The sequence below is a fragment of the Sciurus carolinensis genome, chromosome 17, assembly GCF_902686445.1.
Source record: "Sciurus carolinensis chromosome 17, mSciCar1.2, whole genome shotgun sequence".
In the NCBI taxonomy this organism is placed as follows: domain Eukaryota; kingdom Metazoa; phylum Chordata; class Mammalia; order Rodentia; family Sciuridae; genus Sciurus; species Sciurus carolinensis.
The window spans coordinates 20,378,767-20,494,055 of record NC_062229.1 but is presented as its reverse complement, the minus strand read 5'-3'; the positions used below and the strand labels follow the sequence as shown (position 1 = coordinate 20,494,055).

Below are 115,289 nucleotides of genomic sequence, written 5' to 3'. Positions count from 1 at the left end.
GAGGTCTGTCCCCACACCCGAGGACAGAGGACCGCGGAGGCCACAGCGCCTGCGCTTCCCAGTTCTGCCTGCAGGGGGCAGCACGCAACTGCCCCATGCGGCGGGCGCTGGCTGGACCGCGGCGACGCCCGCTCCCAACAGGCGGCCGCACGGTGGCACCGTCAGTGACGGAATCCAGCCGGGCAGACCCGCACGAGCCGCAGTCGCTGGGTGGAGCGGGTGAGAACTGCAGGGCCACCCCCTCCTGGGCTCGGGTCCGATCCGGGCCTCGGGGCGGCCGGGCCCGCGCTCCACACCCCCTGCCCCGTGTCTGAATTTTGAGAAAACTGGAGATTCACATGCACTTTTTAAAATTTTTTTTTAAGACGTTTTAATTTTGCACTTTCCCCCCGGTTTGACCTGTTATCATCTAAGTCAGGCATCGTTACTCATGCATGAGCCCTGATGGGATTTAAAGATGTTATGGCTTCTTCTTTGGTAATAGGGATATAATTTAAATTGAGATTCGCTGCGGCGAAGAACAAAATCCTGGAAAGATAAGACGACGATGTTCAAGGGACGAGCCGGGGCTGGCCCGGGAGCGGGAGGCGGGCGGAGGGGGCGCGCCATTGACTACCTTTGCTCCGAGGGGCGAGGCGGGCTCATCGAGAAATAAAGGGAACCGTCGCCTTCGGGCCAATCTGACCCAATCTCCTGTTGATGAGTTAAGGCGGCAGCAGGGAAGACGGGTCACCGGGGGAAAGAGGAAACCGGCCGCGCCTGCCATTCCCCCACCGGCAGGGCCCTGGCTGCACTGCCGCCGGCCCGGAAAGCGCAGCGTCGCCAGATCGCGCCCGGCCGCTGGGGCTCGTGGGCGACCAGTGTGCTGTCTGTTCTGGACACGTCGGGTTTGCTCGTTTTAAAACTGCGAGTCATTCACGTGTGACCTTTTGGGATGGGCTTTCTTACTCAGCATAGTTCCCCAGAGGTTCAGCCAAGCTGTTGTGCTTGCCCGCCTGTCTTCCTTCCTTCCTTCCTTCCTCCCTCCCTCCCTCCCTTCCCTTCTTCTTTCCTTCCTTCCTTCCTCCCTTCCCTCCTTCCTTCCTTCCTTCCTTCCTTCCTTCCTTCCTTCCTTCCTCCCTTCCCTCCTTCCTTCCTTCCTTCCTTCCTTCCTTCCTTCCCTCCCTCCCTCCCTCCTTCCTTCCTTCCTCCCTCCCTTCCCTCCTTCCTTCCTTCCCTTCCCTCCCTCCCTACCTTCCTTCCCTCCCTCCCTTCCTTCCTTCCTTCCTTCCTCCCTCCCTTCCCTCCTTCCTTCCTTCCCTTCCCTCTCTCCCTACCTTCCTTCCCTCCCTCCCTCCTTCCTTCCTTCCTCCCTCCCTTCCCTCCTTCCTTCCTTCCCTTCCCTCCCTCCCTACCTTCCTTCCCTCCCTCCCTCCTTCCTTCCTTCCTTCCTTCCTTCCTTCCTTCCTTCCTTCCCTCCCTCCCTTCCCTCCTTCCTTCCTTCCTTCCTTCCTTCCCTCCCTCCCTCCCTTCCCTCCTTCCTTCCCTCCTTCCTTCCTTCCTTCCTTCCCTCCCTCCCTCCCTCCCTTCCTTCCTTCCTTCCTTCCTCCCTTCCTTTTTCCTCTCTTTCCTCTCTTTCCTTTCTTTCCTAGCACTGAGGATTGAAACCAGGGGCACTTAACCCCTGAACCACATCCTCAGCCCTTTTTATTTTTTATTTTGCTATAGGGTCTCACTAAGTGGGCCAGGCAGCACAAGGTCCTTACCAGAAGCGCAGCAGATGCCAGCACGCTGCTCCGGAGCTGAAATAAACCTCTTTTTAAAAAAATGTAAATGATCCAGTCTCTGGTATTCTGTTATCACAACAGAAAATGGACTAAGACACCATCATTGGAGCTAGAATGCCATAGAAGCCTCCTCTGGTCATTGTGGATGTGAACAACAGCTGAGTGATCATAGTGCTTACAGAGCCTCTGTAAAGCAAGTGGCTGTCTTGCTAGACCTCAACTAGGTCAAGCTTACTGCAACCACAGGGCCTTTGCACCAGCTGTTCCCACTGCCAGAAACCCTCTTCCCATGTAACCTGTTCCTTTACTTCCTTTGGTTCATTACTCAAATGCCACCCATCAGAGGAACCTTCCCCTCCCAATCCATGTGGCCCTCCTTCCTCTCTTTCCCTCCCTGCCTTGCTTTTTCATTTTTGAATTCAGCACTCCTGACTAGTTATGTCCTCATGACACTCTGGAATGTGGGCTCCATGACAGCAGCTGGCCGTCTTTGCTCACGGATGTATCAGCAAGATCTGGGACAGCACTTGTACACAGTCAGTGCTCATGCTAATAAATAATTAATTGTCAGTTGCGGGAGCACATAACCAGATCACCAAGTGTCTGAGCAGGAAAGGAATTTGGACTTCAATCATGAGGTGACAGGAGTAAGGAGGTCTTGCTTTGTTATTGTTGTCATTCTAAAATATTTAGTTACATGCAAAAAACTCACCCCTTTGGTGTACAGTTCTGTGAGTTTTGTCAAAAGAATACAGACATGCAGCTGTCAAATTAAATTTGGCCCCAAGCAACTTCTGTATCTTGAGTCCCTACCTAGCTAACTGCAACCTAACTTAGTAGGTAAACAAACTGCAATCTAACCAGAGTATATTCTGGCAACTAAGAGCTGAGTGTCAGCCAATCACAGCAGCCAAGCTTCAGCCAATCCCAATTGCTAACCAGTAAGGCAATGCCCAACTAAGGCAAAAGCCCACCTGCAACCAATCAAGCTGTTTCTGTGTAAAAATACTGCCTGGCCACACTTCTGGGTAGAGCTGTCTAAACCTCTTTTGGTTCTGAGGGCTACCTGATTGGTACATCAGGCTTTGCTCAGATAAATTGTGATGATTTAATTTGCCTAAACTTTTAACATATTCAACACTACAATCAAGATAGAGCAGGTCCATCACTTGCCCCACAAGTTCCTTCATTCCCCTACCCCCAGGAGGACAGAACACCCATTCTGGATATTACATATAAATGAATCATACAATATGTGACCTTTTAGGTCTATATTCTTTTCTGAGCATACATAATATTTTACTTGGGTTATGCATGTCTTTTTTTGTTGAGTTGTAGGAGTTCTTTATGTATTAGGAATACTACTCCCTTACCTGATTTGTAATTTGAAAATATTTTCTCCCACTCTGTGGGTATGCACATGGTCTGTGTAAACAAAAATTTAAAATATTTGATTAGATTTTTAAAAGAGCAATTTTAGGTTCATAGTAAGATTGAGTAGAATGTACAGAGATTTCCCATGTACTCCCTGCTCCAACACCTGCACAGACTCCCATTAGCAGCACTCCCTATGCAAGAAAGTATTGTACATCTGTTACAATTGATGAACCTACATTGTCATGTCATTGTCTTGCAAAGTCCATAGTTTGCATTAGGGTTCACTCTAGGTTTTTGTATCCCCCAGGTAACGACCCAGGAAGGTGATTGCTGAGTCATGTGTAAATATGTTGAATTCTATTTAAAAAATAAAAAGCAACAAACTGCCAACCCATTTTCTAAAGCACCAGCAGCTGCAGTGGGTGAGAGTTCCAGTGGCTCCACATCCTCACCAACATTTGGTATTGTCGGTTTTTTGTTTTCATTTTTACGTTGCCATTGGAAGGTCTCGAAAGCCTGATCAAAGCCACGGTTTACAAGCTGACTGTGCGGGCTTGGGGAGGGGGTTGTTGGTGAGGTTGAGGCGGGGGAGCCTGCTGGGAGGATTTGCTGTGGTCCAGATCAGGGAGAGTGGGGATCGGGAGAGAGCAGACCCAAGAGTGGTCTGGGGGCTTGGAGTGTGGTACTGCCAAAGTCTGAGCAGGAGAGGGAGGTGGTGCCCACAGTGAGCGGGACACGCTCATCCATCCAGGACTCATCCAGCCAGGGACTTGGGACTCCCAGATTTTCTACCCAAGAGGACCCTGCTCACTTATTCATTTACTTTGCAGTGCTGGGATGGAATTCAGGGTGCTGCCGTGCTGGGCCAGGGCTCTGCCATCCAGCTCCACCCCAGCCAATTCTGGATCCTAATGAGGTTGGCGGCTGTTACACTGCCCTCCTGAGGCTGCATGCCTCACATTAGGATACCAAAGGCCCTGACAAGTTCTGCACAGAAGAACTCAGTCTGGTGTTATCCAACCCACCACTTCTCAAGCCTCGACCTTTGATCACTTTCCTCCAGCCCTAACACAGCACATAGTAGCCATAATTCTGGGGCACAGCTCAGAACCTCATCTACCTTGTTCCCCATTATACTCCCAGTGCCTGGCACTGGCTTCTACCTGGTGGTCAATTATCTATTTAGATCCACAAAATGACCCTATGATGTAGGTACTAATATAATTTCTATTTCACAAACAAGGCTCAGAGAGGTCAGGTGACTTACCCAAGGCCACACAGCTAGTGAGCAGACATCTGGAATTTGAACTGGGGGTGCCCACAGCCTTCCTACCACCTTGCCTGGCTCCTGACGGCGCCCCAGACCCTGGCCGCACCTGAAGGTGGCAGAGGCGGAGGGCCGCTCCGTGACCTCCAGCAGCCCTTCTTGACCATGGACACACTGACTGTTGCCCAGAGAGCGTGGCTGTAACCTGAGTCTCAGCAGGCTGGGGGTGACGGGGCGGGTGGGCAGGTGACAGCCAGGGCAGGGAGATTTGCCCGGACACTGGCGTGCCGCAGTCTGGCAAGTCGGGTGGCCTGGGGACGCTGGGGCTTTGGAGTCTGTCCTGAGTCCGGCCTTCCGTCCTCCCCATGGGTAACAAACAGACCATCTTCACTCATGAGCAACTGGAAGCCTACCAGGTACGGATGGCCGGAGGCCTGGGTCCCGCTCGGGTTCCTGGCCCGGGAGGGGGCAGCGTCCCTTAGCTGGGGTGCAGTCGGAAGGCTCCTGGCAGAGGTCTGTGTGGCATCGGCCATCGGTGTGGCTCTGGGGTGGCCTGAGGGGGTGGGGAAGGAGCCCCAGGGGCGGGGCCGGGCCAAGCCGACCCCTCTCCCCGCAGGACTGCACCTTCTTCACCAGGAAGGAGATCATGAGGTCAGTGCGGGAGGAGGAGCTGGGGAAACCCGTCCCTTGCTGGAGGACACTTGCCGTTGATGGCCCGTGATACATCAGTGTCCCTGAAGTTACCTGCCGACGTGGGGGAGGTTCGGTCATGGTTGGTGGATGGAGGCAGAGGCGGGAAGCCGAGGAGTCGAGTCTGCCGTTTGTCACAGTCTCTATGCTCATGAGTTTGGGTTTTCTCCCAAAGGTGGCAGGGAGCCAGGGATGGTGTGTGAACAGGGAGGGGAGGGTCCCCTTCGGAAGCGTCTCCCTGAGGCCAGGGTGTGGAGGCTAGGACCGGAGGCTGGAAGTCCAGGGGCAGAATCCAGAGCCAGCTCTGGACTGGGCGGTAGCAAAGCGAGGGTGTGTGGAGGTGACCCGGGGCTTCTGCAGGTCCCTGGCGTGAGCCCAGCGAGACGGGCACAGATGAGTGGCCCACGTCATCTCGGCCTGTGGGGCTATTGTCCAGGGGCCCCCACCCATGAACTTGGAGCTGTGAAACCCAAGCTGGCCAGGGTTCAGCTGCAGAGCGATCAGGGCCAAAGCCCCAGCTGTGTGGGCACCGGACATCCATTATTGATGGACACACTCCTCACCAGTGAGCCCCATTGTCTGGGTGAGGACAGCTTGCGGGGTCACCTTGGCCATGACGATCAGGTTACTGATGGGGAAACTGAGGTTCAGACAGGGCTGGGCTGAGCTCAGGCCCAGGGCAGACGTGCAGGGCCCCGCGGAGTTTGACGGCTGGCATGACACCCGCGTCAGGCTTCTAGATTGTCAGGCGGAATGACAGTCTCCGGGTGGGAAGGGGACAGAAACCCAAACTCAGGGCATCCCCGGAGGGCGCCTGCCGGGAGCGGGTGCCGGGGACCGAAGTTCCAGGTCCCTGTCTCAAGTTCCTCGCCAGCATGCAGCCCAGGGGTTCCTGGCCTCCTCAGCTTGGGGACCCCAGAATCATCCGACAGGCTCCACGGGGCTGCCGCTCGCACGCACCAGGGAAGGCAGAGCGTCCCCTGGTGAGGGCAGCGGAGCGGAGAGCCGGCTGCGCGGTTGGGCAGGGTTTGTGACACTCAGGGCTTTGCAATTTGTCCTTTCAAAAGACCTGAGCACTGGCGGCTTCCTCGGCTCTGCACAGTGGAGGAACCCTGCCTCCCGCCACGGAGAGGGAGGACGCTGAGAACCAGGGGACGGGGCGGGAGAGGCAGGGTCTGCCCACGAGGTGACGACGTCCAGAAGTGCAGAGCTTAAGCCAGGGTCTCGGGTGCTCGCTGTGACCGATCCAGCCTTTGGCCCCTCCTTCTCCTAACGCTACCTCCTGGTGAACTCCTACTCCTACTTCTAAGCCCCACACCAGGGGCCCCTCTTCCAGCAAGTTCTTCCTTCTCTCTGGCTTGCTTTCCTCGTTCCAGCCTTGGGGACTTCTCACTGCCTTGGCCTTGTCCCCAGGTCGGGGTCGAAGTGCCTGAGTCCGGCTCTGTCTGTGTGAGGGTCCGACTCAGGACTGAGGTACCCTGGGGAACCCAGCATCCTTCTCTTCCTTGTGGGGTGAACCGCTGCAAGTGCTGGAGTGGGGGGACCCCCCTCCCTCCTGGCTCAGCCTGTCGCCACTCTTCCTCCCCCACCAGGCTCTTCTACCGCTACCAGGACCTGGCCCCCCAGCTCGTGCCCCTCGACTATACCAGCTGCCCAGAGGTGAAGGTGCCCTACGAGCTCATCGGCAGCATGCCGGAGCTGAAGGTGCGCCTGGGCCCCGGCAGGAAGGGGACATCGAGCAGCGGCAGCGCCTGTGGCCCACCTACCCGTGAGGCCACGAGCACCCCATTTTACAGATGGAAACGCTGAGGCTCAGAGAGGTCAAAGAACTTGTTCATGTCACACAGCTGCAACCTAACAGGGTCAGAGAGCGCTGAGAGGCTGGCATGGGCTGACACAGGCGAGGGGCCATGAAGACCTGAGGAGTGGAGGTTCTGGGACAGGAGTTGCTAGGTCTTCTTGGCTGGTTGTTTGACATGGGGGTTTGGCTTCGGAAGGGAACCTGAGAGTGCTTCCCCTTGGCATCTGCAGGGAATTAGTTCCAGGACACCCCCTGTAGGAACCCCACACTTTATATGCTCAGATCCCTCAAGTACAGAGGTGTACAGGACCCACTGTGTGTGCCCCTCTGTAGCCTGTAGATCCTCTCTAGATGACGGGAGCAGCCATGCACACACACAGACGCTGTGCTGCCGACGGGGAAGTGGCAGGAGAAAAGAATTCAGTATCTGTTCGGTACAGACACAATTTTTTTTTTTTTTTTTTTTTTTTTTGGTACCAGGGATTGAACACAGGGACACTCGACCACTGAGCCACATCCCCAGCCCTATTTTGTATTTTATTTAGAGACAGGGTCTCACTGAGTTGCTTAGAGTCTTGCTTTTGCTGAGGCTGCCTTTGAACTCGCGATCCTCCCGTCTCAGCCTCCTGAGCCGTGTGCCAACCACACCAGGCCAGACACAATGTTTTTCTGAGTATTTTCAATCTGTGGCTGGTGGAATCTGCATACAGAAATGACAGATATGAAAGACTGTTTTACTGCAAGTGATGAAACCTCCTTTGAGAGGAACAGAATGAATTGGATCAACTGAAAAAGAATTCAGGAGCAGGTCAGGTCTGGCTAGGAGCAGGTCCTCTGGTGACATGCTCAGAAACCTCCCTCCACTGCCATCTCCCCTCAGGAAGAGGCTTGGGCCCAGGCAGCCTCTCCTCAAGGTAGTGGAAGGAACCGCCACCACCCTACTTTAGCGCCTGCAGCTCCACCAGCAGCAGAAAGCAAGACCCTCCCCAATTTCTCAGAAAACATTCCAGGGCAGCCTCTGATTGGCTAGGTTGAGTCACATGCCCATGCCAGAGCCAATCACAATTGTCGGATAAATAGAAATCTCTGATTGACCTTCCCTGGGTCACAGCGGCTTCCCGGGGAACCGGGGACCAGACCACAGGGGCAGAGTGGACCTGCCTGAGGTCCTGTCCAGGACGGAGGGCGGGGCAGAGGGCACCAGGCAGAGGTCCCCGGGGCTGGCCCGCTGGACCCTCAGAGCTGCTCAGGCGAGGCCTCTGCTCGCTTCCCGGCCAGGACAACCCCTTCCGCCAGAGGATCGCCCAGGTCTTCTCCCAGGCCGGGGACGGCCACATGACCTTGGACGACTTCCTGGACATGTTTTCCGTGATGAGCGAAATGGCCCCGCGCGACCTCAAGGCCTACTACGCTTTTAAAATTTACGGTGCGTGCAGGACCCCGGGCGGGGAGCGCGCCAGACGGAGCCCCGCACCGAGTCCCGGCCCCGGGTCCTCTGGCCCCGCCCCGCGCCTGCCCCAATCCCACTCCCGCTCGCCGGGCCCAGCCACGCTGGCCTCGCGGGTCCTGGACCACACCCAGGCCCCGCCCCGGCTCCCGTCCACCATCTTCCCTCTCTCCCAGCACCAGGCACCGCTGGGTCACCTGTTCACGGATCTGTCACTTCACCACTTCTCCAAGGGCTCCCAGGGGTGGTGATGATGTCTCACTCACCAGCCGCCTCCTGTGCCTGGCACATAGTAGCTGTTCAGTAAATATTTGTTGAATTAATAAATGAAAACAAGAAAAGCAGGTATCTCAGAGACTGACACCGAGTAGGCACTCAATAAATGCTAAGTGAGTGAATGAATGAAAAGCAGTTCTCACAGTGCCCAACACGTAGTAGTTGCTCAATAAATACTGGTTGAGTGAATGAAATAAAAGTCATCACAGTGCCCGATGCACAGTAGGCCCTCGATATGTACTTTTGGGGTGAAGAAATGAAAAATAGTTATCAGAGTGCCTGGCACACAGTAGGCACTCAATAAACACTTGCTGAGTGAGAATGCGATCTGGTGTCTGGCACACAGCACGCAGGGTATTTGTCGACTGAGTGAATGAATGAACTCCCAGCAGCCCCTGCCCAACTCCAAAGCAAGCCCCGGATTCCACCCTGAGGTCCCGGGTGGTCTCCCAGTGCCTGGGTTTCCTCTGCTGTAACACGGGGACAGACGTGCTGACCGGTGGCGCAGTCTGCCTGTCACCCGTGTCCCCACCCGCGCTCCCCACTGTCGCGCCACAGACTTTAACGACGACGACTACATCTGCGCGTGGGACCTGGAGCAGACCGTGACCAAGCTGACGCGGGGGGAGCTGAGCGCCGAGGAGGTGAGCCTGGTGTGCGAGAAGGTGTTGGACGAAGCCGACGGCGACCACGACGGGCGCCTGTCCCTGGAGGACTTCCAGAACATGATTCTGCGGGCTCCTGACTTCCTCAGGTGCTGCCGGCGCCGCCCGTTCCCATGTGCGAAAGGGGCCCTCGTGCAGACAGCTCACTCACGCCATTTCTGCTGGTTCCTTTGTGGGTTCATTTGTGACCTGGGGAAACTCTCAATTTCCCTGGGCTCAGTCCTTGCGTCTGTAAAAGGGGGATAATTAGGAACCCCCCAGCCACCTCTCGTGGGTGGATGCAGTTTTGTGGTCAAGGGCGACACAGCTGCACTTCAGCCTGCATTACCTGAACAGTTGTGCAGTGAACAGACTGTACAGCTGTACTTGGCAGCCTGTGGGGAGAATCGGAACCCGGGCTACAGGGCTGCCATGGAGAGCTAAGTGAGATAACACGGGGTTGACCAACTACGGCCCTTGGGCCACATCCACCCTGTTTTTGTACTTTATATGAGCAAAGGTTGGTTTTTACATTTTTTCAATGATTAGGGAAAAAATAACATTCCATGACAGGTGAAAATGGTAGGAAATTCAAACTTTGTGTCCACAAATAAAGTTTTATTGGCACACAGCCGTGCCCATTCGTGAACATATTGTCTATGACAATATGCTGTTGTGCAGTTGACTGGTTGGACAAATATCAACTATTTGTCCTTTACAGAATAAGGCTGTGGGGCCCTGCATTAGCACATGGGAAGAATTTAGGGTGGAGTCAGGCACACAGTAGGTGTTCAGTAAGCATGGGCTATCCTGCTGCCATTGCCATTATTATTATTATTATTATTTGCCATTATTATTAATGATGTCCTTTAGCGCATGCAAAGACCTCCTCTACTCTGATCGGCAAGACGGGTCTCCTGGTAAATAGAGATAAATGATGGAAACTGGGGGTTCGCCGCCATTGGCCATGCTCTGTGTCCCCTGTGCCCCCAATCCCTTTACCCTCACTTCAGTCCCACTGAGGAACAGCCATTATCCCCATTTTACGGAGGGCTAAACTGAGTCCAGAGCACATATAGGGTGGAGCTGGGATGTAAACTGATCTAACAACCAGGCACGGTGGTGCACGCCTGTGAACCCGGCAATTCAGGAGGCCAAGACAGGAGGATCACAAATTGGAGGCCAGCCTCAGCAACTTAGGGAGATCCTGTCTCAAAATAAAATAAAAAGGACCAAGGATGCAGCTCAGTGGTAAAGTGCCCCTGGGTGGATCTGTCCCCAGGAGCACACACACAAAAAGCAAGACGTGCTCACAAGTCCTAACGGGACCAGAGCCACGTCTAGATTGCTTGAGGGGGTCCCTCTCCCCGTGTTCCCTGCCTGCCTCAGGGACTCTGGGCAGGACTGCCCAGGAGGAGGGTGGGTGGCTTGTGCTCCACGGTACTGACTCCTCTTCTCTCTGCACACAGCACCTTCCACATCCGCATCTGAGGGCACCGCAGAGGAGGACCTGGCCGGAGGAGGGCGGGGAGCCCTCGCCCCACTGTGGACTCTGGCCTCCCCGGGCACTGGAAATAAACACAAGACACTGAGTCACCCTTGCTGGGAGGACACTTGCCATCTTACATGGGGCAGATGGGAGGGAGGAGGCTTGGAATCTTACCTCTGCCCTTTGCTGTGTGATCTTGGGTGTGGCTTACCCTCTCTGGGCCACACATTTCCTCGTTTGTAGGAGGAATGAGCTGGCTCTGGATCTCTCTCCACTGTGAATGCTGGAAGTGCGAGTCGTGGATCCCCACAGGCAAAACAGGCGGGAGATCAGGCGCACCCCACCCCCGTGAGTCTCAAGGCAGAATCTCACCACCGGCTGCTCAAGTCTTCTGTTCCATCGAAGGAACTGAGACTCGCTCAGCTGATGCATTAGAGCTGCCGTAGGGACGCCTGTGAGGGGGGTGGTGATGGGAATGGCATTCGCTGAGGTGGGCACAGCTCTTCACAGTTTGCATTTGGAGGAAGACCAAGGCCAGTCCTTTGCGGAGGCAGCACCTCACTCCACACCTCCTCACCACACCGCTCCACCTGGGGGTGCCCCAGGACCTTCTTCTGTGGCCCCAGTCTGTCCCAGGGACCTGCAACCAACGCCAGACCCAGAGCCCTTCCCAGACACCTCCACTGTGCCTCCTTTCTAGAAAGCTTAGCCCACCTCGGCCCCTAAAGATCAAGCACCTCTGTGCCAACACCCCAGGTTTTATTTGCATCTCGTCAGCTCCTGAGGAGCCACTGTCTTCTTCCCGTTTTCCAGATCAGAAAACAGCCCAGAGAAGTTTAGATTTGCCAAATGTCACACAGCACTTTGACCCAGGATTCCCTCCAGAGGCCGTCCGCAACCATAAGCCCGTGCCACCTCTTCCTTTTCCTTTTTTGTTGGCACCACCAGTGGAACCCCTGGTCTTGCATATACTAGGCAAATGCTCTGCACTGAGTTGTATCTGCAGAGCTTTTAAAATTTTATTCTGAGACAGGGTCTCACTAAGTTGCTGAGGGCCTCTCAGAGTTGCTGAGGCTAGCCTTGACCTTGTGATCCTCCTGCCTCAGCCTTGCGAGTAACTGGGATCATGGGCCTGAGCCACTGTGCTCACCAGCTCCCCTCCCTTTTGAAAGGAAAGAGGCTCACTGTGCATCTCCGAAGGCTGACGCAGGTGACGTCCCACTGTGCGGCAAGCCCGGAGGGAGGGAGGTGTGCGTTGGAACTGAGTCCCCCCGAGCACAGTTCTGTGCTGACTGAGGCCCCTGCCCTGTGGTTTTACAGACGGGGCACCCAATAGCTCAGACGCGCCAGCTTCCAATCCTGATGCTCGCGCCCTGCTGCCTGTGGCTCTGCCACGCCTCTTCTCTCTGAACCTCAGTCTCTTCTTCAGAATGTGGACAGGGGCCCGCCCGCAGAGGTTGGCTTAGAGGCAGGAAAGGAACAGGTACGGTGGGCTCCCAGCATCCTCAGGGACTGGTTCTGGGACCTCCCTTGAATACCCAAATCCACAGATGCTCAAGTCACTTGCATAAAGTGACAGAATTTATATGTAACCTGTGCAAATTGCCCATGGACTTTAAATCATCTCTAGATGACTTATAATATAGAATATAGTGCAAACACTATGGAAATAACTATTATACAATATTTTTTAAGGAAGTAATGACAAGAAAAACGTCCAGACATGTTCGGGATAAAGTTTTTTCATATATATATTAGGTGTAGATGGACACAATACCTTTATTTTGTTTAGTTTTTTAATGTGGAGCTGGGGGTGGAACCCAGGGCCTCACACATGCTAGGCTAGCGCTCCACCCCTGAGCCACATCCCGGCCCCTTTTCAACACTTGTGATCTGCGGTTGGTCGGCCTGGAGATGTGGGCCCTTGGATGAGGGTCTGGCACCGGGCCGGGCACACAGTAGGCATCTCGACCACCCATGGCTGCTGAATATTACTGTTGCTGTGGCAGTACCAGGGATTGAACCCAGGGACGCTTTCCCACGGAGCCACATCCCCGGCCCTTTTTGTATTTTATTTAGAGACAGGGTCTCTCTGAGGTGCTTAGGGCCTCACTAAGTTGCGGAGGCTGACTCTGAACTCCCCATCCTCCTGCCTCAGCCTCCCAGCGGGGGATGGAGGGGTCAGGGTCACAGGCATGTGCACTGCCCAGCTGCGCCTGGGATCTTCATTATTAAACGGGCCACGTGGTGTCAATGGCAGGACCAGGTCCCCCAGACACCCGCTGAGGGTGTGGGACGGTGGCAGAGGGACGCGCTCCAGGAGTGCGGGGCCCCTGGCATGGTCCTGGCGCTGGGGCAGCCCCCGCTAGCAGTACCCAGGGGCGAAGGGTGGCGGCGGGAGGTACTCCTCGGGGAGCCAGTCCACCTGGGGCTCGGCCACGTCACCCGGCTCCAGCTTGGTCTCCTGGGAAGACAGGGCCCGTGCTACCTTTTGGTGCCAACCCCTGACCCCTGTGGCCACCCCGCTCCAGCTCATGGGCCTGGCGGCCTTCCTGGAGGAGGCGTCCCTGTGTCTTGGGGCCTGGGGCTGTGAGGGGTCAAAGGCTGTGGCCACACAAGGGTCCCTGGAGACACTGTCCCTCCAGGCTGCTTCTGCTGAGTGCTGTCTGCTGTGCGCCTGGGCCCCGGAGCTGCGGGTCGCTGACGACGGCCGGGCCTCCCGGAGTGACGACAAACTCAGGGCCGCGAGGTGGGACTTGAGCGGCAGCGGGGGCCGCGCTCTGAGGCTCCTCCAGAGTCTCCGGCAGGCCTGGCCCCAAGGCGCGCTAGCGGGGCGCGGGGCGGCGGCGTCCTGGGCGGGCTCTCTCGCGGCCGTCGCCCGGTGGAGCAGGGCCGGCCTCGCGGGGACCTGCAACGGAGGACGGGTCACCTGGGGCCGGGCCGCCGAGACGCTGAGTCGGGGCCCGGGCGCTCCCGATGCCTCGAGGCCCAGGAACATCGCGAGCGCCCCGACCCGCGCCTGTGCCCTCCTTGCTGACCGCCCGGCTCCCGAGCCCAGGGCCGGCCGAGCCGCGGAACCGGGCCGGGCACCCCGCTCCGGCCGCAGGCCTGGTGCAGTGGCCGCGAGAACACACGTCCTCTGCCACCCGCGGTGCGCGCAGCGACGTCACCGTCGTCCTTCGGCCATCGGCGCCCAGGCCGGGCGGGCGCCCCCAGCCGCGCCCCGAGACCCACAGCGCAGTAGGTTTGGTCGCCGGTATCAGCACCCAGGCGCTGGCCGTGTCACCGAGCCACGGGGCTTTCTCGGCTCCCTGGCAGCCTCATGGGATCATCGCCCCTGCTGCCCAGCGAGGACCTGCCTGTCCGCGGGCCGCGATGGGCTCCCGCTCGGTCAGCCAGGTGCGGGCAGAAGCCCGGGCGGCCTTGCGTGGGCGGCTCCCTGCCCACTGTAAAAGTTCACTTGTGGGCAGGGACATGGAGGGGTCATCTGGTTATGTCGTGAGTCTCACTTGTGTTTTTTAAATAATCTAAAAACTTAAAAGCCATGCTTAGCTCCGGGGCTGGACAGAAGAGGCCGGGGATCAGAAGTGGCCCAGGGGACGTTCTCAAAGCCCCGTCTACCCAGCTGTTCGGTCCCTAACTGAATGTCACTTGTGGCCAACGCTGCCTGCGGCCCTCCCTGCCCACCTCCTGCCCCAGCGCTTCAGAGCCCCCAGCCTGGCTCCCACGTGCCAGGGCCAGGGTCTTTGTACCTGGGAGTCTCCTTGGTCACCGGCGCCCATGGCAGACCTGAGGAATCAGAGCCTTAAAGTCCCCTAAGGACTAACGGCAGGTGGAGCATCAATACCCCACCCCCTCCCCCAGGTGGGGCAGCCCCAGGATCCCAGGGACACAGCCCAGCCAGCCTGGCCACTAGACTAAGGCACCCAGTGACATGCTCCCTAACTTCCACCTCCCCAAAAGGGACCTGCCCCACGATGGGGTCCCTCACCCTCTGCATCTGAGCCGTCAGCAAGCTCTTCCGAAAATGTCACAACTGGGCCCACTGTTCCCGCCCCCAGGCTCCCTCCCAGTGCTGCCCAGTTGAGCCCCATCTTCTCATCTTGCTTCCCGACAGCTCCCTCCGCAGCCACACGGAGCCCTGAACCCCACCAATGTCACCACGCTGGCGCTGTCCTTCGGCTTCCCTGCACATCTGGAATGGAATTCCCGCTCCTCACCCTGGCCCCAGTGCTCCACCTTCTGACAGCTTCCCTCTCACTGCCGCCACTCCCATCCATACCCCGCCTGTTTTCATTCTGTGTTCCGACACATGGAGCCCCAGGACCTTTGCATCTGCTGTTCCCTCAGCCTGGATGCCTGGCCTGATTGCTACGTGAGCCTGGCTCCTCCTCAACCTGCACAGCCCAGCTCTGTGTGGCCTCCTCCAGGGAGCCTTCCCTGACTTCCCTCCGCCTGCACCCCCAGCGATGTCCAGCACACTAGTCTATTTCGTGTCCACTGCTGTCAGAACTTCCCCACCACGCAGGAGGCCTGGAGGACACTCAGGCCTCCACTAGGGGCACCTGAGGCTGGGATACATTTGTTCATTTATTCACTCTTTCATCTCCTCAGCAGATTCATTAGGTGAGCTCCTTCAGTGTGCCAGGTCTTCTTTGGGGGGTGAGAAAAGCAGCGGTGAACAGGTCAGGAGGACAAGCCGGCCTCCTGGACCTCATGGTTTGATGAGAGAAGCCGACAGGAGACGTATAAACCCAGAAATAAACAAGACCTTTTTAAACTGCAAGGAGCTCTTTGCAAGGAATAAAAAGGGTAATGCATGGGGTCCATTGGAGGTCCAGAGACTGGGGAGGGAGATACTTGAAGGAGAGTTAAAAGAAGCCCGACTTGGAAATCTGGGGAAGGAGAAAAGAGCATGTGCAAAGGCCCTGAGGTGGGCCAGCACAGGAAAAGGTCCAGAATGGAACCACCATAGGGAAATGCCCAGAGGAGGAACCAGCATGTGCAAAGGTCCTGAGGTTAGCTGATGTATCTGAACAAGGGAAGAAATGGCAGAGGGGCTGAGCCAGTAGGCAATGCAGGAGGAGTGAGCTGAGGTTGCATTTGGTTTGTAATCTCAGAGCCCGGAAACCACTGGATGGCTTTTAGGCACCTAGATATAGAATCAAGCTCTCTAAAAAGAGTCTCTGGCAACCATTGGTCATTCTCTGCTTCTGCCTCTCCTGCAGGTCAGAGGTGTCCATCTGCCATCACATACCTGCTCAGGTGCAGTCACTGGGCAGGAGGAAGGTCTTTGATGATCCCCGAGGTCATGGGCAGGGTTGGCGGCCTCCTCTGCCAGTGTATTGGAGTAAAGAAAGAGATCCTCATAATCCACGTTTGCTGGATCCTTCTGCAGGGTCAAAGGATCTATGTTCAGCTCCTATGTTCCTCACCCTGGCCCCGAGGACCTATGTTCCCTTGGAAAGGGAAAGGCTGAGGTCCTGGATGCACCCTGAAGGCTGGTCCCAGACTGTCCTTCCTCTGGTAGTTTTAGGACCTAGGCCACGCCCCATCCTAATAAGAAACATGCCCCACCCACAGTTACTATTTAGGCCGTAGGCCATGCCCACTGAGCCTTATAAGGATGGACTTCCTGCCCTCTCCAGGATCTCAGGCCCTGGGCCACGCCCACCGAGCCTTATAAGGAGGCACTTCCTGCCCGCTCCAGGCTCTCAGGCCCTGGGCCACGCCCACCGAGCCTTATAAGGAGGCACTTCCTGCCCTCTCCAGGCTCTCAGGCCCTGGGCCACGCCCACCGAGCCTTATAAGGAGGCACTTCCTGCCCTCTCCAGGCTCTCAGGCCCTGGGCCACGCCCCAGGGACCTTTAAGGAAATGTCACCCCTACAGATCAGCCACGTGTACATCCCGCTTGGGTGAAAAATCCCCCAGGGGCGTGGGCCTCAGAGGTGAAACCATGCGTGCGAGGACAGGGACCGCGAGGTCAGCGTGGAGGGAGGTCGCGCTGCGGGAGTGGCAGAGCAGGAAAGGGGGAGAGGAGGCCGGCACCACGAGGTCCTGACCCCGGGAGGTCGCTGTGGCCCTCGGGGTCCCACCCTCACCTGCCCGCAGGGCTGGGTCAGCAGCTCCTCGTGCGGCCAAACCGGCTTCTGCTGGTGGAAGGCAACCAGGGCGGCCAGGGAGGCGTGCGCCACCTTCTCCCCCGGGATCACGAGGCTCCCGTCGTCCAAGAGCTTCACCATGAAGTGGCGGCAGCAGCTCGGGGCCCTGCAGAGACACTGCCGGGGTTACGGCTCCCCCTTCACTCACCCGGAACAGGCAGCCCCCAGCCGCGGCCCACCTTCCATACGGGCTAACCGCCCTGTGCCTGTGTCCCCGTTTATGACAAGAGGTGACAGTCTGGCCTCAGGAGTTCTCCCAAGAGTGAAACAAGTTGCTCCAGGCCAAAGCTTAACGCAGTGCCTGGCTGGGGATCGACGGCGGATAGAAATCCGAACAATGAACATTTGGAGTCAGGCTCCAGTTCAAAGCTGTGTGCCTGGCACACAACAGGTGCTCAATAAATGCTCAGGTAATCAAATGAAGTAGTATTCCTTTATTACAGACGATGATTTTGCAGGAGGCTCAGAGAGGCTGAGTAACACGTCCAAGGTCATCCAGCCTCCAAGTACAGAACTGGAGGCCTGGGCTTTTCGAATTGTGAGACTCTTTCATGGAATGCTTGGATTTTTAACCTTTGCCCTGGAATCCTTTGGATTTGCCTGTTGGAAAGTGGTGTCATGTTCTGAATCCTCTGAGATGCAAATCAGGCCTGAGGGCTTACTGAGCGGGGCTGCCCTAGGTTTCCTTAACCAAGGGTCAGACTCATGAATTAGATGGTGAGGGTTGAGGGAAGGCAGTAGCCACTCTCAGAACACCCAGAAGCCCTTGTTCTTAAACACATAGCCTCAAGTTGCCACCATGTCTTGAATACAGCCATGTCTACTGGATCCAGCTAGACCTGCAGCCCTGCTCTTCAGCCAAATCTGGCTGGATCTGCACGTTGTTTGCTACCTAGGAAGTCGTGGCATGCAGCACACCTTTCCCTCTCAAAAGAAGCCCAGAGCCCACCTAGCCCCATCCCCGCCCTGGCCTTCAGCCCAGCCTTACTTGTAGGAAAGAGTGTAGCCCACGTGGCTGTGACTGACCCTGATGAGAAAAGACCCCAGTGGTTCTGACGCCAGTAGGTCCTCAGCAGCCCTGGAAAGGTACACAGGAGGGACATGGCCACGGCCCAACTGCCCAGCACACTGGGGCCGTGCAGCCATGATGGCCAGCACTTCTGATTTTCTAAACAAACAACCTAAAACCAAATTTTCTCCCAGTTGTTTTAAATCTTGGGATAGTCAGGGACAGAGGTGGTCCCTAGAAGTGGCAGTCGACCTCTGGTGACAATGACCCAGGGCTGATCTCCTCCCGCCAAAGCGCCTTTGGGTGAATCGAGAGTCCCAGGTGGCGGAGCAGGAGCCGGAGCAGATGCACTTGAAGTCAAAACTGAGCTCTGCTGCTCGCTGGCTGTGTGGCCTCAGGCAGGTGTCTGTCCCTTTCTGACCCTCAGCTTCCTCAAGGGGAAAGTGGGCCTCATTCCCAGGGCTGGTGTGGAAACAGATGGAGGGGCTTGCTACCTCTAAGTGCCCCAAAGTGCTCACTGTCCCTCTCACTTCTCTCCTTCTCCTCTCTGTGCAGGTTTCATGCAAGTACTAGCCATTTGCTATCGGGACTTGAGCATCTACGGATTTTGGTGTCCCAGGGAGGTCCTGGAACCAGCCCCCGTGGACACGGAGGGACCCCCGCACTGAAGAACGCACACTCCTGCCTGCGTTGCACGTCCAGATGCTCATCTCCTGCGTACACTGGAGTAAATAAAGTGCGATGAAAAGCAACCTCATCTTATTCCTTCTACTCTGTCAACAGAGCTGCTAAAATATTTAAAATCGCTCCCCGCAGCTCCCGATAGGTTGCAGCTGCACAGCCCCGTCCCAGAGCTCGGACGCCACACCAGCGCCTCCTCCGTGGGACCGTCCCACATGCTCTCAATGTCCTATGTGCAGAGCGTGGGGAAAGTTCTTTCCTCCTTGGAGCTGGCGCTGGAGGCGGGCTGGCTCCCGCGCACCTCAGAGCTCACGTTCTGAAACGCAAAGGGCACGTGAGTTCCATCCCAGGGCTGGAGCGCCGTTGCTTGAGGACGGTGTTAAGGAGGATTCTGAAGCTGCGTCCCGCGTTCACGGATGGTGCCGCCCCGCCTGTGTAAAGCGGCAGGTGCCGCCAAGTGCAGAGAAGGTGAGACCCAGAGAGGGGAAGGAACCTGCCCAGGGTCACACAGCAAGTCCCGGGCCCGTTTCACCCTGTGGTCACACGGAGCTCAGTGGGGCCCAGCAATCTGCAGTGACAATCTGCTCAGGGCGGGGGGGGGGGGGGGGCGTGTCCTCACTCTCGGGAGATGGTCCCGTGGAACCAGTCGGGGACCCTGGTTCGGGCCAGCTGGCCCATCTGCGTGTGCACAAACCAGTCCAGTCGCGGGGGCAGCGGCGGGGGCAACCTCTCGGCTTCGGTCATGGCTCCAGGGTGGGGCGGCCACCTGGGGGCGAGAGGGGGCGGGTCAGGCTGGCCCCTCCCCATCTCCGCCCAAGGCCGGCTCCAGCGGGCGGGCCCCTCGGTTCTGCAGACCCACTGTGTGCCACACGCTCACGGACCGCTCCCAAACCTCCCAGGGCGTTTCCTCTTCCCTGGGACCCCTCACGGCACAGGAAGGAGTGCCTGCGAGCTCCCCTTATCTCCGCGTCCGCGCTGGGCGGCGCTCCGGGGCTGCGCGGTCGCCTGGCTGTGGGGGCCCTGGTTCCCTCCCAGCCCCGAAAACCAGAGCAGATCGCACACGCGCACAAAGAGAAGGGTGCTTTGTTTAGTTTGGTGTTTGCTTCGTGGTACTGGGGGCTGAACCCGGGTCCTCTTCCCTCGAGCCACATCCCAGCCCTTTTTGGTTTTTATTCTGAGACAGGATTTGGCTGAGTTGCTGAGGCTGGCCTCGAACTTGTGATCCTCCCACCTCAGCCTCCTGAATAGCTGGGATTACAGGTGTGCCCCACTGTGCCTGGCAAGACTCCAGGGTATTTAAAAATCAAGTCAGTGTCCCCAGGGCCAACGAGATGACGAATTGATGAGTGATGAGTGGGACAGCTGGCACAAAGCTAGACACCAACAGCGGTTGCCATGGTTTCATGGAACACTGAGCCACGTGGCCGCAGTGGCTCCTGCCACCAGTGTTGCTGGAGGTGGCGGCCGCCGTGGGCACACCTGCCACGCGCCTGCTGCGTCACTGATCCACACACATTCTCTACGATTTCAAGTTCAGGCCCCCCCTGGGCTTCGAGAGTCCCTGCCGAGGAGCCCAGGGAGAGAGCGCTGACTTGGAAACTGGTACCAAGGTGGCGCCTGCCGGGGCCCCTCCTGCCCAGCGGGCTTCTTCTCCAACCTGGAGCTCAGCCGTCTGATTCTCAGGGTCAGGAAGGTCTGCGGCTGGGCTCTTCCCACAGCAGGGGCCTGTGGACCAGGGCAGGCACTGTTGACTTTCTCGGTGGCGGCCCGCCCCTGGGGTGTGGCCCTGCGACCTCTGGGGCAAGTGAAATTAATAGGTGCATTGTGCCCGGGACCCTCCCGCCGGCCCCGCCACGACCCTGCACGCGGAAAGCCCTGGTCTGGCTCTGTCTCTGAGGAGTCTGGAAGTCCTTTAGGAGACCCCTAAAGCACAAGAGGCAAAACCAGGAATCAAGAGTGGGATGGGATCAAACCAAAAAACTTCTTCCCAGCAAAGGAAACAGCCAAGAATGAGAGCGAGCCTCCGGAACGGGAGAAAATCTCCACCTGCACCTCAGGCAGAGCGCCGATCTCCAGGATATAAGTCAAAAAACCCAACACGGAAACCCTCAAACAACCCAATCAGTGCATGGCTGAGGAGCTGGACATGCGCTTCACAGAAGAAGAGATACAAACAGTCAGCAAATACATGAAAACATGCTCAACATCTCCAGCAACTGCAAATCAAAACTACACTGAGAGTCCACCTCACTCCAGTCAGAAAGGCCACTATCAAGAATACAAGCAACAATAAATGTTGCTTGGAGAGGATGTGGGGAAAAGGTACACTCATACATTGCTGGTGGGACTGCAAATTGGTGCAGCCACTCTGGAAAGCAGTGTGGAGATTCCTTAGAAAACTTGGAATGGACCCACCATTTGACCCAGCTATCCCACTCCTTGGTCTATACCCAAAGGACTTAAAATCAGCATACTACAGAGATACAGTCACATCAATGTTCATAGCTGCTCAGTTCACTATAACTAAACTATGGAACCAACCTCGGTGTCCTTCAACAGATGAATGGATAAAGAAACTGATATATATGCACAATGGAATACTACTCAGCCTTAAAGAAAAATGAAATTCTGGCATTTTCAGGTAAATGGTTAGAGCTGGAGAAGATCATGCTAAGTGAATAAGCCAATCCCCCCCAAAATCCCAAGGCCAAATGTTCTCTCTGATATGTGGAAGCTGACACACAATAAATGTGGGAGGAATAGGAGTTCACTGGATTAGACAAAGGGGAATAAAGGGAGGGGGATGGGAATGGGGAGGACAGTAGAATGAACCGGACGTAACTGTCCCGTGTTCATACATGGACACAGGACCAGTGAAAGTATACATCGTGTACAACCACAGGAAAGCAAAGTGCGACTCCATGTATGTATAATGTCCAATTACACTCTGCCCCGTACCTCTAAAAAAAACAAATAAAATGAATAAATAAAAAGAAAAAACAAAGCGCCTGCAATTGGAGCCAGATGCCCCGAGTTCAAATTCGGGCGTAGCTAATCCCCACTCAGCTGTGGCGGGACCAGCCACCTGACTGCTCTGTGCCTGTATGTTCAGCTGAAATTTGGGCCTGATGATAGTCACCTGGAAGGTGCCGGTGAGACAGTGAGAGTGCGCCTGTGTGCGCCTGCCTGAGCTGATGACTGATTCGTGGCCACGGCGGCCTGCGGCCCCAAGGTTCCTAACAGCTGGGCAGGTCCCCTCGGCCTCGCTGGCCTTTCCTGTTGGGGGCTGTTGAGACACTCGGTTTGGGCAAGGGTGCCTCCGCCTCAGGCTGCGTCCTGGAGCCTCGGCTGTGAGCACAGGACAGAACGCTGGGTAAGTGGCAGGTCCCTGGGGACCCGCTCCCACCACGAGTAAGGCGCGACTCTGTGGAGGCGCAGAATGCGCACGAGCCCGTGCTGGCTCAGCGCAGGGCGGCCGCCCCAGCGCATCCCTTCCCACCCTGAGAACTCCTACTTACCCTCCGACAGCAGGGCCAGCGTCCCCTCTGGGGCAGCCTGCCGGCCTCCTCCGCTGGCACTTTCTCCCCCCTCACTCCCCAGGGCCTCCTTCTGTCTGTCTCCACAGACGGGGTTTCCTGACCATCGGGCCCGCGGCCGGGTGTTTAGTCCTCCCCGGGGTCGCCAGCCTCAGCGAGGCCCGTGCTCACAGGGCCAGGGCTGTGGGTGCTGAGGCTGCAGCCGAGCCTGGCGGGGCTTCTCCGGCCCCCAGGGCACCCTGGCCACTCGGAACTCGCTACTCGTCCCAGCACGCTCGGTCCCCGTCCCCCAGTGCTGGGGATTCGAACCCAGGGCCCAGCGCACGCCAGGCAAGCGCTGGCCCCTCAGCTCCACCCCCAGCCTTTGGTTTTCATTTTGAGAGGGTCTCTGAGTTGCCCAGGCTGGCCTTGAACTTGAGGTCCTGGTGCTTCAGCCTCCTGAGTCGCTGGGTGCCCAGCTTCTGGCACACCTGTGCTCCAGCCAGACCCCTGGACAGCCTGTCCCGGGCGCCCACTGTGGCTCCTCATGCCCCTTCCCCCAGGAAGCCCTCATGCCTCCAGGGACCTGCCTGCCCATCCCTCCTTCTGGCCCAGCCCACCCCCTTTCTGTGCCTGCAGGGGCCTGGGCAGGGGCTGAGGGTCTGGACGCGTACCTGGGAGACCCCTGGGTGCCGAGCTGGAGCCTAGGTTTCGCTTCAGGGTCTGTGCGTCAGCAGGCGGCAGGGCGGGACCCACGGGGGCTGGTTCCTGCTTCCTCCAGCCGGTGAGCCCGGGGCGTGGCCTGCCGCCCCGCGGAGCTGAGGGAGCCCAGGTGGAGGGACGCCAACCCCCACCCCGCCCTTGACAAGCTTTACTGAGTACCTACTATGTGCCAGCTCCTGGCAGGACAGAGGGAGGACCCCCAGACAGGTGCAGGATTCTGTCGAGCAATGAAGAGAGCAAGACATCTCCCAATGGCAAAGTGGATGCTGGTCGGGAAGGGCTGATGGCAGTCCCAGAGCAGGCCTAGGTGACCTGGAGGGAGGGGCACAGGAAGGGAAGAAGAAGACAGCTCAACAGGGGGGAAGTGGGCAGAGAGGCGGGAGGTGGGCAGAGAGGGCGCAGGAGGTGCGAAGCAGCATGCGCAAAGGCCCTGTGGCTGGACCCCGCGTGGCGGGTGCCGAGGCCCCGTCCTTCACATGGGTCCCCTCACAACTGCCTCTGTAAAAGTGCGTGTGAAATTATGTTTCGCAATCGTGTTGGATCAAGACCAAGGTGGTCCAAGGCCGGATTGTGACTGTACTTTCACGCTCAGGGTACTCAGGCTTTTCTTCTGACTTTAAAATAAACTAAACAGGAGGGCGGCTGCGCCTGGCTGTGTGCTGGCTGTCCCCACCCTCAGCCCCTGGGGCACACAGGCAAAACCACTTCCTTCTCTCCTGTCAGGCAGAAACGGCCGCATCCTCACGGCTTGGCTCCCGGCCTCCGCGGGCCTATCAGCCTGGCCCAGCTGGCCTGGCAAGACCCCACGGTGGATCGGCTCAGGGAAGTGGGGGTCGGGGAGGGTCTGGGGTCTGTGGGTCAATGACTCAAGCGAGAGACACAAGGAGCCCAGCTTGTCCCTCACCTGCTGTGTGTCCTTGTGTGAGTCACTCAGCCTCTCTGGGCTTCTGTTTCTGCAACTGTGGACCAAGCAGGATAACATCCTCTTTTGCCACATGAAGCTGATAGGAGGGGTCGTGGGCTCAGTCGAGTGACAGCATTGATTCTCTGTCCTGTGGCTTCGTCCAGGTTGATGCAGGCTGAGGCTCCAGGTCCCCCAGACTGGGCCACCTTGGGCAACTCGCTCTACTTCTCTGACCCTCATGCTGCCCTTGGCCAGTGGGCTCCTCCTAGCCTGGAAGGTGTGGGGTGAACTGCTGGGAGGGGACAGGAAGGGCCTGCGGGAATTTGTCACTTGGGAAGCCTGGCCACCGAGGATCTCGGTGCACGGAGAGGGTCTTGGCCCACCCTGGCCCAGCACCCTGGGCGGCAGCACGCAGGCTCCGCCTCACCTCCCTGACCACTCGGGATGTGGGCTCCACAACGGACGCCCTCTCAGATGTCACCACAGAGCGCCCCCCGCAGTCCACAGAGGACGGAGGGGAAGCAGGTGTCAGTGCCCCGCCCCCCGCCTGGGGCAGATGTGGGCTCCTTCCTCAGCAGGTGGCCGGACATTTGCAGCCCCGAGTGGGTGGCCATCGGGTAGGTGAGCAGCGCGCTCAGCTCCGGGAAGATGCGCGGCTCCGGATGTGGGGCGGGGAGGGCCCGAGGCCGCTCTGGCGCTGGCCTTAGGCGCCTCTCTCCTCCGTGATTCCTCCTCTCCATTCGTCCGCCCTTCCCACTAGCGTCTGTTGAGCCCTGGCTCTGGGTGGTCACTGTGTTAGATGCTGGGCTGAAGCAGGGAGAAGACAGCCCGGTCCCCACCCTGCTGGAGCCCGCAGCCCGTGAGATGGGTGCTGGGCGAGTTCACAAGCAGGAAAGGCTGACAGAAGAGGAAAGAGCGAGGGCAAAGGCCCTGGGGCAGAAGCTAATGTGGCTCACTTGCAAAGCGGACGGGTGCCCGAAAGACGGACTCCATCCAGACTCCCTCAGGATGAACGGATGAGCCGAGTGCGGTGCGCCTGGAGTGTTGTCTGTCTTGTGTCGCTACAACAAAATACCTGAGGCTGGAGAGCTTATAGAATAAAGAGGTTTATTTGGCTCATGGTTCTGGAAGATCCCAGCAGGGTAGCAAGGATCCTTTGGTTGCATCACGATGTGGCAGAGGCAGAAAGGCAATGGGCCTCATGCAGAAGGAGCCGAGCAAGTAGTCCTCACTATGACAGTCTGCTTTCTAGAGGACTAACTCCGGTGAGATCCACCTGACCCTGTGAGACCAGCATGAGTCCTCTACCTTCCACTAGGCCCTACCTCATAAACGTGCCACCAGGACACTGCCACATTGGGGACTGACTTTTAGCACATGAACCTTTTGGGGGACACACTCGAGCCATATCCAAACCATAGCACACACAGTCGAAAATTACTTTGCCATGAAAAGGAAAGGAACACCAACCCATGGAGAGACCTTGAACACATGATGCTGAGTGACAAATGCCAGTCATGGAAGGCTACTCAGTGTAGGATTCCACTGAGAGGAGATGTCCATAGAGATGGGAAGCAGATTGGCAGTGGCCAGGGATAGCCAGTGGGGCAGGGGTGGGGAGCAACTGCTAAAGGGGACTGGGTGATAAAAACATTCTAAAATTAACTTTGGTGACGACAGCACAATTCTGGGTATAGACTAAAAAGTCACCCAATTGCATGCCTTAGTGGGAGAACTGTATGGTGGGGAAAATATCTCAATAAACTGTTACTAAAAAATTTGAGATGTGATTTCTCTTGATACAAGGGGACACTAGCTATGGAGCCACCCCATGCCTGTCACATCGTCACAATCCTCAGGAATAAGCAAAACTGACTCCTGAAAAGAAAAGTAAAGAAAAAAATCTGAGCCAAGCGCGGTGGCCCATGCCTGTAATCCCTGTGGCTCTGGAGGCTGAGAGAGGAGGATCACAAGTCCAAAGCCAACCTCAGCAACTTAGTGAGGCCCTAAGCAAGTCAGTGAGACCCTGTCTCTAAATAAAATACAAAATAGGGCCGGGGAGGTGGCTCAGTGGTCGAGTGCCCCGAGTTCAATCCCCAGGGCCAAAAAAACCAAAAAAACAAAAAAACAAACAAACAGAAAACAAAAAACAAAACACACACACACACACACACACACACACAAATCTGAAAGCAATCAATCGATTTATCTTTCAGTCCAGTGACTTGCTGAATGAGTGGTCAGGCGTAAGGTGGGGACTGAGGCAGTCAAGGAACCCTGCGGCCTCCCTGGGTGGGAATTCAAGACTGTGGGGTAAACGTGGAAGGTCCCTGCTCAGGACCGCTCCACTCCAGGGTGGTGTGAAGGTGAGGCCGACCTCCATCTGCCCTTCATGTTCAGCACAGGTTTGATGCGGCCCAGGAGCTGTCTCAGCACAGTGGGGACCAGGCTCTGGGCTAGACGCCTCTCCACCCAGGCTGGGGCAGGGCTTCAGAGCGGGTCAGGTGGTCGAGGCTGGGCCCCCACCTTCTGAGGTTGCGCTTGGCGGGGTGGCGAGTTTTCTATTTAGGACGTTTTCACCAGGCTGGGTGGTGGTGCCTGTGATTCCAGCTACTTGGGAGGCTGAGGCAGGAGGACGGCAAGTTTGAGGCCAGCAAGTTTGAGGCCAGCCTGGGCAACTTAGTCACCTGTCTCAAAAAAAAAAAAAAAAAAAAAAAAAAAAAACGGCCAGGAAGGTGGCGCAGCAGGAGAGCCCGTGTGAGCCCTGGTGCTGGGGAAGCAAGCCCACAGCCCTGGGAGCCTCCACTGATGCCACGTGGTCAGGCCCGGGACATTAACGAGAGCCCGACCTGAGTCGTTTCCACGGCTGCTCCCGTTAGGTGTGGAAAGAGAAGCGGTTCTTCCTGGGGACAGAGGTGGTGGCGATGGCGGTGAGGACACAGCTCACGAGCCTGGTGCTCACGGGCACCTGTCCCCGGCCTGGGACCGGCCACCTCACTGGCTGTCCACAGCCATCCTGAGGCGGGATCTATGGTCACCCGCATTTCAGAGAGGAGGGTGCGAGGCTGCGCGGGTGAGGGCCGGGCGCGCGGGGTGCCTGGGCCTGGGCTGTGCTGGGGTCCGAGCCCCGGCCACGTGGCTCCCCGCGGCCTCTGGAGGGCCCAGCAGGAAGCCGGCTTGGCCTGGGTGCCCAGCCAGCGGGGCCGGGCGGCAGCCCGTCTTCCTCCAGAGTCCGCAGTGGGGCGAGGCTGGAAGGAAAGGCGTCGGCTGGCTGCGTCTCGGCACCCCTAACGGAGCGCTTGGGGGCTCGGGAGGGGACCCGAGGGATGCCGATGGCTATGCCGGGACCGCCGTGCAGACCCCTAGCCTGGCCAGGCGGGAGTGCGCGGCCGGCCCGCCTTCTGAGGTTGCCCTGCCTTCTCCCTGGTGGGGGTGGGGCACGCGGAGAGGGCGCGACTGGGGACAGGAGCTGACTGGGCTGTGCGGTGGCGACACCTGAGGGGCTGCTGGAGCTGCTGGTGGCTCTGCGGATGCAGAGGACGCGGCTCCTCCCTGCTCACCCCTGGAGGCCACGCGCGCCTCCTGCATTACTTTAATGGGTGCAGACCACACGTGAATAAGTTGAGGGCCCCCATTTTGTGGACCTTATATGCTGAAGGGGGACAGATGAGTAGGAAAGCAAGTAACTTCTTATAAATATGATAAAAGGAGGAGCTGGGACGAGAAAGCCAAGTCAGACCAGTGGGCTGTGCAGATTTCAAGGGACCACTGGACTACAGTGAGGCAAGTGCAAAGGCCCTGGGGCAGCCACTACCATGGGACCAGGAGGTGAGGAAAGAGGGATCCTGGAGCAGCCCCTGAGAGGAGCATGGCCGGCCCTGAACGCCAGGTGCAGTTGGGGATGGTTTTTTCTTTTTTTTTTTTTTGCGGTGCTGGGGATTTGAACCCAGGGCCTTGTGCTTGCAAGACAAGCACTCTACCAACTGAACCGTATCCCCAGCCCCATGGGGATGGTTTCAAATGAGAGGCAGAGGGTGCCCACAGGAGCAGCCCAGCGAAGCTCGGGCGCTGTCTCCCTGGCTTCCGCAACAGGCGCGTTGCGTATCATCTCAATGAAGCAGGGATGTGTGACCCACGGCGGGGATTCTGGAAGCTTCGGCCTGCTTCCCCTGCACTCTCCCTTTCCCTTGTGCTGATTTTTCCCTCCCGGATCTGCCTCTGCCGTGAGGCTTGCTGTGGTCTAGCTGATCTGTCCCCAAGGGCTCGTGTGTGGGAACCTCGCCCCCCTGCAGGGCCGTGTGGAGGAGGGCCCAGTGGGATCAGCTGAGGGTCAATGGGGACGGGCCCTCCAAAGGGACTGTGGGTGCTCTCTGGCTTCCTGTCCTGAGACGTGATGTCTTCCCCGGGCACACGATCCTGCGTGAAGCCATCCGCCAGGCACTGAGCCGATGGGCTGCTGACGGTGGGCTTCTGGCCTCTCCCGCGGAGAGCTGCGCGCAGCCCTTCTGCTCAGTGAGGAAGGCGGCCTTGGGTGTTTCACTGCAGCGACGGACGCAGACTGATACCGTGCCGCTGTGCCGAGTCCTGGGACCCTCGGCTGGAGCTGGTTTAGAGCAAAGGGCCCTGGAAGGAGCCGCCAGGGAAGGTGGGAGCCAAGGGTGGCTGAGTGAACAGGCCCAGCGAGCAGGCCCAGGGGGGAGGGGGCTCAGGTGGGGGTAGGTCTGGACCGAGTACGGACCCGGCCACGTCACCAGGGACCAGGACGAGAGAATCTTAGTAGCGGGCAGGGAGCAGCACTGGGAGAGGGCGCGGTGTGCGCGGTGGCGCTGGGGCCAGGGATGGCGCCATTTTTCTGGGGAAGTCAGGGCCAGGCCTGAGGCTGGAGGCCCAGGGTGGGGGTCCCGCGATGATAGTGTCACCTCCCTGGAGGTCCTACAGCTGTAACTGACCCGAGACCCCCTTGGGTCCCCCCAGCTGGGCTGTTTAAAACTTTTCCTCCAAGTTGTTCTGAGTTGGGGTCTTGCTGTCTCCCGGCCGGCCTCGAACTCGGGCTCTGGTGCTCTCCGGCCGCAGCCTCCCGAGCAGCGCAGGCCGCAGGCCCCAGACGTGCACTGCACCCAGCTCCGAGGCTCTCAAGGCTGGTTTTCTGGCGAGTGGGGTGCACGCGGGGCTGGCGCGCTCTGCCCCTCCCGGCCCAGGCGCTTATCTTTGTTTGCAAACAACTGAAAACCGACCTGAACGGCGGGCGAGCCAGGCGGGGATTCCAGGCGGGTGGTCGGTGGTGTGGGCGTGCGCAGGCCCCGGGTCCCACCCCAGCCCAAACCCACAGGAAGGCTGGGGGAGGCACCTTCCACAGGGACGCCCCGCGGTGACCCAAGGGAGGAGGGAGACTTAACAGAAGCACAGCCCTGGAGGAGGCATGAGGATGTGCCCTGGGAGCTGGCGGGCGGGGCAGACAGGGGCCTGGCGGGACACCCGGCCTGCGGGCAGAATGTGGACCTGCAAACCCGTTACCTTGAGAATAGCCTTAATGGGTTCGCTTGGCTTAGGGGCAGCCATGGACCTAAACAGCACGCTCGCGATCCCGGGGGGAGCAGGCGACTGCTGGTATGTTGGTTTTAATTCAAAAAAGGAGGAAGTATAATGCCAATGACGTGGACTGACAGCAGCGGGGTGGGTGGGAGGTGAGGAGGAGGCTGGGCGCTCCTCCGCCTGTGTCTGGTCCCAAGTCCCAGTCTCTCCGGGAGGACAAAGCTATCCAGACAGAACCGAATAATGACAGTAAAAAGCCGACCCAGGCTGCCGCGGGGTCGGCCTGTCCCTGGAATGCCTGTGCCCCGGCCATGCCGGGGGGCCACGTGGACGGCGCTGCTGGCCCCTGGCCACCTCCGGTGGGGGTGCTGCACGCGCGTCCTGTCGCCCGGGTCTGCCACTGGAAATCAAAGACGGAATCACTTCATGGCACTACAAATCTGGAAAAATAAAAATCTCAGCTAGAAAGAACGTCCGACTTGGAGATGGCGAGAGGAGGGGGCGCGATGTTCTGGTACCGCTGAGGAGGGCGCCCAGTGCCATGGGCCCTCAGGGCTGGTGCAGGGTCGCCGGCACGGGCACAGCAGCCCTCCTTGCCTGGCCGTCACCTGGCCGTGGACAGAGTCGCCCGCCCTCTCTCCTCAACGCTGCACGTGCGATTTCCTTGATTTGTGCTTCCCTTTGGTTTAACAGTGAAAAAGAGGCAGGAGGGAACATGGGTTTTGTCACTTGTCCAAAACCAAGAGGAGGCCAACTGCGCAGCAGGGCTGTTGGGCGAACGCTCCTGGCCCTGGCCACCGGTCGCTTGCTCAGGTGTACGGCTGGGCGCGCCTGGCACCACCACCGGCCGGCCGGGCTCTCTGGTGGCTTTAATTGTGCTGCATGAGACGAGGCGTCCAAGGCCCAGAGAGGAGGTGTGCCGCTGGCCGCTCGCTGGGACCCGCTCTGTGTGCTGGACGCGTGGGCCTTTCTGGTGGATGTTGCAGGAAAATAGCAAATTCTTCTTCCATCTCCAAAGTTGAAAAAGATCAGACAGTTACTAAAATAAACAATTTCTCAATTATGTTCTGGTGGCCGCGGGCCGTGGCCACGGCGCGGGCGAGGTGTGGAGGCGGAGGCCCGCTGAGCGCGGCCCCAGGACAGGCACAGTCAGCTGGGCGGAGCTCGGCCCAGGCGGTGCTCCTCACAGAAGCACGCACCGGAAGAAGCTGCTCCGCTTCTGCTGGTCGGGGGTGATCTTGACGCCCTGGTGGCTTCCCTGGGGGCTGTTGCCTTCCTAAGGTCACAAGGGGTCTCCAGTTACTGCTGAGCACCCGGCCTGCCCGACCCGCCAGCCAGCCCCTCACTCGCCGGCCGCCATCATCCACAGACCCCCACCGTTCCTCACCCACCTGCTTCCAACCACCGCCCCCTCCCCTCCCACCGTGCCACTCCGCCAGCCCCTGACCGTCACTCACCCCTCCCGGCCTCCAGCACGTCCTCCCTAGAGGAGGCTGCCTTCCACAGTCCCCTCTCCTTTGTCGCCTCCTCTCTGAACACCTCCTGTCACCCAGCAGCCTGCCTCGCCACCTCCCGCCTCCACCTTCCTCCTGCCCTGCCTCTCCTCCTTCCCTCTCCCTCTCCCCGCCCGCTACGCTGCGCCGTGGAAGGGCAGAGGCCGTCCCCTGGGATCTGGAGGTCTGGGTCCCAGGTGCCCGACCCTGTGCCAAGGCTCGCCGCCCCCTTCTCCACTCACCAGCCTTCTACCGGCTGCCAGGGCGTAAACCTGGACGCGACCTCCTCAGCCTCTATCGAGGACGTGCCAGCGCCCTCCCAGAGGGCTCCATGGCTGTCTCCTGGTGTCCAGAGCCCCGCGCCCTGGCCAGCAGCCCCAGGAACTCATGGGTCCTGTTTTCTCCCACTTCCCCCTCCCCTGGGCAGCTCCTCCTCGTCCAGCTCTCAGGCAAACCCGTGTCTCCTTGCCAGGGACCTCTGGGTGCCTCTCCAGGCAGGGGGCCCGCGGGGGAGCTCACGCTGCTGGGAGGGAGAGACTGACCCTCGGGCAGACGCCAGAGCGAGGCTCCCAGGCGGAGCAGGAGGCACTCATGACGTCTGATGTCCCGGGCGGGGCGGGCCTGGGCGGGGGCAGCGGATAAGGGCTCCGCAGATGCCCTGTCTGGTCGGCACACCCAGGACGCCGTGTGCGGAGACCCGTCGCAGCAGTGAGGGAGAGGGGACAGTGCAAGTGCACGCGGAGACCACGGGCACCGTGGCTGGAGCAGCCGAGCAGAGGCAGCCGGGTGGGCGGCTGAGGACACAGCAGGGCCCAGGGCAGGGCCACTTCCCGTGACGGTGTGGAGATGCCGTCAGGGCCACATCAGGGCCACCAAAGACAGATGGAAAGGCAGAGGCAGGGTGTGGCCGCATCTCCCAAAACCCCACGCAGCAGGAGGGTCGGGACTCAGCTCCCGACCTGGTTGAGCAAAAGGCATGGCCAGGGCCAGGCCCGCGACCCGTGCTCCACACGCCACCCGCTAGGGACGGGTATCTGCAGCACCAGGCTCGGTGGGCAAAAGGGGTAAGGGGCCGGGAAGATGTGAACTTGGACCCTGTGCTGAAGAATAGAATGGGGAGGAGGGGGCGCGTGGCCCGGGCAGTCTGCTGCCTCGGTGCGGTGGCCAGCCTCGCGCTCCGGCCACAGCCCCTCAAAGGGAGCCAGGGCGGGCACGGGCGTTCCATGTGCCCCCATGTGTGGCCAGACCTCTACACGCTGGTCAGGCAGCAGATGTGGCTCAGTCAAGAGAGGCGGTGCTGGAACCAAGGCCCCTGTCCCTTGGGGACAGGGACTGTTCTTTGAGGACAGCCCCACCCTCGCCCAGTGCTGTGGACCCGAAGTCGCGGTACACAAAGAAGCCAGAGACACACCGGCTGGATGGCGGGGCACCCCAGAGGCCCCGAGGCCCCAGAAGACCTGACGCCACTGAAGGTCACAGAGCTGTCACAACCTGCAGAACCTGGGCTGGGGTTTCACCTGCCATGTTCGCCGAGAAGGCCGGCCAGTGGCTGCCGGGCAGCACTGAGCGCGTCGTGTGGACTCCTGCCTGGGCCTGCCCGGGGCTGGGGGCACTCTTCTCATGAATGTGATGTCACCTGGCCCTTCTGCCACTCTGGGTATGCCCCCAGCATCCATGTGTTGGAGGTCAGTCCCCAAGGTCATGGGGAAATGGATTTGGAACTGGGGCCTGGGAGGTGGTGCAGATGGACGAGGTCATGCGGGGCCCCAAGAAGAGGAAGAAAGTGCTGAGCGGGCTTCTGTCACCACATCGTGCACACGCTCTACCACGTTACGATCCAGGAGGGAGGGGCCACCAAGCCAGCACCACGCTCTTGGACTTCCCAACCTCCAGAACCCTGAGCTAAATACGCTCCATCTTTATAGGTCTCGTCTCAAGCATTTTGCCACGGCAGCAGAAAACAGGCTGGGACACCTTCTCCGGGAGAGATGCAAAGAGCTACGTGACCCTGCTAGCCCGGGGCTCAGAGGGCCAAGCCCAGCACCGTGTCCCCACCACACTCGCAAACTCTTCCTTCTTTCTCAGCAATGGCCTGCTGGGTCTGGTTGGGCCTTAAAAAGCTGGAACTGGCCCGGGAAGCCACATGCCACTGCGGCCAAGGATGGCCGGATCCAGCAGACGCGTGCAGGGATCCAGGAAGGCCACAAACTCACCAATTTTTTGTCCATTTTTGCTTTGATATCTCTGGCGAGAGTGAAAAACGCCTGTGGAAAGAGCGAGCTGTCAGTGCCCCTCGCCCGGCAGGTCCGAAGTCCCCAGGCGCTTACCCGAGTGGGTGTGACAGGAAGCAAGCCCCGTTCCATGTGTGGGTTTCCCTCTTGGCCCCAGCTCGCCACCCACCAGGACTGTCCAATGTCACGTCGACTTTTACTGTAGACAGAGGACTTGTGCCTGGGTCATCTCCCCTAGCCAACCACCCTGTGAGACGGGGCAGCACTCAAGGCCAGAGAGGACACTGGGACCCAGAGGGGCACTGGGCTTGTTCTAAGGCACTGGTCCACAACAGTCCAGGAGTACCCAGTCCTCTCCCTGACGGTCCTCTGTCCACTCTGATGCCCCTTCTGATGGTGGCGGGGGCAGGGAGGAGCCCAGCAGCTCCTCCTGAGTCCCTGTCTGGCGGGGGCAGGGGAGTGCTCCTCCTCAGCATGGCTGCGCCCAGCCGGCCACTGCGTCGTGACCCCCGTCCTCCCAGCCCTCGTCTGCTCTCTCACAAACAGCGTGAAGCCCACTCTGCACACTCCCTGCCTGGGGAGGGGCTCCACGGACGTGAGTGGACTCAGCGCTGCCCGCAAGGGGTTTGTGGGAAGGTCTGCTGTGGAGGTGGCCTGGGTGTGGGGTGTGGAACCCCAAGAAACGGGGAGGTTTCCCCGAGAGGGCTGTGTGGACCAGGCCCGGTGGGTTGAGAGAAGAAGGAAATGGGCACAAGGACGAGAAGGTACCAACGGCTGAGAGGGAGTGGCCAGGTGGCCCAGTGTGCAGAGTGGGCCAGGGCCAGGGAGGGAGGAGCCTGGCCTTTGTCCTCACTGCAGGGAGTCTGGGGCAGTGACATGGACCGTCCCTCTGGTCCCTCTGGGCACTGTCACTAGGGCTGGGAGTGAGAGCGAGAGGGGATAGGCGAGGCTCAGTCAGGGCTCTGGGTGAGGGACATGGCCCAGAGCACGATCCTGCAGCTGGACCTGGTGTCCAGCCAGCTGGGACTCTGAGCCTCTCCGCGGGGTGCTAACGAGCCAGTGGGAGGACACGTGCTGGCTGCCCAGTGGGGCCAGTGCTGCTCGCGGCAGGGCGGCATGGTTCCCACGGGCTGCTGGCCCCTGCGCCCTGAGGGGAGCTGCCCAGGAAGTGCCTGAGGCTGGTCCCTCGGAGGCTCATCCCTGCAGGGTGCAGCCCGCCCTCAGCCTGAAGGGGCCGATCCCGCAGGCCCGGCTCTCCCAGCGGGGCCCAGACTCACGTTCTCCACGTTGATGTTGGCCTTGGCGCTGGTCTCCATGAACTTGATTCCATAGTCAAGGGCCAGCTGTGAAGGGGACAGATGTGCCCACATCAGCCAGACCCGGGGCGTGCCTCGCAGGAAGCGGAAGAGGCGGGAGTCGCGGGTGATGACCAGCACTGAGTGGGCCGTGGTGAGGGGCCCAGGGCTGTAGGCGCCATCTGCGCTGGTGGACTGAGGAGGCTGTGGGGGCAGCCCCCCCAATTCTCTGGTGGGGAGCTGGTCGAGAGTGCCCCTCGGAGGCGCCAGAGAGGCAGCCGAGATGGGGAGGGCAAACGGGGGCCTGAGCCAAACCACAGCCCTCCCCTCCGCTCTTATGGCCTTGGTAGCTGACAGGCTGTGAGGCCTGGACAGGAGCGTGCTGAGCCTCGCGGCTCGACCTCCAGCACGAAGCCTGGCTGGGTGTGCTCCTCCTGCTGCCCTGCCTGTGGCGTGTGCCCCGCAGGAACACCAGCTCACGATGGAGCCCCTCAGCACACCAGGATGGCGTGTCACCTTATGCTCATAAAAACCGTGAAGGGGACAGCCAGGTATGGTGGTGCATGCCTGTAATCCCAGCAACTCAGGAGGCTGAGGCAGGAGGATTACCAAGTTTGAGGCCAGCCTCAGCAACTTAGTGAGACCCTGTCTCAAAATAAAATTCTTAAAAAGCTGTGGGTATAGCTCAGTGGTAGAGCAGCCCTAGATTCAGTCCCTAGTGCCCCCCACAATGCAGAAAGTGAAGAGCTGGCGTGTGGTCAAGCGGTCAGGGGCAGAGTCCTTGCCCAGCACACACAAGGCCCTGGGCTCTAGCCCCCAAAGCCCCGACTTGATACTGGTGAGCACTCAGGGTCCCTGGGGTGACCTCTGTGCCGGGAGGACCCTCGGGCCCCGTGCCCAGGTGGCCAGCACACCCACCTTCTCTCCCCGCTCCTTGGACACCTGTCTCTTGTCATTCACGTCGCACTTGTTCCCAAGTATCATCTTCTCCACGTCTGCAGAGGCGTGCTGCGGGAGGGGCACATGGGTCAGACTCAGTGCCAGGGTCAGGCCCACGGGCATATTCTGGTCCAGATGACAAGCTAAGGCTCAGAGAGTCTGAGCAGCAGGCCTCGTGCCGCTCAGCCAGTGCCAGAGTGGCGTTTCTGACGGATCCCAGGGCCTGAGCTGCCCTCGCGTGCCCCTCCTGAAACCCCTCCTGGCTGCTGGAACAGCTTCTCTTTGGGTTGCATCGACCAGACTCCGGGGCCGGGAGTGAGGGTGGCCCCGGGAGTGAGGGCCTCTGAGGGAGGCCCCAGCTGCGGCCCAGGGACATCTGGTCGTCTGACCTCTCAACTCCTTCTCCAGGCTCTGGAAATGGGCCATGCCCGAGGTAACTGAAGCTCCCCACCGTCACCCGCCCTGGGTGTCTCACTCCTGAACGGCTCTTTCGTCAACCCTCCCTCAGGCCCGGAGGTGCGGGCTGTGCTCCCTGAAGGATGGGGACCCAGAAAAGACCTTGCTCGTTCGCCTCAATTCTGAGCGTGACCATTGTGCTGCCCTGCCCTAACTTCCTGTTCACCAGAAGAGCCCCACTGTCCACGGCCAGAACGGACAGCACCACGCCGGCGTGGGCCGCCTCTCCTGCCCAAGACGGCTTCCCGGCGGGGTGCGGCCTGGCGCCAGCAGACGAGGGCCCCTTGGGGTGGTCGGGAGCCCAGACGGACGCACTGCCCATGAACAACAGAGCAGGGCTCTGGGGCCTGGGAGGATGGCGACATTCCTCTGCTGTGGCTCTGTGGACGGGTAAGGTTCTTTGGCTCTGGTCTCGGCCCAAAGCCCCACCTGATTAGTCACCAGGGCCACAGGCACAGCTGCTCAGGGCGCTCTGAGGCGAGGCAGCATGCTGGGGACGGGAAGAGGACAAAGCTGGCCTGGGAGGCGGGGTGGGGCTGGCTCCTCCTGGTCCCTCATGGTCCAGGGTCCCCGCTCACACCCTGCTCTGCTGAAGCTCAAAGGGCAATGACACGCCACCCACCACACCCTGCGAACACAAGGGTCACACGGTCCTGGAGCCTTCCCTCTGATGGCGCCCCGGAGCCGACAGCTTGACTCACGACTGTGATGCTGGTCAGCCCGACTGCCCGGCTGGGCTCTTGGGCTGCTGCGTGGTCTCAGGGTCCCCCAGGCTCCCAGCGTGCCCTCCCTACGGGGCTCTGGGAGAGCGGCTTCTAGCTGCCCCTGGGCCTCGGCTCCCACCGGCAGGCCTGGCGACACTGGGTGGGGCAGGCTCACCTCCTCGATGTTGCGAATCCAGTTCCGGATGTTGTCGAAGGACTTCTCGTTGGTGATGTCGTAGACCAGCATGATGCCCTGGGCGGGGGAGACGGGACACAGGCTCCTGACAAGCTGCAGGCCCCGCAGAAAGCCCCGCAGGGTGGGGGCCACATGTGCCTCTGTGGTGGGGACAGGCCCCGCCAGCACAGAGGGCAGGGGCCCCCGGCCAGCCCGCTAGCTGCCACCCTGCCACCCTCTGTGGCGGCAGAAGCCAGCTCCTCTCGCCATCCCTGTGGCCCTTCCTTCCTGGGTCTCCAGCACCAGCAGCCCTGTTCTCCCAGACCACCCCTGGCCACCAGGGTGGACTCTGCCCCCAGGCCAAGCCCTCAACCTGCTTACAAGGCTTGCTGGCTCCGGTCAGCAGGCCAGGCCTGGCCATGTGCCCAACAGCCCCTGAGGGCCACTGCCCCCAGCCTGTGTCCTCTGCTCCAAGGGTCCTGCTGCCCACCCTGCTCCCCTCAGGTCGACCTGCTGCCACTGGCCGCCTCCTCAACCCCGGTCACCCTCCCAGATCACCTCCCAGGCTCGGCTGGTGCCCCCTCTGGTGCCAGCTGCAACAGCATGGCAGTGGTCTCAATGCAGCCACCCGTGCCCTGACCACGTCCCCTCTGCGACGGGAAACCCAAGGAGACTGTGCTTAGCCCGTCCAGTCACCCGAGAGACTGACCGCACACTGGGTCCACCCCTGGGAAGCCTGACCCTGACGCCCAGGTGCCCTCTGTGAACCCAGAGCAGGGGCCAGCGTCAAACATGGGCTCTTCTGCTCCCTACCCGGCGCAGAGACTCCTGGGAGGCGCCCTGAGTCCTGAGAGCGCGGAGCGGCTCGCCACTGCTATGGAGAGGGCAAGAGTCCCCGCCTGCTGCGAGGGGCAACGGAGGCACAAGGAGACGACAGCTTCATGCTTCCGGCCCAGGTGGGGTTAACTCTGAACGAGGTGATGACACAGGCCCGTGAGAGGCCCTGCTGGGCCCTTGTTGGTATTAGAAGTAATAGGCCCTGGGCAGCCTCTGTAGCGGGCCAGCCTGCAGGGCCAGCCCAGTCCCCTGTGGGACCGAGCACCTGGGCTCTGGGGCAAATGGCCAGCTCATGTCCAGGCCTGGCTCACCCCATTCCTCCAAGCTACCTCCTCCAGGGCAGAGCCCTGTGTCTGGGGCACCTCATGGGGCACTGATGACCTCTGGTGCTGGTCAGGACGTTTCTGAGGTCACCCAAGTTTGCAGAGAAAGAACAAGCCAGGCAGCAGGAAGCAGGCAGCGGTGGGCAGGGCTGGGGTACAGCTGCATGGGGGTCCTGCCATCTGCCGACCCAAGACACAGCGAAGGCCACGGCTCCTCAAAGGTGCCGTCTGGGACCCTCCTTCTGGATCTCCGGGGGACACCTGACAGACTGCCACGGGCAGGCTGGGGGAGGGGTGGCCAGGATGCTGGTCACGCCCCAGCCCAGGCCAGCCTGAGCAGAAGACAGCGCGCACACCCTCTGCCCGTCAGGGGCAAGGCTCCCGAGAAGCACGAAGCCCGTTCTGCTTTATCCAGGGATGGCCTCCACTGATGGCCCAAGATCCCTGCCGCCGCCAGGAAGTAGGCACCACATGTTCAAGATTCTACATTCCTGGATTTTCACCCATCATGGGGAGGGAGCGGACAGCAAAGTACCTGTACGACACTGGGCTGTCACCCTGTCCAGGGCCTCCTGGAGACCCTTCAGGCTCCAGTGAGTATCTTCTGGTTCCCGCCTGGCGAACACCACCCCCAGCTTACAAGGGGACACCAGACCTGGGCTTTCTTTTTACAAGGGGACTTCAAACCTGGGGTCTCCAGGGCCACACTGACAGCGAAGACGATGGAGCTGTAGGGTGGTAGCTTCCTCTGCTGTCACCAGCCACACAGGGCTCCAGGGCACTGGGTTTGACAGTGGGGCTGGATTTAAGTGCAAATGCCCACAGGTGGCTAGTGACTTCTGTACAGGTGAACAGGTGAGCCCAGGCTGGGACTGAGGGCCACCACTGTCTTGGTGCTGGCTGAGGACGTCGGCGCTGCAGACCAGCAACCACTTAGCCCACCCGCCCGGGTGAACTGAAGCGGGGCCCAGAGCCGAGCAGCCTCTGTTATAAAACAGGGGTCATGATGGCACCCACACTCAGGGGTTCCTGGCCAAGATGCAGGGGGACAATGCAAGTTAACATATGGCGCCACTGTCTGAAGCAGAGAGGGCTCAGGGGACCAGGCGGGGTGGCTATTTAGCCCAGAGAGGAAAAGGACCTACCTGAGTCCACAGCTCTCTCCAGGGGGCAGAAGGCCCCTGGGACCCAGTGGCCAGAGGCCCCCACTCCCCCACCGTCCACCAGAGCACAGCAAGGTGAGGGGAAGGAAGTGAATTTTAATGACAAGCACTACGGCTGCAAGCCGCCTGCGTCTGTTGTGCTGCGGACTCCGAGTGAGTGGGCTGCTCTCAACACCTAAGGCGGAGTCGCTCTCCGCTGCTCCTGCGCCCATAGGCTCCCAGGCACTGAGTAGGCACAGCGCCGGCGGGGCGGCCCATCTAGTGGAGGAAGCACGGGCCTGTGCACCCAAATGATGGGCGCAGGTGAGAGGGGTGCTGGGAGGAAGGACGGCTGTGCAGCGGGGAGAGGCCCCGCTTCTCTGTTCTGTTTTCCAAGTAAGGGAACAGCTCAGAGGGCAGCCCAGGGTCCCAGGCCAGGACCAGAGGGTCTGCCCCTGCTCCCACCAGGCCCTGTGTGCCCTGCCTCGTACGCCACCTCCTGGCTCTCCCACTGCCGCCTCTTCTAGCTCGGACCAGGCCCAGGGAGGGTGCTGGGAAACGCCTGAGGGATGATAAATGGGTCTTCCCACAGCGTCGCCCTGCTGCAGGCCTGGGCAACAGACGAAACGCCACTTACTAGCCCCAGACAAGTCAGCTCCTGGAAGATCTTCAAGTTTTTGGTAGCAGATTCCATAGGGACTGAGGTGGCCATGTGACCCTCCTAAGTGTTGGGGCACGCCAGCTCTAATTTCAGTGACCTCACCTGGAAGAACCGGCTTCCAGGTCTTCCTTCATCCCCAGAGGATGACGTTCCACTTCACGTAAACCCTGCATTGTGTCTGAAGCCAGCGGAGCATGCGCACAGGGAGGGGACGGGGCCTACGATCCCCTCCTGAACTGACTCAGGACCCGGGACCCCCACGGAGCCAGAGGCAGGCTCCACAAACCACAGGGCTTTGGTGTGGTGGTACACTCGGGTTCATCTGACCTCAAAGACAAGACAAAGGAGAAGTCCGTACCATTGCTCCCCTGTAGTAGGCCGTTGTGATGGTCCGAAACCGCTCCTGGCCGGCCGTGTCCCTGACGGGAGAAGGAGGATCAGCGTATTAGTGACAGCAGGCAAGACGTTCCCCACAGGGAACAGTGAGCATTTTCCAAGGACGCCCGCTTTCTCGGGACACGTGCTGTGATTCACCCTCCAGGGGAGGGAGCCTCTCTGCTCCCCCTGGGACCACAGAAAAGGGAGCTCTGGCTTGAGGAGCTGAGGACCTTGGATGTCACCCAGTTGGGGATGAGGCAGTCCCTGTCCTCTCTCTTCTGTACCAGCATCTAGGGAATTCTCCCTGGGTTCAGAGTCACACAAGAGCCAAAACTGAACACTACCGATTGTGAATTGCAGGCCCACTTGCAAGGAGAAGGCTGGTGGTCCTGGGGCCACTGGGAGGAGCCGGGTCCGGAGGCGCAGCGCCAGCTTGCCCGCCTGGCTCGGGGACAGGGAAGCCCTCCCTTGCCTGCATGATGGGAGTGTTCCCAGGTCCAGGGAGGGGACACCGGCAAGAGGCAGCCACGCCCAGTGCCCTCTTGGCGAGGAGGCATTCAGGGTTTGGCTGAAGGTCACCTAACTCATCAGTGGCAGAGCCAGGACAGATCTTCTGTGGCTGGGCCCACGTTCCTCTGGGGAGGGCTCCCTGTGTGCACTCGGTGCTGGGGAAGCCCCTCCCTTCCATGGTCTGTGTGGTGCTGGGGGGACGTCCACCTGAGCTGTGCCTGGCCCTACAGCCACCCTGCTTTGCCCGAAGTGCTGGGGGGCCTGCCGAGGCCAAAGCCGGAGACGCAGGGCTGCGAGCAGCCGTCTCCTCTCGGCCGAGGCCTGGCCTTCTCAGAAGAGTCTTGAGTCACTCTCCCATCAAGACCGCTAAGAGCAGAAGAGAGAGAGGAGGAAGGGAAACCGTGACTTCTGCTTGCCGCTGCAGTGTCACCTGGACCTGGGCACAAGGCTGCAGTGGGGCCACCATGTTGGAAGCAGAGGACCTTTCTCAGCTTGGAGCTTGCAAGGTGGCCAGAGACTGACCAGCTACCAAGTTCTGCAGACTGACAAGGAGTGAGACCTCATCCAGTCTGGGGCTGGAATCAGATTAAGGGACGAGCATCGCCTGGCCTGGAGGACACCCTCAAGGCTCCCGAGCCGGGGCAATGGCTCGCTCAGGACTGAGCCTTGAGGAGGAAGGCAGCGTCGGGCCACCTCATGCCCCCACCCAGCTGACCTCCATAACATGACTTCTCCCTGCACGTGATGTGGACGCAGGGGCCCGCACTCCACCCAGCCCCTGGACCCGGTCTCCCTGCTGCATACCGGAGTCCGTGCCATGGGGACGGGAAGTTCTCAACTTCCCCCATCTAATGTGGCAAGGGAAGTCGCCCTTGGGTCTGAGGACAGGTCTCACCGTTTAAGGTTTGATCGCAGCGGGGTTTTGGGCCTGCATGCCGGAAGGGAGGCCCAGGAGAGCAAAGAGGAAGTAGGAGCAGACCTTTACACTCTCGAGTGAGCTGAAGGGCTCAGGGAAACTCCCCGCAGGGTGACTTACGGTCCTTGCCACCTTACCACGCCCAGCTCAACCAAGCAAGCTGCTCTGTAGCCTGGACCCGGGCCTTGCCAGTACTGGAACACTAAGCTGACTGGACACGGGGGTTCTGTCCCCGTAGGCACAGACACAGACACTAGGTTGGAACATCAGCAGAACCCAGCTCCCTGGGCAGGTATGGAAGTCCAGAGGCCTTTGAAAAAAGTAAGTCAGGGCTGGATATGGAGAGAGGGGCAGTGGTCACAGGGCTTGAGCAGAGGGGCGACAAAGCAATGACTCTTACCATATCTGTAGTTTAATTCTCTTGCCATCGAGCTCTATGGTCCTAATTTTAAAGTCAATTCCTGAAAGAAAAAACAAAGGCAGATCACTGTCATCTATTTCCTAAGCTGTGCGGGAGGCAGACACGGCCGCCCGAGCAGGTCACAGCCACGACAGCTTAGGGAGCACCTGCCTGGCCTGGAATGATTGCAGAGTCCCCATCCTCCAGCAAGTCTGGAAACATCTGGAAATACTTTCCCCTCTCCCAGAAGGAGCCTTTGAGGGCTGCTGGGTGCTGCCCAGCGGGAAGGAGGGCAGGGGCAGGGCTGTGGGCAAGCACTAAGGCCCAGTGCTCGACGCTCGGCTCTCGTGCCCTCCTGCCACCCATGGGCTCCCCACCCAGGGCGGCCTTGCAGAGCTGGCCTCTGAGGCCCTCTGTGCCTGAGCCCCGCGCTTTCCCCTCCCTGCACGCTAGAGGCGCTGCGTGCCCATGCCCCCGGCCTTCAACCTGCTGCTCTTTCTCTGCAGGTGGCCTGTGTCCTGCCTGCCTACCTAAGGCCTGCTCAGAGGTCACCTGAGAGGTCTTCCTGACCCCACTCTCCTCCTCTGCCACCAACTGCTTTTAATCCTCGGTGCCCAGGGTAACCTCAGACTCTCCAGCGATCCCCGTAGGGCCCTCTCCAGCCTTCAAAACTCTGACTGTGTCACAAGGCAAACCCCTGCTCCAAACCTTCCAGTGCGGCCACAAGTCAGATGTGGTCCAACCATGCGGTGGAATATTACTCAGCTTTAAAAAGGAACAACGCACCGACACAGGCTACAATGTGGACCAAACTCAAACACGTGATGCTGAGTGACAGAGCCAAACACAGAAGGACACCAACTGTATGATTCCGTCAATATGAAATGTCCAGGAGAGGCGAATCCACAGACGAGGAGCACACTCATGGTTGCGGGGACTGGAGGAGGACAGGGAGACTGGGAGGGAGGCTAAGGAGCCCAGGGGCCTCTTTCTGGCACAGTGAGAATGTTCTAAGTTGGTTGCTGGGACGGACGCACAACTGTGAATGTACTAAGCCACCGAGTCATGCATTTCAAGTGGGCGAATCGTGGTATATGAGTTATATGTTCAAAAAGTCATTTGAAAAATATCAAACCGGGGCTGGAGATGCAGCTTGGTGGCAGAGCCCTTACCCAGGATGCACGAGGCCCTGGGTTCAATCCCCAGCACAACACAAAACAACAAACAAAAAATACCAAGCCACAGGTGCCTCTTCCAGAGGTTTTCCTCCTCCTTCCCCTGGAACAAAGTGAAAACGGCTGCCCTTGTGTTCCAAGGTCCTGCCTGACCTGGTCACCTGGTGGCGCCCATTGAGCAAGACCCCCTCCCTCTCTTTCCTAAACTCCTGCAGGCTTTCCCACCGGCTCTTGCCTCTCTGGGATGCTGTCTCCTTCCACAGCCCTGGGGCTCCCTCACTTGATCAGGTCATGTTCAGGTGGCCGCAAGGGAGCCTTCCCGCCCATCCTCATCTCTCTCCCCTTACCTGCCCTTTCCTCTTCACCATTACAATGCACTGCATACAGTTGTCCTTCCTACCCCAGTGGGACTGGCTCCCTGAAGATACCAAACCCTGAGGATGCTCAAGCCCCTTCTTCGGGATGTGGTGTTTGCACAGAATCTATACACATTATTCCCGAGACTCTAAGTCGTCCCTAGGTGACTCTAGCACCAGACGCGATGCCAGTGTTTGTCAACAGTTGTCACATCGTATTGTTAGGGGAAGACTGAAAGAAAACAAGCTTGTGCGTGTTCAGTACAGACGTAACTTGAGAAAACTCAATTCACAGTTGGCTGAAACCTCGAGGCAGACCCTGTGCATACTGAAAGTCACACTGTTTGCTCAGGGGACTCCTGGGTAAACCACGCCCGTCTGAATGGTCTTTGTGGAGAGAAACAGCCAGACCCAGCCTTTGTCCCCAGAGAAGACCTAGACCTGGCCTGACCTCTCTGAACCCACGATAGGGATATTAATTCGGTCCCTGCCAGCCTCGGAGTTGTCCTGGGGACCCAGGGGAATACAAGTCTGCACCTGAAATTCACCCACTAGAACATAGCCCCCAAGGGTGGGGACTTGGGCACCTTCCTGCCGTCATCTCCCGACTGCACGTGGCAGGGTGCCACGCAAGCCTCAAGGTCCTCAGTCCTATGGACGCCTTGGCCTCGGGTCTCACTATACTCGCGCTTCCCTCTGATTCACCCGAGTCCTTTCTGGGGCCCCAGCACCAAGGCTGATGCCAGGCACTGCTGATAGAGCCCGACGAGAAACTGGAAGCAGCAGGGTCAGCGTGGCGCTGCGTGGCCGAGGAAGCACTCTCACTGTCCTCAGCCTCGATGATGCAAGGAACGGGCCCCTGAGGAGGGACGGGGTTGAGTTACGCTGGCGAGAACCACCTCCAGGGAGCCACAGGGCCAAGTTCGTACCACAGACGATCAATGGAGCGGAGGTGAATGGGCTCTGGCAAAATCATAACCAGGACAGAAAATGAATAGCTACTCAATCCCTGAGCTATAAAGAAAACGCAGAGTGCCCTCAGTGCCAGCAACTGCCTTCAGGCGTCCAGCTGGATCGCAGGGCAAGTCGTCCAGGTCCTGTGATCCTAAAACATTTCCCACCTCCTATCACAGATGCTCAGAGATATACAAAATCAAGAAGCACGGTTCCCGTCGAGCCCATGACCTCACTGCCTTTGCTCCTCTTGGGTTTTATTAACACCCCAAATTTAATTAGGAAGTATAAACTTTATGAGGCCTAAGAGTTATGAGGCCATAATTCCGAGGTCATGGCAAATTAAACTTTTGTAGAAGACAGAAGCCCATAGGAAGGCTACACATGTAGTGAGAAGAACACTATAGGAGCGAGGGAACTTGGGTTCGAGTGCTACCTCCACGTCCCTAGGCGACCTTGACCAAGTCACACCTTCATCTGCAAATGAGAAGGCTGGCCTTCTTGAAGTCCTGAAGTGCTAGAGAGGGTTCTGGTCAAGAATTAAAAACCATGCAAAAAACAACCCCTGAGCTGACCTCACCAGTGCTTGCACTGAGCAGGAAGTGTCTGGTTGGGAAACTGAGGTATGGGATGAGAGGAAGCCACTGTCTGACAGGAGTTAACACCACTTCCTGGTTGGTAGGGACTCGAGGGTTATCCCAAAGTTTGACCTTGGAATGGGGGCGTGGCGGAGGGTTCAAAAACACCTGTGCTTCCAGATTCGATGCTATAGGAGCCACCATGCTTCCCCTGCATGACCTCTGGTGGTGGTAACAGCCCTCTATTCACTGCATACTTCTGAGCCTCACCACCCAGGGCACTGGCCAAGGTAGACAGCAACTGGAAGTCTGGCATGATTTCCAATCCAATCCCCTCTACAGCCGAACGTAATTGTTTTACAAAGTGCAAGTCCTAAGCAGGGCAAGATGGAGTCAGAACGCCACGGGGGGATTCTGGGAGCTAACGTGGCCCTGTTGACATTACACAGGTGTAAAGCAAAGCTCACCCCCTAGGTTTTCTAGTTTGGGATAAAACTTCTAGGCTTGATGACCATTTCACCACTTCCCCCTTCCTGAGCAGGACTACGTAGCTCACAGGTCACGTTGATCCATGTTACTTCCAGGTCAAACCTTTTACTGCGGGCAATGACTGTTTTTGTGGCAAGGAGAAAAGTCAGCTCCACCTCTGTGGATGACAGAACTGAGATGCATCAAGCCAATTCTGTTCAACCACAATGTGGGCTGGCCCTGCAGGAAAAGCTGTTCTGCAAAGTGACAACTGGTATCCTGGGCCCTGTGGTAGGGAAGTCAAGGTTTTCTGTGGCAGCAGCTGATTTCAGTTTCTCACTGATGCCTTTATCTGGCATCTCCTTGGGGATGAAAGGTCCCAGGGGAGGTGGCTGTCACTTGCCACTGTGGTCACCATTCCCTCTAGAAGAAGGTCACTCTTGGGGGTTGGGAGAAAAAATGGTTCAACTCCTGAATATTCCAGAGTGAAGAGCAGGAGAGTTGTGGATTGGAGTCCTAGCTCCAAGGTGGATCAGTTATGTTTGTTCTGGGGGGGGGGTTGCATGGTGGCATCATTCTGGGGTGGCCAAGCTTCAAGTTTCAGGGTCTGATACACCTGAGTTCAAATTTCATTCTTGCCACCTGCATACTATAACCTTTGGCGAGTCCCAAGCCCTCCCTGAGCCTCCAAATTCTCATTTGTAAGATGGGCTTACAACAGTACCTAACAGGGTACTGAAGAGTGTGAAAATGCATAGAAGGAGCCTAGCACATAGTAAATGCTCAGTAAGGTCACCGTCCATTTTCCATGCCAACTCCTCATGCCTCAGTTTCCACCTCTGTAAGAAGGCTCCCAAAGAACCGTTTCGAGGGCTGCTTCGAGGACAGAACGAGATGACAGGCGCGATGATCCCAGCTCAGGACATAAACTTCCTAACAGGCTGGGGATCAGAGCCGCTGGGTCCCCATCTGCACAGTGGGCACTGGTCCCACACCAGGGCTCGGGAAACCCAGAATGGAGGTGGAGAGGGTTGCTCTTCTCCCATCAGACCCCCTGACCCTTTCAGAACCCTGGACCCGTCCAGCCGGGACTGCCCCTCAGCCCCAGCACCTCCGGGGCGCGCCAGGCCCAGGCCTCCAGTGCCCCCGACCGTTCCCCGGCCCCGCTACCTATGGTGGAGATGAAAGTGGAGTTGAAGGCGTCCTCGGAGAAGCGGAACAGGACACAGGTCTTCCCCACCCCCGAGTCCCCGATCAGCAGCAGCTTGAACAGGTAATCGTAGGTCTTCGCCATATTACACTCTCTCCCGGACGGGAAGTGCGGACAGCGCCTCGCCACTGGCCGCTGGCCCCGTCCATCAGCGCCGAACCCGCCCCCCATTGGCTCCCGGCCCGCCGCGCGTCACCGCGGCCGACGCCCGCCCCAGAGCCCCGCCCTTCGCGGGGAGACCTGGGGAAGGGGCGAACTGGGTCTGGAGCCGGAAGCAGCCCGAGTGCGCCGCCCATTGGCCAGTTCTTGGGACAGGGCTGGCTGCCATTGGCCAACGGTGAAGAGTCGGGGGCTTCAAATGGGAACCGGGGAGGAGGCATGGCATTCGGTGTCCCCGCCTCGGTCTCCCCAATCTGGGTGGCCCCGCCCCGCCTCCCGATGGGAGGGGGAGAGCGGCGAGCGACTCCAACGGCTCCGCGCGCCGGCAGCTCGGGGGCGGGGCCTGGTGCATGTGCGCACGCGCACTGGGAAGACCGTTGGTCTCCAGTAGAGGGCGCACGCGCGTGGAGGGCGCGCTAAGGACCTACCCGAGGCTCGCGCAGCCGCAGTGGATGCCGAGGCTAGCGCGGGAAGGGTGGTTGACGAGTCTGGCACGGTCAACCGTAGGCTCACGCGTCAGCCCACCCGGAGGGAAAGAAAGGGGTGCTGGTTGTAATGGAAAAGCGGCCCTTTAAGACGTGCTCCGGGACCGTGGTGCTGGCTAGTGGAACTACCTAGAAACACTCAGACCTCCGCGGGCTGCGCCCTGAGGCGCGCTGGGACTCCCGGGGATCCGCCCTCCGACCTAGTTAGGCCGACCCGGCCCATCCCGGCCTCCAGTGCTTCACCCGGGCCTCGGTGGCCGGCAGGCGCGCCTGGAGGTCTCCGCACATGCCGGGGGAGTCGGGACAGTGACAACTCTAGGTAGCATTTGGGAGCGCTGGTTCTATGTCTGAAGGTGCTCCGCAAACTTGTTAAAAACAACAACAACAACAAAAAAAAAACCCAAAACTTAATCCCACACCAGCCCAGCGAGGTGGGTATTACTTTCTAGTTTTATGGTGAGAAAACCGAGGCCAAAGGAGGTTAAGTGACTCTCCCAGGCTCCGAAGTGGGAAGTTGGCTTTTGAACTCAGATCGCCATGCTTCACGTTTGGCCCCTGGTGCTTCCTGCTTCTGACTCGTCCCGGTCGCTGTGGGTCACTCTGGATGCCTAAGGATAGACCACAGCTGGCCACAGCCTCTCCTCGCTTCCCCTTCAGCTCGTTCTTTTTTTAAATTTTTTTTTTTTTTTTTTTTTTTTTACAGACTGCATTTTGATTCATTGTACACAAATGGGGAACATCTTTTCGTTTCTGTGATTGTGCACAATGTAGAATTTCAGCTCGTTCTTCTAATCTCGCTAGCTTAAGGAAAAAGTTCCAACCACAGCCATTGACCACTCTAGGCCTCCGTCCGTCTCTCTTCACCACCTCTGGGTCTGTTTTTTTCTTGGTACTCTATTTCATTTGCCTACTTCTCCTACCACTTCCTCTTCTCTGGACACTGCTTGTCAGAGCCCATCACAGCCTTTTGGGGGAGATTTGTTTATTCTTTAGGTGTCATTCTTCATGGTTCTGTTCTCACTTTCTGGGTGATCTCATTTGCTCCGGTGGCCTCTGACATCTCCAGGCTGACAACTTTGTTCTTGATCCATAGCCAGCCATCCCATTTTTATAGCAATCCCTCCTTATTTAACTGCTTTCTGGACATCCGCCTTTGGATTTGTTAGAGATACTTCAAATGCAGCAAATCCACCACTAAGCTCATCTATCCAGAGTAGCCTGGCTTGAATTACATTCGGAGTGAAACCGAAGTCATCTCTGACATCTTCCTTTGATCTCTCACATCATGGTTCTTAGGAAGGTTCTGAATAGCTTTTGAACCTTGCTCTTCTGTTTCCAAGGTCACTGTCAAATCATCACATTTCTCTGCTGGTCTCACTGGCCACTTTCTCTAACCTAGATTCCACCCTGCAGTGTGCCCATTTTAAAACACTTAATCTAATATCCATCCGTTGCTCCTCAGATGGGTAAAAAAATCTTTACCCAGTGTATGCCCCGCTTCAGGGGGCAGTCCTAAACTCACCTTGTTTTCCACTCACACTCGATGGCACTGGGAACTCCCCAAGAGCCGGGCCAAGTCAGTTAAGGAACACTGAACTTAAATGCCCAGGTGCAGGGATAATCAAAACAGGATCCTGAGGTGAGATTATAACCAGGAGGGCGGGAGAACAGAGGTACAGAAAGGAGGAACTTCCATATGGTAATGGGGCACGTAGAGGAGGGAAAAGTACTGTATTCAACATTCCCCACACCTGCCATCTAAATAAACTCAGTGTCAGCTCAACATGGAATTACTAGGAAGGAAATGTTTTAATTGTGCTTGATAACAGAAAATTGATTGCACATTACATTAACATGTTAAAGGCTTTCATTTCTCTTTTTGATTCCTTACCTCCCAGTTAAGATCTTGAGCAAACCATCAAAGCAATTCAGGTAGTGAAACAGTAGTGGCTTGACACTCTTCTCTAAATTCCCTGCCACCCACTCAGCTAAGTTTTAGAATTATTTTCTTCTGATTACTTCATCCCTCTTATTTCACACTAACCACTATTGTGGATTATTGGAAGATTTTCCTAACTTGCCTTCCTGCTCTAGTCCTTCCTGATAATGAATGCGGAGTGGATTTTGCTAATGTTTTGCTTTCATTTGTTCACTTCAATCTTCAGTGGTTCTCCACTCCTAACCATATTAAGTTCAAGTTCTCATCAATGTAGACCAAGCCTGCCTTCCAACTATTCAATGTGTGCTTTGCCTTAACTGTGAAGCATACAGAAACCTCATTCAGACAGTAGAAACCATCTTCCATGTTCTCACATCTGTTAAAATCCTACTTATTCTTCACGACCTGGCTTAAGCAGGATTGAGGATCACAGAGGAGAGGAGTTTCTGAGTTACTGAGGCCAAGCGCTCTCTCTGCAATATGGAGTTCAAAATCTATCATGAAGTCATGGTATAAAACAAATAATTCACATTTGCTTAAGTTCTTGGCACATTTACCTTCTCTTTCCATCCAATTAACATTCGTTAAACCAAAATGCTGTGTCCCCACACAGGCTGAATTCACACAAGTTGTCATTTATGTAAAAATTTATTTGACCAAAATGTAGAAAACGTGATACTATTACATATGATACAGTTGCAAGAATCTAAAGAAAAGTGTGGGTTTTATTCAACTGCACAATTTGCTAGTGTATCTCCTGGGTAGCGTGATGCTTAATAAATAGGAGTGAAGGGCAGGGGATTCGGATAAGCTGGAAGCAGGGTGAATTCTGTCAGAATTGTAAACTCGAGTTGGTCCCCACACTGTTGGGGATGTGGAATGTTTCAGCTCTGAGATGTTAACCAAGAAAGCAAAAATACAACAAAGTCGAAATGTGCAGCCCCTGCCGACAAGTTCTCCATATCCAGTTTCATCAGGAGTTTCTTGGTCTTTATTAACTTGGTCCCAAAGAAGGAATTAAAATTTTAGGTAACTAAATCTTCAACTTGCCCTTCCCTGAAAGATGGAGATGAAGTCAGGTCGATTACTTTTCTATCTCTACTTTGCTGCCAGAGAGACCCCTTCTGCCCAGTGTTTGTTGATAGAAAGAAAAAAAACTCTTTTGTGTCATTTATTGACGGCCAGCAGTCTTTTTGATATGGCTGACCTCATAGGACTGAACTATACAGTATTCCTGCTCGGAGCAGACAAGCATGGGTGGTTATTAGAATAAGACACTTGCTCATCGAGAACAACTTTAGAACAACTTTAGAATGAAGGAAATATGTAGAACACAACATCAAGGCTGTATCCAGGCAATACCTGGGTAACTATAACTATTTCCCAAGAATTTTCATGCTGACTGCTCAAAGGATATTTATTCTGCACAGTGGAGTGTGGAGAAGGGCCAGGATATTGATCTGTGCTTTATGGCTTCCCACACTGGCCCTTTCTTTGCTCTGAATGGGAAATCCCTACCCATTTTTGTTGTGATGGTCCCTAGCCTCCTATAATTTGGCCAACAGTGACCCAGAAGAGTTACACCCATCAGCGTCTTAAATCAACCCATGAGTAGATATTGGAGCCTATTCTTGAAAGTATGGGGTTGATTATCCTCCCAGGAACCAAAAGCCCTCCGTCTTAAGAGTCTGCTCAGTATGAAATGCCCTGCCTACCTTAGGAATAAATGCCACTAAAAATAGAGCTGAAAAAGCTGGTGCCATTTGGAATTTAAAAAAAAAAAAAAAAAAAAAGAAGGAATTAGATTTAACTGGTGCCCAAAGCTTCTCTGATACAAAATATTTGGTCACATATTCATAAATTGCTTGAAATTCCCAGCAAAGCGAAGATGCAATAACAAAAGAAACTTCTTACAAAAGAAGAGAAAGACATGGAGCTCTAGGTTCTGTTGGAACAAGACTCTTCCGGTTTGGGTTATATACAGTTAAGTTCGTTTAGTGTCTGGTCCAGTGTCTGATGTAAGCCCACGTTCTCTTCTTTGGCCTGGGCAAGTTTTTCTGGTGAGAATCAAGAGGGGAGGGAAAAATGAATGAACGAGCATCTTTGTTAAAGGGGAAACAAACAAAAAAGGTCTCTAATCCTCAAACTACCAAAGTGCACGTCGTAGCAGAGAAAATAGAGCAGAACACCACAGAATAATAGGGACTGAGAACCAAATTTGGAAGCCAACTTTGCAAGATAAAATACCCACTTACACTGAATTTCATATAAACCACAATGTTTTAGACTAAATATATCCCAAATGTTGCATGAAATATACTCATGCCAAAAATATTACTGCTTTCCCTACCTAAAATTCAAATTTAACTCAACGTCCTGTATTTTTCTTTGATAAATCTGGCAGCTCCAGAGTCAGAGCACCTGGATTTAAGCTCTCGTTATACCACTGAAGCAAGCTATTTAATTTCTAGGTCTGTTTCCCCATCTGTCAAACCAGGAAAATAATATCAGTGTGGGATATGGGTATTCTGAGGAACAAAGAGAACTCCTTCAGAACTTATGAAATGCTGCACAAACTTTAGATGTTTGTCCTGGTTCTGGGTGCTTGATACATTTCCCCGCCACTGCCAGTTAATGAGTCGCTGACTCACGGGTAGGAAATCGTAACCCTGTAACCCCTCTTTCCTGCGGCACTTCTGGGAACGGCTGTTCAAATTCCAGGCATCATTGTGTCATTGTGTCTGTGCGCCCAGAGCAATGGAGTCAACCCCCAGGTAAATGCAACCCCCAGGTGAAGTCAAGTTTCATAACTGAAATTTAAGCCAGACTGCGGGCAGGTTGTTGAGGGATTGAGCTGATAATGGAAAAAAAAAAAAAAAAGGTGCCACTAAGAGCTCTCCTGACAGAGCCTGAGGAGCGGTGTGCAGTGAATGACGGCTGAAAGGGGCCGGGCGGAGTCAAGGTACTGAAGGGAAGCAGAACACCTCACAAAACCCGACTTGACCAGCATGAAAATATTCAGCAAGAAAAAAGGAAAACCGAGGACTGCCTCGGGGACAGCTTTCCCACTGCAGCTGCTGGACCTTTCCTTTGACTGGGACCTGGGAGGACGGCACCAGAGACAGGAGCCACCTGGGCTCTCCAGGACAAACAGATGTCAACTGGACGCTGACTCTGCACCAGCCAGGTCCTCTCCTATCTCACTTAACCCGCCCAGTGACCGAGCCAGCACCTCTATTTCGCAGGAAAGCTTGGCGGCTTGTTCAAGGCTGCACGGCTCCGTGGTGGGGCTGGAATGCCCACCCACATGTGGAGGGCCCTACACACCCTGATGTCACTCCACCCCGCCGTCTGGATTCCCGGCTTCTATTTTTGTTATATTAGGTCTGAGATGAAATGACATTCCCTGTCCTTTAGAATTGTGACGAGGCTCGGAGGATCAACAGGCAGCTGGCTGGGCGCCAGAGCACTAATCTCTGTGCATGAAGTTCACCTGGGTGTGCAGCCGGCGGATGACTGGACAGGCAGGGTGGGTGGTTATTTCAAAGGGTGGAGGCTACAAATGTCTGGAAGGATTCCAGCAACGAATGGAGTGAACACAAACCACCCCCTACAGTCTGCTCTCACCAAGGCCACAGGGAAGGCGAGGGGCAGCGGGAGGTGTATGCAGCTGGTTCAGGATGGAGGAAGAGGGGGAGGCTGGGAGTGAACATGGGCAGTTGTGGGGAGACATTTGAGGGGATGAGTACAAATAATCGGGACAGAGGCTCCCACCTGACTTAAGAAGCCATAGGATGAGGAAGAACAAGCTATGGCGACCAAAAATTGCTGATCTAGTTGGCGATGTTCATGCCGTCTCCCGGTTCAAAAGGTAGTCTGGGAGGTGTGGCCAGGACAAAGTGTCAGCGTGTCAGTGTTTCTGGGACACTTGGAGGTGGCCGTGGTGGTGTTATGCGGGAGAGAACAACTATTTGAAATTTGAGCCTTGGCAACTCTGAGTTTGGGTCACTTTAAGCACAAACTTTTAATCCCACAGGTCACCTTCAGGGCCTAACTGGAGTTATGGTCAACTCAGATACGAAGGGACAGATGTTAGGGTCTCGGGGAACTTGGCCTGGAAGTGGGGAAAGAACCACCTCGCTATGTTCTTTAGTGTGTGAGTGAGCGGGATGGACCTAGGGTTCCGTGCGCGCCCCCCACCTTTTTGAGCTAGGGCCTCACTACATTGCTGAGGCTGGTCTGGAACTTTCACTCCTCCTGCCTCGGCCTGCTGAGTCACTGGGATTACAGGCATGTGCCACCGTGCCTGGCTGACCCACCCCGCCACCCTGCAGCCCCTTTTTGTGTTTTAAATTACTTTGAAACAGAGTCTCACTCAGTTGCCCAGGCTAACTTTGAACTTGCGATCCTCCTGCCTCAGCCTCCTGGCAGCTGGGGTTACAGGCTTGCGCGCCACCCCCCCACGGATGTTCACTCTTTTGTATGGGGCTGAGAACAGAACCCAGGGCCCCACCCATGCTAAACCAGCGCGCCAGCCCTGAGCCACACTCCCAGCCCCCGTAGGGTCCTCTAGTTCCTCGGTAAGCCCGCTCTCTCGGGGCAGCGTGTAGAGGTGGGCTTGCTCCCAGGACCAGGAGCTGGATCAGAGTCCGGTGGATGGTGACGTGGGGAAGGCCAGTCACCATTCTCAGTGCAACAGAGAGAACGCGTGAGAAGAGGAGAAGAGGAGAGGAGAAGGCCACGGCCGCTCTTTGATTCGTAGCTCAGGGCCCACTCCGGGGCGGCCTCGTCTTGGACCAGACCTGCTGGTTTCCACAAGTTCTGCTGACTCTTTAGTAAGTTGCCTAAGAGGTCTGGAGAGATGAGTCTCCATTCAAAACAATTTCTATTTAAGGAAAAACGACTGGCATTCAGATGCAGTTAGCTAATGCCACATTTGAGGGCTCGTGCCAAATTGGCTTTATGTTTTCACATCTTCAGAAAAGAATCACGTGGGCCTGGCTTTCCTTCTTGGAACCAGCTCCTCACTGGCGAGTGAGAGAAAGCTACCCAGCCACTGGCCGTGGCAGCCAGGTCAGAGGCACACGGCTACGACTCAAAGGTGGCAGAGAAAATGAGACGGAGAGGGTAGGAAGACGAGGGGGGCCCGTCTTTATTTCAGCCGGAGTCACAGACACATCAGGAGAGGCCTTGAAAGAGCGGACCAGGGGACCAGGAGGCAGGCAGCCGCAGCTCCCAGAAACCCACAGGGCGGAGGCACCACAGAGAAGGTGGACTTCAGCAGGACGGAGGGCGGCAGCCCAGCCGCCGCTCAGAGAGAGGTCATGTCGTTGAGGGCATGGTCCAGCTCCTCGCTGATGGCCTTGTACTTGAGCTTCTGGGCATAGAGCTCATCTAGAGGGCCAGGTCCCCAGGGAGAGAGTGCAGGAGGAGAGGGACAGGGAACAGACGCGACGGTGGGAATGGAGAGTCACGGTGAACAGCGAGAGGAAGGAAAAATGAGAAAACAGCATGAACAGAGAGAAAGCTGTGCCCGGTGCGAGCCACCGGGAAGGTCGTGAGTGGTCTGAGGCTCTGCAGGGGATGGGCCGTGATGAACTGGCAGAGAATGGTGACCGGGAGCGGACAGGGCTTTCCCCCCAGCCTCGGGCCCCGGGTCATTTCTGACTTCCAGTGATGTCACCCATCCCACAGGTCACACTGGGAACGGGCATCGTCCCTTACAGGGAAACCTGCTCCCCAAAGCAAACACAGGGACGCAGGGCCCCTTGCTGAGTGAGAACGGCATTGCGGGAGATTCTGTTTTGACCCAAGTCTCCGGCACTTCCCGGCTATCTCATGAGGAACATGGGACTGAATTTTTAAAATCAGAACAGGTGGGGTTGGCGGGGCACCAACTGGACTTGCAGACCGGGGCCTCCTGACTGGGGTCCCTACACTCTCTACTTCCTTCACTCACACTGTGACAAGCGTCAAGCTCCCTGGGAGAGAGTTCGTAAAAAATGCAAAGCATTTCAGAAAAATGCCAGGCATCTCTGTGAACTGAGCGAGCTGAAGGAATTCCAAACACGTCCTCACCCTGCACTTCAGGGACACGAAGCCGGCTCAGCCCCCTGCGGAATCACCCCCGCTGTCCACCAACTGTCCCTGCATATGCCACGCAGGGGGAGGCAGGACAAGCCTGCTGGGATGCCAGCTCCCTACCTTCCAGGTCGTCGATGGTCTTTTCCAGTTTGGCCACCGTTCTCTCTGCAAATTCCGCGCGGGTCTCGGCCTGGAGGAGAGGAGAGTAAGACCAGAGCCAGGGCTGCCCCAGGGCCGGCGGGCGGGCGGGCGGGGCCGCACTCACCTCCTTCAGCTTGTCGGACAGAAGTTTGATTTCTTCTTCATATTTATCCTCCTTTTCGGAATACTGTGGGAGAAAACAGAACACAGCTTTTTTAAGAGGAGGGGAAAGACACAGAGAAAGGCAGCCCCCACTCTTTGGAGGAGACTGCGTGAAGCAGGAGAAGCAGGCTTCGGGAGCTAAGTGGAGGCCGTGCCTCCCGGGCACAGGGGAGGTGGCCCTGAGCTGCCGGCCTGAACTCAGCACCCACCCAAGTTCCCCTGGATCGGGAGCACGTGGGAACACGCGCCCCGCAGGCTTCCCGCCAGCACCCCCAGGTGAAGCCTGGTTCGGAGAGGGTTCTGGGCACTCGTCTCTGCCCGCGTCCCCAGCATGGTGACCTGTCAGCCACCTGGGTTAACATCACTGACGTTTAAGAACTGCCCACGCAGCCCTGCCGTGGGCCATCACGGCCAGGTGTCCTCAGTCCTGTTTTCCAGATGGCAAAAGGGTCGTGGAAAGGTAAGTTATTTGTCTAGGGTCACGTGGCTGTAAAGTGACGAAGCCATGAGCGGAGCGCAGGTCTGGAGTTTGTGCTTCTGGCCACAACCACATGGGTAGCCTTTTTTTTTTTTTTTTTTCTCTTCCATGCTGTGGACGGAACCCAGGGCCTCCCTTGTGCTAGGCAGGGGTTCTACCGCTGAGCCACACCCCCAGCCCATTTTTATTTCTTCTGTTTAGAGGCAGGGTCTTGCTAAGTTGCTGAGGCCGGCTTTGAACTCGCAACCCTCCTGTCTCAGCCTCTGGAGCCTGAGATCGATCACAGGCCTGCGCCCCCGCGCCCAGCAAGAACTACAACTTTATCAGTCTCTGTCACTGGACTACATTCCGAGCTCCTCCAGAGCAGAAGCCACACACGAGCGCTGCGACACCTCTGTCCCTGGCCTAAAGCCTCACCTGGCTCGCACACACGGACTGCGCCTATTCATTCCGAACCTTAGGATCAGACACACCAGTCACGAGCTGGCACTAGAGCCCCTGCCCTAGACAAGACAGCCGCGGTCCCTTCTTGAAACTTCGAGTCTAGCAAGGAAAGCGCCCCATCAATTGGGTCATGGTGATAAATGTGACAGGGCCGGGCAAGGCTTGGAGGTGGAGTGTTTGCCTAGCACAAGCGAGGCCCTGGGTTCTGTCCCCAGCACTGCAAATAAATGAATAAGCAAACGAGATAAGCTGTAGTGACAACCATAGGAGTGGAGGGGGCCGCACAGCAGAGAAGCCCCCCGACCTGGCTGAGGAATAGGGGACGGGCTCTTTGAAGGAGTGAGGCATAGGAGCTAAAGAATGAACGGGGTTGGCAGGCAAAGGGGAGAGAGGCCACACCAGGCTGCGTGAACCGCTGGCTGGAGGAACCAGAGGGGACAGGAGGGGACGGGACGTCTAGGAGCTGAAGTCCTGTGCACCTGAAAGGTGGCAGGAGGGGGGGAGGAGGGAGGGAGGCTGGGAGTTGGTCAGGCTGGGCCACCGAAGAGGGTGGCCATTGCTCCTCGTGTGGTTCTGTTTTGCAGTGACGGCTCGGGATACTTTTCACCCTAAAAGGCCAACTCCACCTATATGACGTATTTCTGCAGGAACCAGGGGCTGCGGGCTGAGCCAGGCCTGGTGCAGCTCGCCGTTCATTTGGTTTTGCTCAGATCCTCCTCAGAGGGTCCTTACCAGGTACGGGCCTCGTGTTCCCCCTCATCCTCACAGGAGATGGAACTCAAAGATGGCGCTAAGACCCACAGAGGAGGACCCAGGAGCCAGCGTGGGAGGTCCAGCCACTGGGCTGCTCGTTCTGTAAGGGAACCGCCTGGCTGCTGGGCAGTAAAGGCCAGAGTCCTGATACCCTGGCGTGCTCCTCAAGAAACAGACAGAGTTCACGGGGTCACCTGCAACTCACACCAGCCACCAACCTTTTCAGATGCAGCCTCGAGCGATTTCAGATTGTTAGTGACATTCTTGAGTTCTTCCTCCAGGTCCCCACATTTTCTGCGAGGAGACAAAGAATGTGTGTGTTTTATCTTCCCGAGCCACAGGCAAGTCCTTTAAAAGAAACTTTCAAAAGCAGAAATCAAGGCTGCCAGGGCCCCCAGAAGGAATGTGGGAAAAATGTTAATGGATTTTTCTGAGTCGTAAGGCTGTGTACTTATCAAAACGCCATCGCACCGGGCAGAGGCAAGGCGGCCAGGAGCTCTTGGAGGGTTTGTAAAGCACTCCTGGACCTCGGCCAAGGGCCAGGCAATGGGACTCGTGAAATCTGTGATTAACGAGGCTGACTCCGGAAGGTGGCGGTGCGGGGGTGGCGGTGCGGGGGCAGCGAGCAGAGCCCGCTCCGGACACCGCAGGAAGCAAGCTTGGAATGGATCTGTGAAACCAGATCTCCCAGCACCGCGGGGGTTCTCTGGAGCTGGAGTCCTCCAGGGCCACGGGGAGAAGTGTGTTGATTGTCGCAACTTGTGAGATTCTGGTCAAGCTTCTCGCCTCCCTGCCAGGAACGGGTCGGGGCCCAACAGGACGTCAGGCGCAGGACACCGAAGCACTAGGGGGCAGCCTGCTCTGTGGGGGCCAGTGCTGGGTGGAAGTCACAGCCCCCGAGCTGTCTGTCTTCTCTGGGAAAACGGGACTCCTGGGCTGCCACCTGTCTCACTACTATTTCCCAATGTCCTCATGGGGAGAGATGTGGGCCGTGAAGACAAGTCACCATGTCCCTTCGTCAGTTGTGGATGCAAAGGGGAGGGATGAGCCAGAGTCCAGGTGCCGCCCACTTGCACAGAGGCCCTGGCCAGAGCCAACGCCCAGCACGGCCAGCTCCCCCCGGTTCTGCCTGGGAGCAAGCTGGGCCCCGCTCAGGCCTGTCCTGCCACTCACAGTTCAGACACCTCCGCACGCTCCTCTGCCCTTTCCAGCTCGCCCTCCAGGATGACCAGCTTCCGAGCCACCTGCGGAGACAGAGGGCCCGGCTGAGACCGATCCCCACCGTCCAGTCGAGGTCCTCTCCCCTGTGCATGGCCGTGCCCGCTCGCCAGCTGCAACCAGGGCCTTTCTGCCGATCTCTCCGCTCAAACAAGCCCGGGCCCTGGAGGGAACCGCGGTGCCCTCCCGCGGGCTGGGAGTGCGGCGGACGAGGACGGGGACAGAGAGCTGGACCCCGTGGGTAGGAAAAGGGAGGGACTGCGGAGCCACGGCTGGGACCACCGTCGGCCGCTTTTGCCAAACTGTGCCAAAACATCAGCTGAAGGACCAGCAGGAGTGAGCTGATCCACTGGCTTCTCCAGCCAAGTTGGCCAGTGACCACAGGACTTCTTGGCATGGTGCACGATACAGTCTCCCAGCCAAGCGGCTGTCACCGCAGGAACAGATGTGCACACAGGACAGCCGTCCTCACGCAGGGCCCCCAGGCCCCCGGCTATCGGCGGCCCCGACTCTGCCGCCCGCGCCCGCTTACCTCCTCGTACTTGCGGTCGGCCTCCTCGGCGATGTGCTTGGCCTCTTTGAGCTGCATCTCCTGGATCTCCATCTTCTCCTCGTCCTTCATGGCGCGGTTTTCTATCACCTTCATTCCTCTGAGAGGACCAAGCTCACGATGAGCCACCCCTCTGCTCGCCCTTCCCGGCCGTCCCCCGGCACCAGGCTGCAGCGTGGAGCCCGTCCGCCCTGCCCCGCCGTCGGGCTCCGGGCCTCGTCCCCTCTCCCGCCTGCCAGGAGCTTCTGAGCCCCTGACCTTCCCAACCGCCCTCCAAGAGGCTCCACCACCCCCATTTCACAGACGAGGAAAGCGAGGCACGCGGCTTGCTGAAGGTCACAGAGCGAGCATCGGCAGGGAGGGCCGAACCCTGGTGGTGCCCGGACGGGGCCCTCAGTCTGGACTCCTGGCAGGACCAGCAGGGAGACATGCTGCACGCCGGCAGCCACCCCGGCCCGACCAAGCGCCGCAGAGGTGACACTGCTGCTGGGGACCCCAGGGTGAGAAGAGAGTCCACGGGGGAGCCCGAGGGGGGCGCGGGGCCAGGAAGCCCAGAGGACGGAAGACACGGCGTCTGGGAGCCGCAGGAGGCCCGGGAGGCTGCCTGAGCGGCAGGCCCAGGCGCTTATGCCGAGGGGACACGGGAGCGAGGGTTTCAGAACAGGATGGAAAAAAAACGATGGCGGACTTCAGTGGGAAAACCGGGCGAGAGGCAGGCGCAGCTGAGCACCCCTCACCCAAGATCCGAAACCCAAAGTGCTTCAGAATCAGGGGCTTTCTGAGCCCCAACAAGTGGAAACACACCCCGACCTCACAGTCACCGTCACCTGTAGGCGCACCGAAAACACCACGCGGAACGACCTTGGGCTGGGTGTGAGGTGCAGGAAGCACCGCGGACCTCAGCTCGGGCCTGGGGCTGGCCCCTCAGGGGGCTTATCATCAGGTCCATCAGATATCCCAAAACCCGGCTGGGCGCGGCTCAGTGGCAGAGCTGGCCTAGCCCTGTCGGGCCACATAAAAGGGGATAACGGTCAGTGTCCACCTACAGCTAGAGAGCACACTGCAAAGCAGGAATCCCAAACTCCCAGGCAGCCCCACATCCGAAACACTCCTGGTCCCGTCGTTTGGGACAGGGGAGCCTCGACCTGCGCCCATCAGGCGGGACGAAGGGGGTCTGGCCTGCAGAGGATGCGCCCTCCTGGCAAGGACGCCGTCTGGGGCGGCGGAACCTCTCCTGCCACTCAGCCGGCCGACCAGGAAGCGTGGGGAGGAACAGATAAGATGGCAGGCCTCCGGAGAGGCCCACCCGGACGGCGTGCCCTTGACGTGTGACGCTCCCGCTCCTCCCTCCGGTCCAGCAAGCACTTCGCTCGGGCCGTCGCCACCAGCCTCGGCCATCAGGACGCCCTGGGCGACTGCGCCCAGCTCCCGAGGGGCGCGCTGCCCCGTTTACTGAGGGAAGATCCCGCGACTGGAGATCAGGGCCCGCGGCAAGGGCAGGGGGAGGCCGGGACCTGGATTCTCCACGTCACCTGCGAGGTGACGCCGAGGACCTCTGATGATGTGACGCAAGAAGCCAGTGACCTTCCCGGGCTCTCGGTGTGACCACCCACAGGCGGAGGCCAGTCCAGGACCCAGCTGCTGCCATGAGCACCTCTCCATTGGATCCTTGTCGCTCCCGTGGCTGCCCCGCACTCCCACCCCGAGCGGCCACCTCCTCCCACTGCCCGGGGAACTCGCAGTCCCCCTGGGGGACTCCCCAGGTGGCGGCTTCTGGTTTCCGACCGCAGCAGCCTAATCAGAAACGAATCCTTGGGGGGCGTCGACGCTGGAAAACCTTCTTGGTGGAGGTTTGAGGAGGAATTCCGGTGCCACTGTGTGGCAGAAAGGCAGCGACCGGCGGCCCGGCCCACAGCACGGCCACACAAGGAGCCCATTTAGCACCACACAGTCCGCCCTCAGTCCTCCAGAGCCAAGGCGTGCCAGAGAACGGTCCTGCTCCCGGGGACAGAGCACCCGTGGAGGCCCAAAGGCTGCAGAGGCTCCGGGGGTGGCCCCATCCCTTGGAAGTCCATCAGTGGCGCTGGCTTGCCATGTCCCCAAGACCAGCCGGCACCGCTCTGTTAACATCTGCAGGTGGCCCTGACATTCTCCCTTCCCCTTTCTCTTTCTTTCTTTCTTTCTTTTTTTTTTTCTTGGCACAGTATTAGGCCCAGAGCCTTGGACATGCTGGGCAAGTGCTCTACCACTGAGCCACGCCCCCAGCCCCTTTTGCTTTTTATTTTGAGATGCGGTCTCACTACATTGCTGAGGCTGGCCTCAAACTTGCGATCCTCCCGCCTCAGCCTCCTGAGTCACTGGGATTACAGGCCTGCACCACCACACCCGGTTCTCCCCTTTTTTCACACCGCCCTGAAAACTGATGTCTCAGGAACGCTGAAGAGAGGCACCACGGCTTTCTGAGGGAGTGTCCCCTGGCAAACTGACCCCCACTGACATAGGTGCCGTCTCTCGTTGCCTTTCTCTGCCTGCTGGGAGATTTTCTTCATGGCTACCTTAAAGACTGACCCCTGTACAGACAGGGTGACGCCTTGCAAAGCACTGTCACGCCTTCGTACGTGCGACGCCATGTCTGTGTGACCCTGTTCACCTTCACTCCAGCTCTGGGAGGTCAGCAGCGCCATCCCCAATTTCCCAGAAGCCAGCAGGGACGCCACCGGCTCGGCGTCCTTACCTCTCGCTCTCATCTGCAGCCTTCTCTGCCTCCTCCAGCTTCTGCAGGGCCGTGGCCAGTCGCTCCTGAGCCCTGTCCAGCTCCTCCTCCACCAGCTGGATGCGGCGATTGAGAGCTGCCACGTCGCCTTCGGCCTGGGGAGGTCAGAGGTGCAGCCAGGTTAAGAAGCAGCCGCCCGGCCAGCGCCAGGGCCCCAGCTCCCCTCCGCTGATGCCCAGTCCCAGAGGCCACCCAGGAACCCAGAGCAGAAGGAATCCACGCGCTCTTGTCCGGAGTGTGTAATTAGAGTCAGACCAGGAGACGGCCACCACTCAGCCGTGGGACGGCCGGGTCACACAGAAGAGGGACAAACGGTACGGTGATCATGAGTCGATCACAGGCTCTCCTCTGAAAGGCACAGGGAGGCGGCGCGAGGCCAGCGGGTGACCCGGCTGACCAGGTCCCACAAAGCCCTGCTGCCGCCCACCCGAACGGAGAGGGACGCACACACACGGAAGGCCCGGCCCAAGGCCGGCCCCAGCTAGCAAGGCAGAGGGGCAGGAGCACAGCTGGGAGACCGTCCTGGCCTGAGACGATGGGACAGAAGGGATACCAGAAGGGAAGGGCAGCACCACAGGCACGGAGAGGTGCTGGCCTTTGGAGGAAGCTCGTCAAGCACACCAGAGCAGGAACTCTGGGGTCAGGATCGGGCCTTGCCACCGGCGGCCGTGTGGCCTGGGCAGGCGGCATCACCTCTCTGAGCCTCCTGCCCCCGAAGCCGGATGACCTCATGGGACAGCCACGAGGGCTGTCACTGAAGGGCATTGGCCAGCTCACCCCTGACACCTGGGAAGGGCCACGTCGCTCTTGCGATTCTCACATCTCACCCATTTTACAGATGGGACAACCAAGGGCCCGCTAGGTGAAGGGGTTGCGTTGAGTGAGTCAGAGCAGGTCAGAGCTGCAGGCCCTGAGCCCCGCCCAGCTCGGGGCCCCTCGCTTTCCCAGCCCACACCCCTGTCTTTTGGGGAGGGGGACTTGGCCAGGCCAGTCCTGTGGGCACGGCCACCCTTGGGGAGGAATGTGAGTTACTCACACACGGCCAATACCTTCATCCCATCAAGACTGTAAAAACGACTGGGAACCACGCCCTACCCAACCCCGCGTTCACACAGCAGAAAAAAGAAGTCACAGAATGAGGCGAAAGTGACTGAAAAACGGAATCGGAAGGTCTGCAGCCAGAGCCTGGGAGCAGACAGACACCCACAGATGTTGTGATCGCTGCGCCCCCCGGAAACAGCACTGCGGGGACCCCACTACGGACACTGATAAGCAATTGTAAGAAATGTCACCGTTCAGTGAGTGGGTGCCTTTTTTTTTCTATACCGGGGAGGGAATCCAGGGCCTCCTGCATGCCAGGCAAGCGCTCTATGGCCCAGCCGCCAAGCCCAGGGCACCTCTCTTTAACCGCGTGAATCTCAACTCTGCCTAGCACCCGCCATTCAGCAACTTGGAGAGGAACTGGGGGTTTTGTTTTTGGCGTCCTCCAGTGGTTTCCAGGTGTGCAATCAGCACCCATAACTCGAGATCAGCTGCATCACCCTCCAAGAGAGACCCTGTACCCAGCACTGAGGAGACAGGAATGGGTTTTTAGGATCATACAGAGGTGCCCGAGTCATACACTGTCTAAAAAATTAGAAATGAGTGAGCGGCCCCTAATGCGGCAGACCCTGAGGGTCGGCAGCGCACTTTTGGAGATTTCAACCTCCAAAAGCCTGCGTCAGGAGCTCGGAGCCGGGCGCGGCGTAGGTACTGCACTGCACGGCATAACTACGGATTTTTGAAAACTGCTAGTCACTGCTAGTCACCCTGGGCTCCACCCCTTCCTGCAATCAAAGCCTTCCACACTCTACAAAGGATTTTCCTTATAAGGTAAAAGAGGCTTGCTAGATACATGTGGCAAAGAAACAGGAAGATGTCGGTTAATCACACAAAAATCTAAATGAAACCAGCTGTTGGGAAGCAGGCCCAGGAGTCTGCCACACGCCTGCTCCTGGCTTTCTCTACTGGAGACTCTGTTTTTTTCTCCTCTCTTTCTCTCAGTTCCTCTGGAATCACCAATCACCTTCAGGTTTTCCCTCTCCAGACCAAGAGAAGCTCGCGTTGTAGAGTGAACTTTCAAAGAAGCCCTAAACTTTCCAAAAATATCCACCCTCCCCACCAGATTGTCCTACTCCTAAGTCTTGGCTCACAGCTGAGGGCCATTTTGGAGCAGAAGTAATTGTCCTCCTGTGAGATGCCTTGGGGTGAGATCAGAGGAAGGGTTAGGACGCTTACGTGTGTGAAAGAGGCCAGACCAGCTACTGTTTGGGGCTGACACGGGTTTCTAAAGTCTGGTCCAGCCAGAGCCGCCCTTACAGGATTAAATACTGCAACCCAGGCCAACACTGAGACGGTCCTGGGAAGGGGGACCAGCCCCGGCCTGGACTCTCCCCAGAACTGTCAAGATACACCATCTGGACAAGCGTCCTTTCCTCTTCTGGGATCCCCACCCTCAGTCCCAACACCCCAGCTCTCAGGTCCCTGGGCTTCCACTGCCCCTACCCCACACACCCCTTGTCTAAGTCCCAGCAAACAAACTTAGCCACCGCCACGGGCCACCTCCCGCCTGGCTCCCATAACAAAGCAGGGAGCCCCCTGGAATGTTAACTGCACTTCATAGCTTCATGTCTATTCCTCTAGGAGACTCTGAACTCCTCCCCGGGCTGGAGGGAGGGAGAAAAACGAACTGAGCACTTACTATGGGCCAGTCACATGCAGCTGGCTGGTTTAATAAGTGCTCTGAAAGGGGATCAAGATCCAGATCTGTCCCCAAGCCCCAAGTGTTGCCACCCTCTCTACCGAGGGGTAGTCAGGGGACCAGAGAAGGGGTGCAGAGGCTCCCTTCTTCAGAACTATCAGCCCTCTCGCCCCCTCCCCCGAAATACAGCAGGGGCATACAGTAGGTGCTCAAACGATCGTGGGTGCAGGGCCCCTCGCGAACATTCCAGGGGCCATCTGGAGGAAGGCGGGGTCCCGCGGCCCTGGTTGCCTCAGGGACCAGCTGGAGAGAGAAAGGCAGGCGGCTCGGCTGCACTTCCGCCCCCTGCCTGGAGCAGACACGTCGCCGCCGCGCCCCTGGGAACGGCTGGGAAACTTCAGCAGGAGCCGGGAAGCCACCGAAGAAGCGAGAAAGTGCGGCGCCCCCGCCCCCCACCCGAAGTCCCAGCGGCCGGTCAGGGCCCCAGACAATGGAAACGACGTTTCCAGCCTCGCTCCCCGCCGCCAGGTCCAGTCGCTGGGCCCTGGGGCCCGGCACCCCGGCGCCCAGCCCCGTGCACCCCCTCCTCCGCCTCTCCAGCGGGATCGCGCACCCCTCCGCCCCATCCCCCCATTTCCCGCCCGGCCGGCCCCGCCCGCCCCGGATGCAGCGCCCCCTCCGCGGTCCCGGGCCCGCGAGGGAGGATGGCGGCGGAGGAAAGGGGGACTCGGCGGGCGGCGGCCGGGGGAGAGGACGCGGGGCCGCGATGGGGGAGCGGCAGGCCGGAGGGCACGCCGGCGGGCTCCGGGGGTGCGGGCTGCAGCCGGAGCGCGGGAGCGGGGGAGAAAGGAGGGCGCGCGCGCTGGGGGTGCGGGCGCGGGGCGCGCGGGGCTCTCACTTTCTCGCGCCGCTCGCGCTCGCCGTCCAGCTCCCGCTGCAGGCCCTGAGCGCGGTCCTCCGCCTCGTCCGCCTGCTGCTGCAGGGCCTGGATCTTGCGTTTCACCGCCTCCAGGGAGTTGAGGCCGGCCATGGCGCGGAGGCGCGGGGGCGCACGCAGCGGGCGATCGGCTGGGCTCGGCTCGGCTCCGGCGAGAGCTACAGCAGCCGCGCCCCGGCCCCCCAGCCTTTGCCTGCGCCGGGCCGCCCCCGCCTCTCCCCGCCCCCCGGCCCCGCTGCCGTCGAGGCGATGAGGTCACCAGGCCCGGCCGGCGACGTCAGCACCGCTGGGGGAGGGCCTGACGTCGGCACCGCTGGCCGCAGCTGCTGGAAAGTGCCCCTTTTCAGGACTTATTTGGAGAAAGCGCCGGGAGGCACCGCCTTCTCCAACTGGTTCTCCTCCTCTTCCTCCAGCGCTGCCCGCAGGGCCAGCCCTGGGGCTCCTGCCCAGCCCTGCCGCGGGCATCCCAGGACTGCGCACTTACGTCGGAGGCTTTCTTCTCGGTCAGCTCCAGCTTCTCCTGAGCGTCCTTCAGGTCCTCCGAGTATTTGTCCAGCTCGTCCTCTGTCCCTTTCAGTTTCTTCTGGAGGTGCGTCAGCTCCTCCTCCACCTGGGGACAGATGGGGGGAGGCGTCAGCCTAGGGTGCCACCGTGCCCCTGCGGTACAGGGGTGGCCCCCGTATTCACAAATGTCCTCTGGCTCTGTCTCCCTCTGGGCATCGGTTTCCTCATCTGTAAAACAGGGATGACAACAGTACGCCCCATTCGATAAATGCCATCTGCTGACAGGTTCCCGCTTCCTTCTCTTGTCCTGCGGACTAACTGTTCTTAACCTCGCTGGGGTCCCCAGTACTGTTGGGGACTGGATTACAGCTTTTGGGGAATTAAAGTTCCCACAGGTTTTCCAGAAACACTGCTCATTCAATTTTGCATGCCAATTTTAGGCTTTTGCAAGCCCCCTAGTGATCTGGGTTAAGCGGGAAGGGGAACCTCATTCTCTGGACCTGGACCCTCCACCTCCTCCTCAGTCTGCCTTTCTCCAGGTCTGTACCCCACATTGGCAGCTAGAGAAACTTGCCAAAGAGAATGTCTGCCCTTTCCCTGCCTAGAGCCTGCCATGGCTCCCCAGTGCCCATTGCCCTTGGCCATGCCCAAGGCAGTGTGATTCTCAGACTGTCTCCCAAAATTCCCCAAAGGGCTCAGACTTTGGGGACTTGGCTAGAAGAGATCCACCCATCAAAGATCATTTTCTTTGAAGACTCAGGTTAAATCTTTTCAATTTTTGCATGTTTGGTGTATGCTTATTTTAATTAAAATGTCCTATGCTCCAAATTTTCAGTCCTTTATCTTGAGAGTCTTCCCCTGGCTCCCCGTTTGAGGTGCTCGGGTCTGTGGGATGCAAACCACAGGCCCCATCACCTCCATCTCCATTACCTCCACCACACCCATCAAATCAGCTCGGGGAGCTAGCTGTTCCTGCACCCCACGCTGCACCTCCCTCCAGACTGCGGTGGCCCTGCCCGTTCATGGACTGATCCGACTTGTGTCTCTGCTGGTTCAACCCCTGCTGTTGCTCATGTCCCAGGGAGAACAGGCAGCCCCAAGACCCTGCTTCATTGTCCTCCTTCCAGGAGGAGGCCCAGAAAGGTGGAGCGACTTTGCCTGGGTCACACAGTACAGCATCGGAATCCCGTTCCTCTGAACATAACCTACTATGAACTGCATGCTTGTGTTCCCCGACCCCAAACCTGTATTTTGGACCCCGATCCCTGAAGTGATGGTATTTGGAGGTGGGGGCCTTGGGATGTGATTAAGGTGAGGTGAGGGTAGGCCCCCATCAGGAGTCCTCAGAAGAAGAGGAGGGGACCCGCGCTCCCTCATCCATGTGAGAACCCAGCAGGAAGGTGGCCGCCTCAGCCGGCTCGAGAGCACGCCTGCACCTTGACCTTGGATCCCCAGGCCCCAGAACTGCGAGACCTGGTGACCGTGGCTGTGTGTGCTGTCAGGGCTGCCGGAGCTGAGACCCAGCTGCTCTGTTCTTCCTCCTGAACGCACTTCTTTCCTTCCTTCCCCCAAAGGACGCATCATGCAGGCTCCTGGGCTGGAGGCTTGTAGAGCAAGCTCAGATCCTACTCTCCCCCAGGAGGTAAGGCGCGGACGCACCAGTCGCCGCGTGAGCGCGTGCACGCGCCGCGCGAATCCTTACAAGGGTCCCCACCCCCAGGCAGGCTCATCGGGCTTGCGGTTACTGAGTCTGCAGAATGTCCTGCGGCTGGGGCTTCCGCTCAAGCCACTGAGGCGCCTTGTGAGGGTCCCCAGCTGAGGTGCTGTGGAGAGCAGGGACGGAGGGTCTGTTTGAGGTCACCAGGGCCCCCAAAGATATTCGCAGTCAGTCACAGGATGGTGACAGGGCCCAACCCAGTACCAGCAGCTCCGCGGGCTAAGTCAGCGTCTATAGGCTTTGGCCTTGAGCTCCAGGTAGAGGAGCCGGGAAGTCTGACTCCAAATCCCAGCCATGTCCCCTTTTCTGACCTCACCTTTCCTGCAGAACGGAAACCTTGACCTGGTGGCCTCTCCGCACCCTGGCAGCTGCTTTTGAACTTCTGCTTCCAATGAGAAAAAGAGCCAATTTTCTTTTCTTTAAAGATCTTTTCAGCTGTTCGTGGACACAAGACCTTGACTCTATTTATTCACGGTTTTTTATGTGGTGCTGATGATCGGCCACTGAGCCACAGCCCAGACCAGTGTTCCTAAAGACACTTCACAGATCAGTCCCGACCCAGCAACCCCCTCTTCCTTCTGGGTGGCAGCATGTACTGGGCACCTACTGTGTGCCTGGCGGGGAGAGGGGAGCCTCAAACCTGGAGGAAGGAGAGCAAATCAGCAGCAGAGGGTCCATCGGGTGTGTGGGTGATTCGGGCTTTGAGAACATTGGGACCAGAACGGGTGGGGACTAGAAGAGGGTGGTAGGTGGGTAGGGGGCCACTGAGCGTCTGAGAGTGTCCCCGACGCCTTACAAATGCTGTCTTGCCGGAGCCACTGCGACGGAAGGGCAAACTGAGTCTCTGAAAGGGGAATGGACTTGCCCAAGGTCATGCGGAGGGGATTTGGGTCCTGTGTCACACCAACCTCAAAGCTGCTTGCTGGACTGCTGGCCGCCCGTGCCCATGGCTCCCCACTTCTGCCGGGAGGACCCCCACCCTGCCCAGTGTCCCCCCAGCCTAGGACTCACCGGGACCCAACCCCCAGAACACTAGGAGTGTGTTGAACGAATCAGCCGAAGGAACCGGCCCCTGCAGTGGGCACGAAAGCTCCGGCCCATGTGACTCGGCCTTCCTTCTGACCGAATCCCATGCCCACAGTGTGGCCAGTACCTACGGCCTTGCCCGGGCAAGTCGCTGTCCTACTCTGGGCCTCAGTTTTTCAGCCTGTGAAATGGCCAGGAGGATCATGGAGCATATTTTAGTCCCGTAAATGGGGCCTCAGGGCAAGGCCGAGGCAGGATGTGGGGTCGAAGGCCAGTGGTGGCGGATGCTGCTGCCCTGGGAGGGGAGCTGGCAGGAAGCAGCCAGGCGGGGCCTCTGTCCTGTTCCCACACGGCACCAGCTTGGATGGGAATGGGGACGTGGCTTAGGGTCCCTGAGGGCTGGGCTGGTCCCAGGACCCTCTCTCTCTGGCTTCCCGTAGTGGGGGGCACTCTCGGCAAGGCAAGCCCCTCGCCACCCACCTCCATTCCCAGGCAGGTGGCACCACTGGCCCTTTGGGGCTCTGGGACCGTGGGTTCCATGCCTGGCCATCGGAAAACTCATCTGCCCCGTTTTCCGAGATGAGACAGAGGGCTCCAAGTTGTGCCCTGAGTCACAGAGCTGGAGGACAAGCCAGCCTGGATTCGAGGTCAAGTCTACCCCAGCAGGCGGCTTTGTTCAAAAAGACCAAGAGCCGGGCGTGGTGATGCCCCCAGCAGCTCAGGAGGCTGAGGCAGGAGGATCATGAGTTCAAAGCCAGCCTCGACAACTTAGTGAGGCCCTAAGCAACTCAGAGGGACCCTGCCTCTAAATGAAATACAAAAAGGGCTGGGATGTGGCTCAGTGGTTAAGCACTCCTGGATTCAATCCCCAGAAAGTCATCTCCACCTCCAGGGTCACGCAGCTGCTTAGAGACTTAGAGGAGCCTTCCCTTTTGAGCTTGTGGCTGCCTTGGGAAATTAAGCTGTATCCATCACCCACACCTTAGTGAGAATTAGAGCCATAATTCACTTTTCTCCAGCTCTCTAGCTAAGCCCCTCATAAGGCTGATGGAGAAGCTGGCAGGCCAGGGCCCAGCACAGGACGGTGCCTGTGTTGCCAGGGAGGGCACAGGGAAGGAGGGGGGAACGTGGGGTGGCCTGTGTGGATGTGTCACACGCAGGGCTGCCCTAGGACACGGGGGCCGGGGCAAAGAGGAAGCAGGGTGGGGCAGGAAATAATCACGTATTTATTGAGCGCTTACTCTGTTCCAGGCACTGGGCCAAGGCCTCCACCTGCACAGTCACCTCTGATCCTCCCATGGCAGCCAGGAAGGCCCAGCGACTTCCCCACCTCACACAGGTGGCCACCTGGGCACAGGGAGGCCAGGGCGTCCAGTGACCACACTGCCCTGTGAACCTGTGCCTGGCTTGGGTGGGGCCCGGCACCTGGTGTGGCCATTCTGGGCGACTCCCGAGGCTTAGCTGAAGCCCTGGACGCTCCCTAGGGCTCGGCAGCTGTCCCGGGATGGGGGGAAGCCCTGAGGAAGCGGGGCACCCGGGAGGCGCAGAAGCCCTTCCTTCCGTCCACCATTGCTCGGGCTGCCCCGACGAGACCAGTGACTTTTGCTCCACCCCAAGCCCTGGCCATGGCTCGGGAGTGCTCAACCCGGCCCGTGCACTGACCCTCCCTGAGCTCCCCAGGCCCCCTGTCGTGAGGGTCTCCTGGGGGTCTCCTCCCTGGAGTCCAGGCCCCGCGTGGGCTCCTGGGCTGCAGGGAGCGGGAAGCGGCCGCCGCCCCTGCCTGGGCAGCCCTCCTCGCTCGCTCCCCTCGCTGCCGGCACCAGGGGCCCCTTGCACAGTCAGGCAGCTCCAGGGAGCTCCAAGCCCTGCGCCCTGGGTCAGGCTCGTCCAGCCCCCGGGCGTGGCTCCCAGCAGCGGGCCACACCCACAGGTGGCAGGAGCCCTGGGCTCCCAGCAGAGCGCCGAGTCCCCCACGCCTCACCGGCTCTGCCCTGTCCCCTCACCTCCCCACACGCACACACTCGACGCCGCGTCCCCCAAACCAGTCACCAGGACACACACACCAGCCCAAGAACGGCTGCCCGCGGCCCCGCCCGCGCGCAGGGACACCTGTGCACACGCTCCCCGGCTGTCAGGCCCACGTCACGCCAGACTCACTGCCCCCGTCCACACTGACACCCACCTCCCGGCACCGCACCCGCGCCCCCTCAGACCTGTCCTCGCACACACCTGGGCCGTCCACACCGTCTCCAGCCGAACACACGCACACGCACACGCACACCCCAGAACGCGCGCGCACACACAGACCTGTGGACAGGAGCGCGCGGGGGCGCGCACACACACACACGCAACGTCACCCTGGTGGCCGCACACCCCGGCCCCGCAGCAGACCTCTCGTCTCCCTCTGCAGCCCACTCGGCTCCCACTGGCCCTGTTCAAGGGGACGTCCGCTCACTCCCGACTCCCAGCCCAGGGACACCCTCCCAGGGACACCCCTGGTCCCCTCTGTCCCTGCTAGAGCGTCAGCCCTGGGCCCCACCCTGGCGCTTAGGTACCAAGATTTCTGTGACCTCCACCCTTGGTCCTGGCACCTCACTCGGACTGCAGAGTGGGCACAGAGAGGGCGCTGGGTGGCCCGGTGCAGCCCAGCCAGCCGGGGCCACTCACCTGCTTACACTTGTCCTCGGCAGCTTTCTTATCCGCCTCGGCCTGCTCGGCCCTGTCGATGGCGTTCTCCTTGTCCAGCTTCAGCATCTGCATCTTCTTCTTGATGGCCTCCATGGCTGGGCTGCGGGGGGCGCGGGCGCGGGGCTGGGCAGGCTGGGCTGGGCTGGCGGGCGAGTGAGCAGCAGGGTGCAGGAGAGGTCCTTATAGGATCGGGGTGCGCCCGCCCTCCTGCAGGGCGAGTCTTGGAGGAGGCCCAAGCCCGGCCGGGCCAGCCGCCACTCGCTCGCTCGGGAGGACTTGGCCGGCTCCCCCGGCTCCCCGGCTCCTGCGGCCCTCGCCTTATTTGGGCCTGGGATTTTCTTAAAGGGGGGAGAAAGAAAGGCCCAAGCAGTTTCCATTTTTAACCTGGTGACACAGGTCTCTGTCCCGCGTGGGTGCTGGCTCAGGGCAGGCCCCGAGGACCTGGGGCAGCCAGGCCTGGGGTGGGGGCACCGGTTGGCCTCAGTGTCCCTGGATGTCACTGGGAAAAATGAGGGGGGGTGTGGTGGGTGCCCAGTCCTGGGCCCGGGACGTGGGGGTCCCATTCACCCTTCTCTCTGGGTCTGGCCTCTGCGTTTTAGGGTCAGGCCTCCATCCCATATCCAGCCACCACCTGGGAAGTGCCCATTTCTTTCTGGTTGGTCCCTCTCTCTCATCCTCTCTGTCTGTCTCTTTTGGTGACTCCTCCCCATCTCTGTCCATTTCTCTTCCTGTCTCCTCCTCTGGTCTCTTTGTCTCCATCCCTCCTGCCCATTGGGGCTTCTCCTGCATCAACTCACCAGGGTGAGAAGGCGAGTCAATTGATTAATCAGTTTTGGGAAACTCTTGAAGCCCTGGGGAGGCTCCTTAGGTCTCCTGCCCTCTCTCCCCTGCTCAGAAACTGCTGTGGCTCCCAGGGCCCATGGAACAGCAAATGGCCATAGCTCCTGTATTTCCCACTGAGGTGCCCCTCGCAAGCTGCTCGGAATTTGGCGGCCACTACTCTTATTGCTATTATTTGACCCAGGTTTTTGGACTTTGAGCTGCTTTGGGGCAGGCCTGTGCCTGAGTCCTGTTCAAGGTCCCCTGAGGCCCCAGGAGGTGGGAAATTCTTGTTAAATCAAATGAGCAAACCCCCCCCCCCCCACGTCTCTGCCTGTGGAACTTCTATTCCTCCATCAAGACCCAAGCAGGCGAGTCCTCCAGGAGCTTCCCTGGATATCCACACAGAGCCCTGTACTCCCCATCCAGTGTCAAGCCTTCTTCGTGGGGTGGAGTGCGGGTAGGGAGGACTTCCTGCCCTAAGTCGAAGGAACGGGATAAAGGGAGAGGCTGGGGAAGATGGGAGTCAGGGCAGCTCCCTCTGCCCATGCCTGGCCATGTCACTGTCCCTCAAGCCAGCTTCTTCCTCTTTGTCAAGGTGAGGACTATGCCCTCATCGGCATGGAGTGCAATGGGGAAGGGGGTGGAGGTAGCAAATGGAAGCTTCTGGAATCTCTTTCTTGCTCTAAGCACGGTGGTTTCATCCCATGTGTGGGAGCTGAGGAGGCTCAGCAGAGCCCCGCGCCAACTCCACTCTCATCCTTGTCCTGATCTCCCCAGCTCCTGACGGTGCAGACTCAGTGTCCCTTTGTGGTAAAGGCAGTCTCGATTGCGTCCCCAAGAGTGTCAACGAGGAGGAAAGACAGGTGGCAGATGATGGTCCATCCACAAGCTGCGCGCTGGATGCACCTCCCGCCTTGGTCTCCGAGCCCGAAGAGCTGGAGAGGTTTTAGTCCCAGTCTCCAGGCTCGGAGGCTGAGGCTGCCTTGTCTTTAGACCTATTCTAGACATTGGCTGGGGCTTGGGGACATGAGGCCCAAAGTGGCTCCCCATGGCCATCCAGACTGTCAGTGACCCACAGACTCTAGAACGGAGCTGGTGCAAGGTCCTGAGCCCCCACTTCTTCATGTCCACCACCCTTCACTGGCTGACCACCCCAGGCCGAGTCACCAGCAGTCACCTTGCTCCCTCCCTGCTGTCCCTGGAGACCCTTGGGCCAGCCTTGCCGCAGGTGGTGTGGCTAATTCCAGGCCTGACTTCACCTGCTCTGGAAAGGGATCCCTCCCACAGGACACGTCCGCTTGCCGGGTGGCCTTGTAGGGTAGACCCTGTCCTTGGAACGGCCTCTTGCTTGGGGAGTTCCCGGAGGCGGAATCCGAAGCTGGCAGTCAGGAGGGGGTGAGCATGGCGTTAGAACCAAGCCGCGCCTCTTGTACCCTCTCTGTGTATCTGCCCCAGGACACCCCAGGAGTCCTGGCCAAGAATGGAGGGATCATTTGGAGTTCCTGGACCCAGGGGACCCTGGCCCAGCTGTCCAGGCTGTGTGGCCTGGGACATGAGGTGGTTGGAAGTTGCCATTTATAGTTCAAAAGGAGTGGGCTCCCCCTTCTCCTCTGTAGCCTCCAACTGGGGGCTTCTGAGGACAGGGCAGGGAGGCACCGCTCCCTGTCACCATCCCAGCCGCCTCACCTCATAGTCCCGAGACTCGGGACCATTTATGGAGCATCTATGGCCAGCTACTGCGCAGTTCCACTTTGCAGGTTTTAGGGACACAGTGGTGGACCCGCCTCACCCCGGTGGGGTGGACAGCCAATTACTGCAAACACAGAGGGAATGACCTTCAACAGGGCCAACGGCTGTCCCGGAGGAATCCGAGGGCAAGTCGTCTATTTGGGAGTTGAGCCAAGGAGAGGAGAGGAGGTGTGGGGAAGCCAGCCGGCGCGGAAGACATCCCCAGGCGGCCCAGCCAGTTCCCACCGCGGGCGGCCGCGCGCAGTCCCGCCGCCGACCTCCGGGCGGCAGCAGAGAGCTCGCGCTCTGCAGCGGTCGGGGCGGAGGGGCGCGGCCTCGGGGCGTGTGCCGTCCATCCCACCCGGTGAGCGCCGCCCGGGGCTGCTGCTGGTGGACTCCTGGACAGGCCCCTTCCGTGTGCACCGCCCTCGCAGGTGCAGAGGGGAGCCCGGGGGACCTGGGCAGGGAGCCGGAGTAAGGCGGGCACCTGATGGACGTCAGGGGGGCCTTGGGGGTGGGGGGAAGGTGGGGGTGGAGCATATCAGAGGGGACCGGTGGCAGGGGCTGACTGGGCAGGGGAACCTGCCCCCTGGAGTGCAGAGGTGCAGATGGAGCCTGGGGAACCGCGGAGAGGTGGATCCCGCCCCACCCGCGCAGCCTCTCCAGGAATTTGAAGCACGCAGAGACTCGGGGCAGAAGGAGCTTCCTGAGGACCAGTGGAGGACAGCAGGATGTCCTCTGCGCGCATCTCATGAATCTTAACCGCTGAATAATAAAATCAAGGACGACAGAAGTTGCCCTGGCCGAGGGTCATTCAGACGTGCCCGCAGCGGCACTGCGCTGAGCCAGCCGCCCCAGGGGGTGGGGGTGGGGGACCCCGCGCTTCACCCCAACCTGTGCAATGGTCATGGAGGCCACCCGCAGGAAAGTGGCTCCCCCAAGACCACACAGCCAGCGTGTGACCAAGCCAGGGTCTGATCCTGAGTGGATCTGATTCCTGGGGACCCTGAACCCGCTCCCCCCCCCAACGGCTTGCTGCTCCCAGGTGAGAAGGACCAGGCAAGGGGCGAGCCAGCGAGGGGCGGGGGAGCACAAGGCCCGTGCCCCCTCCCAGGCTCTGGGCCACACTCAGAGGGAACTGTGTGGGTTAAAGGGCCTGCCCACAAAGGCCGCAAAACAGGCACGGCCACAAGTTTGGCAGCATGGTCATGTAATTAATCGTAATTACAGCTGACACTGACGTGGCCCGTGGCTCTGTTCTGAGGGCCTGCGCGCACACCACTCTCTCCCAGCCTCCTGTGAGATGGGAGCTCCTGGGATCCCCATTATACAGAAGGGGCAGCTGAGACACAGACGGGAAGAGAAACTCGCTGGAGCAGAGGCAGAGCCGGGACTCCAGCCGGCCAGGGTCTGACTCCAGAGTCCACGCCTGACCCACTAAACTCTCCCCTGCTCCACTGCCCAGTCCAGGTGATGCCACAGAAGACAGCCACTGCCCAGTGGGTGTCACTGATGCCACTCGGAGACAATTATCCATGGGTCTTTCAAATGTCTGCACATCTCAGAAGCAGGGGTGTGGATGACTTTGGCTCCAGCCGTCTTTTCAAGGATGTTTGTAGAGCAAACAGCACTGGAGGGTAGTGAGAGGGTCTTCCCAGTGGAGCAGAGTGAAGGTGTGTTTGCTGTCCATGGAATAGACAGTGTCCCCCTCTCATAGAGGTAGGGCAGGTTGGTCTGTGTCCACTATAAAAATTGGAATTTCTAAGCTGTAAGCTTATTGGCTGTGGAATAAACTCCCTGTGAGGCTTAGGAGGTACCAGCTCAAACACAAAACTCACACTGCTGTTTGTGCCTCAGTAATAAAGTCCCTTTTTCTCTGACCCTGGTGTCTCTTGTTTCCTGTGAGCATCCATGAAATTGTGGTGTTGAAACTGACAGCTTGCACTGCATTTTCCACTACTGTAACAAAATACCCAAGGCCAGGTAACTTTATAAGGAAAGGAGGTTTATTTAGCTCACAGGGCTGGAATTAAAAGATCATGGTACTGGCATCGGCTCAGCTCTGGTGAGGACTTCATGGTGGATGATGTCACAAGGGCAGGTAGGGGCCCATGCAAGAACAAGAGGTCACAGCACCAGACAGAAAGCAGCGAGTGATTTAGGGCTCAGGCTCATTCTTAAAACAACCTCCTCTTGAGAGAAGTAACTCAGGGTTCCAGGAGCACTACCTTAGTCCCCAGCAACCTAATGACCTCCCACCAAGGCCCAGCTCCCAATGGGCCCACCACCTCTCACCTCACCACCCTGGGGACGTGAGCCCCCGGGGAGACAAACCACATCCAAACCACAGCACAGACCTGTCACAGTTCTGTAATACCAGCTGTCACCATGTTGTTGCTATTGGGACACTGGATTTGGTCTGGTTTGGTCCCACCTCTGCGGCTATGCTTTGAATACAGAGTGGGGCAGTAAAGGGTTAAGAATGCCTCGGTTGACATATCAGCCTCAGCCTGGTGCGGAGGCGCACGCCTGTCCTCCCAGCTACTCCAGAGGCTGAGGCAGGAGGATCACCTGTTCAAGGCCAGCCTTTGCAGCTTAGTGAAACTCTGTCTCCAAAGAAAATAAAAAGGCCGGGGAGGTGGCTCAGTGGTAGAGCAGCCCTGGATTCGACCCCCAGTCAGTACTGCAAAAGAAAGGCCGGCCGGCCTCAGAGCATGGCATGCTGCACCGATGACCTGCTGTGGCCTGTGCATTTCAGACTGCAGAGCAGCTTCTCTGTTCTCTCTCCACCCGGTGCTGGTAGAGCCCATCTCGTCATGAACTGAAATGTCTCCAGACAGGGCCGATGTCCCCTGGAGGGGGGCTAAAGCATCCCTCTTGTGTGGGCTGGGACATCAGCACACGGGACTTCCTAGGACTTTAGGAGTGAATGATGAAAAGTAAGATGGCCTGGACAGCCGTGGTCAGCTACGGGGAGGCTCCCGAGACCCCGTGGGAGGACAAACGGACCAACGCAGTGCGGTCCCTCCATGCGGGGGACCATCACCCAGCCCTCGAAGGCGGGAATCGCCGACGCCGCTACCACGCGGTGAACCCTGCGGGTGGACGTGGGGGTAAGAAGCGCGACCCCACAGGACAACACTGTGCCTCCACTGGCACCAGGTCACCAACGTAGGCACATCCGCCGAACGGAAGTGGACGGCTGGCTGAGGGCAGAGGACAAAGGGCGGCTCGCTTTTTAATGGAAGAAATGTTCAGTTTCGCAGGTCAAAGAGGGTTCGGGAGAGAGCTGATGCTGATGGTTCACAACCAGCAGAAGGTTGTGAAGCACAGACTTCAAAACGATTAAAATGGTAAACCGTGTTTTATAATGTTAAAAAGCAGCAAAAATAACAACTGGAAGCATTGGTTGAGCACCTACTACATGCTAGGCACGGAGCAAGTGTTTTAGAAGCACTGACTCAGGGTCACAAGCATCCGCTGTCCCCCCACCACCTCCCACTTTTGTCCATGTCTTACTTCTGGTTTCTCCAAAACAAGGGAGGTGGTCCCAAAAAGCAGCGTGAGGGAGTAGGGAAAGCAGGTAGGGAGGGGAGACATTCATGAACGGGCGACTGGCACTCGACTTCCTTTGGAATCTTCTGAGCAACTGAGTAGAAGGTTCCTCAAAGTCACAGAAGGGTTCAGGAGACTGGAGGGAATTGTCCACCGATTCTTGACCTTCAGTGGTTGACAGCTGTGTCCTAATCTGTTTTTTTGTTACTGTAACAGAATACCTGGATGCTTTATAAAGGTAAAAAGGTATACTTTGTCTCTTGGTTCTGAGGCTGGGAAGTCCAAGAGTGTGTAGCCAGTTTTCCATCACTATAACAAAATACCTGAGATACTGAACTTTATAAAGAGAAAAGGTTATTTTGGCTCACAGTTTTGGAGGTTCCAGTACATGATCCATTGATCCCATTGTTTGGGGCCACAGTAGCAGCATGTGGCAGAACAAAATCATTCACCTCATCAGCCAGGAAGAAAAGGGAGGAAGAAGCAGGGGCGGAGTCCCTCGGTTCCTCTTGAGGGCACACCCTGTGACCTAAGCACCTCCTACCAGACTCAGCCTCCTTAAGTTCCCTCCACCTCCCAGTGTCTCCACCCTGAGGAGGACCGGTGTCTGCTCAGGCCGAATCTGTCCGTCAAAGCGTCTGTCACTCACTTGATTTCTTTTTTCTTTAAATATATCATTTTTGGAAGGATGTGAAATGGGGCTCAGGAAGTAGCTCAGCGGCGGAGCGCCCGCCTGGCTCCCCGAGGCCCTGAGTTCTTCCCGACCCTGCGAAAACAGACAGAAGCAAAACGTCGAGCAACCTTTCCGTCCCATCCTACGTTCAGGCGTGTGTTTTTCTAAATATGATTTTAAAACATCGTCCGCTAACCTCGGGAGGCACCTCCCTTGTCAGGGGCACGTGCCCACTTATGTCATTTAACCCCGCGGATAGCCTGGGCGCAGGTGTTATCTTCTTTATTTTACTCATGAGAACACTGTGGCTCAAGAGGGTCGAGGGACAGGTTCAAGGTTACAGGGAAGAGCACGGCAGAGCTCGCAGGTTGCCAGCTCCGCACGGGCCTATTCTCCCGCTCTTAGGCCCTAATCAGGTTTGCGACCCTCTAGCCAAGTTACATTCTTCAGCTCCCTTGAGGCGAGGCAGTGTTGGTGACTAAGTTTTCACCACTGGAATGTGAAGGCAAATTACGTGTGTCCTTCAGGGGGACGCTTCCCACATCCCTCCTCCCGCCCCCATTTCCCTCTCCAGTTGACACCCTTGTCCTTGAGAGAGCAGTTCCAAGACCCCCAGTGGATTCCGGGAGCCTCAGAGCATACTGGGCCTTTGGTACCCGGTACCCTGTGCTTCCTCTGTACGTCATAACTATGGTAAAGTTTAATTTATGCACTAAGCCTAGTAAGAGAATACCAATAACTAACAATAAAATAGAATGAGTATAACAATCTCCTATAGGACACGTTATGCGAACGTGGTCTCTCTCTTTCTCTCTCAACATATCTTGTACTGTACTCCCCCTTCTTCTTGGGATGATGTGAGATGACACAAGGTGCAATGGTGATGAGAATCAAGGCAAAGGACGTAGGCATCGTGATGTAGCATAGGGATACTTTGCAAGGGCTACTTGAACAGGACTTCCATACCATGACGCTCTATCTGAAACCAAGGTGGCTGCTAAGTGACTAATGGGAGGGTAGCCTACACAGCCTGGATACGCTGGGCAAGGCGATAGTTCATGGCCCGGGTGGGATGGCTTGAGGATTCATCATGTTACCTAGAATACCACACAATTGATGATGTATGAATTATTTAGTTCTGGAAATTTCCATTTAAAACAGAAGCTACAATGTTCAAAACCGTGGATCAGAGAGCTGGGCACAGTGGTTCATGCCTGAAATTCTGGTGACCTGAGAGGCTGAGGCAGGAGGATCACAAGTGTAAGGCCCGCCACAGCAGCTTAGTAAGCTCCTCCCTCAAATAAAAAGTAAAAAGTGCTGGGCAGGTAGCTCAGTGGTAGAGCATCTCTGGGTTTGGCCCTCCGCCCTACAAACAAAGCCACAACGATGACAACCACAAACCACGGGTAGGGGAAGACTTGTTGAAAACAGGAAGACAGGACCACGGCCATTGCACCCTGAGTGCGCCCGACTTCACCTGATCTCTGAAAACAGGAACACAGACGCACCTGCGAGCCCGCCTGCAACAAGGTGATGGTTTCAGTTTGAGACAGAAAATGGAAAGACCTAGAACCAAGCTAAAGTTTACACATGTCACTCCAAAAGCATGTGCTAGAAATTTAATCCCCAATGTCTGAGAGAGGCGGTTAGACCCGAGGGTGGAGGGAACACATCAGTGCTGTCCCCCAGGAGAGGGCTGATCGTGGTGAGTGGACTCACATGAAGAGGCTTCAGCCCCGTCTCCTGCAGGACAGCAGGAGGCAGCCAGGGGGCCCTGGACTTCCCAGCCTCCAGAACTCTGAGCCACTCCTTCTCACTCGCACAGGGGTTGGTACCAGAAGTGGGGTGTCCCCATTGTGGTTGTATTGGCTTAGTGGCCGGGTGGCCAGGCCATCAGTACTGCAGCTGTAAAGCTGGGGACCCTTGTGACACCAAAGAACAACATTGGGGAAAACCGTTCCCTGCGATAAAGCTGAGGGTTTGGCCGTATGTCTACCCAGCCTGTGTTTCTAGAAGATTAGAAAGAAAAGGATGTCACTTCATGGCTGCTTTTTGCTGATATTGGAAAATAGTCACAGGAAATATACAGTCTTAGACAAGAATTGGCCACCTTCCAGAGTCGTGAAATCACAGGATTGGACGAGCCAGCGGCTGTGTCCCCAGCAGCAGAAGCAGAAGCCCTCTCCCTAAGGCTGTCGCTTCAGAGCCTCAAGGTAGCCTCTGCCTCCTGAGGGCGACAAAGATGTGGTAGTCCAAGGAGCCAAGTAAACAGACGCGAGGACTCAGCTAGGAAAGGGCCGCGGCCGCCGGGCCCAGCCGTGCCTTAACCAGCAGCAGCCCGACCCGAGGCCGGCTGAGGTTTTCCAAAGGTCTGGGTTGCTAAAGCAACAGAATCCAAAGCGGGACTTGAACCCTGGCCTCTCTGGTTTCCAGGTTCACTAAAAACCCTGCGTGTCCTCCAGGCTGGAGTGTAGACTCCTGCGTGTCCTCCAGGCTGGAGTGTAGACTCCTGCGTGTCCTCCAGGCTGGAGTGTAGACTCCTGCGTGTCCTCCAGGCTGCAGTGTAGACTCCTGCGTGTCCTCCAGGCTGCAGTGTAGACTCCTGCGTGTCCTCCAGGCTGGAGTGTAGACTCCTGCGTGTCCTCCAGGTGGAGTGTAGACTCCTGCATGTCCTCCAGGCTGGAGTGTAGACTCCTGCGTGTCCTCCAGGCTGCAGTGTAGACTCCTGTGTGTCCTCCAGGCTGGAGTGTAGACTCCCGGGTCAGGGATTCGTTCACCCCCTCCTGAATCCTCATCCCTTAACGGAGCACCTAGAGCATAATCGATGCTCCATAAACAGGTGCTGAAAGAAGGAAGTAAGAAATAAGTAGAGAGCAATGTGAAGGCCGCATCTGAGGTCGGGAGATTTAGGGCAGCGGGGCATCGTCTGTGGATCCCTGGGCCTCCCAACCCTCTGGTCATTTGACAAAACCCGGCCTCTGGCTGATGAGGGCCCCCAAGGCACCCTTCGTGTCGCTGTTGCGCAGGCTGTAGATGAGGGGGTTCAGCATGGGGAGACCACAGTGCGTATCACGGCGGTGGCCGTGTCCCTCTGGGCCGTGTGGGAGGACGATGAGTGTCCCGTAGAACGAGGACACCACAGACAGACGAGACCCCAGGTGGAGGCGGCCTTCCGCTTCCCTCCCGCGGCGGGATCCTCAGCACTGCTGCGAAGATGCCCACGGAGCGGGCGATGCGGGCAGGGCGCCCACCGCGCACACGTCGTAGGGGAGGTGTCTGAGCCGGCCAGCTTCAGCAGGGGCTGAGACCGCGGAGCAGACGCGGGCTGGGTGTGGGGGCAGAAGGAGAGGACGCAGCCGCCAGGAGGCCACAGAGCCGCGGCGTGACCCATGAGGCACAATGCGGAGGGTGACAGATGGCTGCGTGGCGGTCCTAGGCCATGGCGGTCAGCAGGAGCCTGTCGACACCAGCCAATCAGGTGAAGAAGAGCGTCCGGGTCAGGCAGCCGGAGTAAGGGATCCCTCTGTCCTGACACGGGGTTGACCGGCATCTTGGGGACGGTTGGAGGTGAAGGAAGAAGGTCGGCCAGGAAGAAGCTCATGGGGGCGTGGAGCCGGGCGCGGGTGGCCCAGCCCGGGACCAGGCTCACGCTCAGGAAGAGGAGGAACGGCTGGTGTTGCCTGGGGCCCTCTGAGAGGCCCAGGAGCAGGACTCCGCCCCCCACGACGCTCCTGGGCCAATCACCAAGGAGAGGGAGCTGTCCGAGGTGCCGACCCAGGGCGGCCCCTCTGTCCCCCCAGTCCCACTCCCTGGGGAGACACTCAACTCCTCCGCTCCCTCTGCCACAGGACCCCCTCCCCGCCCGCCCACCTGCTCCATGGTTCTTTGCAGGAAACAGGGGCGGACGCCATTCCTCCCCCACAGCCCACTGATGGGATGTCACCGGCAGCTTGGTGGACAGCTCCAGTGCAGCTGACCATTCCTTACCTCCCTCCCCTCCTCCGTGCCCAAGGCTTCATCTGGCTACAGGGGCAGGTTGAGGCTGCCTCCAGCATTGAGTGGAAGTCCTGGGAACAGACACCCCCAGGAGTGTCCCTCGGCTGGTGAGGGACAGAGCTTGTTGTGTGAATCCCTGGTCTCCTCATCTCCGAGAGAGGTGTTCACTCTAGAACATGGATCCTTCAAAGGATCGCCCCTCAGCTGCCCAGAGGGGCGCCTCCTGGTCCACACCTACTGAGTTAGTCTGCTTTCTGCTGCTATAAGAAAATACTCGAACCTGGTAATGTAAAAAGAACAGGGGTTTGTTTAGCTCATAGTTCTGGAGGCTTGAGGGCATGGTGCCCTCGTTGCTTGGCTCTGGGGAGGACCTCATGGCAGATGGCATCACAGTGGCGGGAGACGGGAAGACGTCTCATGGAGAGACGGGAACCCCGGAGTCGGGAGGGGCCAGCCAGAGTCCAGCACCCGAAGGTGACCTCACACCTCCAAGGAGGCGCCACCTCTCAACATCCCACGCAGGGGACCTAGCTTCCCCACATGAACCTCCGGGGGACACTCTCCACCAGTCCAAACCGCAGCTGCCTCTCTTCCCATTCTTCCCCCCAGATGTTCCTGGGCCTTCTGGGATCATCCATGATATAAGCTACGCATACTCAAAACCTTGGCTCAGAACCTGCCTTGGGTGGTACTCAAACCAGGATACTAAGCATCTACGGTTTCTTCCATCTTGGAAAGATTCCCTTTCTTAGCAGTTGCCAGCTACCCCTCCAGCTGCTTCCCTTTCCTCTGAACTTCAGCGCTCCTCAAACACGCTGCCCATCACAGGCCGCCATGACATCCTGTTGCTAATCCAGGACGGACAGCCAGGACAATTATTCTGTGGTAAATCCCAGAAGTACTTGCACAGGCTGGTAAACACCATTAGAGGACCTCCAAAAAACAGGAAACCTCGTCAACAATAAAAATTAAAATGTGAACTCAATATTCCGAGCTAGTAGCTGGTGAGAGTCGTGGTGATCTTAGCTAAGTGGGCAACTGGAAGAAATGTGTGCAGAACTTTCTGCCTGTGTCTCTGTGAACAGTGTGGTTGTGCTTACGAAACTGCACACTAGGGCTGGTACCAGTTTATCATTACCCTTAAATTTCAAGGTTGGTTTTGATTTTGAAAAGTTAAGGATTACTTTAGTTTGTGTATTGTAATTTTTTTTTATAAGCCAAAAGTGTGTGATTTTTTTGATATAGGGATTTAACCCAGGGGCAATTTACCACTGAGCTACATCCTCAGTCCTTACTTTTTAAAATTTTGAGACAAGGTCTCACTAAGTTGTTTAGAGCGTTGCTAAGTTGCTGAGGCTGGCCTTGAGCTCGAAATCCTCCTGCCTTAGCCTCCTGAGTTGCTGGGATTCATTTTTAAAAATATTTTTCTAAAATTAAAAAAAAAAAAAAACCAGTCAGGTGTGGTGGCACATGTCTGTCATCCCAGCGGCTCGGGAGGCTGAGGTAAGAGGATCGCAAGTTCAAAGCCAGCCTCAGCAACTTGACAAGGCCCTAAGCAACTTAACAAAATGCTGTCTCAATCAATCAGTCCATGGAGCCCTGTAACTGACACATAATGATCGTGCATATTTGGGGTCCAGTGTGATCATCAATGCATGAATACGTAATGACGTGAATACGTAATGACGTGAATACGTAATGATGTGAATACGTATGTGTAATGACGGGACCGGAGGCAAGAGAAGGCCAGCTGCCTATGGCCTGGACCCCCTCCGGGTGAATGTCAGCTCCATCGCTCTGGTTGTTCACACCCCAAAATCTTGGAGTCACCCCCAACTGCCTTTCTCAGAGCCTTCAGCAAACCCTGTCGACTCCACCCTCGACATGCACCCGGGCACCCAAACAGGTCCCGCCACCTCTCCTCCCCCACTCTGCTCCAAGCCACTGTCCTCACCACCAGGATCTGACAGTTGTCACCTAACTGGTTTGTCCTCTTCTGCTCTTGCCCCTGACGGTCTCAGCGAGGGAATCCTGGTTGAGCAGAGCTCTGTTTTCCTCGCCCTTCGTCTAAAGCCGACCACTGGAGAAAACCCACAGCTGCTCACTTTTCCTGCAGACCCTGTTGGATGCGTCCCAGTCCCGCATCCTCTCTGACCCACATCTACTCTCCCTCCGGCTTGCTGCTTGGAGGAGCCAGGCGCGTCCTGGCTCAGGACTTTGCACTTCTGTTCTCTCTGCTTAAAATTCTCTTTTTCACATGGTTCTTCCTTCTATCTCTGGCCCCCCTGATAAAACCCCCATCAAGTAGGGGGAAACATTTTCACAGAAGTTAGATCTCGTCCTCCACAAATTCTGCCCCCATAATGCATAATGGTTAGACCCTGCACAGTGTGACCCCAGCTGACTTCCACCATTTCAGATCATGCCTCTGTCCCTCAGCTACATGGGTCTTTTGGGCCAAGATCGGTCCTGCCTCAGGGCCTTTGCACCTGCTAAGGAGAGCTCTTCCCTGAGGACTTCTCTCCAGTCTTTAAGATCTACTTCAAATTCTTCCTTTGCCTGTAGCTCTGCCCACCATGGCTGCTGGGGCTTCCATTGTCTTATGGCTAGTGTGCCTGCACCTGGAGAGGAACCTTCTCCCTGGGCCCCTCGCCTGCTGCCATCTCTCCTCCCTTGGACAGGAAGTCACCCTCTGTCTCACATCCTTGTTAATGTGTCAATTATTTACTGAACATCTTTGGCGAACAGGAATTCTAAGGTGATGGCCAAGACATGGCTCCGCACCCCAGCCACCTCAGCAGGAGCAACAGATATGAACAAGCAGACCACAGGGGAGGTGGCCGGTGCCACTCGCGGCCAAGCAGCAAGTTAGAATATGCTCAGCCTCACCAATAACCAGGGACCCGAAATCCCAAAGAGCTGCCATTGCAGGGCCGCGATGCATCTGACCAACGCCAAAGCATCGACTCCTCCAGCCTCGGCCTGGGCACAGGAGACCCACGGCGGTGGCACGAGTGGAGCACAGCTTAGGAACACCTGAGAGAGGCCGTGCCAGCCCTAGGACCAGCGACTCCAACAACGGCCAGTCTCCCGAGGTAGGGGGTGTGGAGTTGAAGCCCCTGCTCAGGGGTTCATGGAAGTGGAGCCAACCGTGCCAAGGTGCACGAGTGTCAAAACAATGCTGGGCGGAAAAAAGTCACAGAAGGACATACTCAGAGCCATGTCACTTACACGAAGCCTGAAAATTATTCTGCAGAGTAGTCCCTCGGTGCGGGGACCGGTTCCAGGAACCGGTGGAGGCCCGTGTCCGAGGAGACTGAGGTCCCGTCTAAGCTGGAAACTAGCAGTTCTCTGGGATGAGTAAGTCGCCTGGAGGGACTCTTAACACCCACTGCAGTGTGACAGCTGTGCAAATACTGCCCGACCCTATTGATCAGGAGATCAGGACCAGAGAGGGTCCATCCCGTCCAGCACAGGTGCAAGTTTAAAAAACAGTTTGGACCTTTATTTTATTGTTTGCGTATGTGCAGCGCTGAGGACGGAGCCCGGAGCCCGGAGCCTCAGGCGCGCCCGGCCCACAGACTGCGGCTTTGAGATCGTGATGGGTGGTCGGCTGCATCCGCGGAGGCGAGCCCCGGGGCGGGCGGCGGCCACGCGCTCTGCAGTAAGAAGAAGGGAGACCCAGTGACCCAGATCAGGTCCAAAGGGCTGAGTAGGCCGACAGCCAAGGACGGGAGGCGGACGTAGGAAGACGAAGAGGTGATAGATGAGGCAGGTGGACAGAAGACAGATGGTGAATAGTAGGTGGGCAGAAAGAGCGATGAAGGTGACAGTGACGGATAGGACGGGGTAGGCACGGGGGGACGGACCTGCTGGGAGACGGCGGGTGGCGAAGGACGGGTAGGTGGAAGGCGGGCGGGTGGAGAGAACCCCGAGGACGTGCGGAGGTTCCCCGGGGCGTCTCCCCTTCTTACCGCTGGAGATGAAGCGAAGCCGTCGGGCGGGATTCGTGTCTGCGCCTTTCCAACCCCGAGACGCGCGCAGGGTCCTACCTTCGAGGGCGGGCGGGCTGGCCCTCGGGTCACGGACTCCGGGACCTCGCCCAGGCGCCCCTCCTGCCTGGGGTGCAGTGCCCCACGGACTCCGTGTCCAGCCCCGCTCGGGGTCTCTCTGCGGTTCTGGTTCTTGCTCTGCGCCGCAGCTCGGCGCTGACCCTGCTGACTGCGCAGCTGCCCAGAGAGGCAAAGCCCCTTCCCAAGGTCACCCAGGAGGCTGGGCTGGAGACGCACAGCACGCTGCTTGCCCAGGCCTCTCCCTCCACCGCCCGGCCCTCTCTGCCCGCTCACCTAGGGGGCGTCGCCGCTGGCCAGCTCTGTCGGAAGAGGGTCCCAGCTCTGTGTCACGCAGGAGGAGCGCAGGGCCTGGCGGAGCACAACCTCGCCCTCCATCTCGTACCCCCGCTCAGTCCCTCATGTCTTGTTTGGACACTGGCTAATTGTCTGTTCCCTTCTCCTCCCTTCCCAGCAGCCTCTTAGGGCAGGAGGCCCTCCCCGGCTCATTCCGACTTTCCACACCCGCTGAGCCAGGGCGGTAGGGGCTCTGGGCTCTTTGGGGGCCTCCCTGCCGAGCGTGGGTTCAGTGGATTCCCTCAGCTCTCCTGTGCCTGGCCACACCCTGGGATAAGTCTGCAGCTCTCCACTGCTGGAAGCAACAACCTCTCAACTTTTATTTGTTTATTATTAATTTTTGGAGGGGGATACAAAACATTCCACCTGTAAGAGCCACCGTGGGACACGATTTCCATGTGTGTTCATGTGTGTGCCTGTGCTTCTCATTCCCATGGTCTGCTGTATAAATGGTGCTTCCTGAACTGGTGCAGTGTACAACCTGCTTCACGGTTCCCAGCAGCCCTGTCCCATTCTCCATGGAGCATCTTGCCTGCCCGGCTTTACAACTCCCAATGCTGCCTCTGTTCCTTTGCTGTGGAATGTAATCCAACCCCTTGCACTTGGCACAGAGTCCCTCACTACCTGGCTCCCCTTGACCTGGCAGTCTTTTTTATAGCCATTTCTTATCTCGTTCTAATCTAGAAAAATCTCGAGCCTCAGGGCCTTTGCACATGTGGTCCCTCTGCTTGGAATGTCCCTGTTCTTCCTGACAGAGCCCAAGCCTCTTCTGCAGGATGCATACCTGTCACTGTTCCACACATGTGGGGCCCTTACTCTGGCCCATTCTGACATTCTGTCACCCCAGCCTGGAGTTTCTCAAGGGCAGGGACTGGGGCTGAGCCACATACACCTCAGAAAAAGCATTGATCTCTAGCATATATGAAGAACACAAAAAACTTAACACCAAAAAAAAAGGATATATATATATATATATATATAAAACCCAATCAATAAATGTGCTAAGGAACTGAACAGACACTTCACAGAAGAAGATACACAATCCATCAACAAATACATGAAAACATCTTCAGTAATTAGAGAACTGCAAATCAAAACTACTCTACGATTTCATCTCACTCCAGTCAGAATGGCAATTATCAAGAATACAAGCAATGATAGGTGTTGGTGAGGATGTGGGGAAAAGGCACATTCACACATTGCTGGTGGGGCTGCAAATTGGTGCCACCATTATGCAAAGCAGTGTGGAGATTCCTCAGAAAGCTTGGAATGGACCCACCATTTGACCCAGCTATCCCACTCCTCAGCCTATACCCAAAGGACTTAAAATCAGCATACTACATAACACAGTCACATCAATGTTCATAGCTGCTCAGTTCACAATAGCTAAACTGTGGAACCAACCTAGGTGCCCTTCAATGGATGAATGGACAAATAAAATGTGATATATATATACACACACACACAATGGAATATTACTCAGTTTTAAAGAAGAATGAAATTCTGGCATTTGCTGGTAAATGGACAGAGCTGGAGACTATCATACTAAGTGTCATAAGCCAAACTCAAAAAACCAAAGGCTGAATGTTTTCTCTGATATGTGGAAGCTAATTCACAATAAGGAGTGGGGGCTAGGGAAGAATAGAGTTACTTTATATTAGGTAGAGGGGAGTGAAGAGAGGGGGTAGGAAAGATAGTAACAGTGTAACAGACATTATTATCTCATGTACATATATGACTGCATGACTGATGTGATCCTACAATATGTACAATCAGAAAAATGAAAAATTATTCTCCATTTATGTATGATTTATCAAAATGCATAAATGCATTCTACCATAGAGTATTACTAATTAGAACAAATAAATAAAATTTTAAAAATTAAAAAATATATAGAAGTTAGAAACCAGGCGTAGTGGTGCATTTCTATAATCCCAGCGACTGGGGAGGCTGAGGCAGGAGGATCCCACGTTTGAGGCCAACCTGGGCAACTTAGCTAGCCCCTGTCATTGGAAAAAACAAAACAAAGAAAAAATCTGGGGTGAGGGGCTGGAGATGGAGTTCAATGGTAAAGTGCCCTTTGGGTTCATTTCCCAAAATAAATAAGTAAATAAAAGTAGAAAGGATCATTGTATTTGGGTTTCATGAAAAACTCGTTTACTTATGGCGCCTTTTACGGGAATTCTTGCAGAGACCATCTGCCCTACAAATCACTTTTCGTTGTAACGGCATTCGGGGCGATTTCTGTAACATGGAGTCAAGTTGGCCAACAATGAACGGTGGCAGGTGGCATCCTTGTCAGGCCAAGTAGACATTTCATTCAGTCGCGTATGGATCTTGATTTGGGAGCTATGTTTCGATGCTTTGAAAACAATTTCCCTCTACATCCTGAACTTTTCTGAGACTTCTGAAAGCCTTGAGGCGCCCCCCGGGGGGCACTGGATGTACTGCAGGAAGAGGGCGACATTGCAGCCCCGGGAAATGACCTTGGGGCTCGCGGTGCACCCGCGCCCCCTAGTGCCCACCCTGGGAAACGCACCCTGTGAGGGTAGAGGGCCGACCTCAGTTCGGGGCTGCAGAAGCATCGACCTATGCCGGCCGCCGGCGGCGCTTTTCCCTTAGTTTTCTCCTCCTCCTCCTCCTTTACCTGACACATCATTCCCTTCCCTCCTGCCTCCGTCTTGCCATTCCGTCTTCATTCTTTTATTTCTTTTCCTTTTTTTGTGGTGCTGTGGATGAACCCAGGGCCTTGCGCATGCTAGGCAGGCGCTACCACTGAGCTACCATTTAACTTACTTCTGACCTAGTTTCACCACGGTATGGTGGATATACACTAAAAACACAAACACAGCATGCACAATTGATAGGTTCTGACATACTCTCAGAAAACGTCATCATAATGTCACTATTGCTTTAATTTTCTTAAAATTGTGAACTATTTCAAACTTGGAGAAGCGTTTCAAGATACAAATAACTCCTCTCAGGCTCACAAGCTGCCACACCCCCATTTGTTTTATTGCTCCATCTCTATCTATATACATATTTTTGTCCTGAGTCATTTGAGGGGAAGTTGCAGGGGGAGAGCTGGATGAGTCAGCTTAGGTAACCTGTCTTAGTCCCATTGTACTGCTATAACAAAACACCTGAGACTGGGAATTTATGAAGAAGAGAAATTTGTTTCTCACGGTTCTGGAGGCTTGGAAGTCCAAGTTCAGGGTGCCAACATCTGGTCAGGGCCTTCTGGCAGTGTCTGCACATGGCAAAAAGAGATTTTTATTTTTGAAACAGGGTCTCACTATGTTGCCCCAGGCTGGTCTCAAACTTGTGGATTCAAGTGATCCTGCTGCCTCCTCCTCCTGAGTTGCTGGGAGAATAAACGCGTGTCATCACGTGGCAAGGGAGTGGAAGGGTGTGACTCCATCCCCACCAGCCCTTTTCATAGTGGTCCTGATTCACTCACAAAGACTTTGTCACCTCCCCAGGGCCCCGTCTCTGAAACCACCACGGAGCAAAGATCAAGTCTGAGCATGAATCTTGGAGGGGACACCGTCATCCACACCACTGCACTGCCATGACAAAATGCCACAGACCAGGTGGTCTGAGCAACAGAAAGGTACTGACTGATCACATCAGTCAACAGAAAGGTACTGGGGAGATAGCTTAGTAGGTAGAGTGCTTGTCTTGCAAGCACAAGGCCCTGGGTTCGATCCCCAGCACCGCAAAAAAAAAAAAAAAAAAAAAAAAAAAAAAAAGAAAGAAAGATTCTGGAGACTGGAAGTCCAAAATCAAGGTGTGGGCAGGGCAGGTGTCTGGCCAGGGCTCTCTCCTGGGCTTGTAGATGGCTGCCTTCCCACTGTGTCCTCCCGTGTCCTTTCCCTGGTTTTCGTCTGTCTGTCTCTCTTCTGAGCACACCATCCCCACTGATTTGGATTCCTCCTCTAAGACCTAATTTCAGTATCTCCTTAAAGGCCCTGTCTCTCAGTATAGTCACATCAGATCTTAAGCTTCAATATGTAAATTTTGCAGAGACACAAATGAGGTCACAGCAATGTCTCTCTGCCCCTGAATTCCCATTGGCTGTGTATTAAAGACAAGGGCATTTCTTATTTATTGATTTCTTCATAGATACTGGGGATTGAACCCAGGGCGCTTTACCTCAGCCCCTCCCTTTTTTGAGACTAGATCTCACTAAATCGCCCAGCCTGGCCTCGAACTTGCAGTCCTCCTGCCTCAGCCTCCTGAGTCTGAGGGCATTCTCTTACATAACCACGGTAATTTTATCAAAGTCAAGAAGTTCAGCACTGACACAATATTATTATCTAATACGCAGTATGGATTCAGACTCTCCAGGTGTTGCAAATGTCCATCGTTGAAAGCAGGCTTTCCCGGCTCTGGTCTGAGAGCAACCCAGGATCAGGTACGTCTAGTTGCCATCTCTCTTTGGTCCATCTGGACCAGTTCCTCTGCTTTCCTTGGTCATACATTAAATGTTTTAAAATCAAATTAAATTTTTTAGTGTTAAGACTGACGGGCACCATCACTGAGGAAGATTTTACAGAGAACCCTACCAGCTTCCCCACCCAGACTGAACCAGATCGAGTTTCCGCACTGACACGGCTGAAGAATCCAGGCCCGTTTTTTGCATAGAATGCCTCTCAGCGGGGGTGGTCATCAGGCACTTCCTCTTCGTTATGTGTGTGGCAGGTACTTCAGGAGCAGAGAAATAGCACGGTGACCTTGGCACATCATGTCAGGAGGCACATAATGGATCTCTTCCCTCCTCCCTGGAACTAGAAGTCTCATGCTCAGACACCTCTGGGGAGACCAAGGAATGGGGGGGAGTGCAGGAGGAAGAGCCAGCCAATGTTGCTTGGGAAAGTGCTTCTGAGGGCGTTGGGTGCCGGGACTAGAGAGGATGTGGAGCTTTCTGGGGCCCAAGGAGGGGCAGATTCTCATTCAGTTCTCACATGTCACTGTTTCTACGAGTTAATGTCATCTCAGCTGCCAGCTGATTTCCACTTGGTGTCTGCCCCTGTGGGGACCTCACGTGGGATGAGAGGTGGGAGGAAGCCCGTCCGCTGCAGCGCTGGTCCCGGTAGCCAAGGTCGGAATTGACCCAGGGGCCCACGGGTGGATGAACGGATAAAGAAAATATGGCATGCGTACACAACGGAATACTAGTCAGCCAGAAAAATAGCGAAATCCTGTCCTCTGCAGAGACCTGGATAGACTGCAGGACCTCAGGCCAAGGAAAATAAGCCAGGCACATCAAGACATGCACATGTCCTCACTCAAGTTGGTCTCTCGCTCTATGACAACGGCTTCTTCAGCCTCACAGCCGAATGAGAACATGTGGGCAAGGAGGCGGGTGCCCCGTGGACTTGGCAATGGTGGCCCGGGGGCGGACTTCTGTGGTTCTTGCTGAAATGGCCATAGCAGCCATTGTGACGACCCGCACTGGGGGATTTTATCTCTTTCCTGCAGATTCTGTTTCTCCAGCAGTCCAGCTCCTCAAGCTGACCACTCCTGCCAGGCCCTGGTGTGACAGTGGCTGCCAGTCTTTGCTCAGTTGGGAAGGGATCAACCCTCTTTGAAATAGAAATCATTTAGACTCCTTTGTATCCATTCGCTTGGACAACTTTAAAGCAAACTATGATTTTTAGCTCATCTGCTTTTTCATTACAGCATAGTAGGCCTTTCTATTAGTGATGGACCTTCTTAGAACTTCAAGAATCCATTACTGAGCATGGACACCGAGCTCACAATTTTTTCAGATATTCTGATTTAAATAAGAAAGTGGTGATGATGGAGGACAACGACGGATTACGGAGTTATCTCCAAAAGCGCAAACTATGGGGCGAGAGATTCCAGGAAAAAGTGAGTGCTGGTCACCGTGCCATCCGAAAGCCTCAACCCTTGCCCAGGATGGAAGTCAGAGCTGTCACTGCAGAAATGCAGAAGAGTGGGGCGTGTGGCAGGAACTAACAGGTGGCCGCCCTGGTATGTTTTCTGTTGCTATTAACACAATACCACAGACTGGGTAAGTCAGAAGAAAAGAGGATTATTTTGGCCCATGATTCTGGAGGCTCAAGGTCAAGGGGCCACATCTGGTGACAACCTTCTTTCTGGCAGAGTCCCAAGGTGGTGAAGGGCAGGCCGCACACGTGTGTGTCCTGTGGTCTCTCCCTGTTCCTCCAGAGCCACTAGGATTCAATCAGAGGCTCCACCCTAATGAGCTTATCTCATCCTAATCAGTCCCCAAGGGCCCCCAACACCGTAGCTGGAGTAAGTTCCCATCCTCTGAATACCTCACAATGGCAGTTAAACTCCCCCGTGGATTTCAGAGGGAACCAACAATATTCAAATAGCCAGTGTCCCCAGGCTGGGATCCATCTCTGCTGTTGGATTGATAATTTTGTAGTAAAAATTTTCTTCTAAAACAAACAAACAAAAGAACCCCCTTCCTCCTTTGAAGTTACTGGGATGACCATTTTTGCTTCCTATGAACCACCCCCCACACACTCCATGAAGACTGAGAGGAAGGAGGAGAGATGTGGTAAGTCTTGACCACATGGCCTCAGCCATGGGCGAGGGTCCCAGCCATGGGCGAGGGTCCCAGCCATGGGCGAGGGTCCCCGGGAACACCATGAGGTCATCTCTTTGCCCTGCAACCACCTCTGCCAACGACCTTCGCCATGGCCCTGCGGACCTCTCTGTTCCTCAAGCTGTAGACGAGGGGGTTGAGCGCGGGGGTGACCAGGCTGTAGAAGAGAGAGAGCACGTTGTCCTGGTGCGGGCCGTGGAAGGCGCCCGGCACCATGTACATGAACACGGCCGCCCCATAGAAGAGCCCCACCACCGTGAGGTGTGAGGAGCACGTGGCCAAGGCCTTGTGCCGGGCCTCTGCCGAGCGCATGTGCAGAACGGCCCGCAAAACGAGTCCGTAAGAGGTGACAATGAGCGAGATGGGCAGCAGCAAGATCAGCACCCCCGAGACGGACAGCGCCAGCTCATAGGCGGAAGTGTCGGCGCAGGAGAGCTTCAGCAGGGCCGGCAGCTCACAGCAGAAATGGTCCACCGTGCGCGAGGCGCAGTAGGGGAACCGCAGGGCGATGGCCGTCTGGACGGAGGCCACGAGCACACCCGAGAGCCAGGAGGTGCCCGCCATCAGCAGGCAGACCTGACGCCTCATGAGCACGGGGTAATGCAGCGGGTGGCACACCGCAGCGTAGCGGTCATAGGACATGAGGGACAGCAGGACGGCCTCAGAGACACCCATCAACATCAGGAAGAACATCTGAGCTGCACACCCCCCGAAGGAGATGGAGCCCTCCCCCAGCAGGAAGCCAGCCGCCATCTTGGGGATGGTGACCAGTGGAAAACCAATGTCCAACAGAGAGAGCTGGCCGAGCAGGAAGTACATGGGCACGTGCAGCCTGGAGTCTGCATGGATCAGGAAGAGCAGCGCGGTGTTGCCCAAAAGGCCTGCGGTGAACATGGAGGCCACCAGGGAGAAGAGGACAAGGTGTGGCCCTGTGTGGTTGAAGAGTCCCACGAGAATGAAATCTGAGGTCATGGGCTGATTGGATTCCGCCATCCTCCAGGAGGTTCGTTCACCTGCAGGAAGAACAGGGCATTTGACAAGGGTCTCGGTGGGGGCAGTTTCGTCTCCCACGTCAACTGCAACTGCTTAGTAGCCGCTTCCTGGAGTCTCATGAGAAGGTGTTGAGCAGAAGGTAGAAGAGCAGCTGCCAGGGGCTGGGTGACCCGATCAGAGGGCACAGCTTTCGGTTATAAGAAGTCTGGAGCTCCAGTGCACGGCGTGGGCGGTGATGGACAGCTAATCAATCCACTGTGCTCATCGCTGCGCCGGGCCTGTGGAAGTCAAAGCTCCACACTGTCCACCTAGGATAGATACAAGCTTTTTCCCTTTCTTTCTGACTCAGGGGTGCTTTACCACTGAGCCACCACATCCCCAGCAATTTTTGTGTTTTATTTAGAGACAGGGTCTTGCTGAGTTGCTCAGGGCCTCACTAAGCCCAGGCTTAGTGCCCAGGCTGGCCTTGAACTTGCCATCCTCCTGCCTCAGTCCCTGGGATTATAGGCATGGGCCACAGCACCTGGCAAACTTTTTCTTTTGCCAGTTAAATATTTTTTTTTAGTAAAAGAATAAAATCTAAAATGGAATTGTGAGCTTCGTGATGCAGGGTCTGTTTTATACACTCCATGAATGACATAGGGACTGGAACGTGAGGGCTGCTGGAGCTGTCCTCGAGGTCTCAGTTTAACGCAGGTGCAGGTCGGTGGGCAAGTCTCCTCAGGACAGTAAGCAAGGGGTTCAACAGAGAGGGACACGTGGCGCTGTGGCTTCCCAGCGAGGCCTAGTGACCCGCTCTGCCTGGGGGGAGGGGCCAGAGAAAGCTTCCTGGAAGGGAGATGAGGAAGGGGCACAAACCCAGGCGGGCTTCTCCCACGTGCACTCAGCGCTGGTCACTTTGGACACACTTTGGTGCAGCAGTGGACATCAGCAGGCATCGTCTCATCCAATCCTGTTCTGCTGCTCTCTACCTAGAGGTAGTGTCAAGCAGAGGGCTCGGTCCTCAAGACTGTCCCCTCTGCTTCCACTGCCAATCCCAAGCCCTACTTGTTTCCTCGGTGCTTCTGATAGACAGGCTATACGGCAGGGTTCCCCCGACCCCGCCTCGGGTTCCACGAATCTGCTGGAGCAGATCATAAATCTACGGGGAACACTACAGGCACATTTGCCAGTTTCTTATAAGGGACATTTCAAAGAATTCACATAGGCAGCCAGATGAAGAGTTAGATGCAGAAAGGGAGGCTGGGAAGGGTCCCCAAAGCAGGCACTTCCCTCCCCTCGGAGTTGGGGGTGCACCCCCACCTGGTACACGGGGGTGTTGCCCACCTTTCTAGAGGCTTCCGTGTGTTTGGCTCTCTGGAAGCTCTCTGGACGGTGTGTTGGGGGATTTTAACGGAAGCTTCAGTGCACAGGCCTGATTGAAGCACAGGCGATCGTGTAGGAATGTGATCAAACGGAAAGGCTGCGGCGGAAAGCTAGCAGGGCAGGAGGGCCCCGCCAGCCCGTCTGTCCAGAGGCTCCTGGGCCTGTCCGTGCGGCAGGCCTTCCCCCGGCTGTGGGGCAGGACCCTTCTGAAATGCAATCTCAGGATCTTCCACCGGAGTAAACCAGAGAACTTCTTTATGACCAGCTCCCAGACAGAAGGTAGTCGAGGGTAGAGTTTCTCTGACCTGCCTCGGAGGAAGGAAATCCTAGTGTGTCCGGCCTGTCTCGGGGAGGAAGTCGTGAGCCAGGAACCATGAACCAAAAAAATCCCCAAATATGCCTATGTATACTACAATGTCAAGGAGAACCTCGAGCGCAAGGTCTTTTCCAGGGAAGGTCATCCCAAAGAGAACACTGTGATGTGCGAGGACCGTCTGTTATATAGTTAAGCGACACACTCCAGGCTTAGAGCAAGATCCGAACCCCGCCTCGCCTCAGCCACATCTGGCCTTATGACTTTGGGCAAGTTATTTAACCATCAGCGTGTAGGGATAAATGATACCTTCCTTGTGGCAGCTGAGGATTAAGTGAATTAAAGAGCTTAGCACAACCACCACCAGGCAGCTAAGACTTGAGGTGCAAGTCTTACTCATAGAGTGAAGGGGATTCGGACTTTAAGACACTTGCCTGGGGTTGGGGGCGCAGCTCACTGGCAGAGCACTTGCCTAGTATGTGCAAGGCCTGGGTTCCATCCCTAGCGAGCCCTGGCCCCCCGCACTGCACAAAGAAGGAAAAGAAGGAGGAGCAGGAGGGAGAGGAAGAGGAAGAGGAGAAGGAGAAGAAAAGGAAGAAGAAAAGAAAAGAAGAAAAAGAAGAGGAGGAGGAGGAGGAGGAAGGAGAAAGAAAGTAGGAGGAGGAGAAGAAGGGGAGGAAGAGGAAGAGGAAGCAGAAGGGTTGAATGACTTTTTAAACCCTTTCTTAGTCAGGTGTAGGGTGCACACCTGTAATCCCAGTGACTTGGGAGGCTGAGGCAGGAGGATTACAAATTCAAAAACCAGCCTCAGCAATTTGCTGAGGTCCTAAGCGACTCAGTGAGACCCTGTCTCACAAATAAATAAATAAACAAAGAGGGCTGGGGATGCGGCTCAGTGGCTGAGCACTCCTGGGTTCAATCCCCGTACCAATAAATAAATAAATAAAAAATCCCCTCCTACCATAGGGCACATGGGACTGGAGCTTAGCTCAGGGGCTGCCAGGCAGTGGCCTCTTACTCGTGCATGCCAGGCAAGTGCGCTACCACTGAGCTACAGCTCCAACCTTCTTTATTTTATTTTGAGACAGGGTCTTACTAAGTTGCCCAGGTGGCCTTGAACTTGTGATCCTCCTGCCTCAGCCTCCCAGACAGCATGCTAGCTCTTTTTGTTGACATTATTTAACATTGCAAGTCTGGTACAGTTGTGTGGCAAAATTTGACCAATGCCAACTCATTCTCAGTCACACGTGTCCCCCTCTCTTCTTACCCTAACTCAGTGTTTTCGGCCAGAAGAGGTTTTTTTGTCTCCCCCTCCTACCTAGGGGACATTGGCAATATCTGGAGACACGTTTGGGTGTGGTGAGCAGGGCGTGCTTACTGGCACCGACTGATGGAATGATAGCTCGTTGTCATGGCAACAAGTTACCCAGCTCAGCATCTGTGCCCAGGACAGTCCCCAACACAAAGAATAAACTGATCCCAAAAGTCGGTAGCACAAGAGTTAAGAGAACCTTCTGCTGATCCATCTCTGACCTCAGGTGGGGCCTCAGGGGGTCGTCAGGGGTCCACAGTCTCTGCAGTGTAGCAGAGACCTGGGTCACGTCACTCGCGGGATTCGAGATTTTGCTGTGAAGTTGCATTTTCAGCTCTGATTTGTAGGAAATGTTAATAAGAATCAGTTCCAGCTTAGCTCCCTGGTGAATTTGACTGTTTGCACATCTCGGCCTCGAGAAAGGATTGCTCTTCCCCAGGACCATGTCAAGGGATTCTCCAGGGGATGATGTATCTGGGCCTCTGTTCACACGGGGACCCCCATCCCTGTCTTAAAGGGGATGAAAGGGAGCGGCTTCCTGCCGGGCATTATCCTACAGCAGGCGCTGGCTGAGGCCAGTAGGGCTGCGGACTTTCACTTGAAACATTTCTCAACCTTTGCACGGTTGGCATTTTGGGTTGGATAATTCCATGTATTTTACAGGCTTTTTTCCTGCTTAATTCCCAGAGTAGGTGCTGTTGCCTGCATCATAGGGTGAGAGAACAGAGATTAGGAAAAGTGTCGCCATCAACCCAACATGGTTCAGGAATGTCCTTCCTCTCATCAAATTCGTGTCCCCGTGGCACCTCAAAATGTGACTTTATTAGGAAACACCGTCTTTGTGGATGAAATTAGTTGGGCTCTCACGATGAAATCATCCTGGATTCGGGGTGTGCCCTAAGTCCCATGACTTGTGTCCTCACAGGAAGAGGAGAGGACGCAGAGAGGAAGAAAAGGGGCCTGTGTGAAGAGAGAGTCAAGATGGAAGCACGGCGTGTGGCCCAGGAAGCCCTGGAGCCACCAGAATCCAGGACAGAAGGGGGCACTGTCCCTGAGAGGCCCTGAAGGAACGGACTGCTGGTGCCCGGACATAGGACTTCCGGCTTCCAGGATTGCGAGACAGGCGTCTCCTGCTGTTCCAAGCCCCGTCCAGTAGTGCTGCTCTGTGCTCTGCCGGGACAGTAGTGCACCTGGAAAGCGGTGACAGAATCCACTTCCAGACCACAGCGGACAACTCCTGCTGGCCCCTTCACGTCACCACTTTCTGCTACCCACACTGCCAGGGACCATCCAGGACCCAAGTCCTTGGCTGTCCTGCCCCATGCTTGTCACACATGGCTACGTGCTAAATGATCACCATACTTCCTGTCCAGGGACAGAAGCCAGCTGACCAGCTCTGGGGTTCACGGTGCCCTTGGATGTCCCACCCTGGTGGTCCCCTGAGCACCTACCTGGCTCTGGTGCGGTGGATCTTCCAGCTGCTGCGTGTGCTGACCCACCAACAGCCTCAGCCTCTGTCTGGAGAAGATGCCAAGCCGGTCAGCCTGGTGTCCCCGCAGGAAGCCAGCCCACGTGAACTCAGCTCTCCTGACTCTGGATGCTGGGTCTTCCGCCTTTGAAGACCATCTGGGATCTTCTCAAGGTCTTCTCGGTGACGGGTCCATTTCCTTCCCTCAAACACTCAACTTCGTGTTTCCCTGACCTCGGTTTGTTTTCCTTCCAGAGTTTTTGGGTGGTCCCTTTATGAATGAGGTGTCCATACAAAAGCACCTTGCCCCCCACGAGCCTTCGGAACCTCTGCAAGATTCTCCAGTGGGATCGCTATCTCCTTTGGTTAGAGTCACGCCGGGGACTTTGGACACACTTTCCCTTCTGGACATTCAGGGAAATGCACACATTCCCCAGGCGGCAGGCAGGCTGGGCAGAGTCAGGTTTGGGTTCAGGATGAACTGGTGGATTTTCTCCTTGTTCTAAATCAAATGCTTGGCTCCTTAGGATGCAGAGCAGCGGGCTTTCTGAGTTGACTTTAGCAACCCATCATTTCCATATTTTCCTGCTTGCTTCTTGCATTCGAGGTCCAATGGGCTGGCGGGGTCCTGAGTGCTATGAAAGCTGCTGCAGCCTCTTCTCCACCGGACACAGGGGGCGTGGGGCCCACGACAGCACTTCCATTTCTTTAAAATTCAGATGTAAAGAGATGACTGTCTCCAAGCTGGCGTATAAATGTGTTTCGACAAATAAACATCCATAAAATGTCACTTTAAGTATTTTCGTTTGGGAGGAAGGGATCTACAGAGGCAAACGTGCTCTCCGTCTGCGCAAGTCATACCGCAGCCTGGGCTCTGCCTCTCTGCTAGTTTTGTGATCAAAGAATGGTTATTAGAGAGCTTGGCTCAAAAAGCACCCCCCGCCTTCTTTCTTTCTGTTTGACCCTCACCCCAGCCACACAACTCAGGAGGCTGGTAACAAGCAGTTCATGAGCACGGGCCAAATAAGTAAAATCTATGAGGTGACATGTCTAAGGTGACAAAGGGACGGGCTGAACCTCCCTATGACCAAGTCCAAGTCCCGCATCCCTCTACTCTATCAGTTCGACCCGCTTTGGCTCTTGGTGCCCTGTCTCTCCAAGGTTCACTGTTTTGATCTCACGGTGTCATTCTTTGACTGTTCCCAAAAGGGGAGATGAAGCTGTCCCTGAGCTTTGCCAGAGAGCAGGTCCTGGGTCGAAGCTCCAGCAACCGTCAGGAGCGCTGGTCTCCCTAGCTCAGCAGCCTCCGTGAAAGTCCACCTTGAACTTCAGAAAGGCGACCTTCCCTGAGGGGACGCTGCGCTCAGGCTGGCGCAGAGCGGTGAGCTGGGAGGAGCGCTGGGCAAGAGCCGGGGACAGGCAGCCCCTCCGCCCAGTCTGGCTGCGAACACGAATAACAAGCCGTCAGCTCCGTGATGCCGGCTGCTGGCCTGTCCTTCTTAATCACACCTCGACCCGGGACGCCCCAGAGCAGGGCGGTGCCTAATCAGGGTCAGAGCTGATCTGCTGCACTGCGCCTGCGCTGGGGCTCTCCGCAGCCCAGGTGTCTCCGGGCTAAACGCTCCTCGGAACCCAGCCCCCCTGGTACATGAATCCGTGGCCCACAGAGTCACCGAAAAGCCCTCTGAGGGTAGAGTTCCTGAGGGATGCGGTTGCATCACAAAGTCTCATAAAACTGCTTATCTCCTTTTTTTCTTTTGGCAGAGAGAAAATTAGAAGTCAGGGGAGTTAGAGCCCTTGAGGCTGGAATTTTCCCTAGAGATGATGGAAAGCAATTTTCAGCTTTCAAAAATATCATTTCTGAGGCTGGGGGTGTAGCTCGCTGGTAGAGCCCTTGCCTCGTATGCGCCTCCAGCACTGTGAATACACGCAGAAAGATGTTCATATATATGATTTCTGGTCTTCAGAGAATCTCTTATGAATGAAATAACTGAACATGAGGTTGGAGATACAGCCAGGAAATAGCCAGCTTCTTTAGACTGCCTATTCTAGAGTAACTCCCTTCTCTGACCCATATTCTCTGTGGGTGCTCACTGAACTCACAGTCCCAAGAGAAAATAAATACTGCAGGTCTTGATACTCCTGAAGACCTTGGCAAAGTCACTGGGAAAATGGGGAAGGCCACAGTGTGCGCGTGGTAATACGGCCAAAATCAGGCAACAAAGCAGCGTATGCACAAGAGTACTGACTGAGAGCTGTAAGTCATGAAGGGAGACAGGACCAGTGACCACATATAAATCAAAGAGGAGACAGCTGTTCATCCCTGCTAAAACCATTGCAAAAGATTTCCTGGTGAGTGGTACATATACACAATGGAATATTACTCAGCCATAAAGAAGAATAAAATTATGGCATTTGCCAGTAAATGGATGGAACCGAAAGCGATCGTGCTAAGTGAAATAAGCCAATCCCTCCAAAACCAAAGGTCAAATGTTCTCTCTGATACTCGGATGCTGACTCACAATAGGCAGGGGTGGGGGTGGAGGGGTAGAGTGGATATTCACCAGATTGGGATGGGTGGGGGGAAGGAGGGGAAGGGGGTGGGGATAGGAATGGGAACGACAGTAGAATAGATCGGATATAGCATTCCTGTGTTCATATATGAATACGTGACCATTGTTACTCCACATCAAGTACAAGCACAAGAATGGGAAGTTAGCTGGGCGTGGTGGCGCACGCCTGTCATCCCAGCAGCTGGGGAGGCTGAGGCAGGAGGATCACAGTTCAAAACCAGCCTCAGCAACTTAGTGAGGGCCTAAGCAACTCAGCAAGAGTTGTCTCTAAATAACATATAAGAAAGGACTGGAGATGTGGCTTCTGGGTGCAATTCCCCATGCAAAAAAAAAAAAAAAAAAAAAGGAATTTATACCCCATGTATGTATAACATGTTAAAACACATTCTGCTGTCATGCAAAACTAAAAAGGACAACAAGGAAAACTTTTCCTGGTGAGCCCGTTTGTATAAGTGATTGAACAGTTCAATCACTGTTCCTTTCCAAATGGTATCTGGCATTTGGGGACAGTGGAGGTGAAAAGGTCAACAGAGGAGAGTTAGGAGAAGAAGCCTGTGGGGGGCTTGCCTTGAAAATCAAGTTGACTGCAGACGCTTTGGCAGGAGCCCCAGGCTGGTTGTTCTGGGATCCACAGAGGAATAATTCCCTGGTAATTGGTCTCGTGACCCCTGCTCACGCCTCACAGGAGAGGCTGCTGGGAGCAACACACCACCAGTAGATTGTGACCTGCCTCCACTCTTCTCGTTGTAAAGGTCAACTCAATTGCGATTTCTAGGGTCTGAACTATTTTTATAGAGCAAAACTCTGCTGCTCGAGGTGGGGCTGGAGAACGTGGAGATGCTGTCCAAAGCCAGAGTGTGAGTTGTGAACTAGTCTCTCTCCTTTGAGATGCAAAAACCTGGCAGTGGTTCAGACAGGTGGGAGGGTGGGCCCTTCCACTATTCAAGGGACATTTGGCTGCACATGTGAGCGAGATGAGGTCTGTGAGCCACTGGCTTCCTTGTGATCGGTGTCCACACAGGAGCAGGTGAGAGCAGAGATCCTCTGCAGGGGTAAATGGACTTTAGAAACAAATGTGCAAAAAGCAATAGCGTCCAACAAGTCAATATTTCAGTACTTGAAAATATCCATAAAATGTGTGGGCCCCTGGCAGAGCCGATGCATAAAAATGGAGACTGTTACCCTTTAGATGTGGTGTCCCCCAAAAGCTCACGTGTGAGACGACGCAAGAAGGTTCAGAGGAGAAGTGATTGGGTTGTGAGCATATAAATAAATGAACAAAATAAAGGTACTGTGTCCATTTACAGCTAAGATTTTTTTTTTAAAAAGCCGAGAAAGGTATCATAGAAAGAGATACCCTGGACCATCGTCTGATGAGGTCAGAAAGCAAACATTCTAAGCAAAACATTAGCACATGGAACCTGGTGAAATATGTAAAGGTAACGCATCATAATCAAGCGTAGCTTATTCCAGAAATTTTTATCATTCATAAACCAACCAACGTAATCCATCACCTTAATAAAAAAGAAAAATATGAATTTTTAGCAAACAGCATATTGAATGGGGAATGACTGGTTGCTTATTCCTTGAAGAGATAGGATACGGGGACAAGGAAGCCTCTCATGACCACTTCAATTCAAAATTATACCAGGCAGTGCAGTAGTGCAGGAAAAAGAAAATAATTAGAAAGGAAGACAGTTGTCAATATTCGCAAATCATATGATAGTGTGTACACAGCATGTGAAGTCATCTGTAGACGAAATTTATTACCAGTCACAAACATGCATAAAAGGAAAAATTTAAAATATATGTCATTTCAACCGGTTCGGATCTGACCTGGGCCGCATGTGAACCCACCCTCCGACCTTTGCAGATTCCCAGGAATAAAACTAATATCACTTGCGCTTGAGTCTCACCAAGCACCAGCAGGGGGCGCAGGAGGGCACTGCGTGATCCAGGGGTCGGAAGTGGGAGGGGAGGCGGGGCTGGGGTCTTTGAATCCGAGACTCCATCCGCCTCTCTGGCCGACTACAGCGCCCCAGCGCTGATGGTGGGTCCTCCCGGAGCCCAAGCACCAACATCATTCTGTGGGCCACAGGGAGGTGTTTGCTCAAGAAAGGGACCAGAGTTAGGGATGAATTTAAGGGGCAAGATCGCAGCTTTGAGTCAGGGAGGAGAGCCCCTAAAAGTAGATCCCTTTCTCTGGGGTGCCGGTGCCCCCAGTGCAGAGGCGTTGGCCAGCTTGTATCTTCCTGGGGGATGAATATTCACAGGTGGTAATAAATATTCATGGGGTTCACGTAGGATTCGGGGCACCTTACTCAGTTCCATTAGCTCGTATGCAGCTAAGGGGTGTGTGAACACTGACGGTAATTCGCCTTAAAGAGCCAAAACGTAGATCCGAGGTCAGAAGCGTCTGGTGCGCAGCCGCGGAGACTGCGGCCCTGTGGTTGGGCAGGAGGCTGCTTTGTCCAATCAGAGAGCAGAGGGCCTCTGGGGCGGCAGAAGCATCTCCACCATTACCCAAGGACCCGCACCAGTGGCCCAGCCACAGTTGCTTCCTGTTCCCCATCGCAGTCCCATCGGGATCCCTCTTCTGCCTTCAGGAAGGCCGTTTCCTCTTCTGGGCTCCAGGCACCGAGCCCTCACTGCGTGCGGGGTGCGGCACATCCCTCTCCCGCTTTAACTCCACGTTCCTCCTTCATTCCCATGCCAGGCACTGGAAGTTCTTTGGTTGACAAAAATCACCCTCAAGAGCGTGGGATCCAGAGCCAGATTGCTTGGGCGCAAGTCTGAACTCTGCTGTGTGACGTGGGCAAGTTGATTCCCCTCTCTGCACTTCAGTTTCCTCAACCCTCTAACGGCGGATAACAGCACTGCCTGAGCTGCCCCAGGAGTAAAGGAGGAAATGCAAGGGACTTACAGCTATGCCTGGAACATAGTAAACGCTCAATAAACAGGGCCGTGATGACTTCTTTCAGAAAGTTCGTCTCTGGCAAATCCAAAGCTTGTCGTTCAAAACGTAGTCTGGGTCTTAATCATTCCCTGAATCAGCTGCCCCCATTTCAACGGTTCTGCATACAGGGGGTAATTTTTTCTTGGCGCAAGGAAGTGAGAAAATGAGAGAGCCCTCGATGAATATGCCAAATTGACATCCTGCCACAGAATCCATGTCTCGCCCTAGCAAAGGTCTCCACCCGAGGAGCCTTGCTGACCCTCCTCTCCAGTCCATCCTCCTCCTCTCCGCTCTGGATTCTGATCACCTCCTAAGGTACTCCATCTCTTCTAGTCTCGGGGCCTTCGTGCTTGCTGTTCCCTGTCCTGGGATTGTTCTTCTCCCAACTCTTTTCTGATGGATTCAGGCATCGGCTGTGATGTCACCTGGTCCCAGAGGTCCTTCCTCCACGGTATAGATTCCGCCCGCCCCCAGCCATTTCCATCCTGTTATCCATTGTTGCCTTGGCACTTCCCTGTTCTGAAATCACATTTGCCTTCTACTTTATTGTTTGTCTTCTCTAATCAAGATTCGAGCTCAAAGGAAAGAAAAAAAAAAAAGCCAGAAGCTCCACACGACGGGGACCCTGCCTGACTTGCTCATTCCTATTGTTTATCCGTGGGTAGCCTTTGGAGCATCAGTATTACAGTCTTCGCAAACTTTTCTTCCCACTGGCCGATCCCTCTGCGGGGACAACTCTGAAGTGCATTGCCAGCACTGTCCTCCAGGGGGCGCTTTCTCCCTCCTGTTAGGGATCAGGCCTTAAGACACCTATATCTCCAGTATTTCACTGTGTATTTACACATAAAAAAAGATCCATTCATTGGTTGACAGATAGTTATATTGATTCCAGATCTTGGCTATGGTAAGGCTGCAGTAAACAGGGGTGTGTCCTTATGTCTTGACACACGATTTCAGATCCTCCGGATTGGGATTGCTGGGTCATGACTATTTTTAGTTTTTTTTTTTTTTTTTTTAGAAATTCCATATTATTTTCCATATGCCTGTATTAATTTAAGTAACCACCAACAACCTTTTAGGGTTCCTTTTTCTCCACATCTTTGCCAACTTGTTATCCTTCATCTTTTTTGTAATGGCCATTTTCAAATGTTGGGTGAAAGTTCACTGTGGTTTTGATTTGTATGGGCCTGATCAGTATGCTGAGTTTTTTTTTTTTTCATGTATTTGTTGGCCATTTTTATTTATCCTTTTGAAAAATGTTTATTCATGTCCTTTGGCTATTTTTTTTTTCTTTTTTTGTTTTTCTTGAGATGTGTCTTACTATGTTGCTATGGTCTTGAAATACTGCACTTGCTGGGTGTGGTGGCACATGCCTATAATCACAGAGTACTGTAATGTACTGGCTTATGATTGTAACAAATATACTACACAAACACTAGAGGTTAAAAATATTGGAAACTGGGCTGGGGCTGTGGCTCAGTGGTAGAGCACTTGCCTGGCATGTGTGAAGCACTGGGTTCAATTCTCAGCACTGCATATAAATAAACGAATAAAATAAAGGTCTATCAACATCTAGAAAATATTTTTAAAAATATTGGAAACTGGGACTGGGGAGATAGCTCAGATGGTAGAGTGCTTGCCTTGCAAGCACAAGGCCCTGGGTTCAATCCCCATTACTGCAAAAAAAAAAAAAAAAATAGGGGAAACTGGGTTGTGGAAAAGGGGTACTAATATAGCCAATGAAAATTAATTTTCTTCAAATCGTGTACTGCCTACTTAATTTTTCTGTAAACCTAAAACTTCTCTGAAAATTAAGGTCTACTAAATAAAAGAGTGAATAAATACCATTCCCTAGAGGATCTGTAACAACAAAATGAAACAATATTAATTCAGAATGATACCATTTTCATTTAATAACATAAAACCCAAAATATATTAGCACAGGGATGTACACGCAGGCCATAAAGCTATGAAGTAAAGCAAGGAAATTGACTTCTAATCCACAATCCTGGCTCCATCTGCAGAGAATTGGGATGAAGTGGTCTTCAGGAATCATTTCATCTGTGAGGTGTTGTGGGCAGGCTTTTTCCAAGTCTTTGGGTTGTCATTGTGAGAAACTCCATCACCTATCCAAGCCCAAAGAATGGACTAAGAGATGCTAGGTAACACAAAAAGAGAGGCTTTACTTTAATGACAGTCTTGCAAGATTGGGTGCCTGGTGGTCGGGGACACACAGACTGGGTACAACCAGTATTTTATCCCCTAGGGTGCAAGGTCCCTCTCCCAGTTCCTCATTGGCTGAGTACTGTGGGGTGCACAGTCTTCCTTAGCTCTGCCTAGGTTTTACTGTCTCATATTGGGTTATTTAAAGAAATGTACCTTTAGTTCTCCCCACCTCTCTTTGTTCCTGTGGCTGGAAAGTCCCCTTGGATTGACCACCTGTTTGTCGACTCTGGGGTTGCCTGCAAAAAAAACAAAAAAAACAAAAAAAACAAAAAAAAACCTGGGGATGTGGCTTGGTGGTTTAGCACTCCTGAGTTTGATCCCTGAAACCAAAAAATAAAATAAGATAAAATTCTGGACTCAAGCAATCTCCTGCCGTAGCCTCCCAAGTAGCTGGGACTATAGGCAGGTACCACTGTGCCCAGGTTAAGCATTTTAAAAAATCAGATTATTTGTTTTCTTGGTACTGAGTTGAGTTCCTCATATAGTTTGGATATGAACCTCTTATCATGTATGGTTTGCCAATATTTCTTTCTATTCCATAGGTTGTTTCTTTTGCTTTGCAGAATCTTTTTAGTTTGATGTAATCCCATCATTTTTTATTTCCTGAGATTTGGGGCTCAAACCCAACCAAGAAAGGAATGGGTCAGGGGCACGTGGTACCTACACACAATGGAATACGAGTCCACCTTTAAAAAGAAGGAAAGTCTGTCATTTGCCACCACATGGACAAACCTGGAGGACATTGCGTTAAATGCGATAAGCCAGACACAAGACAGCAAGACCTGACTGACTCGCGGACGCTGAGACACTTGACCGTGCGCAGGCAGAGGGTCGGCCGGGGCTGCCGGGCTGAGGGGTGGGTGCTGGGGCGATGTCGGCGGAGGAATACAGAGTTCCGGACAGGAGGAACAAGTTCAGAGACCTATGTGCGACACGGAGATGGCAGTGACTAGCAGTGCATTGCATGCGGCTGTCCCTCGGCAGCCATGAGAGTTGGTCCCAGGGTCCCCGGGATGTCTGGATCCACCGATGTAAAATGGCACAGCGTTTGCAAATCACCTTGCATGTGCTAGGCAAGCCCTCTGCCCCTGAGCCACCCTCCCAGCCCAGAGAGTGGATTGGAAGTGTTTTCTCCATGCACAAAAGTGGATAAGTATGTGCGGGAATGCACCACTTATCAAGTGGATTTAGCCATTCTAAAATATATGCATATAGCAACAGGTCGTGTGGTTCGGCGGAAATACAAACGCACGGAGAACGCTACTTGTCATTTTAAATAAAAGATACCAGCCATCTAAAGGGCTGGAGGAGCCACTTTTAGGCTCACTTAGCGCTCTCTGTCGTGGGATGCTTTGGGTCCTTGCCCCGAAGCTGAGCCGGGGGATCCCACCAGAAAGCAGGCAGCCTTCCGGGCCTCTCCACCTGAGTTCCAGGCAGGCCTCACCGGGTCAGAGGCCGCCTGCTTATTCAGCAGACCCCTGCAGGTGGTTAGCTGATTCTTCTTTCCTTTCTTCCAAGTGCCTAGTACTGATGTTGGTACATTAAAAGAAAAAAAAAAAAAAAAAAAAAAAAAAAAAAGCAGAGAAGAATGGTCAGAAAGGGCTGATTCAAAACCCCACTGTGGTTTTTGGTGGGGGGAGGTACTGGGGATTGGACTCAGGGGCACTTGGCCACTGAGCCACATCCCCAGCCCTAGTTTGCATTTTATTTAGAGACAGGGTCTCACTGAGTTGCTTAGTGCCTCACTTTTGCTGAGGCTGGTTTTGAACCCACGATCCTCCTGCCTCAGCCTCCTGAGCCGCTGGGATTATAGGCGGTGCCACCTCCCCCAGCTTGCTGTGCCTTTTATTACCTTCAGTCTTAACCACTCTGAGCCTTCTGGTGGGTCACGTGTTGCGCCGTCTTGCTGCGCATAGGACTGTCTGACACACAGAAGGCCATCAGTAAATGTCGGCTCCTTTTTCCTCCTTTGTTGCACAGTATTCAAAGATTTAAAACTTTGAAATATCAAGTAGCTAGCTAGTGAGTTAGCCGGTTACATGAACGTGTTGGGAAACAGCATTGGCCTTGATTCCAAGATGGTCACACAAATGGTTCCTTGGGTTGAAATGCCCATCTCGGTGTGAGAAGCCGAGAATCTGTTCCCCCGAGTATTGGGGATTGAAGCCAGGGGCGCTCTACCACTGAGCCAGGTCACCTGCCCTTTCTAGTCACTCGTTTATTTTTGAGACAAGGTGTCTCAAAAGTTGTTGAAGGTGCCTCCAACTTGCATCCTCCTGCCCCCGTCCCCCGGGTCACTGAGACCACAGGCACGAGCCACCGCGCCTGGTCCTGAGAATCCTTTACGTGCTGATCTGTTAGCAGCGTGGTGGTGACGTTGTCGGGACCGACACTGGAATTCAGTTCTGGGTCACTTTTCGTTTCCGCTACCTTGGGCAGAAGCCAACCTGGCAGCGCTAGCTCGGTGCCCACTGCTTCTGAGCCCAGGCACCGGATCGTGTTTCTCAGGCCAACGGGTCACCGGCCAGCTAGAGGTCTCGGGTCCCGTGATCACCAGACATGAAGAGTGATATGGGAGGGCTGTGGGGGCATTTCCTTCTGAGAGTTGCTGGGTCACCCAGAATAACCCTCCAGGGTGTGACATCTCAGAGCACAGCGGCTGCAGCCACGGCTGAAGGCAGGGACCACAGCCACAGGGACTCCAGGGAATTCTCGGCACCGGGACCAAGCCTCCCCCTGGGCTGGGGAAGCTGGTGAGTGGAGGAGAGGGGACCAGAGCCCCTTGCCACACCATGAAGAGCTGGGCGCCCTCGGCTCCTCTCTGCTCACAGGTAGGGGGAGGGGAAGACCGGGGTTCCCCTCTTCATCCCACCAGACCTGCCCCATTACTCCACACCCCAGAAGGACCCACTTCCTTATCCCGCCTTTTCTGAACCCCAGCATTCCGTGGTCTCCATAGGGAACCCAGAGCAGCACGGGGGAGCCGGTTCCCCAGCCTGCCCGGGAGCAGACGTGGGCATCTCAGGGAGCGTCCGGGCTCCTGGCAGGAGGAGGAGCCTGACTCAGTTTCCCCCCAAGACAACAGAGACAGAAGTCCCAGGACACACCTGGGAGCATCTCTGCCTGGTCCTGTCTCGGATCCGACTCCTCAGTCGTTGCTCTCGGCCTGCTTTTTACCAAAGGTGAGGTGACTGGGCCGGTGGGGACGGTGCCCTGGCGCTGCGGTGGCGGGTCAGAGGCTGGCCCACAGCTGGAGCAGAAGCAGGTGGCTGGTCTATGTCACTGAGGGTGAGAATGGTGACAGAAGGGCGCTGCCCTCCTCAGCGGCTCGGGGGCATTTGGGGAAGAGTCCGCCTGGGCTGAAGGACTGGTTGTGATGAGTGGGTCTGATTCGCTGGTGGGTGCCGCCCTGAGGCCTGGCTCTGAGCCGGACCTGGGACCTCAGGCACTCCCCTCAACAGCAGAGAGCGTGGACTCTACAGACCCCCTTGAACAAGCTCCCTCTTCCTGTTCACTAGCTGGCTGCTTTTAGGCAAGGAATTTTACATCTCTGGGCCTTAGTTTTCCTCTTCTGAAAAATGGGTGGAACATGCCAGAACCTTCCCAAAGTGCCTTGTCCTGGGGCTGAAGAAAGCCTTGGCCCCCCGAGGCTATGGGGAACCTCAGGACGTCCTGGGAGCACCCAGGACACGCAGTTTGTGCCTGTCCCCAGTCTCGAAGCCAAGGCAGCAGGCGCAGGGAGAAGCCCTCCAACTGAAAAGGGGAGGTAAGCCGCGGTGGCAAGGATCGTCGCCTCTTCCCGTCGCATCCTCTCCCTGCCTCCCTACGACCTTCGAGAGTCCCTTTTCCTTGGGTCTCCCAGGGGGACAGGGACTGGCAGACTCTGGACATGGCCAGGCGTCATTCTGGGCAAAACGTTCGGGCAAATGGAGGCTGTCGGGCAGGCACAGTGAGGGTCGGGAGGGGAAGGGGCTCTGCTCTCTCTGGCACCAGTGACCCAGGATTCCCCCAAGCGTTGGGGGATCCAGCACCTCCACTTTTAAAGGCCCTGCCAGTGTGTGGAGAAAACATGGTGGGTACCAACCAGCTGGGCACGGTGGCGCACGCCTGTAATCCCAGCGCCTCGGAGGCTGAGGCAGGAGGATCGCAAGTTCGAAGCCAGCCTCAGCAATGGCAAGGCCCTAGGTGACTCAGAGAGACTCTGTCTCTAAATAAAATACAAAATAGGGCTAGGGATGTGGCTCGGGGGTTGAGTGCCCCTGGGTTCAATCCCTGGTACCATCCTCACACCGCAAAAAACAGTACTTGGGCAGTTTGTGAAGCCACAGGTTCCTGGGACCCCGGCAACCTGGATCAGCTCCCACTGGGTGGTGACCTCGGTGCTGTGTAGTTCATTATTGCTGTGTTTTGGAGACGAGGTCTTGCTGTGATGCCGGAACTCCTGGACTCCAGTGAGCCTCCTGGCTTCAGCCTCCACAGGCGCTGGGACCACGGGCCACCACTGCGTCAGGCTGGTGCTGTAGATTTTAAATATAACTTGTCTTTTTCTTTAAAAATATTTTAAATGTAATTGAGAAATAATAACTGTATACATTTATGGGACACGGTGGGCCCTGTCCCCTGGAAGGAGGCCTACATGGCGTTCTGTCACAGGACGGAGGTGCCAGCCAGGGTCCTCGGGGCTGGGGCCCCATCTGCCTTTCCTGTGCTCTGTGAACAGCATGTTCTGGGGGCGGTAAAGCAGTCCCGTGGCTTGTGCACCTGTCACCTCCTGGGTTCGCGGGACTGCTTGTTACTTTCTGCTACCGATGATCATCTGCCAAGTAGGCTGGTAACTGCTTATGCCAGGCTTGGCCTTCAGGGGGTGTGGCTCGCTTAACCGCAAGCACATAAAGGACAGTGTAGGCGCTGTGAAGACAGAAGCAGCCTCCTGGGGGCAAGTGCTGTTCTCTGCGGAGTCACGCTCTCCTCAGACCCCAATGCACACGGACTGAGTCCTTTTCCCATTGCCCACCCACGTGGCCCGGCTGGGGGAGCTGCTCAGCCTCTGCCTCAGGATGCAGTCTGACGCTGTGACATGTGCATGCCTCGTGGGGGATCACAGCCGGCTCATTAATGGATCGCCTAAGATTATTATTTTATGCTGAGAACATTGAAAATCTACTCTCAGCACTTTTGAAATACACCACACGGGATCATTAACTCGTCAGGATGGTGTGCAATAGATCGTTCCCTGGGCCCCAGTGAAACTTTGTACCCTCTGCCCACCATCTGCCCACCCCACCCCTCCTCCTAGGACCCCCTTCTGTCTGCTGCCTCTGAGTTTGACTCGTGTAGATTTCATACAGAAGGGAGAAGACATGGTCCTTGTCTGTCTGTGCCTTTGAAGGAAGGGATGAGATTCGGCGTATAGACAGGGGATTCTCTTTATCCCGGATGCCTCTGTTCTAGAAAGTTCCGTGAACACTGAATTAGCGAATACCGAACCCTGGTTCCTAGGGGACATAAGGGCTCAGCTGTGGAAAGCTTCTGCTCACATTTTGTCAACCATCAATACAGGACCTTGCTTTGCTGTGCTTCTGTCGTCAGCTCACTAACTCTGGACGCAGGACACTACAGCCCGCGCCTGCAGGCAGCAGGTCGCCGCCGCGCGGCTTCTCCCTAGGGCACGTCTCAGCCTCTGGTGTCCGCGAGTACTCGGCAGCACTGAGCGCCGCGTTTCCCTTTCAACAGCAAAGTCACCACTGAAAGCACCGAAATGTGGAAAATGTGGCACCAAAAGGACGTTCACTTAGGGGAGGAGACCAGCGGCAAGGAGGCGCGTTCCAGCCCTGATCCAACTCCCTCCCCGGGCGCGGCGGACACCTGAGCGCTGGCGAAGGGTCGCAGTCGCGGGCTGATAAGGCGGCAGATGCGCAAGCGAGGAGCACAGGAGGGTAATGAGGATGCGCTGGCGTGTGTCCCCTACACAGGGGAGGTGGCACCAGTGCCCTTCCCCCTCACTCCTGGGTGCTCGCTGCCCAGCCCTGCTCTCCCCCGACTCCTGAGTGCTCGCTGCCCAGTCCTGCTCCCCCCCATTCCTGGGTGCTCGCTGCCCAGCCCTGCTCTCCCCCGACTCCTGGGTGCTTGCGGCTTGTGTCCCACGCAGGCCCCCGGGAGGTGGGTGTCGGGCCCTTCAGGGTCATTCAGCATCTCCGCTGCTTCAGCCAAGCCTCTGCCTTCCTCTCTGGCTCCAGTCTTTTTTTTTTTTAAATATATTTCTTAGTTGTGGATGGTCACAAGGCCTTTATTTTATTTTTCTGCAGTGCTGAGGGGTGAAGCCAGGGCCCCAGGCATGCCAGGCAGGCTTTCAACCACTGAGCCCCAGCCCCGGCCCCTGGCTCCCAGGCTTAAGACACCTCCAAGGGCCTGTCACAGCCTGGCATTTCCCTGCCCCTGTCCCTCATGCCTCCATGCCTGTGCTCACCCTCTGCCTGGAATGCTGCCCTGCCCTCAGCTGCCCTGGGTCATCTCAGCATCTGCTGGTCCCTTATCCACTGGGCCACTCACTTCCTCTTAGAGCCTATCAACTGCGTGCTTATGACTCATATTAGACAGATGCAGGGACTCTCCATTCCCTGGAAAACATCAGCCTTCAGCCAGGAGCGTGGTGCATGCCTGCGGTCCCAGTGGCTCCGGAGGCTGAGGCAGGAGGATCACAAGTTCAAGGCTGGCCTCGGCAACTTAGCAAGGCCCTAAGCAACTTAGCGAGACCCCGTCTCAAAAACAAAACAAAACAAAAAGTTAAAAAGGCCTGGGGATGTGGCTCAGTGGTAGAGTGCCCCTGGGTTCAATCCCTGCTCTGCCCCCCAAAAACCAGCCCCCTACAGCTGAAAGAGTTGATCTCACAGAAGAGAATGGAATGGCAGTCACTAGAGACCGGTAGGGGAGGATGGGGGATGGGTTAGAGTACAGCTCCACAGGAAATCTAGTGTTCTATAGAATAATAGGGGAGCGGTAGTCTGCAATAGTTTGTCATGTATTTCAGACAAGATCGGGCATGTTCAAGGTGGTGTGGCCGAAGACGATGTATTCCAAATTAACCTAAGAGCCTGAAGGTTCCCAGGCTGGGGTCGTGGCTCAGTGGTGGAGTGTGTGAGGCACTGGAGTGTGTGAGGCTCAGTGGTGGCGTGTGTGAGGCACTGGGTTTAATTCTCAGAACCACATATAAATAAACAAAATAAATAAGGGTCCATTGCCAACTAAAAAAATATTTTAAAAAGAGTCTGAAGGTTCTCAACACACAAATGATAAATGTTGGGAGAGATGGAAATGCCAATCACCTTGGTTCTTGCATTCCACTTTGTCTATTTGTACCAAATTATCATACATGCAGTAAGTAGGTATGGATGTTATCAATAAAAATTAAATAACATTTTAAAAAAGCACCCTTTAATCTCTTGGTGCAATCCATATCCAATTTTCAAAAAAATCCTTCAATTCCTTTACAACCCTTTCCAGTTAATTCCAAAAGTCTAGTAAGTTTCAATCATATTTGCAAGCCTGAGTTCCTGAGGTCATATTAAAAGGCAATTGCAAGCCAGGCATGGCGGCATACTCCTGTAATCCCAGCAACTTGGGAGGCTGAGGGAGGAGGATTGCAAGATTGAGGCCAGCCTTAGTCATTTAGTGAGATCCTGTCTCAAAACAAAAAATAAGAAGTGCTGGGGATATAGCTCAGTGACATGGTACCCCAGGTTAAACCCCCACTACCACTGAAAATAAATAAGGGCAAGAGATAGTAGTTTTTCATTTATAGCTTATACATTAAAATTTGTACATGAACCCTAAGTAAAAAGACAGAATAGTTCAGGTGGTCCTAGGGGACATCGTTAAGGTGGTAACAGGTCTATGAGGTGGTGGTCAGGTCAACATGGAGCGCCAACTTGCTCCAGGCCAGCTTACACCCATCATGTAGTTTCTCAATGAATATTTGTTAATGGGAAAAGTAAGAATTAGGCGTGAGGGTTCTTGAACCTGGCCCAGATCCACTCATCCACAGGCGTATTATTCATGGCAAGACAAGGTCAGGATCTGAAGGAACAATCAAGTGTTCTCCAGCAACTGTCACCTTTGGCGGGCAGGGGCACAGGGGTGCTTAAACACCAAGCCACACCCCCAGCCCTTTTTACTTTCTATTTTGAGACAGGGTCTCACTGAATTGCTCAGAACCTCACTAAGTGGCTGAGGCTGGCCTTGAATGCGTGAGCCTCCTGCCTCAGCTTCCTCAGCCTCCAGGATGACAGGCAAGCCCCACCAGGCTTCGCTAACAACTGTCATTTTGAATTAGGCCAAACGGGAACTTGGTTTGGACCTGCTCTTGCCCTGAAGCTGAGGACTGAAGCTGCTCAGATAAGGGGCCTGCTGCGGAGAAGAGAAATGACATACGACTTTCCCCAGGATCACGGAGATGAGCATCGGAGATCAGGAGTCGCCTCGTGCTCCTTGGCCAGCTATGGGTGAACGTGTGCTCCCCCGCCAGCTGCTCATCTGCTGAATCCCTAGGGTGCAGCCTGATCGCTCTGTATCTGCAGGTTCTGCTTCCACGCATTCAACCAGATGAAAAAGATCTTTAAAAGCCGCATCTGCACTGAACATGAACAGGCTCTTTTCTTGCCCTTGTTACCCAGAGGATACAGCAAAATAACCGTGCAGACGACATGTGCGTTGTATTCGCTGTCCTAAGTCATCTAGAGATGATTTAAAGTCCCCGGGAGGATGCGTGGAGATTCTACGCAAATACTGTTCCATTCTACACGAGGAACCTGAGCATCTGAGGATCTGGGTGTCTGCAGGGGTTCTGGAACCAACCCCCGGGGAAACTGAGGGGCGATTATATTTGGAAATGGGGCTTTGGGGAGGTTGCTAGGCTGAGATGACGTCGGCGGGCCGGGGCCTCAAGGTGGAATTGGTATTCTTACAGGAGGAGCCTCTCATCAACCGTGAGAGCTCACAAGGAGAAGACGGTCATCTGCAAG

The 115,289-nt window shown here is 56.3% G+C and overlaps 5 protein-coding genes across 16 annotated transcripts; 1 reads left to right on the top strand and 4 right to left on the bottom strand.

Moving 5' to 3' along the window:
* The first annotated feature begins 4,775 nt into the window (after positions 1-4,775).
* Cib3 (calcium and integrin binding family member 3) lies at positions 4,776-10,759 on the top strand. 2 transcript variants are annotated; one of them, XM_047532274.1, is made up of 6 exons: positions 4,776-4,826; positions 5,027-5,061; positions 6,693-6,804; positions 8,180-8,327; positions 9,183-9,378; positions 10,738-10,759. In XM_047532274.1, exons 1-6 carry the CDS (start codon positions 4,776-4,778, stop codon positions 10,757-10,759), a joined length of 564 nt encoding a protein of 187 aa, XP_047388230.1. The 2 variants fall into 2 exon arrangements, with proteins under 2 accessions (XP_047388230.1, XP_047388231.1); XM_047532275.1 differs by lacking the exons at positions 5,027-5,061; positions 6,693-6,804.
* Positions 10,760-12,526: 1,767 nt separating this feature from the next.
* Hsh2d (hematopoietic SH2 domain containing) lies at positions 12,527-23,141 on the bottom strand. Of its 8 annotated transcripts, XM_047531701.1 has the most exons (7): positions 22,799-22,952; positions 21,749-21,895; positions 19,229-19,375; positions 17,908-17,997; positions 16,860-17,025; positions 16,015-16,149; positions 12,527-13,665 (listed from the first exon to the last, which is right to left on the bottom strand). In XM_047531701.1, exons 3-7 carry the CDS (start codon positions 19,351-19,353, stop codon positions 13,123-13,125), a joined length of 1,059 nt encoding a protein of 352 aa, XP_047387657.1. In that variant the 5' UTR covers positions 19,354-19,375; positions 21,749-21,895; positions 22,799-22,952; the 3' UTR covers positions 12,527-13,122. The 8 variants fall into 8 exon arrangements, with proteins under 8 accessions (XP_047387657.1, XP_047387659.1, XP_047387660.1 ...); XM_047531703.1 differs by lacking the exons at positions 21,749-21,895; positions 22,799-22,952 and adding an exon at positions 23,011-23,141; XM_047531704.1 differs by lacking the exons at positions 21,749-21,895; positions 22,799-22,952 and adding an exon at positions 23,007-23,087.
* A 6,212-nt stretch (positions 23,142-29,353) lies between these two features.
* Rab8a (RAB8A, member RAS oncogene family) lies at positions 29,354-46,602 on the bottom strand. Its single transcript, XM_047532396.1, has 8 exons — positions 46,445-46,602; positions 41,744-41,804; positions 39,898-39,958; positions 36,577-36,654; positions 35,221-35,310; positions 34,285-34,350; positions 32,990-33,040; positions 29,354-30,559 (listed from the first exon to the last, which is right to left on the bottom strand). The coding sequence occupies exons 1-8, from the start codon at positions 46,566-46,568 to the stop codon at positions 30,467-30,469; spliced, it is 624 nt and encodes a 207-aa protein (XP_047388352.1). The 5' UTR covers positions 46,569-46,602; the 3' UTR covers positions 29,354-30,466.
* A 3,097-nt stretch (positions 46,603-49,699) lies between these two features.
* On the bottom strand, positions 49,700-71,432 carry Tpm4 (tropomyosin 4). Of its 4 annotated transcripts, none has more exons than XM_047530730.1 (9): positions 71,262-71,424; positions 65,832-65,957; positions 61,632-61,765; positions 58,880-58,997; positions 58,303-58,373; positions 57,348-57,423; positions 55,417-55,479; positions 55,272-55,341; positions 49,700-51,124 (listed from the first exon to the last, which is right to left on the bottom strand). In XM_047530730.1, the coding sequence occupies exons 1-9, from the start codon at positions 71,373-71,375 to the stop codon at positions 51,042-51,044; spliced, it is 855 nt and encodes a 284-aa protein (XP_047386686.1). In that variant the 5' UTR covers positions 71,376-71,424; the 3' UTR covers positions 49,700-51,041. The 4 variants fall into 4 exon arrangements, with proteins under 4 accessions (XP_047386686.1, XP_047386688.1, XP_047386687.1 ...); XM_047530731.1 differs by lacking the exon at positions 49,700-51,124 and adding an exon at positions 54,226-54,461 and having other exon boundaries at positions 71,262-71,432; XM_047530732.1 differs by lacking the exons at positions 65,832-65,957; positions 71,262-71,424 and adding an exon at positions 65,309-65,556.
* Positions 71,433-93,114: 21,682 nt separating this feature from the next.
* Positions 93,115-94,059, bottom strand: LOC124968220 (olfactory receptor 2Z1-like). Its single transcript, XM_047530505.1, has one exon. It carries the CDS (start codon positions 94,057-94,059, stop codon positions 93,115-93,117), a length of 945 nt encoding a protein of 314 aa, XP_047386461.1.
* Positions 94,060-115,289: the final 21,230 nt, after the last annotated feature.

Bases quoted from the DNA above. Each gene is read 5' to 3' on its own strand.
- Cib3 (XM_047532274.1), top strand. From the start codon at position 4,776: ATGGGTAACAAACAGACCATCTTCACTCATGAGCAACTGGAAGCCTAC. The intron at 6,805-8,179 runs GTGCGCCTGGGC...CTTCCCGGCCAG, and splicing joins GCAGCATGCCGGAGCTGAAG to GACAACCCCTTCCGCCAGAG. The intron at 9,379-10,737 runs GTGCTGCCGGCG...CTCTGCACACAG, and splicing joins CGGGCTCCTGACTTCCTCAG to CACCTTCCACATCCGCATCT.
- Tpm4 (XM_047530731.1), bottom strand. From the start codon at position 71,375: ATGGAGGCCATCAAGAAGAAGATGCAGATGCTGAAGCTGGACAAGGAG. The intron at 58,374-58,879 runs GTAAGCGGGCGC...CTGTCTCCGCAG, and splicing joins CCGACCGCAAGTACGAGGAG to GTGGCTCGGAAGCTGGTCAT. The intron at 57,424-58,302 runs GTGAGTGGCAGG...GTCTCCTCGCAG, and splicing joins CGTGCGGAGGTGTCTGAACT to AAAATGTGGGGACCTGGAGG.
- LOC124968220 (XM_047530505.1), bottom strand. From the start codon at position 94,059: ATGGCGGAATCCAATCAGCCCATGACCTCAGATTTCATTCTCGTGGGA.
- Rab8a (XM_047532396.1), bottom strand. From the start codon at position 46,568: ATGGCGAAGACCTACGATTACCTGTTCAAGCTGCTGCTGATCGGGGAC. The intron at 34,351-35,220 runs GTGGGTGTGCTG...TCCCCTTCACAG, and splicing joins CCAAGGAGCGGGGAGAGAAG to CTGGCCCTTGACTATGGAAT. The intron at 33,041-34,284 runs GTGAGTCTGGGC...CTCTTTCCACAG, and splicing joins CCAACATCAACGTGGAGAAC to GCGTTTTTCACTCTCGCCAG.
- Hsh2d (XM_047531703.1), bottom strand. From the start codon at position 19,353: ATGACCGAAGCCGAGAGGTTGCCCCCGCCGCTGCCCCCGCGACTGGAC. The intron at 16,150-16,859 runs GTGAGGGTGGGA...TTGACCCTGCAG, and splicing joins TGACCCAGCCCTGCGGGCAG to AAGGATCCAGCAAACGTGGA. The intron at 13,666-16,014 runs GTATGTGATGGC...CCTCCGTTGCAG, and splicing joins CAGTGACTGCACCTGAGCAG to GTCCCCGCGAGGCCGGCCCT.